This window comes from Labeo rohita, chromosome 11 (genome assembly GCF_022985175.1).
Source record: "Labeo rohita strain BAU-BD-2019 chromosome 11, IGBB_LRoh.1.0, whole genome shotgun sequence".
NCBI lineage: Eukaryota > Metazoa > Chordata > Actinopteri > Cypriniformes > Cyprinidae > Labeo > Labeo rohita.
In genome coordinates, this window is record NC_066879.1 from 17,290,102 (window position 1) to 17,415,467 (window position 125,366).

General features: G+C 34.8%; 2 protein-coding genes across 3 annotated transcripts; one reads left to right on the plus strand and one right to left on the minus strand.

The window, feature by feature from the left end:
- Positions 1-2,404: 2,404 nt before the first annotated feature.
- Positions 2,405-10,685, minus strand: hp1bp3 (heterochromatin protein 1, binding protein 3). Its single transcript, XM_051123320.1, has 12 exons — positions 10,573-10,685; positions 9,832-9,910; positions 9,362-9,605; positions 9,123-9,255; positions 6,957-7,103; positions 6,828-6,869; positions 6,554-6,702; positions 5,225-5,315; positions 4,994-5,153; positions 4,634-4,745; positions 3,651-3,791; positions 2,405-3,568 (listed from the first exon to the last, which is right to left on the minus strand). The coding sequence occupies exons 1-12, from the start codon at positions 10,672-10,674 to the stop codon at positions 3,211-3,213; spliced, it is 1,758 nt and encodes a 585-aa protein (XP_050979277.1). The 5' UTR covers positions 10,675-10,685; the 3' UTR covers positions 2,405-3,210.
- A 10,723-nt stretch (positions 10,686-21,408) lies between these two features.
- On the plus strand, positions 21,409-120,143 carry bsnb (bassoon (presynaptic cytomatrix protein) b). 2 transcript variants are annotated; one of them, XM_051122373.1, is made up of 12 exons: positions 21,409-21,751; positions 40,421-40,796; positions 60,283-61,104; positions 101,218-101,652; positions 102,201-108,479; positions 109,605-111,645; positions 112,024-112,877; positions 113,005-113,116; positions 113,212-113,337; positions 113,680-113,735; positions 113,995-114,096; positions 117,216-120,143. In XM_051122373.1, the coding sequence occupies exons 1-10, from the start codon at positions 21,573-21,575 to the stop codon at positions 113,718-113,720; spliced, it is 11,265 nt and encodes a 3,754-aa protein (XP_050978330.1). In that variant the 5' UTR covers positions 21,409-21,572; the 3' UTR covers positions 113,721-113,735; positions 113,995-114,096; positions 117,216-120,143. The 2 variants fall into 2 exon arrangements, with proteins under 2 accessions (XP_050978330.1, XP_050978331.1); XM_051122374.1 differs by having other exon boundaries at positions 101,218-101,418.
- The last annotated feature ends 5,223 nt before the right edge of the window (positions 120,144-125,366 follow it).

Consider the following 125,366-nt stretch of genomic DNA (forward strand, 5'->3'; position numbering starts at 1 on the left):
GCGAGTTTGTATCTTGTAATTCTGATTTATTTCTTACAATTCTGACTTTTCTCACTAAAACGAGTTTGTATCTCGCAATTCTGACTTTTTCTCGCAAATGCGAGTTTGTGTGTCACAATTCAGACTGTTTTTCGTGCGATTCTTACTTTTTTTTCGCAAATGCAAGTTTGTATCCCGTAATTCTGACTCTTTTCTTTGCAATTCTGACTTATTTCTGGCAAATGCAAGTTTGTATCCAGTAATTCTGACTTTTTTCTCACAAATGCGAATTTGTATCTCGTAATTCTGACTCTTTTGTTTTTGCAAACCTGTCTTTTTTTCTCAGAAATGCAAGTTTGTATCTCGTAATTCTGACTTTTTTTTTCGCAATTCTGACTTTTTTCTTGCAAATGCAAGTCTGTATCCTGTAATTCTGAGTTTTTTGCAATTCTGAATTTTTTTTTTACAAATGCAAATTTGTATCTCTTAATTCTGACTCTTTTGTTTTTGCAAACCTGACTTTTTTTCTCAGAAATGCAAGTTTGTATCTCGTAATTCTGACTCTTTTTTCGCAATTCTGACTTTTTTCTTGCAAATGCAAGTCTGTGTCCTGTAATTCTGACTTTTTTTGCAATTCTGACTTTTTTCTCACAAATGCGAATTTGTATCTCGTAATTCTGACTCTTTTGTTTGTGCAAACCTGACTTTTTTTCTCAGAAGTGCAAGATTGTATCTGGTAATTCTGACTTTTTTTTGCAATTCTGACTTTTTTTTTCACAAATGCGAATTTGTATCCCGTAATTCTGACTCTTTTTTTTTTTTTTTTTTTTTTTTTTTTTTTTTTTTTTTTTGCAATTCTGACTTTTTCCTGGCAAATGCGAATTTGTATCTCCTAATTCTGACTCTTTTTTCGCAATTCTGACTTTTTTCTCGCAAATGCAAGTCTGTATCCTGTAATTCTGACTTTTTTTTCACAAATGCGAATTTGTATCCCGTAATTCTGACTCTTTTTTTGCAATTCTGACTTTTTTTCTCGCAAATGCAAGACTGTATCCTGTAATTCTGATTTTTTTTGCAATTCTGACTTTTTCCTCACAAATGCGAATTTGTATCTCCTAATTCTGACTTTTTTTTTTTGCAAATTTGACTTTTTTCTCTAAAATGTAAGTTTGTATCCGGTAATTGACTTTTTTTTGCAATTCTGACTTTTTTCTCACAAATGCGAATCTGTATCTCCTAATTCTGACTCTTTTTTTTGCAATTCTGACTTTTTTCTCGCAAATGCAAGACTGTATCCTGTAATTCTGACTTTTTTTTTTTTGCAATTCTGACTTTTTTCTAACAAATGCGAATTTGTATCTTGTAATTCTGACTCTTTTTTTGCAATTCTGACTTTTTTCTCGCAAATGCAAGACTGTATCCTGTAATTCTGACTTTTTTTTTGCAATTCTGACTTTTTTCTCACAAATGCAAGACTGTATCCTGTAATTCTGACTTTTTTTTGCAATTCTGACTTTTTTCTAACAAATGCGAATTTGTATCTGGTAATTCTGACTTTTTTTTGCAATTCTGACTTTTTTCTCGCAATGCAAGTTTGTATCTCCTATTTTTGACTTTTTTTTGCAATTCTGACTTTTTTTTGTCACAAATGCCAGTTTGTATCTTGCAATACTGACTTTTGCTTGTAATTCTGACTGTTCTTCACAAATACGAGTTTGTATCTCATAATTCTGACTCTTTTCTCGCAATTCTGACTTTTTTCTCAGGATTGTGATATAAACTCACAATTGCAAGTACTAATTTTGAGGGGGAAAAGAGTGACATGTTCTTAAAATTGCAAGTTTCTATCTCGCAATTCTGAGAAAAAAAAAGGCAGAATGTAAACCCGCAACTGCGAGAAAAAAAGTCACAGTTACCTTTTTTTTTTTTTCTTTTTTTTTAAATTCAGCGGCGGAAACAGGCTTCCATAGATTCAATAAGTGCGTTTGAAATATTCAAGAAAATAGTCTATTTATACCACCAACAAAACCGCATAAATTTGCTTCGGACTGAAATTATTTCATTTTTAACAAATCACATAAGTACTGTAGCAGTAATTGTTCTTAATACAAGTCATCGTGATTAGTTCATAATAAAGAACCATTAAAAAAAACTGGAGATCTCTGGGTCTGTAAAAACCTTTGATGTTTGTGATACTGTAAGCACCAAGACAAGTCAAAGCAAGTCACACGATAAGTTGTTCTATGTAAACATTTCACTACTTAGTATACTGAATTAAATCATGTTTTAAGTGCATGTTAGAACAAGAATAAGAATTTGCCACATGAGAATGTCACATTAGTAGAGACTGCTGTGACATGACAGAAACAGTGCTGGTTTATCATTAACCTCAACTAAACAACCAAATAACACAATGGCCAAATAATGAAGTACAAATATAGTCACTTTATTAAGGACTACAGAAAAGTATATCAGTTACATGCATGCAGGGTAAGGTGAGCAATGCTCATAAAATTACATCTAACCCCCCCTGATAAACTAACACGCAAGAGTATGACCGGGTTAATAGTGTCTAACGTTTTAAACATCTGCTCGGAAAATCATCTCAACTTATATTCTTCTTCATAGACTATACAGAACAAAAAGACAGTTGTGGATATGGATGCCAACGTTTCTTTAATGCATCGTAATAAATCCAATTTTGCATTCAGGTAGGCTGTTCAACAGAAAGTTAGGCATCAATAATCGTTCTTTACTTTGACTTACACGAAAGAACCAACATCAACAAAATGCTTTTTTGATTACAATAGTAGCTAAAGACCTAACTTCACAAAACATGACCGAAATAAAACTTACAAAAGGAGGTTTCTTGAACACTGATGAGAAAGGGGCGACTGAATAACCGAAACGCTTGCCTCTACAGAAGGACTGACTACAAGAACTTTAAATAATTGATTTTTTGTCAATACACAACTGAGAACGGCTCCTTCTTAACATTCTCATAACGGTTTTCCTGAATGAGCATTTTAACACAAACAGTAGCATTTCTACTCTATATCTTTATCTGTAGTTTAAGAATATTGAACATAAAATGCCTGTATTTGAAGAGGTCCTATATTCATCAGAGGCCCCAAGATGAGGAGAACATGGAAGTTTCTACAAAAATAAGAGGAGAAAATAGCCAGCACTGCAGTCTACGGAGCTACAGTTGATCTTTTCAGCCGTCGGGATTCATTTCCGGGCTCGGAGTGACTTGCGGGCGGCCGGTTTAGCCTTCACAGAAGATTCAGCTGCCTCCTTCTTAGCTGCCTTGGGCGACGGCCGTTTGGACCCCCTGCTTGTCATCTTTTTGGCTACTGGTGTTTTCGGTTTACTGGTCGGGGCGGCTTTCTTGACTGGTGTGGCTTTAACAGGCTCTGGTGCCTTTCTGGACGCTGCTTTGCTGGCAGCAGCTGGTTTCTTGGCTGGTGGAGGCGCTTTCTTGGCCGATGCAATGGATCTCTTTGAAGCAGGAGGTTTTCTGCTGACCGTTTTAGCCCTTTTATTTTGACGAGCTTTAGACGCAGGCGTCCGGTTTGAACGCTGGGTCCTGCGGACAAACAACAAGCATGTTTAGCCTTCCAAATGCGTTGGATAATGTCACACTGACACTGTTACGTGATGTACTTCACCTCTTTCTTGGAGGAGGCTCGTCCTCTTCTGATTCTTCCTCTTCGGATTCTTCATCAGAGTCATCATCTCTCTTGCGTTTGAGTTTCTGTTCTTCCTTCTGTTTAAGTTTTGCCATCATTTCGGGAAACAGAACCGCCGGGCTGTAGAGCAGAGACAGACAATTTGGTCATTCATGCTTTTATTGCACTTTTATGACAAAATCGAACCTCAAACCTCAAAAATGACCTTGAAACAATTAAGTGCAACTATTTAACTCTTCGATTTTCCTCTAAAACAATGCAAGTTCACCCCAAAACCCTAAACCTGTATGACTTTCTTTTGTGAAACACAAAACAAGATTGTCTCAAAATGGTTTTGGACCCCATTGACAAAAAGCAGAAACATTCTTTCAAATATTTTTGGTGAAATATAGAAGAAGAAATAAAGCCACTGAGCTTTGAGATGACATGAGGGCGAGTAAATTACAGAATTTTCATTTTTGGGTGAACTATCCCTTTAAAAAGCTGTGGAGTTAAAAAATTAAGCTGCATTAAAGATGTATTTTCACAAATGTGAAATGCCCAATAGGAAACTTTAGGATATTTTTCACAGCACCATGGTTAGGGCAGTGCTATTTTATTATTATTTATTCTATTATTTATTTTAGCATTTATTAATAATTTGAATAAACTTTTATTTGTATTTTCCTTATTAGTTTTAGTCATTTTGTTTAATTTTACTATTTAAAAAATGTATATTTCTTTCATTTTAATTTCAGTTTTGGTTCTTAAAACTTTTTTTTTTATTTAAAACAACTTAAAACATTTTTTATTTCAGTTATAATCTTCATTTAAGTTTTTCAATTACTATTTTTATTTATTTATTTTATTTTAGTTTTAAATTAAATTAAATTAAATTAAATTTTCAAAAACCAAAAACAATTTTTGAACTATTTTAGTTTTAGTTAACAATAATATGCTGGATTACAGTGAGCTGAATTTACCTTGGATAATACGGATAGCTTAGCTGGTATGACCCACTAAGTCCATGACCAGAAATCTGCTCCATCCATCCCATCATTTTACACTTCTGCAAGGTTCTCTTCAGGTTTGACACTGGCAATAAGTTGGAAAACATTCATAAAAATTCTGCATGACACATTGAAACACAGCAAACACAGAAAGATATGAATGCTGGTTATAATATAAACAATGAAAGATCAAGAAAACTATTTATGTACTAACGCTCTCATTTGAGAATAACAATTAGAAGCAAGCTCAAAACAAAATCTTAACTTAATTCAGTCCTCAGAGACTGAAAACGCTCCCTAGGCTGTGATAAGTGAGGAGTTAGTGTACTGTACCGATGAAATAGTTGTTTTGCTCCTTCTGTTTCTCCATTAGGAATTTGCGCAGTATGGTGATGCTGCAGGTCTTGGGCTCATTCATGGCTGTGATGGCAGCCACTATGGCATCTTCCAGGAGTCCGCCACCCATGAGAACTTTATTTCCAGCTTTCTTCAGCTGTCAAAAGCAAATGCAGATTCTAATCAAACCTGCTTTTATGTGCGGAGCAATTCAGAAGGGTAACTAACCTGGAATGTTCCAGAGGCTCCCTTGCCAGTGATCTGCTCCAAGAAGCCATTTTCCACAGATTTCTGCAGGCAGTTCTTCAACACCTCAGGCCTTAGAGAGATTTACAGAACAACCCAATCCTTTACATTAACAATCTGCCTTCAGGCCAAATGCACATACAAAATTTCAACTTGTTATTAACTAATCTGGTACATACGGTATGCAAATTCAGCAAAGATACATTAATCAAAAGTGACAGGAAAGACATTTATAATGTTACAAAAGATTTCTATTTCCAACTGAACTTTTGAACTTTCTATTCACAAAAGAATTCTGAAAGCAATCATGAAAATATTACAAAAATGTACAGATAATGTACTCACCCCCTTGTCATCCAAGATGTTCATGTCTTTCTTTCTTCAAGTAAAGAAATTATGTTTTTTGAGGAAAACATTTTAAGATTTCTCTCCATGAAATGGACTTCTATGGAGCCACCAAAACTGAACTTCCAAAATGCAGTGCTTCAAAGAGCTCTAAACGATCCCAACTGAGGAATAAGTCTCATCTAGCGAAACCATCGGTTATTTTCTAAAAACTAAAAAGAAAATTACAATTTATATACTTTTTAACCTCAAACGCTCATCTTGTCTAGCTCTGTGTGAACTTTTTTCTGGTCATGGCAGTTAGGGTACGTCTAAAAACGCCCGTCTCATTTACTCCTCCAACTTCGAAATCATCCTACATCGCTGTTTTAACTTTTTTTGTGAAGGGTGTTTGCGTGTTCACTTTGTAAACTCTGGGTTGGTACTTCTGCAGTGATATAGGATGATTTCGAAGTTGGAGGAGAAAATAAGATGGGAGTTTTTAGACGTACCCTAACTGTCATGACCGAAAAAAAAAACAGTTCACACAAAGCTAGACGAAACAAGCGTTTAAGGTTAAAAAGTACATAAATTGTAATTTAAAAATAAAAACGATTGTTTTGCTAGATAAGACCCTTTTTCCTTGGCTGGGATCGTTTAGAGACCTTTGAAGCTGCATTTAAACTGCATTTTGGAAGTTCAACTTTGGTGGCACCATAGAAGTCCATTATATGGAGAAAAATCCTGAAATGTTTTCCTCAAAAAAATAATTTCTTTACGACTGAAGAAAGAAAGACATGAACATCTTGAGTGACAAGGGGGTGAGTACATTATCTGTACATTTTTGTTCTGGAAGTGAACTAATCCTTTATAAATACCCCAGACTTCTATATTATAGTATTTAATTCCTAGTCCTCCCAATGTTAATTTTTTTCAGGTTAAAACTGTAGTCTAGATATAGGATGTTGCCCTAAAGTCAGTAATGACCTGCTATCCACATTGAGTTGTGGAAAGTGTTGCTCCAGGTACTTCTTGATTAGGATGTAGGAAGCCTCCTTGGGTTCACACAGGCGGGTGATGATCAGAGGCAGAGATTCTCCCAACGTCTCTTTCGACCCTCCAGACGCAGCTGGCTTCTGCACAACATGACATCGACAAAATGAAAGATTAAAAAAATCATAATGACAAACCATCAAATAAGTACTCAACCTCATGTATCTCAGCAATGTTCAACAACTTAAATCAAATAGCATTTGGATACCTTCCCAATGGCAAAACTTCCAGAGAAGCCCTTGCCTTTCAGCTGTGGATAAAGAAGACAAGATAAAGTTTGCTTTAGACTTACTCTACATATAAAACAAGAAATACTCATGTATTAAAGTGGAAATACCTGTTTCACAGTGCCCCTCTCAACCATTCGCTTCAAAGCCCTCTTGTAGAGGTTTTTGGTCTTTTTGTCCATTTCCACAGATGGATATTTCTTCATGACATATTTCATAATGGTGATCGCAGAGATGCCACGCCGCTCTTTGCAACTCTGTAAGTAGATTTTTAGATTCTTAGATTTCCAAAGAATGGACAAAACCTAAATCCTAAAACAGAGCAATTCTTGCACACTTGTTTTCATCACTGGGGTTTTAGCTAACTGCCTGAATTGAGGTCTGTGGTTAACTCAAGCTAAGACATTTTTATGTTTTATTATTCTACAACATAAAATACTACAGTAATATCCCATTCACAATTTTTTTTAAAGGAAAAGTTCACTTCCAAAACAAAAATTTAAAGATCATTTACTTACCCCTTTTTTTCCTCAGTCGCAAAAATAATTACGTTTTTTGAGGAAAACATTTTAGGAATTGTCTCCATATAGTGGACTTCAATGGTTTGGTGCCCCAAAGTTTGAACTTCCAAAATACAGTTTAAATGCAGCTTCAAATGGCTCTAAACGATTCCAACCAAAAAAGAAGGGTCTTATCTAGCAAAACGATCTGTCATTTTGGAAACAAATTGACAATTTGTGTACTTTTTCACCTCAAATGCTCGTCTTGTCTCATCTCAGCGATGTGTAGTCTGTGTAATCTGGGTCAATACAGTTAGGGTTGTTGAAAAACTCCCATCTTGTTTTCTTCTTCAACTTCAAAGTCATCCTACTTCAGTGTTTTACCTTTTTTTGTAAAGGGTGTTTGATCTTCTTTGCACGTTCACTTTGTGAACACTAGGTCGGTACTTCTGCAGCGATGCAGGATGATTTTGAAGTTGGGGAAGAAACAAGATGTGGGTTTTTTTAAAACCTACTCTAACTGTATTGACCCAGATTATGCAGACGTAGACAAGACGAGCGTTTGAGGTTAGAAAGTATAAAAATTGTCAATTTGTTTCGAAAATGACCAATCGTTTTGCTAGATAAGACCCTTCTTCTTTGGCTGTGATTGTTTAGAGCCATTTGAAGCTGCATTTAAACTGCATTTTGGAAGTTTAAACTCATGGGCACCACTGAAGTCCACTATATGGAGATGATTCTTGAAATGTTTTTCTCAAGAAACATAATTTCTTATCGAATGAGGAAAGAAAGACATGAACATCTTGGATGACAAGGGGGTGAGGAATTTATCTGTAAATTTTTGTTCTGGAAGTGAACTTCTCCTAATTAATAATGATGATGTTGAAGTCATGTGACTCTGATGTAGTTTGTTTAGAGCCTATGTTTCACGTTCTACTTCTGGCGATTGTACTTCATAGAAGTTTGTTGGTCACAGAGCTTATGTTCTTCAAAAAAAAACCCAAAGCCAGTGGAATAATCCTATAGTGTTTTTCTCAAGGGAACCATGTAAACAGTGGCCAAAAAACGTCATCACTGTAGCACTCTATAGAGTGTTTTCACGACGTGTCATGAATCGGCGATATTGGCGACACTGAGCGTAAACAATGCCACTGAATCTAATGAAACTCACATATTTTGCTGATTATTGCTGCTGAAAATGATCAACTATTATCATGTTTTCAGCTGTAGCAATCGGTCAAACTGGGAAAAACATTTGGAATACTATAGACTGACAAAAATTATAACAAATCAAGGAGAAGAGTGCAAAAAACTGTCTGAGGAACATTTGTGGCTGGCCAAACTGAGCCAGGATTTCCATCTGTGTTTGTTCTTATCATTTCCGGTCAGGCAGGTGCATTATTAGGCTAATATCTTAATTAACACCGCTCGGACATATCTTTACCACCTATTTACTAGTTTATCAAAATATTGGTCCCTTTCCTGCTTACTAAGTCCTTCTCTATATGATTTAGCAGCTTCCACACATAATTCCATGGTTTAGACAGCATAAATTAGCAGAACAATGTATTCAGTAGTACATTAACCGTGCAATCCACGCTGTTGTTTACATCCGAGTATCGCCGGTATGGCCGTGCATCTGGGTAACTGACCAAATCTTGATGTAAGTGCAAACCCTCTATACTGGTATAAGAATAGTGGGTAAAAACATACTTAAAAGTATCTCATGACAATCAAATTATCTATAGTAGGAAACAGAATAGTTAAATTCTAAACCTCAATTGCTTCCATGATGATTTCTTCAACCTTGGGCTGGGAAAGCGATGTTGAAGCCAGTTTGTTGGCGGCAATGGTTGCCCAAGCAGGAATCTTCTTTTTCACCTTTTTCCCTTTGTCATCTTCCTTGTCACTGCACCATTTGAGTAAAACACATGCATATGTTTACTAAGTCATCTGTATTCAAGAAACGAGTGAAAATGATCAAAAATTACTTTTTGTACAACTGCCAGACTTACAGTTTGGCTACTACATCCTTGACTTTCTTCTTCTTGCTCTTTCCTTGTTCAGCCGCAGCTTCTTCAGATTTCTCACCCTCATCAGGCGTCTCTCCCCCATCCTTGGCCTGCTCTTCATCATCAGCGTTCGCCTCCTCACCTTCACCTCCTGCTTTCTTTTCCTCCGTAGTTTCAGGTTCAGCGGCCGCCAAATCTTTCTCTTTCTCCTTATCGCCTACAGGTGCAGAGCCTTCGGCAGGAGTGTCTGTGGAACGAAAAAAATGAGATGCACAGAAATGTTCAAGCAAAATTCATACAACTTATGCATTATTTGATAAACTCTTCTGAAGCCATATAATATTTCAGTGCCTATTTATGTGTGTTCCAGTGTAATTTAAGTGTATAATGACAGAATTTTGTATTTGTTTGTGAATTATTCCTTATGAAGTGTTTCTGTCATTATTCATACTCAGGTAAGGGGCAATACGTACCTCCCTCGGGGGCATTTGCAGGAGGTGCATCCTCTTTGGGCGGTGCTGCAGCTGATCGGCGAATGGGCATGATTTTAACCTGCCAATAAATAGACTTTATTAATTATATACATATATACATACATATATATATATATATATATATATATATATATATATAACACTGAATTTTATTATTTTGCACATGGTTTATGCATCTAAGCTGGAAATGCAATAAAAACATGTTGCATTGTTTATCACGTTATAATGCAATGCATTGTGGAGACTGCAGATTTATTTACAACATTACAGGATTTGAATGCACCGTTTTGGACACCTGAAATGATCTCCCATGACCTCTGTCCAGCAAAGAAAAGCTCGTGCATGAAAAAACACGTCGACAAGCACGCGCTGGACATAAAGGCACAGCAAATTAACAAGAAAGGAGCAACAATCTCATTGTTTATCTGCTCCACATATAGTCTTTCTTGGTATTCACAGCGAATAACGTGCTTAAAGTCACACCTGCGCACGTTTAACCAATGCACATGAACTGAATTGCACGTAAAACACAATATAATCGAAAATGGCCATTTTGTCCATTTTGCCCTGTACAGTAATGGCGCTGCGTTGGGCTGAAAATGGTAAATGCACAAGGCTGCAGACTCAAAACATTGAATAAAACACACACGCCTGCAGAACATATAAAATATTCTGTTATTTCAGGATGCACAATTTCAGAATGAGCTTTTTAAGGCATACCTTGATGTACTGGTTTATCAGTTGAAAGAAACACTCCCTTCCTTTTTGGAATTCTCTGTTTACGTGCCCCTCCCCCCTCGTGAGTACGCATAGCGACGACATACGTGTGCACGCATGCGTGCGCGTACCAGGACCAAGTCGTCCATTGTGAGCCACAGATATGACTTTTTGTGCTTAAACACTGTTTTTACGTTATGAAAGGTATTACAGAGTGGCTTATAATGGTTTATATAACATTTACTTAATTGTTTTGTTTAATCTTGTGTAACAGAATATTATCCATATACCAGAATATTATCCAAGTAATTTTATATTTATTCATATATTCATGGAATAGTGTTAAAATAATATTTTAAAAATAAAAATAAGTTTCCTGTTTGGCTTGGTTTATTTGTTATTTGCGAATTTCATTATTTATATATCTACAGAAGATGGCAGTGTTTCATAGATTTAAACTTCATATTTCTATAATATCATCTGGAGCTATGTTTTGACACTTTAGTACTACTTATGCAGTTCTGTACTGTAAAATAAAGATAATAAAAGTACATCTAAAATTAATTATGATGTTATTAATGTTTTTATGTGTTTATTTATATTTAATCTATGATTCCAAAAAATATTAAACAGCACAACTGTTTCCAACATTGATAATAAATCAGCATATTAGAATGATTTCTGAAGGATCCGGAAATGGAGTAATGGCTGGTTAAAATTCAGCTTTGCAACACAGGAAAAAATTATGTTTTTAAATATACTGAAACTAAGCATTACTGTTTTTTCTGTATTTTTGATGGATGAGCATAAAATAATTATTTACAAAACATTTAAAATCTTACTTCTTACTTAATTTTTCTTTTCTTTTTTTAAAAAATAATTTTAGTTGTACTGAACTATAGGACACTGCTTGACATGTCATATTCATTATTCATATGTCAGAAATACTATGGTATTATCATACTATCACTGTTTTTAAAATGGTACTGTTGTAGTTTTGTAAGAGAACACAGAATAAATGCATGTTTTTTTTTCCTGATGCACAAGAGGAGACAGTGCAAAACACAACCTGTGGGGTTTCACGCAGTATTGAAACAGCACCCACACAGTCTCTGTGTTTTTAAAGTCCAGCGTGTGGCGTCCCACACAATAATCCACCCCTGAAAACCCACTGCTGCAAAACTACATGATACAAAGGGTTTAAAGCTAAATGACTTTTCTGTCAGGTTCCTAAACACGTCTGGTCCGTCAGATGTTAGATTAAAGCAAAAAAAAAAATTGTTTTTTTTTTTTTGGACATTTGTGTTTGGTGCCTGGTTCCTTAAAAGCAGTGAGATTACTATGTGGTTACCATGCCAACACAAACCTTCATCTTTTTAGAGAGATAGCCCACTGTTGCCTTGGAGACAAAAGTCCAAAGAAATTGGTGTACAAGTGAAGGCTGTTTTAGATGTAATAGTAACAGAGGTAATGCTCTTTTGGCATCATTTATATCTCAGTGTGTTATTTTTGGACAAAGGTGTATTTGTTTCAGTTACTTTCAGGGAAATGATCAATAGAAGGATTCTGAACTAGACAGCATTTTAATTTCCCCTTGACATCACTGTGCGCTTCATTAGGTTTGTAGCACTTTCCACTTGAAACGCTTAAAAGTATTGTGCTCCCTATTTTCAACAAATGATGAAAGGAAGTGCTTAATAGTCATTGAAAATAGAAAATAGTTCATACTGGTGCTCTAAGGGATCCAAATTTGTCATCCATGGCCATCAGTGAATCAGATTGACCCTGATGAAGGATTTCTAAAATGCAGCCTATCAGTTTGTGGAATGACTTTAACTTAATAGCCTTGATATAATAAAAGGTTTTTAATATATCTTTAATCTATGCCTTGGATGACAAGGTTGTTTTTTGAAAGGAAATGCTTAACCATCAAAAGTATTATTTATTCTGTTCAGGAGGTTGTACATTATTATTATTGTTATTATATTATATTATATGTGACCCTGGACCACAAAACCAGTCTTAAGTAGTACGGGTATATTTGTAGCAATAGCCAACAATACATTGTATGGGTCAAAATTATCTATTTTTCTTTTATGCCAAAAATCATTAGGATATTAAGATCATGTTCCATTAAGACATTTTGTAAATTTCCTACCGTAAATATATCAAAACTTAATTTTTGATAATAATATGCATTAATAAGAACTTAATTTGGACAACTTTAAAAGGTGATTTTCACTATATTTAGATTTTTATTGCACCCCAGATTCCAGATTTTCAAATAGTTGTATTTCGCCAAGTATTGTCCTATCCTAAAAAAACACATACCAAAAGAAAGCTTATTTATTCAGCTTTCAATTAAAAAAATAAAAATAAAAAAAAAATAATTTAAAAAAATCGCTGTTTTATGGTGCAATGTATTATTATATTATATTATATTATATTATATTATATTATATTATATTATATTATATTATATATTATAATAACATATTATATTATAGAGGTTTGTTTTTAAAACAAACAAACAAGCAAATAAATAGCAGCACGGTTACAAGTAAGGGTTAAAAATTAAGCACTAAATTAAATCTATATTAAAGAGTCTAGCTAGTTTGGCAGCAAATGTTTGTATGTAGTTATTGATAAACTTATATTTCCATAACCGAAGGGAAATTTGTTTGTTTATTTTTCATGAATACAATATTCAAAATACAAAATATCACGATATATGTACACGTTAGAATGTTATATGATAATGTGGATACCAAACATGAAGTAAACAAACAAATGTAAAGATGTCAAAACAGTATATGATTTGACTAGCAGCACATCTTTCCGGTGGATTAAGATGACAACCCATAGTTTTTGTATCAAAGGAAAGAGCCAACGTGTACAGTAAACTTTCATAACAAGACTTATTGGATAATTTCTGTTATGCAGTGGATAGATATTCACATACCTCATTATAATATGTAACATAATATACAGGGTAAAATATCAAATTCACGATTTTTAAGTTAAGCTGGGGTGAAAAAAACTGGACTCCCTGGTGAAAAAACCAGCATATGCTGGTAGGTATGTTTTGATGCTGGAATGCTGGTTAGGTAGGTTTTGATGCTGGTTTAAGCTGGTCCTTTGCTGGTTTTTGCTGGTCATGTTGCTGGTCCTTGACCAGCAAAAACCAGCAAAGGACCAGCTTAAACCAGCATCAAAACATACCTACCAGCATATGCTGGTTCTTTCACCAGGGCTATTTCTCTGATAAATACTTTAGTTGAAGGACAGCCGTAGTGTTGCTTCCTAGAGAAGGCCGCAAGCCTGGACTGAATGAAAGTCAAAAGGAATAATGAGGTGGTTTTGTATGTTAGGGTAGTCCTTGTGTAATGAGGAGGATGAAGAAGCCAGCAGTCATTGAAATGCTTATTTGCCTGCCATTTTGAATCCAGAACGCTAATTGCACTAATTACAACAATTTTGTAATTTCAGTACTCTTCGGTTCTTCCTAGTTCACCCCTATTTGAGCGATCCTTCCTCAGCTGGGAAATAGCCTAAAAATGAGGAAACCTCCATTCAGAAGATTGATCCTGTTCAGCACGCAGCAGATTTTGTTTTTTTAGGTTTGTATTTATTTTTAGGCCTATTATAATTATTTTGTTTTAGAAGCTGCTACTACACTGTAAAAAATAAAAAACACAATTTGTTGAGTCAGCTTAAAATAATTTGTTACCCTGCTGCCTTAAAATTTTAAGTTCAGTCAACTAAAATAAGTTTAGTCAACTTGAAATGTTAAGTTGTACTAAGTAACAACTTAGATATTTGTGTTTGCTAAACTTAACAGATGGGTAAGTAACCCAGCTGCCTTAAAATTTTAAGTTGATTCAACTCAAATATCTAAGTTGTCACTTAGTATAATTTAACATTTCAAGTTGAATAAACTTTTTTTTGAGTTGACTGAACTTAAAATTTTAAGGCAGCCAGGTTACAAATTATTTTAAGTTGACTCAACAAATTGTTTTTTACAGTGTACATGGTTTTGATAAATAGATAATGCTTGAGTTAAATTAAATATGTATTACTATATACACTACCAGTCAAAAGTTTTTGAACAGTAAGATTTTTAATGCTTTTTATAAAGAATTCTCTTCTGCTCACCATGCCTGCATTTTTTTTATCCAATATGCAGCAAAAGCAGTAATATTTAAAAGAACTGCTTTCTATTTGAATTTATTTTAAAAAGTAATTTATTCCTATGATCAAAGTTAAATTTTCAGTATCATTACGCCAGTCTTCAGTATCACATGATTCTTCGGTAATCATTCTAATATGTTGATTTGCTGTCCAAGAAACATTTAATATTATTATTATCAATATTTAAAACAGGTGAGTACATTTTGTTCAGGATTCTTTGATGAATAGAAAGATCCAAAGATCAGCATCTATCTGAAATAAAAAGCTTTTGTAACATTACACACTATACCATTAAGAAGCTTGGAGGCAGTATATTTTTTTTTTTTTTTTTTTAATGGGGAAATTATAGAAATAATTAATACCTTTATTTAGCAAGGATGGTTTAAATTTATCAAAAGTGACAATAAAGACATATATAATGTTACAAAAGATTTCTATGTTCTAATGAACTTTGTGCTCATCAAAGAAACCGAAAAAAAAAAATCTACTTGGCTGTTTTCAACATAATAATAATAGTAAATGTTTTTTGGATAGCAAATCAGAATGTTTACAATTAGAAATTAGTGACTGGAGTAATGATGCTAAAAATTCAGCTTTGAAATCACAGGAATAAATTACATTTTAAAATATATTTAAATAGAAAGTAGTTATATGAAATAGTAAAATATTTATAAAAAGTTAAATAAAATAGTAAAAAGCTTAGTGTTTTTTTGCTGTATATTGGATCAAATAAATGCAGGCTTGGTGACCAGAAGAGACTTCTTTAAAAAACATTAAAAATCTTACTGTTCTATCTATATCGATATATTTATATAGTAGATAACTATACAGATAAAATTATGCTCTCTCTCTATATTTCAAATAATAAATGATATAATATATAAAAATATATAAAAATTAAATAATAAATATAATAATAAATATAGCAATTCCCTTATATTTTTATGTGATATATATAATCATTTTTATTTTATAAACAGTATGCATATATAAACTGAGCAAGCTGAGTAGCAAGAAAAAATGTTTTGAATTACTGTTTGAAAAGTGTCCATGCTGAGGCCATCGGAAGGATGCATGTGCTGGCAGACAGTGGTTAATGGCTGACAACTCCCACTTTTGACCACTAGATGTCGCCATTGAAGTGTTTTCCCTCTTTCTTTAATTTGGACCTATTCAGTTTATTGTGACCTGTGTTTGACTCTGTCCAGTCCACCGCTATACTCCGCTCTGCAGATTTTATACAGTTAGTCATTTGCAATGTGAACTAGTTTTATGTGTTTAAAGTGAGTTTTTAGGATGAGTTTTGTCCTCCATGCTTATCAGTTGTGCTTTATAGTCCGAAAAATTAGTTTCTTATTTTTCTCTCAGTTTCCTTGAGCAGTGTCACCATTGCCACTTCACTGACAATGAGTTATTGGTGGCTTGCCATTTTACCAGAAGGAGTCCAAGACCAATCATCCACTATGAAGAACCTTCTAGTGAAGCTGACCTACAAGTTTCACCCTATGAAGCCTGTTCAGATAAAAATAACCTATTGTCTGATTTCTATATGTGTTAGTTCATCATCATTACTGTGAATAAGTGTTACAATGGTGTTTACATCAAAGATAGCACTTTCTGTTGTGATTCAAAAGCTTTGGTCCCATCAGACTTTAAAAACTTCATCTAACTTGTTCAGTTGCAGTTCTGGCTGAGATGCAATTAGGTTTATTATTTTTATACAGAGACTAAATGCTTTCTTTTGTTTGTTTGACATTGCCAAACACCTCTTTGAGTTTTTTCCTCAGTGCATTACTTCTGAGTTTTGGCTGACGGCATGTACCATGCAGTTTTGCAGTCATTACTTTTGAGTTGATTAACTACATCAATCAACTAGCAACACCGGACTCTTAAAAACACAATTTTCAAACTGGGGTTTTTGCAGCAATGCCATAGAAAAACCATTATGGGCAGCCCAAAGAACTTTAGCTCCATGCATTTTTAATGCAAAATTCATCATAACATTGCCCAGACCAAAAGCTATAAACTTAAGTTGTACCACAGATGACATCTCTGCGACCGATGTGCTCCCATGCAATATTTGCCTGTGTCTGTCCCATGCAAACAGAGATAATTGCGGACCAGCTGCGTGAGCAGGAGGCGGCCTGCGAGAGGACTCAGCTGTAGTAAGTATGCCACCATGCCAAAACTCGGTGCCAGTCAGTCAGCTCTGTTTCAATTAGGCCTCAAAATGAGTTAATCTGATACAGGCCGGAGAGGACAGACTCAGCAAATACGCACTTTCACTTTGTCCAAGGATCATTCAAGCTAAAGTAAATACTTAAGTCTTTTCTAATGTAATCTGAGGACTGAACATGATTGTGTGATCATCAAACATGATTGTGTGGTGCACTACTTTGCTAGATTCTCACTTCTTGATTGGCCTTTGCTATCCAAGGTTTTAACAGGAGTTAAGGAATAGTTCACCCAAAAATGAAAATATGCTGAATATGTTTTCACCCTCAGGCTATGCAAGATGTAGATGAGTTTGTTTTTTCATCAGAACAGATTTGGATGAATTTAGCATTGCATTACTTGTAAGAAATACATTATTAATGTGTTTTAATTTTACTCCATCACTTCTTGCCAAAACACCAGTGCTTACTCCATAAAAACACTTTTTTTCAGTATTCAAGGAGCTTTTCACTTAAGATGTTAATTGATGGGCTGGAGTGGTGTGGATTACTTGTGGATTATTGTGATGTGTTTATCAGCTGTTTGGACTCTCATTCTGACGGCACCCATTCACTACAGGAACTTGGAACTTTTGCATTATTGACGCAATATTGTTCTATTTAGTACCGTAAAGTTGCTTTGACACAACTTGTTTTGTTAAAAAGCGCTGTGTAAATAAACGTGATTGACTACAGAGGAACCATTGGCGAGCGAGTGACGTAATGCTAATTTTAAATTTTCATTTTTGGCTAAACTATTCCTTTAAGCAACTAAGTCCTTATAATAGCTTTCTAAAATGTGAAGATCTTGCTATACATTAGCGTTGGGGACTTGAACATCAAGTATTGAACCTCAGCATGAGTTATTCCTCATGTGGTTTGTTGAGTGCAGAGTGCTGTTACTTCTCTTAGTGAAGACCCATTCAATCTGAGGACCTGACCTCCACATTCAGGGTTTTAAACTGGACTTGCCTTGAAGAACTCGCATGAACCCTTAATCTCTCCTGACCAATGTGGATAGTTTAGCTACACTAATGATCAAATGGTTTTGAAAGAAGTCTCTAATGTTCACCAGAGTTGCATTTATTTGATCTAAAATGCAGTTAAAACAGTAATCAGCGACGCAATCAGCGATTACCGGGGTTCAAGAAATGAAGGCATTTAAGCATATAAGGAAAAAGACATTACATATTATTTAACAAAGCTGTACCCACCTAAATCAATGATTAAAAAAGCATTTTTGGCAAATCCAGGTAATTTACCATAGAAATATGTTTTTTTTAATGCTTATAGCACCAGCTGTGGTCTGAATCCCTTAAAACTTTGCATGCTTGTTTAGAATCACATGATTCATGTGCTCACCAGGTTTCGTGAAGTGTTTAATTTTCCTTTAGGCTTTATAGGATTTTGGGTAAATTTGGACGGGGCTCTTTTCTTAAGGACCCTGTTGAAGCTTCCCAAAGTGTAAATTTCAACACTTTTTTTTTTTTTCCATAATTATTGGCCTAGAGAGTCCAGAGAATTGTACTGCAGTATTTTTTTAGGACTAGTTTGCAAAAGTAGGTATTTTACATCTTCTCAGTCATTTAACAAATTATTTGATTGACAGCAGTGGTTCTAGAGGCAAAGTTGTCCGGAATGAGGAGTTCTATCATATGATATGAATATTGTGCATATCTGTGAAAAACTGTGCCACGTACAATTTTTTTTACGGCCTTGAAAAGTGCGATTTCGCCCCACAGTGGCCGATTTCTTTCAAATTTCTCTCAGACCTTTGGCTGTGAGTTGAACATGCCCACTGGGTTTCATTCCGATCGGCCTCCGGTAACCTTGTCTAACAGGTGCTCAAACTTCCTCGGCCAATGGTGGCCATGTTTTTTGAGTTACCCAAATTTCCTTGTAGGCACTTGTGGCACCTCAGACCAAGTCCTGCATGCCAATATTTGTGTTGAGACTAATTGTTGCGCAGTTACAGCCATTTTTTTTTTTTTTTTTATAGCACCACCAAGTGACCAAGCTCTGCAAATTATTATCATTATTATTTCTTCTTCCCTCCTTTTTGAGTTTGGCGGAGATATTTGATTCCGTTCAGGCATTTTACTGAAAGTGGCCCTGCCACTTTCAAACGTTTTGGGGTCCCTTTGTGACAGTAAGTTGAAAGTTCGACTTTTTTTTTTTTTTTTTTTTTTTTTTTCCATAATTATTGATATTCACTCTCCAGAGAATCTTTCTGCACTGGTTTGGTTCCAAACGGGTGGAAAAACTTAGGACTGGTTCGCAAAAATTTTTCAAAAAATGCGAAATACCCAAAAATTTAGAAGGCTCATGATCAAATCTGTCTGACGTGAACCAAGGATTCCAACGGCATAAGACACTTGAGCCTACAACTGACAGTTTAGGAGTTGTGAGCGATTTCATACTTTTGATTGCTGTAGCACCCCCTGTCAGGTCGATTGGGGCGAGCTTTGGTCAATTTGTAGGTGGTGTGAGTACTACCATCCCTCCAAGTTTCAAGTCTCTACAACTTACGGTTTGGTCTGTATGATCAGTTTTACATGGAGGCCATTGATCTGTGACCATTCTAAAAATTACAATAGGGTTTCAGAATCCCTAATAACTCTTTTCTATTTGAATATATTTTAAAATACATTCCTTTGATGTAAAGCTGAATTTTCAGCATCATTACTCCAGTCTTCAGTGTCACATGATGCTTCAGAAATCATGCTGATTTGCTGCTCAAGAAACATTTCTTGTCCTTACTTTAATGCATCTCAATTTAATGCATTTTTGCTGAATATAACTTAAAATTAAAAGTCTTACTGACTACACACTTTTGAACGTGAGTGGAAGAGCTTGAGGAAAAGGTATCAAAGTATCCTCAATCAGTTTGCAATGCAATGCAAGCAGATCGCTCAGCATTTTTCTCTTTCATTTTCATTTATTCTCCTCATGCAGGTGAATATGGGATTTATGCTGTAGGGAATACAGCAGCCATCTATTAGTGCCACAGTCTTAGTGTCTGCTGAAACAGCTTGGGATGGAGTCAAAATTAGTATTGATTTAACTGATTGATGATTTGAGCAGCTCTGCTTGGGTGTGAAATGACAATTTCGCCATCTGGAAGAAAGGTCTGGTGACTTTGAAAGAGTGCCGTGTGTTTTCTTTATTCACTGAGCTCACGCTTTCTCTTTCTTTCACAGCAGGCTTCTTGTTTTGCACAGGATCACACCAAAGAATCAGTTCCCTCGTTTTGCAGTATGTCTTTGGGTAAAAATGTTTAATATTTAACTTTCTCTGCTTCAAAGGTTTTCTTAACATCACACAGTATTATGGGCGCTTCTGATGCAGTAGTTCAGAGGTTGGTGATGCAACCTTGACAGAAATGACAATGTCTTCATCACCCCAGGAGGGTGTGCCGTTCAGATTGAATTGAAAAATGCTTTTTAAATTTCAATTAAATTGCTGAATGTGACCTTTGATTTAAAACCTTTTTATTTACTCAGATATATGCCTGTGTGACAACTAGCTCTGGCCTATGAAGTCCGTTAATTATTTTGACTTTTTTGAACTTGGGCACTTGGGAAATACAGACACGCACACCTGCATTTGTTTGACCCAAAGTACAGCAAAAACAGTAACGTTTTAAAAATATTTTTACTATTTAAAAGAACTGTTTTCTATTTGAATATAAGAAATTATAGAAATTAATACTTTTAATTAGCAAGGATGCTTTAAATTGATTAAAAGTGATGATAAAGACATTTATAATGTTACAAAAGATTTCTATTTCAGATAAATGCTGTTCTTCTGAGTGTCCTATTCAGTGAAGAAACCTGAAAAATTCTACTGTTTTCAACATAATAGTAATAGTAGTAATAATAATAATAATAATGTTTTTTTGAGGAGCAAAACAGAATATTAGAATGATTTCTGAAGTAATGATGCTAAAAAAATCAGCTTTGAAATCACAGGAATAAATTACATTTTAAAATACATTAAAATAGAAAATGGTTATTTTAAATATTAAACGTATTTTAAAATTTTACTTTTAAAATATTACACCTTACATATACACACCTACTTATGTTGAGGTCATGTTATTTTTCCTTGCAGGTGGAACATTTAGCTTGATCAGGAACTATTATTTCATGTTTTAGATATATTAAGAAAAACGATGCTAAAATGTAGTATTTGGTTTCATTAAATGCAGAGACGCTTATTCTTACAACACATTAAAAATCTTATCCACGAAAAGACATAAAATGCCGTTAAGAGTAACTTTTCTCATGATTAGAAGCCGTCGGTAATCTATGCATTTTTCCGAGGCTTGATTCTACAGGGCTGTAGATCTAGGACACAAGCGCGTTCACGCCGCTCCTCCGCCCTGCCACTGTTCTCTTGCACGCTCCCCGCTCCGCGCGTGCTCGGTCGAGCCCTTCCGCTGGGCGCACGCGTGCGCGCTCCGCTCAGGATGCTGGATTGTAGGTGATGATGGCGGAAGAGGAGCTGCGCTGAGTTTTCTCCCAGTTTTTAAAGACACCCCGATCAGACGCTCGTCAGCAGATCTCGTCTTTCTCCTCCGTCTCACTCAGAGGGACTATGGGGAATGAAGCGAGCCTCGAAGGAGAGGGCCAGCCGGGGCAACCGGGAGGCGCTGTCCCCGCGGCTGGAGCCCCGGCTTCCATTTCAGCACCAGCGGGCGGTGGACAGCTCCACAAGCCGAGCAACGGAGCGCCTGCCGGGGGAATGGGCACCGGACACGGCCCGGGAATGAACAGGTATCCCAAATCATTTCAAACGCTTCTGAAGCGTGTATTTTTTTGTGTGTCCATTAAATGCAATGCTTTGTGCCACACGATACGAGCCTGTGTGGTCTAATCTTGTGCTTTTACATTTAAAACAAGTAGTGACTCTTAGATTCAGAATCGAATATGTTTTTAACAGCCTCTATTTTAATTGCACTTCACACCCGATGTTTTACATCCAATGCTGTGCATTGCCTAAACCTACTAAGCCAGTTGCCAGCTAAAAAAAACCTCTATATGTGCATAAGATCAGAAATCAGCTAACATATGCTGGACTCATGAGGTTATTTGATCTCTAGCATACTTGATGCATAGATCTATTTACATATGATTATGCATATGTATATAAGCAGCCATATGAGAATGTTTTGTTTTGGCTTCTTGTCTTATATAGTGTATATTTCCATTCATTACAGACAGCTTGCGCTGTTAGCCTTGCTCTTGTCCCGAAACGAGCTACCTATGTTAGTTTGAGAGCTTTAATAGACATAGGATATTGATGATCTGAATGCGTGATTGATAATATTACCATGTAAACGTGTTATCATATGCATAGTAGTATATCCAATGCATAATTTGGTGTATGGCATGTTCTGAGAATTTGATACTCGTATGTAGTCTCATAAACCTCAGTTTGCTTTGGTACAATGTTTTAATAACACTGACCACAGTCACATGATGTGAAATTCATAGCTTTGGCAGCCACGCCTAACAGTGCTGGTATCAAAATGCACTGGTACTAAAATCTCACTGTAAAAGACACTTGAGGGATCTGAGAGTGCAAGCATGATAAAATGTTATAGCATTAATAATTGATCAAATTTTGACGAGGATCCATGTGACTCATCTGTTACACGTGCAAGCGAGCATCTTTCACTACCTCTCTCTGTCTAGTCCCCCCCACCCCTCTCTCAATCTTTAAATAATGCAATGTGTGAATTTCCTCGCACTCAAAAGATTTAGAATAATTCAAACTTTGTGATGCAGTTTATGCTGGTTGCAAATTTAGCTAGCTCCGGGTCCATATTGTATAGTGGTTTGGCTTCAGGATGGAGATTTTACATTGCACATGAAGTGGCAACCCAGAGCAGTAGCAAAATTGTTTATTGTATAAAAAGTCTCTTGAATTACAATAGTTTTGTGCTGCTGGCAGCCAATAATTCATAGGACAAAGCACATTATGGTTGGCGCAGACATTTATTGTTGTCTGGGTTGTATTTACTTTTGCGTTGTGTAGTTTCTTCATGCTTTTTGGATGAGGGCAGGCCATGTGTCTTGCGTTCACAGTAATTGATGAATTTGTGCCAAAATACTGTAAAGTTTGTTGGATGCACTGCCTTTGACAAGAACAACTATACATATAGGAAGTGATTTTTCTTCTGTTGTAAAAGTTAATGTATGATTATTTGGTTAGTTGCAGTTTATTGATTGCTTTTTTCCTGCAACCAACTGGTTGAGAACTATTGTTATAGATGGGATAATATGATGATTTCTCTTACATCTACAGATTAATTTTGCAAAAATACTATCAATTTTGATTTGATGCATAAACTTTGACGTCAACAACAAAACATATGGGAAGCGTTTTCTCTTCTAAGAATTGATAAGCCTATTTTTTTTTCAAATCCTAAAATCCTAGATATGCATATGAAGAGTTCATTTGCAAAAACAGATGTTTTTAACCATTTTCAAAAATCTTGTTTTTCATTATGCATTCCGATTAATCTGTCAAACTGCAGTTGGGTTATTTTGATTAGGTAAAAAAATAACAACAACAAAAATAAATACATTTTTTTTTGCAAATAAACTCTTTATATACTGTTAGTTGCATTTTATTATTTGCTTTTATAAAATGCTTTTCAATTGTACATTTTGATTGGATGCACACACTCTTTTTATGTCCACACCACAACATTATGGGAAACATTTTTTCCGCCATTGTAAAAGTTGATGAGCAGATTTATTTCCAGTCGTAAATATGCGCAATTATATGGTTAGTTGCATTATATTATTTGCTTTGAGCATTGTTTCCCCCTGCAGCTCTTTTAGATCTGCTATGATTGGATAATATTATAATCTAACTTGCCTCTACAGTAACAGATGAATTTGTTTCCAAATACTGTATAGTATTATTGCATGCACAAACTTTTGACGAGCACAACAAAACACATGAGAAGCATTTTCTCTTCCATTATAAAGGTTGATAAGCCTGTTTTATTGAGTCCTAAATATGCACGATTATATGGTTAGTTGCATTTTATTAATTGCTTTCAGCGTTGTTTTTCTCTGCAACCCACTGCAGGTTTTTATTGGCTGCTTGACGTTTGACGTCAACAACAAAACATATGGGAAAATATTTTTTCTTCCATTCTTAAAGCCTATTAGTGACCCTGGACCACAAAACCAGTCATAAGGGTACATTTTTAAATGTATAAATAATTTATACATCATCTGTAAGCTGAATAAATAGGACAATATTTGGTTGAGATACAACTATTTAAAAATTTGGAACCTGAGGGTGCAAAAACAATCAAAATATTAAGAAAATCGCCTTTAAAGTTGTCAAAGCAATGCATATAACTAATCAAAAATTAAGTTTTGATATATTTACGGTAGGAAATTTACAAAATATTTTCTTGGAACATGATCTTTGCTTAATATCCTAATGATTTTTGGCATTAAAAGAAAAATTATCATTTTGACCCATGCAATGTATTGTTTGTTACTGCTACAAATTTACCCATGCTACTTATGACTGGTTCAGGGTCACATTTATTGTCTAGTCCTAAATATGTGCAATTATACAATTAGTTGGATCGTTTTTTAGCATTTGCTTTTAGTGTTTTTCTAGTTGGGAACCACAGATGGTATAATATAATTGGATGATATAATTAATAATGATTAGATAATATAATTTGATTTGCATCTACAGTAACAGATAAATTTGTGCTAACATAATGTACATTTTGATCGAATGCACAACCTTTGACCTTAACATCAAAACATGGAATGTTTTCTCATCCATTTCAAAAGCTGATAAGCTCATTTATTTTCCAATAAAGATGCACAATTATACGGTTAGTTGCATTTTATTCGCTTTTAGCGTTGCAACCCACTGGTTGAGAACTGGCTTGTGTCTACAGTCACAGATGAATTTATGTCCAAGTACTGTAAAATTAGTTTGAATGCACAATCTTTGACATCAACAGCAAAACGATGGAAGCATTTTCTGTTCCATTGTAAGAGTTGATAAGTCTCTTTATTCTCCTATTCTAAAAATGCATGATTATATGGTTCGTTGCATTATATTATTTGCTTTTAGCATTGTTTTTCCTTGCATCCTATCGCTAGACAATATGCTAGATGTCCTTGTCTTGGAAGTCTTGCTTTGAATCTTGCACAACTGCGTCTCAAATGTTTTGAAGTGCAGATACACCGTGTATCCAACCTGAAACATCGATTTACAATGCAATGATGCAAATGAAATGTATTTGTTGCAGGAGGGTGACCTAGCTGTCGGTTTGTTTGTAGTCAGGCCTCTCACAGTAAGACTATATTCTGGATGTCAGCGTTTCTCTATGGTCTGATTGGTTCGTTCGTAAGCTAAAGTTGAATCTGTTCGGACATACAGTATGAGAAACGCACAGATGCATTTGTACAGCAGTAACGTTACTGCTGCACGTACTGACTGTCTGTCTGTGTCTGACCGGCATCATTAAAACTCCTGAAATGGGTGTGTAGTCACAGTCGTAGCCTTGCGTGAGTGTATGAGGGGGAAAAACAAACCCATGGAGGATATTACAACCTGGGCAGAGGAACATTTGTTTTTCTCATGGGCCATTCCTGAGACTCTTGCATTTCTTTTTTTTTTCTCTTCTTGTGTGTGTCTCATGTTTTTATTGATGTACTGAAATGCCAAGATTTTTCTGTACAATGTCATCCCGTCATACACACATGCATAGTGTGTGAAATGGCTGCATCTGCCCTTTGTTTGACAGAGTGGTGTTATGTCTTATGTACCATATCAAGGCACTTCATCATTCACTGGTAAAGCGCGTGAGATGCCTACAGATGAGGCGAGACCTTGTGCTAATCTCCTCATGGGTTTCTATCACTCTGAAAACTGCTTTCAAAGTTTGATGTTCGCTGAAGCAGATCTTTAAAATCATTTCACACGGAGTAACTTACTAGAAGAGGTAAGATTTCTAACTTTTATAATACTGTCAGAGTAGACTTGAATTTTATAAAAATAGTGTACACGTCTAGTAACAAGCTACAAATCAAATGTTCTCTCAAATTGCCTAGGGAAGCCTGGTTAATTCGTTGTAGTGAGTCATTTAATTTGGATGGTTCATTTTAATGAATTGGTTCAAAAGATGATTCATTTGAATGACTCAGTAGTATTCCTGGAACTCCCTGTGCCGCATTTTACATTTATTTTTTTTTTTTTAATTGTCTAGTTAAATACGGTTGTTTAGCACTGTTATATTTTGGCTTCATAATATAAATGTTTTATTTTCTAGTCTTCAAAAATCTGAGCAAATATAAATAATAATAATAGTAGTAATAATAATTTATATTGTGAAATATTAATGCAATTAAAAAAAACTTTCCTATTTAAATATTAAAAATGCAATTTAAGGTTGAATTTTATTCATTTAATCATTTAATGAATTGGTTAAAATGATGATTTATTTAATTGTATTACTGGACATTTTACATAATTTTTTTTATTTATTTATTATTTATATATTTTACATTTTTATTATTATTATTATTTGTTTATTTATTTTATTAAATGGTAAAATACTGTTGTTTATAAATGTATATACTATTCTTCAAAAGTTTGGGTAGTTATTATTATTATTAATAATAATAATAATTTATATTGTAAAATATTAATGCAATTTATAAGAACAGTTTAAATATTTTTAAATGGAATTTAAATGTGAATTTTCACATTTGAAATGTCATATGATACTGATGACAAAAATCATTCTAGTATGTTGATTTGCTGTTTAAGAAACAGTTGTTGATTTAATATTTTTGTGTATGTGATTGAAAAAAAAATTCTCCAGAATTATTTGATGAACGGAAAGTACAAATGAACAACATTTATTTAAAATAGAAATCTTTTGCAACATTATAAATGTCTTTGCTGACACTTTTATTCAGTTTAATGCTTTCTTGCGTAATAAAAGTATTAATTTCCTTCGTTTTTTTTTTTAAAAAAGGAAAAAACTTACGATTCCCAAACTTTAAAACTAGTGTAAAGTATTTAGTTTCAGTTTAAGTGTGTTAACACATTTTTTTCTGTAATTTATTGCACTTGTTCCAGATAAATATTGCTCCTTTTCATTAAATAATTATAGTTTCATAAGAAGAGAAGTAAAAAGAAGTAGTCCTTCTACATAGCTTCAGTATACTTGGCTATTTTTTGTTTGTAGCTTGTAGTGAAATTAACTACCGCTTCTAAAAGATAATGTTTGACTGTTTGAACCAGGCTTTTAACTTTATCTCCAAATTCAAAGCTTCCAGCACTGATAAGCAGTATTACAAATAGTCTTGTGCTTTCTTATGATTGTATTTAAGCTTTAGAATAAGATTCAAGATTCAAAATGTTCGCCGATTCTCGAGAATCCAATCAGGAGGGGGAGCGAAAGCGACAGCCTGAAATGAGTTTGAGAATCAACATTAAGAATTTTCATGGCACAAACTCAGAATGTGTTCTTTTGACTGACGGCCAAAATGAGGAAGCAGAAGCTATTAGTGTGTTTGTATGGACTTTCCAAGAGAGTGTGTAGGTGTTGTTTGTGCTATTAGTGAAACAGGGATGAAGAGAAAGACAGGAGGAATGAGGGAGATGGATGAAAATTCAGAACGGTATCCGCCACTTTATTTCCCAGCAGATGGAATAGGAACATCGCTGTCTTAGCCGCCAAACATCACCCTCATAAAAGGCTCCGAATTGTAATGACACAGAAATCTAATAAATGTTCTCCGTGAGCCTGCGGCATTCTTTTAGCGTTCTCTTTACGCTCCCGCTCAGTGTCTTTAAACTGTTCCATTTATTAAGCCTTGGAAGAAAACAGAGATAAAATATAGCCATGCACCTCGGCCCACATGTCGAAAGGCCAACTTTAAAAAGGTTAACGCCAAATCTTCCCATTTTAGACCTTTTTCATTATATGACACTTAATCTTTAGTTGTTCACTCTTCCCCTGGCCTTCAAAACCTTACTGTAACAGCTTGACGTCTTCATTGCGAGTCACTGTAGTAGCAATCCTGGTCTGTATTGCAGTATAGTATAGGCATATAGTACTCTACATTAAAGTGTATAGAGCTCAGTGCCAGAGTATAGTACTCTGTGTAGAACAAGCTAATCTCAGACGACAGCAGTTGTGGTAAAAGCGGAAATCCGAGATGTTAAAATTTTATAAAATTAGTTGTAAAGTTGGTTGTAAGGAGTTGTAAAGCTGTTTAAATAATCAATTTTACAGTCATTTTAAATTTGGGGTAATTATTGTGTTCTGTTGTTTTGGCAACAAAGTTGATAAACTGTATACTTCAAACTTACACAGAAAAGGCCAGTAAGCAGTTTTTGATATTTTTTTCATGGTAGTAATAATTATTGTTATAATTGTAATGATGATAATTAGTGCTGTCAAACGATTACTCTTGATTAATTGCATCCCAAATAAAAGTTTTTGTTTACATCATATATGTGTGTATACTTTGTAATTTTTTTATGTATATATAAATACACAAACATACAGTAAATATTTATATGTATTTAAATGCATGTATTTATATTCATATAATTTATATTATATATAAATATTTTTAATATATAAACGTACATACATACATACACACATACACACACACACACACACACATATATATATATATATATATATATATATACATACAAGCATGTGTATATATATACAAGCATGTGTGTATATTTATATATACATAATAAATATGCACACCTAAAAAACATATTTTGGATGCGATTAATCGCAATTAATCATTTGACAGCACTATATTATTTACAAGATTTACACATAATATATAATGATTAGATGTATTTTATTCATATATGTATATGTATGTGTGTATATACACTACCAGTCAAAAGTTTTTAAACTGTAAGATTATTTTATTTTTATTTTTTTTTTTAAGTCTTTTCTGTTCACCAAGCCTGCATTTATTTGATCCGAAGTACAGCAAAAATGTTACGATTTTGAAATATTTTTACTATTTAAAATAGCCGTTTTCTATTTTAATATATTTTAAAATGTATTTTATTCCTGTGATTTCAAAGCTAAATTTTTAGCATCATTACTCCAGTCACATGATCCTTCAGAAATAATTCTAATATTCTGATTTGCTGCTCAAAAAACATTATTATTATTATTATGTTGAAAACAGCCGAGTAAAATTTTTGTAGGTTTCTTTGATGAATTGGAAGTTTGAAAAATGTCTTTGTCATCACGTTTGATCGATTTAAAGCATCCTTGCTAAATAAAGGAATAAAAAAAAGTCTCTTGACTTCAAACATTTGAATGGTATAGCGTATAATGTTACAAAAGCTTTTTTTATTTTAGATAAATGCTGATCTTTGGATCTTTCTATTCATCAAAGAATCCTAATGTACTAAAATGTACTCAACTGTTTCAAATATTGATGATGACAGTACCAATTTTTTTTTCTTGAACAGCAAATCAGCATATTAGAATGGTTTCTGAAGGATCACTAAAGACTAAAGTAATGATGCTGAAAATTCAGCTTTGATCACAGAAATAAATTACATTTTAAAATATATTCAAATAGAAAACTGATTTTTTGAAATAGTAAAAATATTTCACAATATTACTGTTTTTGTGGTGTATAATAATTCCTCTGTTAAAACTTAGTATTGAACCCGTGGATCATTTTTATAGTTGCTTAAAGCTGTTTGGGTTTGTGACATTTACAAGTAATGGCAATTAAGTTTTTAAATTGGATATTGTTAGTAAATGGGCTTTTCAGATTAAATGATGTTTACATGCATATTATTTGTATCTTGTTTCTACACTATTGATTTTTAACATTTATTGGCCCCATTAATTTCCATTTAGTGAAACCCAGATTTGTGCCTTTTTAAAGAAAAAAAGAAAAAAAAGAAAATGAATAATCAACATTATGCCACAAATGCTTCAGATTTGGGCTTAACTGGCACTCTTTTATTCCTGTAACACCTTATGATGTTAGTGCACCACAGGACTCACTCCGTAAAGAAGTGTGCAGTTGTAGTATATAGTGCAGTATTCCTCACAGGACTGTTTCTAGAACGAGAGGAGACATGAATTCAGTTTGTCAGTCTTCACCCATGAATGTTCTTCTCATGTGGAGCTGACTCCCACTGGTTTTGTACTCTCCTTCTGTCACTCTGTGACTCATCAGAGGTGTTAACACAGGCTCTGTGCAGTAGAGAGAGGAGTGAAGGGGACTGCTCAGCACTACAGATCCAAATTAATCTGATCCAGCAGACATGGCTGTCTAAGGCTGCTGTTAGCCCCTTTACGGGCTGCAGAGAGAAGACAGCATCACAGTAAATGCTCGCTCCTGTCCGGGGAAACACTTTAAGCGCCTTTTTGGACTAGCGATTGTGCCCAATTTAGGATATTTAGAGCGCTAGGATTCAAATGTTGTCATGCTGCATATAGTTTTGATGAATTTAAAGCAGCATTCAAAGGGAAAACTGTCAGGAGGAGCTGGTGATGTGATGCATGGGTTCATTCGGCTGTCTTTATGAGAATATAACCGTCGACTTCTGTTTTGAAGATTAACTGTAAGCCAAACTTTAAAAGACAACTTGAGGAAAATATATTACAATAGAAAAGAGTTATTTTAAATTGTAATAATATTTCACAATATTATTATTTTTTTTACTGTATTTTAGAGCACATAAATGCAGCCTTGGTGAGCAGCTTTGGAAAAGACTTGTAAATGTATATATGTGTATATATGTAAATGTGCGTGTGTATATATATACATATATGTGTGTATATATATATGTATATATATATATATATATATATATATATGTATGTGTATGTGTATATATATACATATATATATGTGTATGTGTATATATATAAATAAACACTACCATATATATATATATATATATATATATGTATGTATGTATGTATGCATGTATGTGTATGTGTATAAATGTAAATGTGTGTGTGTGTGTATATATATATGTATGTATGTATGTATGTGTATGTGTATAAATGTATAAATGTGTGTGTATATATATGTGTATATGTATATATATATACATATATGTATATGTGTGTATATATATAAACAAATTTACACTCCCATACATATATATACATATATACATACACACACACACACACACATATATAGATATATGTATGTGTGTGTGTGTATGCATGTATTTATGTTTGTCTGTATTATAATATATATATATGTTTCCCTAAATATATATACATACACACACACACACACACACACACATATATATATATATATATATATACATATATACATATATACATATATATATATATATATATATATATACACGCACATGTATATCTCTCTCTCTCTCTCTCTCTCTCTCTCTCTCTCTCTATATATATATATATATGCACATACATGTGTGTATATATATATACATCTGTACATGTGTTTGTATTTATACATACTAAATTACACACAGCACACACACATATATTAGGCAAACTCAAACTTTTGTATGCACAATTAACCATTTGACAGCCCATATTATATTACATTATATTATATTATATCAGATTTTTTGGTATATTATGAAATATTTACTACATTAATTTTTATTAAATGCAAAGGTTTTCTTTTAGGGTGTAATTTATTTTGAAATAATTATAATTAGTTTTATATAAAATAATTATTTCGTTAGCCTTTTTATATTTGATCATATTTGAATAGCCAAGCAAACAGCTGTGCACATCCATATTGTTTCTCTATAGCTATTCTTCTGTTTGAGCAGATAGACAGTGTTGTTTAGATCTGCAAAAATTAATTGTCTGAGTGTGAAATGTCTAGATATCTAAATTTGCCATGCATTTTGAATATAATGACCACTGAAAGTGCAATGATTACCTGCATCGAGGCGCAGAGTAGAAATTGCTAATCAGTGGTCCATTATGTCTTCTATGTTTTCTGCATTCAGGAATAATTACCTGAGCACTAGATAATTATAAGGAGTACATGGTTCAGTTAATGAGACAATCAATCATAGCAGACACAATAACTCGTTGATTAAACACAAGTTATGGTGTATCGAGTCACCCCGTCGATAACCACGACCCTGCTTGTTTTGATAACTAACATTCAGAGTTTAAATTTGTGAACTATTAGTGACAGACATGTCAAAGGGTGTGTTAGCAAACAATGTTCCTCTGTTTGTATAGTACGCTACTGTTCAAATCATTTGCAGCTATAATGGAAGTCTGTTATTCTCACCAAAGCTGCATTTATTTGATCAAAAATGCAGTAAAACAATAATATTATGAAATATTATTACAATATAGTAGGTAGTTTTATAGCTGCCCTGAGACTTTTGACCATGGATATTACAGTAAGCTTGGTTTAGCATTAAAGGTGACATATCACAAAAGTTTGACTTTTTCTGAGGTTAAGTGCTATAATCGGACCCCTGGTGCATCTATCATCCCAGAAAATGTGAAAAAAAAAAGAACAACCCAGTAGCAATGGCAAAAGTTTGAGCAAAGCATGCTAACTGTTCTTTCGTTGGCTGCACAGACGAGCATAGTGATAAACGTGATTTCTTTTCCAGCTGTTTACCTTCACAGACATAACCGACTGTTTTTGCAACTCGTGTGTTTTTAATATAAACTTGTGTGTATTTGACAGTTTAAGCGTAATAAGACGTGAAAGAGAAGTTAGTTTAGCACTCACACACTGTGTGACAGCCGCTTACTGTGCACGTGCGTCGGATGTGTGCGCTCCGAAAACCATATTTGAGAAGTTTAAACTGATATTGTTTTAAAATGCAAGATTAGCACAATAGATATGATAATTAAAACCAAATGATGTTTTTTTAAATCAGAGTATCTGAGTTATGAGCTGTAAAGGCACAGACTACTCTGGAAAAGGGGGCGGTGAGCAGCAGCTTATTTGCATTTAAAGAGACATGCACGAAAAACAGCATATTTCTGCTTCCACTTAAATTATGCATTAGCAGAATAATATAATAAATGATCTGTGGAGTATTTTGAGCTGAACAGACACATTCTGGGGACATCTGAGACTTATATTACATTTTGAAATAATAGGTGTCCTTTAAGTGCGTTTAGCTGTTTGCTTCACTGTTTAATTTAGTTTTTATTGAATGAAGTTGTGGCAATGTATAGCTTGCTCTGTTCAGGCTAAGCCTTAGGATTTCCGTTAAGATAAACTCAATACGTATTGATATTAGCAATACCTCAGAGTGTACTGGGTGCATAATTCTTTCTCTAAATATATAGAGGTGACAAAATGTCCTCAGTAAAAAATCTACTGACTGTGTGTCAGAGTGTTTATTTCTGCTGCAGAGGAAATTAGTTTGGCTGTACCACTCAGACAGCTTGGAAAATGGTAAAACCATCATGACAAAGAATTGTGAAAAAATTGTAATGCGTGATTTTCCTGAAAAAAAATTATGATTTTCCTGCCATATTGCCTACCCCTGCTTTTATCCTATAGATTATTTTATTTTATTTATATTAATATTTATATATTTTTATTTTATTTTATTTTCAGATCTCAATCTGAACTCAAATATTTCTTAAATTCTTCCTCTACAAATAACCCAAGCTGTGCTATTGTTTTGGTAGATTTTTTAGAATTTTTGTTTTCTTTTCAGAAATAAATTTTAACTCAAATATTTCTTTTTAAATTCTTCCTAGAATGAATAACTCAAGATTTGCTTTTTAGTCTTATTGCATGCCAGTAGTAGTTGTCTCATTTAGTTTTACGTCTTCCAAAGAATATTGGTAGAAACCAATGGTTTTATTTTATTTTATTTTCAGGAATTGCAGTATGAACTAAAATAATTTGTATTACATTTATTTATTTATTTTTCTTTTCTTTTCTTTAAATTTATTTAATTTTATTTTCAGGAATTGCAGTATAAACTAAAATATTTCCTATTAGATTGTTCTTTGATTCTTCTTCTTTGATAAAAAGATTTGCTTTTTAGTCTTATTGCATGCCAGTAGTTGTCTTGTTTATGTCTTCCAAAAAATTTTGGTAGAAACCACAGTTTTTATGATTTAATTTAATTTAATTTAATTTAATTTAATTTAATTTTATTTAATTTTATTTGTTTTTTATTTAATTTAATTTAATTTATTTGTTTTTATTCTATTTTATTTATTTGTTTTTATTTAATATTTTATTTTATTTTATTTTATTTTTGCAGTATGAACTAAAATATTTCTTATTACATTCTTTGATAAAAAGATTTGCTTGGTAGAAACTACTGTTTTTATTTTATTTTATTCTATTTTATTATTTTATTTTCAGAAATTGCAGTATGAACTATATTTCTTCTTACATTCTTAGAACAAATAACGTAAGCTTTGCTATTGTTTTTATAGTCTTCCTGCATGCCAAGAATTTTTGTAGAAACAAAGACAATACTGAGCTGCGAAGCAGCAACCTCTGAACAGTATAACTGAGCCAGATAGTTCAAAGAAACCCTTTTTGCATATTAAGACATATAAAGTCATTCAATTCTTAATGTTTAATCATGCTTTCTGCATTTTAATGGCTCATCTGTAATGCTAGTCAATTGTAAGCAATTAATACTCTAATGGGAAATATATGTGTGGAGTTGACATTTAAAATTCAGCATTGTAAGCCTATTTTACTTCCGTAATCTGATGTGTTTCGATTGGCCTACTTATATTTCACTACATATTGACCTAGGGTAGAAGAAAGCCTTTTCATGTAGAAAAATGACGGCCTTCACCTTTAAACGTGCTGAAAGATTATAGTGTGCTATTGGATATTACCTGTAAGCCTCTCCACCTGAGCTGAACTGTTGCAAAGTCAATAAAGTGTGTAAATTGAATGTTGGGAAGCGACTTTGGATCCCTAGTTGGACTGAGATTAAATTTCTTCGCAGAATACAAAACTGACACTCAAATAATGAACTTTTCTCCCGCTTTGGCGCGTCTCAGTCGATTCAGACCCCGGTAATGGCTTTAGATGAAGCGGCATTGGAAAGGCGGCCTGCTTTTCTGCCGCTGAAGTTTCACTTGAAGTTTTAGGGCCGTATATAATGAGGGACCAGGTGCTGGAAATATTCCTGGACAGACAACAGAGCGAGCCAAGCTACACAGCTACACACGCACACACACACTCACACAAGCAAGCAAGCAAGCAAGTCTCAGCCTGACTCCGTTACTGTGAAACCTGCTATTTTAGTTCTCTCACGCTTTTTTCGTTCTCCTCAGAATCTGACAGAGGAAGTGTAAGCTTTTGAAGTGTCTTGCGTGTGCATTTGAGGCTCTGTGTGTACCCGTACACTCGTGTTTGGCGGCTCTCTGGAGACTTTGTTATGACCATAGAGAAAGCTTAGAGTCCGTTCTAATTGCTCGCTAATCCCAGCACCAGTCTGTGGAAGAAAGAAGAAGAGAAAATCATTACTGCTGTTGACATGTGATAAACGACCTCAGAGTAGCAGAAAGTCTGCACAAACCCCCTCATGCCTTTATAGCCAACTTGGGCCTGAGAAAAAGAGGCCAAGAAAGGGTTCGACAGAAGCTTAAGTGAAAGAAAGAAGGCAGCTGTAAATTCAGCAATGAGGCTTAATTGAAAAGGAACAAATATGTGAGAAAGCAAAAAGTGACAGGATGCAGTAAACATGCTCTCTCTCTCTCTCTCTCCCTCCCTCCTTGTCATGTGATCTTTGAGCAAAAGTCTCTGGTGGCATAAATTTATACATTTTGTTGTGCACGATATGTTTTTGACCTTTATTTGATTTTATTTTTCTATTTTATTTATTTTGAGAAACTTAACTGGTTGATTCATTCATTCATCATTTTGAGTCAGAGAACAAATAAATATAAATTCTGCATAAAAAATATATTCTGTTGTTAATTATATGTTTTTGACCTTTTTATTTTATTTTGCTTTTTGTACTTTTTATTTACTTTTTGTACTTTTTTTCTATTTTATTTATTTTTAGAATTTTAACTGGTTAATTAAGATTCATTCATTCATTTTGAGTCAGATAACTTTTTATTTTATTTTATTTTATTATTTTTATTTCATATTTTATTTTACTTATTTTTTTCTATTTTGTTTATTTTGAGAAACTTAACTGGTTAATTAAGATTCATTCATTCATTCATTCATTCATTCATTCATCATTTTTGAGTCAGAACTCAAAATAAATTTATGTTCTGCATAAAATATAAATTCTGTTGTTCGTGATATGTTTTTGACCTTTTTTTGTTTTATTTTATTTTATTTTATTTTATTATGTTTTAATTTGATTTATTTTAGGAAACTTAAATGGAAGATTAAGATTCATTCGTTCATCATTTTGAGTCAGAGAACTCAGAATAAAAATAAATTCTGCATAAAATAAAAATTCTGTTCATGATATGCTTTTGACCTGTATTTCATTTTATTTCCATTTCATTTTTAGAAGCCCAACTGGTTAATGCATCATTTTGAGTCAGAGAACTCAAAATAAAGATAAATTCTGCTTAAAATAAAAATTCTGATCATGATATGTTTTTGATCTGTATTTTATCTTATTATTTTATTTTATTTTAAGAAGCCTACGTGGTTAATGCATCATTTTGAGTCAGAGAACTGCATTCTGAATCAGTTTAATTAAGGTTAATTAAGATTCATGCATCGTTTTGAGTCAGAGAAATACTACTCCCAAAGAAATTATTTCTGATATTTTACAATGTATATTAAAAGAAAGGTAACACTTTACAATAATGTTCATTAGTTAACATTAATTAGTAAACATGAACTAACAATGAATATGAATAATACTTCTGCAGCATTTATTAATCTTAAAATACATAAATACTTGCAAATACATGATATATATATATATATATATATATATAAAACGCACAAATTCAGTGTAGTTACCTACATCTGTGTAGCGCTCCTATAGGTTTTGCCAAATAGTGTTCAGTGTAAAAATTAACACTGAAAATGTCAGTATTGTTCAGTAAGCTCAAACTAAATGCATTGCCTCATTCATATGTAAATTTGATCTTAAAACATACTTGTAGACTAAAACAGTTATGCAGTAAGTTACCTTATGACAGACTCCATGACTCACATTCACTCTAAAGCATTTAATTTTTGAACGCAACACACGTTCAGCATCTCTTGCTTGGGTAATTATATTGTTTTATAAAGGCATTTGGATGAGATTCAGTCATGTCAGCTCTTTGATTTACATAATGCGTATTGATCATGGTTTGAAAAGCGCCATTGGCAGTTCTTTAGAGTGAAATGACAATAAATAGCTTATTAGAGAACGTACCGGCTTCACCAGAAGTTTCTAAAGAAGTGCTCATCAACAAACTTGCAGCATGACGTAATACGAAAACAATGTGATAAAACTGTCAGTGGCAGATTTTTGGGATTCTTGTAGTGGAAAGTGTGTTTGCGGTAAACAACAGTTTCATTAAAATGCTTTCATTGAAAGGATTTTTTGAATCAAGCATTCAGTCACCTGTGAGATGTCCTTCATGGTCAATTTCTGCATCCTGCATCCAACTATTTTGCTTTTTTAAATCATGCCAGAACTTTTCCTTAACAGAACTTTTTGTTTGTTTGTTTTCTGATATTTCAGAAGGTTTGACAGATATTGTTAGATGCTGTTTTTATAACCGATACTAATGCTGATTATTTTAACATTCAAATCCCCAATCCATAACGGATAATAGTTTTATTTGTTGTTTGACACAATAAATACTAAGTAAACTAACACATTTATAGCTTAAAATGTGTTACAATTACAACTAGTCATTAGACTACTGTAAAAACACAACATGTATCATTATTTATTATTTTTATTATTATTATAACAATCCAATATACAAACCTTTATTACAGGGCTGTCATAATTCCTCTACTGAATTTCAGTACTCGATTTAAAAAAAATGTTCGACTCTGTTTGGCCTTTGTCAAATAACCGGCAAAATACCGGAAGTGGCGCATTATCGCAATTTCAAAATAAAAGCTCATACTTTCACTCAGTTTACACGTTTTGATGTCACATATTCAAGAAATTACAGTGGCTGTAGCATTTCTGTCCTAAAGAAATGACCAAATATTAAAGTTAAGTGAGTATTTGAATTAAATGATGTTTAGTCAATATTAAACGAAGATTTCAGTAAAGTGTAAAAACGATCATCAGGCCATTGGTGCCCTATGCAGGCATTTGTTGTAATGCATAAAGTACATTAGTTCTTTTGTTTATAATACATTTATGTATTTTAAGTTTTGTTCAGTACAACCATATGATTACTTGCTTTTGATACTTTATTTGAACTAATTATAATTGCTTAATTGCTATTATATATGTATTTTAAGTCATTTTAAAGGCTATTGTTATCTTAGGTCTATATTTATTACCACAAAAAATTAATTACAATTATCAGATTGCTAAATTTATTAGTCAGAATAATCTACAGATTACTTTATCACCAAAACGGTTGTTAGTGACAGCTCTACTGTATTATATTAATAACAATATTGTAAAAACCGTATTATAATCTAACCGTAAACCGTATTTTATTATATTAATAACAATATACTGTAAAACATAACATTTGATTATTATTATTATTATTATTATTATTATTAATAATAATAATAAATAATGTTTTACAGTATATTGTTATTAATATAATACTGTTTTGTATATTGGATTGATATCATAATAATAATAACAATAATAATAATAATAATAATAATAATAATAATAATTCAATCCAATACACAAAACTGTATTATATTAATAACAATATACTGTAAAAACATTATTTATTATTATTATTATTAATAATAATAATAAATATAAATATTATTAATCATATAATATTATAATATTATATTATATATGTTATAATAATAATAATATAAATATAAATATTAAATACATTAACACATTTATAACTTAAAAAACTAAAAAACTAGATCATTAGACTACTGTAAAAACACAACATGCATAGTTATTTTTATTATTATTACTATTGCTATTATTATATCAATATGCAAAACTACTACTATATTATAAACAATATATTGTAAAAACAACATTATTGTTATTATTATATTAATAATAATAATAATAATAATAATAATAATTTATTATTATAACAATTTAATATACAACTGTATTTTATTATACTGTAAAACATGTCATGCTCTAATATTATTATTATTATTATTATTATTATTACTATTATTATTGTTATTATTATAACAATGTAATATATAAAACTATTTATTATATCAATAACAATAGGTTGTAAAAACATAACATGCTTTATTATTAATAATAATTTATTATATAAATAACAATATAATATTAATATTTTATTATATAAATAACAATATAATATTATATTATTATTATCCCTAAAAATATTAAATAAATTGACACATTTAACTGAAACTAGATCCTTAGACCACTAAAAAACATGTGTCGTCATTATTTATTAATTTTATTATTGTTATAACAATGAAATATACAAAACTATTTATTATATAAATAACAATATACTGTAAAAACATAACATGCTTTATTATTATTATTATTATTATTATTACTACTACTACTATTTTGTTATGTAAATAAAAAAGTAATATTTATATATTAGTAATTTATTATTATTATTATTATATTACTATAATAATAATAATAATAATCATGTTATTTTTACAGTATTATTATTAATATTACTATTTTTTATTGTTATTACTATTATTATTGTTATTGTAACATAACATACTAAAAGTGCATAATGATTTTTACTGTTATTATTAAGGATTAGTGGCTTTGAAAGTCTCTAACCGTAAGTATGAGCAATTGCAACAGTGCTTGCCTTCATAAGCACCACTAATGATAGTTCATTCATAACAACAGTCTGTTTTTGTTTTTTTTTAATTAACATCCAATCCATTTGTAATAGCCACAGTTTTGTCACTTTGCCGCTAATCAGCTTCTGTTCTGTGTCAGAGTTCAAGAATGACCATTTCAGACAATTAAATATGCTTATCTGTGGAGGAATCCTGTGTCACCGCAGATAACATTTTCAGATTCTTTTAGAGAAGCATAAAAAGTCCTTGTCAATCTGTCTGTTTCCACCCCCAGAATTTGCCTCGCCGTATTGATGTATCTTTCTATTCTCATTCAAACTACTCAGGAAGCTGCGGCACAAAGCTCTTTAAATCTCCTCGCGTGAATCCCCTAGGCAGATGGATTCAACAAAGTGTTCAACTATCACTGATTTCAAACACATGCCACACCACCTCTGCTTTTAATTCACACACCGATGTCTTTTTTTTCCCCTTTCACAGTATCCAAGGCAAACCTAATCAGACAGACCCGAGCATGGGACCCAAACCCGGGGGTCCGCCAGGTGCAGGACCCGGTCCTGGAGTGCAGACGCAGCCTCAGGGACCCGGTCAGGGTCAAGCTGCACGGAAGAACCTCCAGGTTGACGTGGGGAGCAGCAAAGGTGGACACCCCGTCTCGCCCGGAGGCAGCGCTCCCACCTCACCCTATTCTTTGCCCCAGATCGCACCCATGCCCAGCAGCAAGCTCTGTCCGGTGTGCAAGACCGCAGATCTGACGGGCACCACAGACGGCCAGCCAAACTGCAATACGTGCACGCAGTGCCGCTCCATGGTGTGCAACCAATGTGGATTCAACCCTAACCCTCACCTCACTGAGGTAAGCAGCCTAGTGTGTGTTCATTCAACATTTTATGTTGTGCACTACCTTTTTAGAAGTTTGTGGTCGGTAAGATTTTTCTTTAAAGAAATTAAGCAAGATTGCATTAAAAGTGAAGGTCAGTGCATTTAGAATGTTACAAAAGATTTCCATTTAAAATAAATGCTGTTCTTTTGAATGTGAACACAATATGTAATAAGCAATGTTTTTCACACTGATAAATTCTTGAACAGCAAATCAGCATTTTAAAATGATTTCTGAATGATCATGTGACACTGAAGACTGGAGTAATGATGCTGAAAATTCAGCTTTGCATCACAGGAATAAATTACATTTTAATAGATGTTCAAATGGAAAACTATTATTTTAAATTTTAATAATATTTCACAATTTTACACCCTGTGGTTCTCCATCGAAATAAAAGCTTGATGGGTAATATTAGAAAATTTACAAATTAACAAAAGCTGCAAATATTAGTATTGTATGTTATGTAATAGTTATGTAATAATAAAATAATATTTTTATTTTACAGTGAAATGCTACAATGGTAATATTGCTTATTTTGCTTTTATTTAGTTTTGTATTATTATTATTATTATTATTATTTTATAGCAGTATTGATATAGCCTATAATCAAAATAATTTGCTAAATTGTGCTGTCCTACAATCAAGCACAACAAACCTGTATTTTTATTAACAAATAAATAAATAAATAAAATAATATATATATAATGAAATTAACTGCATTTATTTGATCAAAAATACAGAAAAAACCCACTAATATTGTGAAATTTTATTGCAATTTAAAAACAGCATTTATTTAAAATAGAAATATTTTGTAACAATACACACTACTGTTCAAAACTTTGAGGTCAGTCATTTTTAAAAAAAAAGAAATTAATACTTTTATTCAGCCAGGATGTGTTAATTTGATAAAAAGTGGTAGTACAACTGTTTCCAACATTGATAATAAATCAGCATATTAGAATGATTTCTGAACCATCATGTGACACTGAAGACTGGAGTAATGGATGATGAAAATTCAGCTTTGCGTCATAGAAATAACTTATATTATAATATATTATATTAAAGTTATTTTAAATTACAATATTTCATAATAAAACAGTTTTTTTTCTGTATTTTTGATCAAATAATGCAACTTTGATGAGCATAAAAGACTTTAAAAAACATTAAAAATCGTACTGATCCTAAACTTTTGAACGGCAGTGTATATTTATATATATATCGCAACTAGACTTAAATCACATAGTATCATAAGTTCCTCGAGAAAACTATTCCAGTTTGAGACTGAATATTCACCATCACAAAAGCAAAAGTATGATATAACACTAACAGAGAACAATCATCACAGTCCAAATGGTGATTTTTGAGTAAAGTATTACTGTAAATAATAGATTTCTGGAGGACAGAGAGGGAGAAGTGTTAAACAAAAAGCTCTGGGTAATAAATCCTACGCTCGGTCCCGGCCTCCATCTGGCACTTACCCAGGACACACACGGCACACAACCTGGAACTGCTCAGAAGAGAGTCCTCTGGGGTGCATGGGAATGTGTGCCTGCGTTTTCTCTGCGTTTCTGCGTGTAGGATGCAGCGGAAAGACCGAGCCAATGTTCAGAGATGCGTGTGTGGGAGAGCGAGAGGGCACACGGCTGAGCGTGTGAGGGTGAGATTGTTTCAGCGTGTTTGAGGATGTTGCTCAAAGGTGCAAATGGCTGGCGGCGCTTTAAATCCTGCAAGTGTAAATTAGGCAATGGACGGGGACGGAGAGGAGGGGATGTTGACAGCTCATGCTCGCAGAAAGGAGATCATAGAAGGAGCTCTAAAGTGATTTTCGGGGATCTGCTCTCCTGGGTCAGAATTCCAGCGAAGCCATTAAGAGGGGAGATGCAAAACAGCCCTCCAGTTAGTAATCGGGGGCAATTTTATAAGTGTTGAAGAACAGTCAGAGAATCACAGATATAGAAAGCGGTGTTATAAGAAAATGTTCACTACGGAAAGCTCTTACCAGCCCCTTGAGGCCATTTGTGGGAAGTAAGATGCAAAAATAGCTCTGAAGTTGTCATGGTTATCAACACACATTCAGTATTTAGCAGCTTGAGCATGTCCTGATGAATAATACCATGAACTACAAAGTTTGGGGTCATTAATACTTTTATTCAGCAAACATACATTGCATTATTTACATATCTAATCAAAAGCTGAATTTATAAAAGTGAGCCAGTTCAAAAGTTTACATCCCTTTGATTCTTAATACTGTGTTGTTACCTGAATGATCCACAGCTGTGTGTTTGTTTGTTTGTTTTTGTTTAGTGATAGTTGTTCATGTTTATCCTGAACAGTTAAACTGACCAATTTTCTTCAGGTCCCACAAATTCTTTGGTTTTCCAGCATTTTTGTGTATTTCCTGTGTTTTTCCCTTTCCTGCAATGACTGAATGATTTTGAGATCCATCTTTTCACACTGAGGACAATTTAGGGACTCGTATGCAACTATTACAGAAGGTTCAAACACTCACTGATGCTCCAGAAGGAAAAACGATGCATTAAGAGCTCTTTGAACAGAATGGAGATGTGTACATTTTTCTTATTTTGTCTTCTGGAAAACATGTAAGTATCTTCTGTAGCTTCTGAAGGGCACTACTAAATAAAACAAAATATGATATTCAGGCAAAATAAGAAAAATCTGCACATCTCCATTCTGTTCGAAAGTTTTCACCCCTGGCTCTTAATGCAATACTTTTCCATCTGGAGTATCAGTGAGTGTTTTGAAGCTTCTTTAATAGTTGCATATGAGTCCTCAGTGTGGAAAAATGGATCTCAAAATCATACAGTCATTGTTGGGAAGGGTTCAAACACACAAAAATGCGGAAAAACCAAAGAATTTGTGGGACCTAAAGGATTTTTCTAAAGAACAGCAGGCAGTAACTGTTCAGGACAAACAAGGGACTCATGAACAGCAAGATAGTTACATGTTTCCCAAAAGACAAACAAAGTTAAATTTACTTTGATCTTCAAATTCCAAAAGTTTTCACCCCCCAGCTCTTAATGCATTGTGTTTCCTTCTGGAGCATCAGCGAGCATTTGAATCTTCTGTAATAGTTGCATATGAGGCCCTCAGTTGTCCTCAGTGTGAAAAGATGGATCTCAAAATCATAGTCATACAGTCATTCCTAATCTTCTTAAGCCATTTTATGGCTTTGTGTGAACTGCTCAAAATTTAAGTCATTATTGACTAGAAAAATGCATCATTTGACTGCAAACACCATTAGTTCTTGTGCATCCCTAGAGCAAATGTCATATTTAATTTGAGGACAAGGAAGTCTTGGATTATATAGTGCAAGAACCACTTTTATGATACTTTTATTGTGTGATTATTATTATTATTATGGAGCTTAACAGGAAGAAATAAAGTTTGGACTAAAATTATGATGAGTACATAAAGACAGAAGATTGATTTTTAGGTGAACTATCCCTTTAAGAGCAAAAACAGCCTGTTAAAAGCTGCTGTAAGCATTTATTTTAGGAATACCACTCATTAAAATGCTTCTACTACCTGGCAGGTTTCACTGAAATAGGTGTCCTGAAATCACACATTTGTTTCCATGACAGCTCTCAGCTTATTACATAGCAAAGAAGAATCTGTGTGCATTAGCCAATCATAAAGATGCTTCTCTCTCAGTAATTTTGTATGTTAGGGTTGGCTGACATGTCTTCGGAGGTGAGAGTGTGTAATTGAACGAATGGTCTTAATTTAGGCGATCTAATTTTGCAAGATGGCTAACGTACACTATAATTCAAATACTAGACATTGGATGCTCATTTTCCACAAGTTGGTATGATTCTTTAGGGTTTTCATGAAATGGACAGCGTACAGCTGGCTGAGGGCGGAGATATGCTAATACGGGACAGTCTGTCAGCAGTTGTGGGCGGAGCCTGAGCAGAGTGATTTTCATACTGTTTACAAAATCAAAACAGCTTGATAATTGAGACTGTTTAGGTTTTATGGGGATTAAAAATTGATTTTTATCATTGTACGGTGGTTGTGTCATCACACTGCTAAGACACATTTATACACAAACACTTTTGCATGCAATGTCTAATTTAAAATACAGTAAAAACATGTTTTAATGCATCCTTGCTGAACAAAAGTATTAATTAGAAAAAAAACTTACTGACCCCTAACTTTTAAAAAGTTGTGTAGTTCAGAGAAAGCATTGTAGGTGGAAAATTGTGACTTGACTTATGCTAAGTGGACTTGAGGGAATAAAATAAATTGCAAGTATGTAAAATATGGCATTTATTGAAAAAATCATTGTCCCAAGAATTTGGGCATTAAAAAGCTTCTGCTAAATGACAAATAACAATAGCATCCAGGCTGTATAGTCAGTAGGTGAAACTGATGATCTTGGATATACGGATATATCAATCGTCTATCACATCGGCACATTTTTCACCAAAGAGTTCATCTTTAGAAATTCGATTGGGGGAGTTTTAGAGCCCTGCTGTGCTTTATAAAGACAGGATTTAATTAATTGGGCCCCTGTAGGATGGTGGACACGACAAAGCGGCTCTGAGACTGTCTTGATTTATACTGATGTTGCAGCACATAGCATACAGCACTAACTCAGCGTTTTTAACAGCTCAGCTGTCAGTTCCAGCTACATGTGATAAAATGATGGGGAATATGTCATCTGGCGTGTAATTCCAGGGTTCAAGTGTGGAAAGAGCAGATGTTTTATGGGCGTATAGTTTAAAGAGATCAGGAAATACAGCAATAATGGTTAAGCTTAGTTTTTTATATTGAGCAAATTTGTTTAAATTATAGTTGTTATGCATCAAGCATGAGCCAAGCATAAATTTATTAGTGCAACAGCAGACATTGTGATATGACAGGCTATTAAATCTGCTGTAAGTAGATTATGGGTGAGTGATATACCAGTGGAAGCAACACACTGGCTTTTCTGATCACTTTGCTTTTCAAAGAGAAAATTAGAAAGAACTTGTCAGAAATAAAAGTGCATTCTGTGTGATGTGTAATTGATAATCTGCTTACACAACACTTTCCTACTAGAGCTAGTTTTGCTACTGGCAAACTGCAGATGTGATCAGATTTAATGAATTATCTTCGGAATGATTAAAAAACACCTGAATTAATAGTTCATTTATCTAGTAATTTTGTCCAATCACACAAAGGTCACCAATATGTCATGATAGCCTACATCCAAAGTGTGAAATTGGACAAGAAAAGTATTATTTTTGTAATAATTCAAATATATATTTAAATATTAGGAAGGTGATTCTCATGTACCCAAAGGCAACTTATTTTAAAAATCAAAACTACAGTAAAAACTGTAAAAGTGTAAATTATTTTTGCAATTTAAAGGGACTGTTTTCAGTTTTAATATATTTTAAAATTAATATATTTTAAAATAATTTATTCCTATGATGCAAAGCTGAATTTTCAGTATCATTACTTGATACATAGTCTTCAGTGTCACATGATCTTTTAAAAATCATTCTAACATGATTTTGTGCTCAAAAAAACTCAATTTTTTAAAATTTGTTAGCAAGTTTAGTGGCTAAAGTAAACAGGTTCGTCACTCCACAGAGAGTAGAGAGGGGCGGGGCGAGCAGAGCTCATTTGCATTTAAAGGAACAGTACATCAGAATGGGATGATTTTTGCAGAGCTCATTTTGACAAGGTAAAAAGGGTGTTGTTTTACACAACCATTGAGAATTTTTAACCAAAGTATATTATAGACTTTTCATCAAGACCTTAAATAATCGTATCAACTTGGAAAATGGGCATCCGATGACCCCTATAAAACCGAGGCACGTATTGAACCGTGGACTAACTGTATTGTTGCATCCCTACTGCCTTCTGTATATAGAGCGTTACAAATTAATGTCTTATGAAGTGTCATTCCAGTTAGGATGCTGCTTAGTAGGAAGCTGCCTACGTAGGCGATGTTTGTGTTTGTATTCCAGTAGTGATGTTTTGTTCCAGGTGTTTAGTGTAGTGTAGCGATATCATGTTAAAGTTGAACTCTAAATGTCTCTTGGAGAACAAAGCGCTGAGAACATGAGACAAGAAGCATGAACAGCTGGTGAAGAGGAAAAAGAGCGGCCATCTGATCACTATGCAACAGACACCTGGAGAAAGAGAGCGAGCGAGAGAGAGAGAGGCGCTTGACGTGATGGCGACAACACTGAGTGGGATGCGGGAGCCAGGGATATACGGACAGAGAAATAGCAGGGTGGGGAAGGGGGATGGAATGATAGAAGGAAAGAGAAAGTGGTGCTGACACACTCCAGTAGTCACCCACCAGCATACAGGAGGCGGTTCCACTCTGCCATTGGCTGATCCTCTATTTATAGATCCTGCTCTGTCTCAGCAATGATCTCGCGTTCCTGCTGCCAGAGAAAACCAGTGGAGGATCAGAGGGGAGAACGGGACGGACAGGCGGATGATGAAAGTGTAGAAAGTCTGAATTTATCAGCCAGTTAAGCCAGCTAAAAATAATTGTGCTTGTTTGGCACATAAGCACTGTTCCCTCTGAAAACCCTGGGGTAATGACGGTAGAATATGAACATTGTGAATTCTTTTTGCACCGCGGGTTCTTTGCAAATCTGTGACTTGTCGGGAACGTGAAACCTAATAGATCGATCCTGCGTCTTGGCTCCGAATATCTCACGTCTTCTGGTTTTCACGCTATCTAGTGGATTCATCATGAGACTGACAGCGGAAACTGAGTGTAGGGCCATCTGGGCTACAACACACACATCACAGCACAAACACAAAGAATACACACACACACACACACACACCGCAACGGCCCTGGAGATTTCATGCTATTCTTCCACCATTACACAAATGTGCCCAGGCAGCATTTACACGTTATTTGAGTACCATATGTAATCCTGAATATATATACACCATATGTATTTTTTAAGTGCATGGATGATGACTTTCATAATTTTGTGACGTTTGGGTTTCATGCTGTTTTTCCACCATTACACAAATGTGCCTAGGCAGCATTTGCACAGTATTTTGGTCCCATGTAATCCTAAATATATCCACACCATATGTATTTTTAAGTGCGTGGATGATGGCTTTTGTAATTTTCTGAAATTTGGATTTCATTCTGTTTTTCTTCCATGACATAAATGAACGTAGGCAACATTTGCATGTTATTTGGTTATAATATTCCATATTAAATATATACACCATATACATTTTTTTAAGTGCATTGATGATGTCTTTTATAATTTTCTGACTATATATGTTATATTAGATATTTAGGCATCTAAAAAGAAATCATGGATATTTAGTTGTACTTGCTAAGGCAAATTTAGTTTGTGATTTGTGGTGAAGTAACATTTTATATACAATAAATTTTTGTCATAAATTTAAATTGTATTTTTATAGTATTTATTTTAATTTTGAATTGGCTTGCTGTTTTCATTTGAATGTTACATTTTAGTAATTTAGTTCTGGGCTTTCTTTTATTTTTTTGTGTGTGTTTTTTTTGTTTTTGTCTATGTAGAATTCAGAATTATATGTAGAATTTTTAGTTTAGTAACTTATATTTGAGTTAGTGGCAAAGGCAACATTTTTCATTTTCATAATGTTTTACATTTTATTTTATTTTATTTTATTTTGTACTTGCTGGCCAGGGGCCAATTACTAAATATTTAGTAATATTTATATGCTATATAGTACTGTTATTAGTATTTTGATTTTAGCTTTCAGTTTTCATTTTTAATTAGCTTTGTTCTTTTGTGTTTTTTTAATGTTTCTATTTAGCTTTCATTTATTTTAGTTCAGTAACTTTTATTTCAGTTAGTTTCTAAACATTTCTAATTTTCATTTAATGTTGTAAGTTTTACATATTTAATTTAATTTAATTTTTTTTTTATGTATGTTATTTAAATAGAGCTGTATTTGCATGCCTTTAAAATGGCTGGCCAGGGCATTTCCAAATATTTAGTATTATTTATATATTATTATTATATAGTATTTTATACTATTTATTAATAATTTTATTTAGCTTCCAGTTTGCATTTTAATTTAAAATTTTAGTAATTTAGTTTTGTGCTTTTGTATATTTTATTTTATTTTTTTTATTTTGCATCTTTATTTATTTATTTATATTTGAAGTATGTTTTTTTTACGTGGAGTTGTACTTGCATGACTGAAAATAGCTGGCTAAATATTCAGTGTTATGTATTTACTATAATATAGTATTTTGTATTATTTATTAATATTCTGATATAGCATTCAGTTTTTATTTTAATTCATTAAATTAAATGTATTAAATTTTTATTGTAATGTTTTAAGTTTTACATTTATTTTATTTTATTTTATTTTATTTTATTTTATTTTATTTTATTTTATTTTATTTAAAGTATGTTATTTAAAAAGACCTACATTTGCATGACTGAAAATAGCTGGCCAGGGGCATTTCCAAATATTTAGTATTATTTATATGCTACTATTATAGTATTTTGTACTATTTATTAATATTTTGATTTGGCTTTCAGTTTTCATTTTCGTTTATTTTTTTTTATTTTTTTATGTTTCTATTTAGCTTTCAGTTATTTAAGTTAAGTAACTTATTTTATTTCAGGTTTATTTATTTATTTATTAAGCAATCAATATTAAAGTTTTGCCTAATTAATGGTAAAACGGGAGAAAAAAATCCTATAGATTTATGCCTGAAGGATGGCCTCTTCTGATGTTAAAAACCACTTGGCTGTTTTGCATGAGCAGGCAGCTTTTTTCAGTTTGGCGTTTTCATGCAGTTTGAGAAGTACAGAATATGTTGTTTTTTGTGTGAGTGAGAAAAGTAACAAGCCTCGATGCATACATTTTCACTATGAGTTCACATAAATCGGCAAATCTGATAACACCGAAAGCCCTACTATTTGGTCTTTTTCCTAAAAAGGAACTGAAGGTGTTAAAGTGTGCTTGCCTATGGATAAATTATGAGATGAATCAAATACTTAATCACCTATGGCTATCGCCTTTCTTTCCCCTTTTAGCACAATCACATCAAACAGCACATGGTAAAATTGAATCAGAAGCGCTGGAGTTGATATTGAACCGATGTGTGAAATGGCTGCCGGTCTCTGAGGGCTGAGTAAGAATGCATCGCTCACCACGCAAACATGATTAATCAAACAATGGAGTACTGTGCTTTTCTTCTAAATGGCACAGTGTCTTGCTGCCTCTCCAAGACAATAGAATCTGTCATGCGTTAAAGAGACGGACGCCCCACTTTTGCCACTAATGCACAAAATATGCATTCATGTGCAAACTGTGTAGTAATAGAAATAGTTGTAGAGAAATAGGCTGTTTTCACCCACACTAAATGTTGTTTCTGTGAGTGAGTTTGATAATAGGAAAACACCCTTTGAATGTTTCACACAGCGCAGATGTCTTTGCTAACTTTTCGATTACCTGAAGGTCACACCTCGACCCTGTGCAATATCGTAGCCTTTGCCGTCTAAGCTGCATTCACAACATTTCGGAAATGACCATAATTACGAGCTGACAACTCATAGAGTTTAGTCAGAGCTGTATACGTCCGGATTCTGAATTGATTTGTTTCTATGGCGATGATCGTAACACCGAATAAGAGATTATTATGTGGGTGGCTAGCCACCTGTTTTGTGCTAGCCTTGCTAACGGTTAAGCATGGTTTGATTTATTATAAAATAAGGTTAAGTAAAATCACTGCGGGTTTCAAACAGAAATATGTGTTAGCTACCACACGGTCTGTAATTGTTCATACTGCAGATCGTCAGACTGGAGAATGGACAGGCAAATTTATGAAGTAAACAAATCATCCACTCATAATCATTTTAGTCACATTTGAATTTAATTTGAACTTCAAAAATTACTTCAATTCTGTGAGTGCGGCAGCATTTAGTGAATTAATTAACATTGCACCTGCCGCCATCAGTAAACAGGATTTTGTACTGGAGGATTATGTATTATGTATTATACTGAAGCAATGTAAATATTAAAAAAATTAGTTTTAATTTATTTCATAAATTAGTTATTAGTACTGATTAATTTAATTCTAAAATGATTTAATAGTAATAATAATAAATAATTTATTTATTATTAATTATTGCTAATTGCATTATACTATTAAGAAATGTAAAACAATCATGAATTGTTTTGATTTAATAAGAATAATAAAAAGAATAATAATTTAATAATAAACTATCAATAATACTAATACTAATAATAATAACTGCTGATTGTATTGTACTATTAAGCAATGATTTTTTTATTCAATAATTATTTAATAATAATAATAGTAATAATAATAATAATAATAATTATTATTATTATTATTGAACTACTTAATACTGAAACAATGTTTTTTTTAACAAACTGTTGATTTACTGCTGAATTATTTGATGAAATAATTATTTAATAATAATAATAGTAATAATAAATAATTTAAATTTAAATTTTATTATTGTTATTTTTGATTGAACTAAATAATTTATACAGAAGCAATGTTTTATACATTTATAAATTAGTTTTATAAATTAGTTTACTGATTGAATTGTTTGCAATAATGATTTATTAATAATAATAATAATACATTATTATTATTATTATTATTATTATTATTATTAAAGAATTATTAACTACTGATAGGATTATGCTGTTTATTTTTTAATTCAATAATTGTTTTGCAATAGTGGTTTAATAATAATGATTATTATAATTCTAACATTAGCTGTTATTTTTGAAAAAATCTAATATAATGGTTTGAATCTACTACAACCACTACTAATTATTATTATTATGTCACTGATTGTATTATGCTGTAGTAGTGTAAAAAATGCTTTTCTGATTTAATGATCAACTGAAATAATCAATTTAATAAATAATTTAACAATACTTATTTTTATAGTACTACTACTACTACTACTACTACTAATTATAATAATTATGATTATGATTATTATTATTATTATTATTATTATTATATTATTACCATGCTGCTGATAGTATTCTACTGAAGCTATGCATGAAAAGATGTGTAAATATTTTTTTTATTTGACTTAGCACTGTATATTCGTCCCTAACACAGGAACTAACATAAAATTCAGTGTTTCTAACTTGCAATTACGCATCCAAGCAAGTTGTAAAAACCTCACAGCCACAAACTCATAATTATGGTAATTCCAAAATGACGTGAGCGCAGCTATAGCTTAACGTTTTGATTTCCTCCTTAATGGAGAGTTCAGTTTTCTCATTACTTTGTTATTATGATCACTATTATTCACAGAAACATTTCTCTTGCAACGTGTCACATTCATTACACCAAACTGATGTAGTTTTTAATCATCCTTAAACACCTCAATTATAAGCTACCCATCAAGTGTACACTGGGGCACTACTCTGCAAATAAAGAGTTCTACACCTTTAAAACTCCTCGCCAGCACATTTCCATTAATCAGCTTTATTTGTGCTTCATATGCTCTGATAAGCTGTCAGTTTGGTCTAATTCTCGCGCAGAAGAATTAGTTTATGAATCTGGTGCCCGTTGAGACGGGAGCGAAGCTGTGTTGTGTTCTAGTGTGGTGTTTATAAAGATATTTAAAGTATTTGGGGGCCTTCAGAATGCTCTTTTGATGTGTCTCGTCCCAGTTTCGGCTCAGCGCTTTGCTGCTGTGGTTTGTTGTTAGGAAACTGCAGCATTCAGTCTGTGTCTCAACCGCTTTAGTCTGGAAACAGGCAGAAGTTCGCCTCCTCTATCTTTCTCTCTGCTCTTATGCCACAGAATGCTGTCGACACGACTGTCTGTGCAGCTGATGTGTCTCTATTTGTCTACATGACTCTTTGATTGTGACTCCATCTGCTTGTCTGTTTGCTTTTCACTTGTTCTCCATATCCATATCATTTCGTCCTCTTGTTCCGTCTCACCAGCTGCGTTCTGTTCTGGTTGGTAAATCAAGAAAACATTCTTTTCAATACTTTTTTTGTTTTGTTTACTTCCTCCTTATACTAAATATACACTATGCACAGGTGGAAGACAGTGGAAAAAATTCTCAGTTATTTACTGCACTTGCCTTCATTTTGTTCCAAACCTATAGGACTGGCTTTCTTGTGTGGAACTAAAATAATAAAATAATATAAAATAAAATATAAAATAATATAAAAAATAAAATAAAATACAAAATACAATAAGATAAAATAAAATAAAGTAAAATAATAAAATAAAATAAAAATAAGATAAAATAAAAAATAAAATAAGATACATTACAAAATACAATACAATAAAATAAAATAATGAATTAAATAGAATAAAATAAATTAAATTAAATTAAATTAAATTAAATTAAAAAATAAAATAATATACAAAAAACAAAATATAAAATAAAATAAAATAAAAAAAATATACAATAAAATAAAAAATAAAATTATATAAAAAATAAGATAAATTACAAAATACAATAAGATAAAATAAAATAATAAATAAAATTAAAATTAAATAAAATTAAATTAAAAAAATAAAATAAAATAATATACAAAAACAAAATAAAATAAAATGAAATAAAGTGAAATAAAATAAAATAAAAAATAATATAAAATAAAATAAAAAATACAATTATATAAAAATAAAATAAGATAAATTACAAAATATAATAAGATAAAATAAAATAAAATAATAAATAAAATAGAATAGAAAAAAATAAAAAATAAAATAAAATTTAATTTAATTAAATCAAAAAATAAAATAATATACAAAAAACTAAATAGAATAGAAAATAAAATTAAGTAAAATGAAATAAAATAAAATAATATACAAAAAACAAAACAAAATGAAATAAATTAAAATAAAATAAAAATAATATAAAAAATAAAATACGGACAAATATAAATTATATAAAATATAAAAATAAAAAAAGATGAAAGAAAATACAAAATACAATAAGATAAGATAAAATAAAATAAAATAAACAACATAAAATAAAAAAATAAAATGTACAAAACAACAAAATAAAAAAATAAAATAAATTAAATTAAATTAAATCAAATAAAAATAATAATAAAATACATTTTATTTGTTGTTCCAATGAGCTGTTCATTCAAGAACTGTCATATCTGGATCATTAAGTCAGTGAGTTGAATAAATCATGCAGTTAGGTCTATGAATCACATCAGCTAGTTCATTGAAAAAGAACAATTCATTCACAGTTTTGACTTTCTCAAATTCAAATCACTGGCACAGTTATTTGGTCACAGCATTTCTCATGTCAACTTACTAAAGAGGAAGATCATCACTAAATCAACAAAAAATGAATAAAATTTCAGTTCTGTCCGTCAGTCTGTACGGGAAAGAGTTTGAGTCATCCAGTTGGGTTTGTGAATTGAATCGGTCAGTTCATTGATAAAAATTGAAGCAACAATTCATTTAATGGTTTTATCAAATTTAAATCACCTGCTTAGTGATTTTGTCTCAGCATTTTACATGTTAACTCACTAAAGAAGAAGATTATTATTAAATCAATTTAAAAAATGAATTGAAGGATTAGTTCACTTCCAGAACAAAAATTTACAGGTAATTTACTCACTGCCTTGTCATTCAAGATGTTCATGTCTTTCTTTCTTCAGTCATTCTGGAAGTGAGCTAATCCTTTAAACTTCGCTTTGTTTGTTACATGTAATAAAAGGAAACACAAAAATGACCTAAATTTCAGTCTTTTCATTATATGTAAAGAAAAGAGTTCATGAGTTAGCAAGTTGAATGAATCATCCAGTTGGGTTTATGAATTGCGTCAGCCAGTTCTTTAATAATAAAAAAAAAACAATTCATTCACTGTTCTCATCAAATTCAGATCACTGGTTTAGTGATTTAGTCACATAATTTTTCATGTTAACTGAAGAAGAACATCATTTAATAAAAAATAAATTATTTCAGTCTGTTATACAAAATATCTTCTACAAAAAATAGCATTAATTGGCTATGACTGTTTAAACAGTTGATTTTAAACGCAATGATGTATTATTTATAATCTAGCAGTGTTAGTTTTCTCATTATTATTATGTATAGTATTAACATGATATTAATATTTCATTTTATAAATATCACAGTTACTACCAAATGCCGGTATGCCCTAGTAAATCATGTTAAAATGTCATTTTTGTGTGAGCGTTTTCTTTAAATGTGACTGTGAGTCGTGTACAGTGAATATGTTATTAAGTGAGCTCTGTAAGGGTGCAGTGTGTTCTGCGGCGTGTGTGTGAGTGTTAGTATTCAGCTCAATGTCTTTGAGAGATTCTCCTCTTCTTGTGGATTCTCTCACACCAGCTGACTAATCAATACCTCGGGTGCTGCACCATCATTTGGGTGTAAATCAGTGGAAGAAGTGTGTGTGTGTGTGTGTGTATGGATGCACTCTGAGTGATATTAGCATAAACTTGTGCACATTTAGTTTCTCATAAATCGCATGCAGTCTTCACACACATACATAAGAACACATAAACAAGATGCGTCCATGTGTAATTCCCAGCTGAATGCAGCATATTGTTAGACTTGCAAGACTAACGATGTAAATGTTAAGCAGTATCTTCACAGATGTTTCTTTGATGTTATGTAAATCTGTATATACATGTGAATCTCTCTCTCGCTCTCTGTATATATATTTATATATTTATATCAGGGGCGTTTCCTGTGAGGAGGCAAGGGAGGCAGTGCCTCCCCAAAATATTAGAAAAAAATCATATTACAAAAATAAAACAATGCCGATACTATAAAATATAACATTTAGAAAATTGTATAAGTCACCTGTTTTTCTAAACAAAAAATGCCTCCATCGTGATATGATTGGATATGACTGGTTATGATCGACTGTGATTGTTGACTGTAATGTTAATGTAAAAATATAAAAAAAATTTGTAAGGAGTGTGTAAGGAATGTTTTTTTAACCAAGAAAATGTGACTGGGAAATGAATTTTCGTTTGATATAAAAATAAATAAATGAATAAATAAATATATAAATAAAATTCCTCCTCGTTTCCGTTTCAGAACATATATATGTATGTATGTATGTGTATATATATATATATATATATATATATATGTGTGTGTGTGTGTGTGTGTGTGTGTGTGTATGTGTGTGTGTCTCTTTAAATGTTAGATTTCATAACATTTAAATATGTCTATGATGTTAAAATAAATCTTTGTTTTCCAAAAATACCATCTACTGTAGGTATGTTTTGAAAGAACGCCAGTGTCTTCATTATGTTAATTCTGTTCTAAGTAGTTAGTTCTAGGGATGTACAATAGTGGATTTTTGCTGATATCCGATATGCCGATATTTTTAACTTATATTTATATTTATATTTTAACTTATTTTGGCCGATAACCAATGCCGATACCGATATATTTCCTTTTTATTTTAAATTATGGTTAGTTTAACAAAAAGGTATTTGTTAGAATTAAATAAACAATCATAAAGTTCTTTTAGAATGACAGTACATTGAAGCTTTGAAAATAACTATATATAATCTATATATCAGAAACACAGTCTAAATGTTATTTGTACATTTTTACCAGGCCAACAGTGCCCCCTACAGAATTAAAACTCCTTACAAAGCGGGCATTAGGACACGGGGGAGGCTGCCACCGCTATTGCACATGCTATTGCTTGCTCTATCACACACAGAACGCATCGTTCAGTACGTGCATTCTTGTATGTGTAGCGATCCAAAACAGTGGATCTAATCATTCAGGCAAAACTTTGCTTCAAGAATAAGCCACGATGCTGATGTGATCTAATCTCTGGCACACCCTGAGCACTTGTGAGTTATTCCCATTTTCAGCAAGACATATCGGCATAATTTTTTATATCGAGCTGATACCGATATTTACATTTAAAGCCATTATTGGCAGATTCCGATATCGGTCCGATAATATCAAGCATACCTAGTTATTCCTCTAATTAAGTTAGTTAGTCCAGTAGTCAGAATTAATGCGGGACAGGAGAACATGTAGTTTGAATGAATAGGCCAAGCTACAATTAGAACACAACTCCATATATGGAAAAAAGGCGGGCTTTGGATGGGCGGAGTCCAATAGACAATTTTTTCCAATTTTTGTCACTCTCATCCTTGTTCTTAACATGTTATTTTTTTCTGTGGAAATAGATCATTTGAATCTTACATTTTTATGCAGCCATTTCATAAAGTGACAGTTCAAAGTGTCCACATCTGTCGAGCTCCAAAAATGACCCAAAGACACCATAAGGGATTCTGTACAACTGTTTTTCAAGCCATACAAGGTTAATCTTGCTTTGTGCAGAAGCTCTTAAATCTAATTTGTAATCATGTTCAGAATAGGAAATAGTGCCCTGATATGCCTCACCATTTGACATTCAGATTGGTCATTGGACATTTGTTCCAGACATTGGATCTCTTGGTCTTCTCTCCATACAGAGCTGTTGTACAGTATGTGGCTATATGAATCATTTTTAAGGTGTTTTGTGGTATGTTTTTACCTTGGAGCTTGAGAGATGTGTTCGGTAAAAGGCTCTGCAGAAGAAAACCGCAAAGAAGTGGGAAATAAAAGGTAGAGTCGAAATGAAGAGCAAATACTAGCTCAGATTGGCACAGGTGACCTAAACCTGTTGTCTGTGTGTGTCTTTCTGTAATTACCAACTGTCCAAATGGGTATTGAGTGTATTTATCTGCTGTGTGTTTGAATGACAAGTGCAGACATGTCTCTCTTTTACACACACGCACACATACATACACAGTCTGCTGTGTCTCTGCTGCTGAAATTGGACTTTGACTACTGCCCTGTCCTTCAAACTGATTGACATGCATTTCTAGAGACATCATCACCAACTAGCACACACAAACACACCCAGGCTCAGAGTCTGACCTGATGACCGTCACACAAAGCCTTGCCGACAAAATAAAGTACATCCACACTGCAAAGAATTATCCAATATCCAAACAGCTGGTTGATGAACTGTAGGCATCGAAAGGGCACCGATTATTTTTCAGGCCTCTTTAAATATTTACCGTGATTAAATTAAAGGTTATGAATTACTGTGTTCGAGTTGAATCCTTCAGAAATGTTTGGAGTTAATAACTGTAAGAATAATGATCTCCTGTGACACGTCTGGCTATGAGAAATCTGCTCATTATCTTTCTTCATAACCCAGAAGCTCATACAAGCGAGAACATTTACTCACAAACGTAATTTCTGGAACAGCCATTAAGTCATTATATTTCAGTAGTTGTTATTAGTTTTGTTAAATGGATTTATGTTGAAAAAATGAAAAGTACGGTGGTGCAGATAATGGGTAATTGAAAACCGTTTGTGCATATGTGTTCTAGTATGTGTGGAAATGCTATAGAGGAGATAAATGATCTTACAGAATAGCGCTGTGTCAGTACAGTGACAGATCAGATGCTTCTGTGGTTCATTTTTCAATAGCAAACCAATTGGAATTAGTATTTAGAATGCTGAAAACATACATGATTTTGAACTGATGTGTACTGTATATTTGTCTTAGTATGTACTGTATATAGTACCATGTCAGCTCTTCGATACATGCTTGCACACGGATGTTTTTCTTGTGGGGGCGAACTGTTGGTGAAGGTGTTCGCCTGGTGTGAGTTTGGTCAATAATGAGACACACGCTGTCATGATGTCAGTGGATGTTACATGAGCACTGGTGTGGTATTGACAGGCATCAGTTATCACACCCGACCCAATGTGACAGCCATCTCATCTTAACCTGAGAAAGGTGTGTCTGCCACTCTCATACACATTCACCTTGGGAAATGTTTATTTTTATACTTGGACTTTACTAGGTGGGTACATGATTTATCAGCAAGTGTTAGAAAGTAAGTTAGCTTTACTCTCACTGGTCCAATATCATGTTCAACATAACTTTTGCTAAACATAAAATACAGAACTAGACCATTTTGTACGCTTAATTCACGCTGACAAATGTCTGAATGCCTTAGAATTGTTTTAGATGCCATAAACTTATTTTTAAACAAACCTTACTTTTTCTTTCTTTCAGCTTGAGGCATCAACATCCTTTGGTGTTTAGTATTTACTTTATTGCTCTTTTGTTTATTACTCCACCTCTGGCATAGTTTTGCATAAATGTAATATGGTTTTATCACCAGCGATCACAATCCTGGGCCTCCAAGCTTTGAAGGCCGTTTAGCACACATTTGTCTGTGTCCTCTCTTAGCTGTAAACAGAAACCCTCCCAGAGTAACCAGTGTCATATCGTGTCAGTCGAGCTGTCAGATGTTACAGTTTTGTATGATATGATTTGTCGGTCAGTTATATGAAATCCGGCATGTCAGCTTTCATGTCTCAACATGTCAGTTCCAAATATGGAATGAGCAGACAGACACTAGACGGGCTAATATACTCAACATCAAACCCCTCGTATGGTTATAATCCATTCATGAAATCAGATGTCCTGACCGGACGTCACTTACGCCTTTTGATCCTATTAGTGAATCCTATTTATCTGTGGCCGCATGTCACATCTCTGTCGTAGATTATGAAGTAATTGTGATTACTCTGTCAGTTAGGTAGCTGATGAGCAGTTATATTACTACTTCTGCTACTAATTCTAAATGAAGCATACGTTTTATACATGTAGCATTTTGGTTGGTGGATGCTATCCTAAGGCTTTGGGCGTGTTCCATTCTGTAGTGGTCATCTCTATACCCATTCCCTTCAAAGACTTTACCTATGAATGTAAGAGTTTCAATAGGCTGAAAGGCATATCTATCATTATTATTTTCCTTTCCTAGGTGCTGTTTGGAACACAGTATCTTTGATATTCTGGTCCCTAGATATAGATGTAGGTCTAGGAGTGTCCCTGAAGGTCCACCTTCCTGGAGAGTTTAGCTCCAACTCCAAGTAAACATGCCTGAACCAGCTAAACAAGGTCTTCAGGGTTACTCAGAACTTCCTGGCAACTTTATTGGAGAAGCTTGGATGTAGACTCTGTATGGTGGATCTTCAGGAAGCGTAACCAGATAACGGTTACTTCACGGCTTCACGGTTACTCAAACCTTAGAAGCAGATTTAGTGGAGAAGGTTGGATGTAGACTTTGTATGTATGGTGGACCTTCAGGAAGCATTTAGATAATCAAGGTCTTCAGGGTTAATTAAAACTTCCAAGCTGGTTTATTGTAGAAGGTTGGATGTTGATCTTGTATTATGGACTTCCAGGAAGCTTGACCAGCTAATCAAGGTCTTCAGGGTTACTCAGAACTTCTACTGCTTTTCCAAGGAACTGGCTAATATGCCTTGTCTTCTAGTCCACTTTCATTTTTCTCCTCCCCATCTTCTTCATGTTTTTACATTGACATTGTTCTCTTTGTGAAAATATTGAACAATCTTTTGATGTAATTACATCAGTAATTGGTTCATTGTCTTTCACAGGTGCAGGAGTGGTTGTGTCTGAACTGTCAAATGCAGAGGGCATTAGGGATGGATATGGAGACACCACGATCGAAAAGCCAACAGCAGATCCACTCACCGTCCCAGCCCAGCAAACCTCCACCCCAGACAGTATCCCAACCCACACCACCCCCACAGACCCAGCCCCAGCCTCAACCTCAACCTCAACCCCAACCCCAACCAAAACCCCAACCAAAACCCCAACCCCAACCCCAACCTCAGTCCCAGCCTCCCCCAGAACCTAAGAAGCAGCCCATCCCTCAAGCTGCCCCTCAAAGCAAACCCCCAGCTCCAGGTGCCGTTCCTCTTCCAGGCATGGCCAAAGCCCCATCCCAGCCTGACCTGTCCCGCTCGGGCCCCGGATTCCAGTCTCAGGCCCCACGACAAGACCAGACCCGCAGCGCCGGAAGTTCCCCTTCCCGTCAACCACCTCCACCAGAACAGCCCTTTGGAAAACTCTTCGGTTTCGGGGCTTCGCTCTTGAACCAGGCCAGCAGTTTGATTTCTGTGGATCCGGTGCAAACTGCACCACCGGCCCAACAACCTTCCTCCCCCAAGCCTCCGCAGAAGCATCCGGGACCTCCCGGGCCTGGTCCAGGTCCTGCAGCGGGTGCTAAACCCGCAGCACAGCCAGGTCCACCACGGCAGGAAGTTTCTTCAAAGCCCAAAGTGTTCTGTCCACTGTGCAAGACTGAACTAAACGTTGGAGATCCAGCCAAGACCCCGAACTACAACCTCTGCACCCAGTGCCACACCCAAGTCTGCAACATGTGCGGCTTCAATCCCACACCTCACCTGACCGAGGTAAGATGAAACATTTTAAAATCTGGGCGATTCTGCATTTTGGGAAAGTTTGAACTTTTTAGGTCCTTGGCATCAACCTGTGTCTCTTAAGTCTTTGATAACATTGTTACCGTAGCTCAAAGTCGCAATTTTTTTTGTTCTTTGGCAAGTTTTCAAAGGCAAGTTTGCCTTTCAGTATTATTTAAGTCTACAACAGTGTACTTCTGCTATGACCAACCAAGCTAATTCTTAAACTAGGTTGAATTTCATTAGGTAGCAAACTTTTCTCATGTTAAATGATTCTGGAAAAGTGTATATGTCAGCATTGTGGTGGTGGTATTTTTGTCAGACTAGTCTTTAGTTCCTGCTGCTGTACTAGGTTTTTCTTGTGCAAATCGATGTACAGATATTGTGTGGTCAAGGATTAGTTTAAAAAATGATATGGAGGCGTATTATGATATCGTTCTCAGTTATCAAAATCAATGATTACATAATATGATATTGTATATAATATTCTATTAAAATGGTAATATATTACTTAAAGGGGGTAGATTATCTGTAACATTGTATATTGATTGTAGCACAAATAAGGTCTGGATATATAAAACATTTTATAAATAGTTTTCAGATACAGTAGACTGCAGTGTATCAGTGTGGCTCAGTTAACTCAACCCTAAGACATCACATTCAAACTGATATTCTCAACCTAATGTGTATACTGAAATGTTGCTAATATGGCACTGCTTATCAATTTTTGTTAATGAGAAGATCTCAGATACCTTGACCTGTTCACTTCAGGGTGTTAGGTCTGTTCTGAACAGTAGTCATAGTAATGTGTTCTTGGGAAAAGTTAGCTTTTGTGCCATTTTGAAAATATATTTGAAAAGTAGTCCAATTTAAAAACATTTCCTGACCTTTAAGCTTCCAAAAAACTGTTGAAATGAGTCGATAGACCAAAATGTTTGTTTTTTATTTATTTAATGCAAGCCTTCTGGGTCAAATGGGGATCAATAGATTATCACAAATGACATTTTGTATTCAAACGCAAGCAGAGATTTTGGTCACCGTATGCAGTTATATTCATATTTCAAGGAATTCAGATTGCATTATATGCAAATGATTTTTTATAAATCATTAAATATAAAATGAAGTTTATATTTTTGAAATGTGTTTCTGCTGATTTTTGCAAAAGTTGTTTGAAAAATGAAAGCAGATATTTGGATGCATTTTCCTATAGCTTCTTAATATCTTTATGTGGAAATACCTCATATTGAGAAAGTCTTTCCAGACTTTCATCTGTTTTCTAAGCTTTAACTCTATGAAGAGTGACCTTAGTCTATAAGTATATCCAAAAACTCTTTCACATTTGTATCACCTGTCCTGATGTCTTTGAAGTTGTTCACTACCATCGAGCTAAAAGCCATCAAATGGCTCGGTGCCCCTCGGGTCAACAGACCGTGAGCGAACAGACGGTTTCATTTCCTTCCAATAAAGTAACGATCCTCATGCAAATGATTCTCATTGATCGCTTTTAGGCTACTTAATTCAGAGGCCAGCTAAGTTGACCCTGCCCCGTTAGCTGTGCTGGAAAGTTCTGTCATGACAGAAAGAAAAGCTGGGAGAGTTTCTCTCTAAGGATAGATATGCAAATCAGGCCTGATTGAATGATGGCAGTAATAACAAGATTTAAGGGAAGTGTTGCATTGTTTTATGAGCTCACTCAGTCTTTACATAGACACAGCTGTCACAGTCATCGCTACTGAAAAATCTTAAGAGAACATTGTCGGTTGTCTATCTTATGATTATATATGATATAAATAGTTACATTTAACATTAAAGGGCATGTGCAACCTATTTTACTTTACAGTTTAGATTTAATGTTGATTTTAAAGGACGTAGGCAGCAGCTTCTTGTTTGTCTTAGGTTTCATTTGACCTTTCCTGCTGACTAGTTTGACCCGCTGTGATGCTTTTGTATAGGCTAATGTTAGAGGTTTTCCTAGCTTTACTGATGTTATGCTGTCCTTTATGTTCTGCATTCTTGGTCTTTGCAAATATTGAATTTGATTAGCACTAACAATATCTTTGTGCAGATTTCTGCAGCTGCCATGCTGAAAATCACTACTTTAAAGGATTGTTTCACTTCCAGAATAAAAATTTCCTAATAATTTACTCTCCCCCATATCATCCAAGATGTTAATGTCTTTCTTTCTTCACTTGCAAAGAATTTAAGTTTTCTAAAGAAAACATTCCAGGATTTTTCTCCATATAATAGACTTCAATGGGAGCCAATGGGTTGAAGGTCCAAATTGCAGTTTCAGTGCAGCTTCAAAGCGCTCTACACGATCCCAGCCGAGGAACAAGGGTCTTTTCAAGGAAAACGATTTTTTAATTTTCAAAAAAAATGACAATTTATATACTTTTTAACCACAAATGCTCGTCTTGCACTAGCTCTGCGACTTCACGTATTATGTAATCACATTGGAAATCACATTCTTTGTCTGTGTACTTCAATTCAGATTTCAAAATTTGCATGTTCGCTTTGTAAACTCTGAGTCGGTACTTCCGCCTACGTTACGTGTGACCTTTCCAGCATGATTATGTAATTCGTGAAGTCGCAGAGCTAGTGCAAGACGAGCATTTGTGGTGAAAAAGTATTTTTTTTTTAGAAAATAATCAATCATTTTGCAAGATAAGACACTTATTCCTTGGCTGGAACCATGTAGAGGCCTTTGAAGCTGCATTGAAACTCCAATTTGGACATTCAACCCATTGGCCACCATTGAAGTCCACTATATGAGGAAAAATCCTGGAATGTTTTCTTCAAAAAATGTCATTTCTTCCAACCCAGTCTCATGGCAATTTGTGACATAGTTATGAAAATGTAATCTATTGATTCGTATTCACAAATTTCCCCTTTTTTTCAATATAATGTACTTCCATGGGGAGTAATTTTCATGCCTGCACCACGTTTTTCTTTCTGCCACTGCAACACGTTCAGTGATTTCGGTTTAATCAGCCACCATATAAAATTATTATTTACATTATATTTACACAATTTAGACGTGTTTGTGCACCTAACCCAGCCCCACCCCTAAACCTACCCATTTGTATATTATATAAAACAAAAGATATAACAGGCACACGTGACAACAAATGCTGTTTATTTAAAAGTAAAAAAAAAATACCAAGTGTTTCGAAGTAAACCAATTGATTTGTGCGAAGAACGCATGAAAAACATTCACTGTCTCCATCCGCAATCTGCTGTAAAACTGTCTGTTTACTGTTCACATTTAAAATTGGCGCTGGGGAAGTAAGCCTTGCGTAAGCTTTGATTGTGAAATGGCATTGGCTCTCGTGTGTCTTGTGACTGATTGCAGCAATAAAACTTTAAATTTCACTGTCTGTTTATATAACAATATCGCATGGCTTTGGAAGATTTGGAACGCACCACGAGATGTTTGTAATACCTTTTTACTGTTTGTGGTCAATTTTTGCAATAAATTGCAATAAATACATGTGCTTGTACTTACATTTCGTTGTGTTTTATGTAGTTGAGAGGTGGGTAGTTTTAGGGTAGGAGTGGTGTTATGTGCTCCAAAATAATAAATATTTATGAAATCATTTCTAGTTTTGCAATTGTGAAGATTTAAACATGGAAGGGGTACCTTGCACTGATCCCTATTAAAATGCATTAGATTGAAAATCGTGCTAAGTGACACGAAAAAAAAAAGGGGAAATTCGTGATGAACACGAATCAATAGATTCAAATTTCGTGACTATGTCACAAACTACCGTGAGACTGGGTTGTTTCTTCGCGGCTGAAGAAAGAAAGACATAAACATTTTGGATGACATGGGGGTGAGTAGATATTCAGGAAATCTTTATTCTGGAAGTGAGCTAATGCTTTAAACCAGCAGGTGGTTTGTTGGTCTTTTAGTCCTGCCATGGCTGCAGGCTTGTGTTTAAGTGGTCTAGTTGATCAGACAGCTTGTTTCACACCTTAAAAATGCCCTAGACTCACTAAAAACCTTCAAAAAAACTAGGCTAGTCTGCCCAAAAATTATTTTGCTTTCAAGTACAAACATCTGAAAACTCCTAAAGAAAGATGCATTTACCTGAGAAAGAAAATTTTTTAATTTAAGTCTCGTTTTCTGAAAAATGTATCAAAATTACGTGAGTTTATACTTAAAACAATGAAAAAAAAAAAAAAAAAAATCTCAGCTGAGTACAAAAAATAATTTTCTCACCCCATTGCCAGAGTTTTGTTGCTGTTTGAAGCGTACATTTTACTCACACAGTTTTGACACATTTATTTTGATTTATGACTGTTTAAATATTTGCACTGAAAAACAAGACCAAAGTATTTTGCAGTGCAGCTAACCACTTTAGGCTTGTTTGCGATATGGAATGATGTTCTGAAATGCATAAAGTGAACACCTACATAGTGAGCTGCCTACACAGACAGCATTTTAAGGCACAGATCTATTCTGATGCGAAGGCTGTGCCAAACAGTAGGCACACTGCGAAAATCATTGTCCTAATCAATGTTTTCGTCTAGTTCTTCAGTAAAAACATCAAAACAATCTTAAAACAAGATCAATTAACTAGAGTAGCAAAATTGCATTAGATAAGACTTTTTACTGGGGGGAAAAAAAGACAAAAAAAACTGATTAAGACCTCATTTACACCAAAATCGGAGGCGTTATTGCTTAAGTCCTTTGCGGATAAGACAATCCCAGAATGCACTGCAGTAAACTCCATAACAAAACCATCACAGATGGTAGATGTAGATGAAAGCTCAGTTTAAATTAAAACGGCGGGCCGTTTCAACTAATGTTTGTGTATCCTATGTATTCTTATGAGGTAATAATTTGGTTGGGCAAGATTTGTTTATAGCACAACCTTTTTCTGTTTTTTTATGGATCTTTTTTATATATAGCAGCAACTATGGCTGTGGATGTTGAATAAACACAGCTTCTTGAAACTTCTCTCCGAACGTGTGATGAAGCCTCTAGAGGCCCCTTGCAAAACCCTCGTCATATTTGCCACATATTTATTTATATCAGCCAAAGAAAACTAGGTCTGAATAATATGGGAACAGCATGTGGCCTAGATGGCACAAACACAATTAGGGTGACAGACATTTGCAGCAACTGCAACACAACAAATATACCCCAAATAAAACATCATAATTGGCATAACTTATTATGAAGTATAATAAACAGACATCTGAATGTCAGAAATATTATAATGTACACTTTTATCACCTTTGATAATATAGTAATGTAATGTACTGCCAAAACTAACTTTTGCTTGAATAGAAAGTGCAAAGTACTCATTTATATCTGGGACGATGAGTCAGCTCATTGAATTAAACATGTAACATGATGAGCTCATGCTGCAAAACTGTAGCATGCTACTTTTAAAACATTTATTGTTTTGCTTTCACATACTTTCTAGGCAGTGTAAACTTCAGTACACAAGTACTCTATTGCATTGATTACTCACTGAATCACTTTTTTAATCGTTTAAAAAAATCTATTCGGTAAAATGACTCTTACAGGCACTCCACATCAGATAAATATTATAATCCTTTTTTAACCATAAGTGGCAATTGGCTGATTTTGTTTGCACTTGGGTGCGTTTGAGCTCAGATTGAGTTTGCAGTTTCGCAGGCCTCTTCAGAGCAAAACAGCTGCATGCGGAAAAGGTAGTGTGTATTTTTAAATCACAGACCTAGATATTCATAATGCATAATTTATCCTCACTCCGTAGACCCTACTGCTTCATATTAATTTGGTTGAGATGCCATTTTAAGAGTGAGTTGCGCGCGTTTGTTTGGATGTGCTATCATGTGGAGACAAGAGAAAGAAGGCAGGCATGCTTGTTCTGTGAATCGTGAAATTTCACTGCCGTTTGTAAATAAGACAGAGTGCTTTTTGTGCTGCGCTCTGTATTCTGTCAGAATGAAAGAGTGAATCTTACAAAACTTGTAAAGAACATGTCTGAGTCATATTTCACTTCAATACTGAAAGGAAAGAAATCAATATATAAGCAAGTAAGTACAGTATGGGTTTGTGATTTATTTATATTGCAACATTATTTTTTCATGAAAATTAAGCATATTACTTATTATAAAAACTGTTAAATTAATGGCAAATAATATCATATTAAATAATATTATAAATAAAGTAGGTCTGATATGATTCCTCGATTCAATTGTAGTACTCGATTTTAAAAATCCTCGATGTATGTATGTGTTTATAATATAATTATATAATTCAAGTGATCAATCGCAACCAAATTAAAACTTTTGTGTGTGTGTGAATATATATATATATACACACACACACACACACACGCATGTATAAATTTAAGAAAAATTTTGTTTATATATTCAAAATATAATATCAGTTATTTGTATATAAATATATACGTGTATATGCATGTAAATATTCTCAAAATATATACTGTATGTTTGTGTATTTATTTATAAAAAAAAAATATATATATATATATATATATATATATACATACGTACATATACATACATACATACATACATAATAAATATATACAGTATACACACATTATGTAAACGAAAACTTTTATTTTAGGTGCAATTAATTGTGATTAATCATTTGACAGCGCTGATAATTATATAAAGAATTTTTAAAGAATTTCTTATAATAATTTAAAATGCATATCTTTGTAACATATTTTTTTGTCTTTGGGTTATGTTCTTGTACATGTTACAGTTTGGAAGCATTTAAAAAAAAATTATATTTAATTTTAAATGTTTTCTTTTTTGAAAATGTTACAAGGACATGTTTTTTGTGACCCAAAATCTCAATTTGCAATATTTCTTATAAAAACTGTTAAATAACAAATAATGTAATATTAAATAATATTATGAATAAAACAGGTCTGTCATGATTCCTCGAATCAATTTGAATAATCGATTTTAAAAAATTCTCATTTGCATTTTGCCTGTTTATTTACAGTCTATTATTATTGCCACAAAAAAAGATTGTCAAATGATTAATCATGTTTAATTGCAATTAATCGTATCCAAAATAAAAGTTTTTGTTTACATAATATATATGTGTGTACTGTGTATATTTATTATGTATATGTAAATACACAAACATGCATGTATATATTTAAGAAAAATATTTTATGTTTACATATTAAAAATATTTATATATATTATCAATGATATGAATATAAATTAATACATGTAAATGCATGTACATATTTTCAAAATATATAATGTATGTACACAGTATACACACATGTAAAAAAAAAAAAGTTTATTTTAAAAGTGATTAATTGTGATTAATCATTTGACAGCACTAATAATGATATAAAGAATTTTAAAGAATTTCTCATAACTTATTTCCTTCTAAAATCATTTTTTCTTTTGTCATTATAAGTTATGTTCTTGTACATGTTAAATTTTGGAAGCATTTACAAAAAAAAAAAAGTTTTCTTTTTAATTTTGAATTAAAATGTCATACATGTTTTTGTGACCCAAAATCTCAACTTGCATATTTTTTCCCTTTCTGTATATCTTAGAATAAGATTGGTACACATAGGCTGTCTCTCATTGTTTCGATAGCTTGTGTCAGTGCCATTTATTTCCTCTACAACTGAATGGTATTGTGAGTGTGTGTGTGTATTTGTGTGTGTGAGAGGGAGATCGTTTCTCATCAGCGTTTGCTTGTGATAGCCATGTTTTGCTTCACTTGTTCTTTGAAATGCTCATTCCAGCCCTCTCCTTCAACATGACGCAAACATCTATCCATTATTACCAATTCCAGCCTTTACTGCTTTACTTCAGGAATTTTGTGGTCCGAAACGTCTTTTCAGAGTGCTCTGCGGATGACGCCGTCTGTGCCGGCAGTATGAGATCACTCGATTATTCTGAGAAACCTGCTCTGAGATGAGTCAGTCAGAGCTGTGAACTGGGGGGTTTTAGCTGCTCATAAATTCATGCAACACTGATTTGAACTGCTGCATGTAGATATAAGTGCAGTCCAGATGCTGCACTGCAACAGTGATGGTTATTGTAACTTTAAAAGTCACTGCAGAGAAAGATTGTCTCTCTACTTCCAGTTTAAATGGGATGTGCTGGTGGGTGTTGTTGTTGTAGTAGTAGTAGTAGTAATGATAAAAATGAATCCAGGGAGCTCCCATCATGGCTAGTGGTTGTGATTCATCGGCCTGCTGTGAGCTTGAGCTCTTACTCATGATGAAGTGGGGAGGAAAGTGAAGTTCATGTTTTTTCGGGAGGATGATATGATTTATTTCATACTGTGCTTGTTGCTTGAAGTGGAAACCCAGTCAACAAAAATATGCTTGAAGAGCTTTTTTTAAAAAAAGGTTATTTCTGAATGTTCTCAACATTTTTTTTGACATGTTTTAAAAACTTTTAAAAAAGGGAACATTCCATTTTATCATTTTTAAACATTTTTTGCAACATTGCTTTTTTATGATGTTCTCTAAACATTCTAAACAAGTCGTAACATTTAAAAACTGTTTTTAAATAAATGCTTTTGTGCTAACATTTTGAGAACGTTATTAAAGGATCAGATAAGTCAAATTCTAGCACTTTAAAACTGGTTAATACCATTTTTCTGTTCTGTGTTTTCATATTTTTGTAGCTAGATCTACATTTTAGCATTAGCTTTCTGCACGTCCTCATGCTTGTATGAATACCAAAATAAATGGGATGTTGATTCACATGAAGTTAAGGCTCTTTCTCTTTGTTAATCTTGAACAAGCATATGAAAGATTTGGATTTAGATTTTTGTATTACATTGAGTAGATGGGCTTGTACATGCTGTATATGTTAGTATGTCAATACAGAGCTTTACAATCAGGCTTTGTTTTAAGAATGTATCTAGAGTAATACATCTTTATATGAACTTGTTTGAGTCATATTTCGTTCGTATTTCATATTCTAAATCAGAAGAAAAAAAAAGAAATTGTGTTTAGCATTTTTTTTAACAAATTAAAAGCAATGCAAAAAATACTACTATTATTTACAGTATAAATACTTTAGAATTTAAATGTAATTTAAAATATAAGCTTTTTTTGCATTATATTATATTATATATATTTATATTTATATATTATATTATATTTATATATATTATAAAATTGTTATGTAATGTCAACAGTGCACTTTTTTAATGGTAAATAATGTCAAAACAATGCAACAATTTTTAATTATGTGATGTCAAAACATTACAAAAAATTCCTAATGTACCAAAAATAATGATTTATTTTATTTTATTTTATTTTATTTTATTTTATACATTCACCTTAAATCTGAGCTCTCTTTGTGTAAGAAAACACTGAAAATTAAATTATTTATTTAATATCAAAACAATGCAAAAATGCAATTTGTTTAATTTTATTTTATTTTATTTTATTTTATTTTATTTTATTTTATTTTATTTTATTTTATTTTATTTTATTATTTTAAACATTCACCTTAAATCTGAGCTCTCTTTGTGTAAGAAAACACTGAAAATTAAATTAATTAATTAATGTCAAAAAAATCAAAAATTCTTAATGGATCAAAAATAACCTTTGTTTTTCTTTTGCAAAATACCATTTTTATTTTATTTTATTTTATTTTATTTTATTTTATTTTATTTTATTTTATTTTATTTTGTTTTGTTTTGTTTTGTTTTATTTTAAACATTCATTTTGAATCTGAGCTCTCTTTGTGTAAGAAAACACTGAAAATTAAATTAATTTTTTAATGTCAAAACAATGCAAAAATGCAATTTGTTAAATTTTATTTTATTTTATTTTATTATTTTATTTTAAACATTCACCTTGAATCTGAGCTCTCTTTGTGTAAAAAACACTGAAAATTTAATTAATTAATTAATGTCAAAACAATGCAAAAATGCAATTTGTTTAATTTAATTTAATTTAATTTAATTTAATTTAATTTAATTTTATTTTATTTTATTTTTATTCACCAGAGCTCTCTTTGTGTAAGAAAACACTGAGCTGTAGCTATGATGGTTGTGTGACTGTTCCTACTCATATATCTAATTACACCCATCCTAAAGACCCTCATGTACTAGCTTTATGTGTGTGTGTCAATGTGTGAGTGAACTACTGAGTTAAAAAAAAAAGGTATGGCCAATCAATAATTCAGAAAGGGAGAGCACATTATAAATAGTGCATGATATGAGAGGCAGGGAGAAAGTTTGAATCCATGTGTCAAACAAGGTCTGTGAGAAAGTGTGTGTGAGCGTCTTTGCTTGCATTCAGGGATATGATGTTTCGCCTGTGTCAGGGTTTTGCATTTAAAACACATGACCGGTGTCATCAGATTAGATGTGTTGCTTTTTTAAGCATGTCACATTAGTGGAATGTATATTATATTTACACCAAGAACAATCAAGGTGACATTGTCCGCAGAAGATAATAGCTGCTGTCTAAAAGCAAATGCATTTTATGTAATACATTGTCTTTCCCAAAAAAAATTCAGCACACGAAGCTGTTCAGCAAAATAGATTTGTATGTTTTCCCAGTGGCTTCAAGTGAGATGTCAGTGTGCAAATATGAGCTTGCAGTCCTGAGAGTTTTACTGATAGACAGCAGGAAGAAGAAGGATGTAGTCCAACATTGAACAACCAAAAGAATTGCACATGACCTTGGTTAAAAAAAAAAATATATATATATATATATGATTGTGTAATACATTCAGAACTGAATTCATAGAACAAAACATGCAAAGTCAGAAAGATAGATTTCAGATATTAATAAGTGTAAGTAGTAATTTAGCAGATGCTTTTATCTAAAGCTACTTACGATAGACTTACTATGTTGACAATCCCTCGGTTTAGTGCTATGCTTAAGCATACAGTGATAACAGCTTATGGATCAACGTTTGTGGGTTCAAGCCTACAACCATTTGATTACAAACCTGTGTTTTTGACTATTAGGTTGAAGACTTTCTGCAAAAAGAGATGTTGTTTTCCAGTACAAATATGTAAACATTTTTAAATCAAGATACATTTCCACTACCAGTCAAAAGTTTTTGAACAGTAAGATGTTTTGTCTCTTCTGCTCACCAAGACTGCATTTATTTGATCCAAAGTACAGGAAAAACAGTAAATTTTTTAAATATTTTTACTTTTTAAAATACCTGTTTTCTATTTGAATATATTTTAAAATGTAATTTATTCCTGTCATCAAACCTGCATTTTCAGCATCATTACTCCAGTCTTCAGTGTCACATGATCCTTCAGAAATCATTCTAATATGCTGATTTGCTCTTTAAGAAACATTTTTTACTATTATCAACATTTAAAATAGTTGAGTACATTTTTTCAAGATTCTTTGATGAATAGAAAGATCCAAAGATCAGTATTTATCTAAAGTAAACGGGAGAAATTTTAGAGATTAATACTTTTGTTTAGCAAAAAAGGATGATTTATAATGTTACATAATAATATTAATAATACATGTTTTTTTTAGCAGCAAATCAGAATATTAGAATGATTTCTGATGGATGTGACTGGAGTAATGATGCTAAAAATTGAGTTTTGAAATCACAGGAGTAAATTACATTTTAAAATATATTAAAATAGAAAACAGTTATTTTAAATAGTAAAAATATTTCAAAATATTACTGTTTTTGCTGTACTTTAGATCAAATAAATATTAAAAATCTTACAGTTCAAAAACTTTTGACTTTTGACAAGCAAAAAAAAAAAATAGATATTAAGTCTTGCGTTTATGCTTAAAAAGAGAACAAATGGGGTACGAAAAATGCTTAATTTAAATGAAAACGAGATTGTATTTTCTTACCTCATTAACAGATATTTTTCTATTTTTTTTTAAGCATTAACAAACAATAAAATCTTATCTTAAGTCATTTTCCTTAAATAAATTGATCTTGATTTAATAAGAAAATTCAGAAAATGACAAAAATTAATTGAATAAATAAATCATTTTTTCCAGTGTATACATTAAACTAGACTGGGACTTATTTAAGAAAGTATTTTAACGTTAGAAAGTGACACGTTTGACCTTTTAAATTAAGTGTAGATCAATAAAAATCCCAAAACACCGTCCATTTCTCTCATCTTCCGTGGTCCGGCAGTAAACCTCCTTCAGAAGAGCTTAGCTGCCGTGTGAAACGCTGACAGACAGCTCGTCATGTGCGACGCATATTAATGAATCTGGTTGAATTTAATCCTAATCCAAAGCAACTGGACTTGTACTGAGTGGCGGAATCCCCATCATTTAAACCCCGCAATGCTGTGACATCACGCAATGTGCAGTCATAATCCCTCACATAATATCCGCCGGAGATTTCACACCAATTCGCACCTCATGAAGTCGACTCCCTCGGGGAATCGTGACTCTCGTGACGGCCGGATATTTTAAGCATGGATTCCTGTTTGCTGCGCTTCTCTCGTTTTGCAGTATCACAGCTAGGCAGACAAAATGGCAGGTCTTCTAATCTGAAATGCTTCTGATCATTCCAGTAGGCTATATCTAAAGATTGAACGTTATCTAACAGCTGGTGAAAATCAAAACCAATGTTTTTATAGTGCTCAGATCAGCGAATACTTGTAACAGGATCATTTGCTAAACAAAAGGTATTTTGAGAAAGCTATATTGATGTTTTAATGTTTTCTAGATGTCTGTGGAAAGCTCTTTTGTGGTTTAAAGGTACCATTTCCGTGATTTTATTAGCTTTTTCCACTAGCTCTTTTCTCATTACAGTTGTAATTTAGTTTTTCATGGCCATTTTCCACCCTTTCTGTGACCCTTATTAAACAGGCTGTTTTGTTGCTTTACCTTAAGGACTTCTTTAAGTAAATGTCCTCTGTTTTGACTGGACCAACGCTTTCTATGTGAAATGGTGTACTGTATCAATTTCTGATATAAATATAAATATATGTGACCCTGGACCACAAAACCAGTCTTATGTAGCACATATATGTTTGTAGCAATAGCCAACAATACACTGTATGGGTTAAAATTATTGATTTTTCTTTTATGCCAAAAATCATTAGGATAGTAAGCAAAGATCATGTTCCATGAAGATATTTTGAAAATGTCCTACTGTAAATATATCAAAACTTAATTTTTGATTAGTAATGTGCATTGCTAAGAACTTCATTTGGATAACTTTAAAGGTGATTTTCTCAGTATTTAGATTTTTTTTGCACCCTCAGATTCTAGATTTTCAAATAGTTTTATCTTAGCCAAATACTATCCTATCCTAACAAACAAAAGATGATGTATACATGTCAATTTAAAAAAACTGTCCCTTATGACTGGTTTTGTGGTCCAGGGTCACATATACTGATAAATATGCAATCATATGTAACATTTTTACCAGCAGGGCTGCAACGATAAGTCAGTGCATCACAATTCGTGGATCGATTCTAAGATTGCATCCGAATGGAATCAATTCTGAGCTTAGATTTTAACAGCAGGTGGAGTTCCAATGTAGTTTTTAACTGCACACTCATATGTATATGCAAAGAAGAGAGCTGAAGAGTGTGCGAGTGTGCGAGTCATGTAATTGCACCTTGACTCAGAGTGCTTTTATGTCACAAGACTAATGTAAATACAGCCCACTGTTAACACCCTTGTAATTCATTTCAACTCTGTTGAACTTTATGAATGATTATTTTAGATTCAAGTGTGTGTAAGGAATTGGAAGCAAGCAGAGTATGGTTGTTTCTAAAGCATGCAGTGCCATCTTCTGTTAAAAAGCGCAGAATAGATTTGAGAGAGAATCATGATGCATTCAGAAAGTCGATGCACCATCTTTTATTGATTTGCAACGTATCGATTTTTGTCAACCACAATAACCATGAAGAATTCTGTTATAAAAATTCATGTTGTTCTAAACCTATATGCATTTCTTTCTTCTATGAAAACCAAAAATACTCTGAGAAATGTCTTTTTTGTTTTGTTTTGTCGTTTTTTTTTTTGTTTTGTTGTGTTGTTCTTGTTTTGTTTTGTATTGTTTTACCATGTAATAAGTTAATAGATGTTTAAGACCCTATGAAAATGTTTTTTTTCCCTTTTTTTTTCACAAATTCCGATTTTTCCATTTTAATTTTTCTGGATTCTGTTTTAATGTTTAAATTTAAGGAGAGAAAAAAAAGCATGCCTAATTAATTGAAATCATGAAACTTACATAATTTAACAGCAATCTATTACAAGTTCAACAAAAAAAAAATACAAATAATTTTTAAGGCCCTATGAAGTACATTTTATTTAGTTTTTTTTTTTTTTCTCAAATTCAGTTTGATTTTTAGCAAATTCCATTTATTTTATGGTTTCCATTTTAATTGTTGCAGTAAATTTTAATCAAAAGCAAAGCTAATTAGTTGATTTATTTTTTTAAATCTATTATTTTATTTATTCATTTTTTTATTTAATAGTATTTTTAGAAATACTCCTTTTACATTTTTCTGGTAAATAAATTCTGGTAAATATTTTCTGCGTTATACACTAAATTCTATTTTTATGACTGGATTCCGCAATTCTGCTGAAATCATAGGGCCCTAGGTGTTGTTTTGGACTTCACTGATATTTTATTTTAAGGACAAAAACAGCAGAACCTGCATTCAAAATGTCATCTTTTGTGTTCCTCGGAATGTGGTTAGATAAGCGTTTTCATAAAGACAGATAGATGTGCTCTTGTTTCGGTCTGACCTTGTTGGAAACGCACTGAATGAAAGTGTAAATAAGAAATCTTCACGGCTAAGTTAGAACATCACAACTATGAATTAATGAAAATTTGACCAACAACATTTGCATATCAATGCATATTCAGTATTCAGCAACTTGGTGGAGATGTTATTATGCGTTTCACATTCAAAGAGTTTAGCCAATCAAAACAGACATCATTTACATATAAAGGCCCTAAATGGTCTTTTGCTAATCCACCTTTAATTCTATTTATGAAAAACTACATTTTAACCAACTTACTCACTCATTTGCTATAACAGGTGTGACAGGGTGCACAAATTAAAATTCATTAATTGTTCATCCTCATGTCATTCCGAACTTGTAAAAAATTGAGAGACTTTTGATGAAATCCGATCCGAGAGCTTTCTGAGCATGCATTAACAGCAACGTAACTGACACATTCAAGGCCCAGAAAGGTAGTGAAGACATTGTTAAAATAGTTAATAACCTTAATTTTATGAACTCACAAGAATAGTTTTTGTGTGCACAGAAAGCAAAAATAACAATATAAAATATATACTGGTCTCTTTACGTCATTTGTACCTCTTAACCAGTTTTCAGAAAACATTTTCTTGATTTACCCTGCAGGATGGCCCTGTGTTAACATCTATATGGACATATGAGGGAGCATTTTGTGTGTGTGCATTGGCCTGTGCCTGTGAATTGCTCCTCAGGTCATAGTTTCATGCACACGCACATTCATAAATAAACGACGTGCAAACATCAGCGTCATTTTCACAGTGTCACAAAAATATTGCTGTTCAATTGGATGCTTTATTTCACTGTGCTGTAAGCAAAGGTATTAGTGTTATTTTAATGCGCTGCAAGTGTGATGCATGACAGTTTCTACAGTAGCTGTTAATTCGTTGCGTTTAGTCCCTCATAACTGGCCTTTGGCATGATACAGCAGACTTGGGACAATGAACGCATGTGTATGCTCGAGCGTACTGTGCCATACTGGTCTATGGCGTTCATGCAAGCCACGACACTCTCATTTGGCACGGATCAGTTGTTGCATTGCAGGAGAGCCAACTCGGACCAGATGGCCCCTGTGTGAGCGTACGCCAGGCAAAATATCACAGGGTACAACACCAGGCATACTTAATACATAATACAAATATACTTGCAGACCTGCGCATATTTATATACACCTGTTTGTAGCCGGAGAGATTTGTGTCCGTTTTCTGATTCCCTTTTGTAAGCGAACGGATGAAAGCATGCAGCGTGATTGGATCGGCCCCCGGGGCCTGAAAACTTGATAAGTGACCTCAGGGAATCCAATAGGATTAGTCGAGCACAACACAGGAGAACGGAATTGAATAGAATGGTGATTTGTAGTGTTACTGCTCACATTGATTTGGCTCGCTGACCGGATGGCTGCTTGATAACTTTCTGTGCTGTATTCATCTTTTCAGTCTGCGGAAGGTTTATGAATAAACAAACAAGAACATTATTATAGTGCTCGTAAGGCTGGAATTTAATGAAAGTCATCTTATTCTTCAGAATTTGTTTTTAATTAATTGCTTTGTTTTCTTAGACGGTTATGTATTTTTCATTTTTATTAGCTTTAAGTGACAGTCTTCCTTTGACTTGCATTATTAAAGGAGAAGTTCATGTCTGTCTTTCTACAGTCGTAAAGAAATTGTTTTTTGAGGAAAACATTTTAGGACTTTTCTCCATATAGTGGACTTCTATGGTGCCTGCGAGTTTGAACTTCCAAAATGCATTTTAAATTCAGCTTCAATGGGCTTTAAATGATTCCAGCCGAGGAAGAAGGGTCTTATCTAGCAAAGCGATTGGTCATTTTCTAAAAAAAAATGACAATTTATACACTTTTTAACCTCAAATGCTCGTCTTGTCTAGCTCTGTGTGAACTCTGTGTATTCCGGTTCAAGAGAGTTAGGGTATGTCGAAAAACTCCCATCTCATTTTCTTCTCCAACTTCAAAATCATCCCACTTCACTGTTTTACCCTTTTTTGTAAAGGGAGTTTGAACCTCCTTGCACGTCCACTTTGTAATCACAGGGTCGGTACTTCTGCATCGATGTAGGATGATTTTGATGCTGGAGGAGAAAATGAGATAGGAGTTTTTCGACATACCCTAACCGCCTTGAACCGAAATACACAGAGTACACGCAGAGCTAGACAAGACAAGCATTTGAGGTTAAAAAGTATATAAATTGTAATTATTTATTTATTTTTTTTATTATTATTTTTGCTTTTTATAAAATTACCGATCATTTCGCTAAATAAGACCCTTCTTCTTCAGCTGGGATCATTTAGAGCCTATAACTATAAGATGCACATGCGTATGTAGAGTTTATGCTTTCATTGCGTGATTTAGTCTATTACAATACATGTAGAATAACCCCAAAACTCAAGATAAGGGGGCAAAAATGCCCCTGACTTTCGACAACGAAATAGTCCCTAAAAACGCCACACTAGAAGTGTTTTGCATCTCTGAGCAACACCTGACAATGTTTTGTTACTGAATCAATCAGGTGTTTGAATGAATCGGTTGAATGAATGACTCAATGACTCACTCATGCAGTGATTTGCTGCATCTACTGGTGATTTTAGGTTTATATTTAAAGTATATTTTCCACTTTCCCTCTCAAATCAGTTCAAATATCAGTATTCAACATATTTAAAAAAAAACAACAACTAAACACTATGCATTTGTAAATACTGCATTCAAGACTTTGGGAGTCAGCTGGTTTTCATCAAAACATCGTCAGCTTTTTTTTATCCCAGCTCAGTGCACAGAGATAACTCATTTGTAGGATGATTTCACAAGAGCTACTAATCAGTTAAGCTTTATATAATGTTTGTTGATGACTGATTAGAGTTATGAGGTGCTACCCAATCTGGAATTAATATGTCAAGTGTGGCTGTTGGATTTGACATGGATCCATTTGCTAAGTTTAATTAAATGTAATCATAATCAAAATTTATAGAGGCATATGGTTCTACTAGCAAATCCATTAAAGAAGTGCAACGGATTAGCCATATTAATCAAAATAATAAAAAGGCCAAAAGATGGAAATGCTTAAACCCTCATAATGATTGATCAGAATTTGCATTGATACTAATAAGATGTTGCATGTGACAGGTGGGCGATTGCATAATGAGAACAAGGTGTGAGCGGAAACCATGGAAACTTCACAATAAGACTGAGGCGACATTGGGTGTAGGAAAAGAATACCAAAATGTGATATTTACATCCTTTTTGACTCTGTTTTGTATTCTAAGACTCGAGTTTGGCATCTTGTGATTATTTAAGCCGATTAACCAACCGATTCCTCTCTGTCTCTGTCAAAATGGTTTTTCATTTTCCATTTTGTGTGCTGCACTCTTCCTGCTTGTAGAGACAATATCTTTCTGCCCCGGCGTCTGGCTCGTGCTCTGTCATTCTCTTTCTGCTGGGAGGCTGCTTGTTTGTTGACACATTGATTGAATTGGTAACGACTCTTGGCAGAGCGGCTTGAGATGATGTTTCGGCACTGCACTGGCCCCGCACCTGTGTGGCTGCTCTGTCAGTGCCACTCACGGCCTGCTGGGTACGTGTGTGTGTGTGTGTTGGCTCCAGGGTCCAAAATTAGCTTTTTGCCAGAGCTGCCAACTCCAGATGAATGGAGAATTTATTCAGGCCATAAATATTTCTTACCCACAGGTTTTTTTTGTCTGGAATTGGAGTTGTTTTGTTGTCTTTTGTCTATTTTTATAGACTTTTTTTTTTTTTTTTTGAATGAAATCTCAATAACACTTTACAATAAGGTTTCATTTGTTAACTATGTTTAATGCATTAACTAACTTTATTACATGGTTCTGTTTAATACTCGATTCTGATTGGTCAGTCACCACATTCTGATGTATGTTATTCCCAGATAACAACCGGTCAATTATTTGATTATGTCATCCTGGTATTGTGGACTGGCTCTCTCGCTTCATACAAATGCAGCTGCTGCTATTTTGCGATCATTGTTTTGTACACTGTAATGGATTATAAGATAACTAACAAACTGGTAAGATTAAACAGTTTCATCTTAATATCTTTTATCACTATAATTATTTATGTGGTGAAATGTTATGTAATAATTGGTATGATTGCACCGTGTCCCTTAAATGTCTGTCTAGTTTGAACGTGCTGTTTGCTAGCCACTGGTTTCTTCACGGAAAGTTTGTGTTCAAGTATTTCGTGTTTTGTGTCTAATTATTTACTTTTATGGCAAGCGCCCGTGTAGTAAGCTGGATAATGTACATCCAGCCAGTTGTTATCACAAAATAAAGCCCTTCAGTGGTTTACTGTGTTTTTTTTTATTTCTTTTGTTCTTTATTCTGTATTTGTGACTACACTCATTTGCTGTGCTGGGTATGTTGCTTTGGTCGATATGTAAAAAAGATGTTGCATCACCTAATTTGCCCATTGTTTGTAAATCACCCACATAAATTTCCCCTCCTATTGGCGCTGTTTTGGAATTGCACTCTTGCGCTAATTTGTCGTTTAGTAAATCTGGCCCTTTTTAAGGGTTGTGTTTTATGTACATTTATAGAACCAAAAGGACCATTAAATCCGTAGAAAATACATTTTGATCTGTATGAAATTGCATTTATTCATATGGTTTATCTTTTCACATTTTGAAAGTGTAGTTTATTGTGTCATCTGCCCAAAAACTTTTAGGCAGAAATACTTTGCCCATCATACTCTTCATGATATTCTGTGAAATCGCTCAGCTCAAATCCGGAGACTGACTCAGACTTTCGGCAGCTAGCGCTGACATCCTGTCAGCTGTAAATCAGGGCAAAAAATTTGGGCTGAAATCCAACATTTAGGCACCTTTGGGTATCCTTGATAAACCCTGAAAAAAATTACTACAGTTAAAGCTCATTTTTACTCAGGTTAGTTCTTGGTTAGTGTTAAATTTAGATCCTGATTGTCCCCCACATGGAAGTGAATGTGTGTGTGCCTATAAGTTTGTAGTTTTTTTCTTTCAATACATGCATATACTAACTAGCTTAAATAGCTTGATGTAGTACAGCAAGCGATCTGTAAAACAACAGGCAATCTATTAGAGGCAGCATTGGTTTTTTGTATCTTCATGTTACATCACTGGTGCAGTGTGGAAGTCATGCTAACACATTTAAGCATGCTTCAGTTAGCTCTGCTGTATGTGTTTCTATTGAAGAAGCATGCAAGGTGGGTTAGCGCTAAGACGGCTTCTGATCCTCCGAGATCCTGGTTTATCCTCACAGCGATTCTGTAAGATCCACAGCAGCCATGCATTCCCTCCATTATGCCTGAAGAACAACACGTGCACACCCAAACACAGATGAACGTTTTCGTGATGAAGCCTTTAGCTGGATATCAAAGGCTGTGCTTTTTGTATACACATGGTAGACAACAAATACACATACATAAGTGCGACCGTAATTATGCTAGTCAACATAGAGCAGCGTAAATCCTGGCATTCCTGGCCTTATTGTGCATGATTTGTCTGTACATGCTGTCTTAAAGAAAAAAATGGTGGTCATTTTTCATCAATATGTGACCCTGGACCACAAAATCAGTCTTAAGGGGCACATTGTATGGGTCAGAATTATCCATTTTTCTTTTATGCCAAAAATCATTAGGATATTAAGTAAAGATCATGTTCCATGAACATATTTTGTAAATTTCCTACTGTAAACATATCAGAACTTAATTTTTGATTAGTAATATGCATTGCTAAGAACTTCATTTGGACAGCTTTTAAAGGCGATTTTTTTGTGGTCCAGGGTCATTTTTTTTTTCTTTAGATTTTTTTTTTCCATTTCTCATTCCATTTCTTTCTTTCTTTTGGTTTTGTTTTGGTAGTTAGTACATTTTGTTTTGTTTTTTAAATTGGTTAATAAATTTGAGTTTAAAAAAGCATATGTAATTGATTTAAATCATTAAACTTGTGCAATTTAACAAAAACTTACTAAAAGGGCCCTGTGAAATCACATTTCATTTTATTTTCCCAAATTCCTTGTTTTGTTATAATTTTTCTGGATTCTGTTTTAAGGGTTAATTAAATTTGAATAATCAAAAAAGAATATTTAAACAATTTAATTAATTAATTAATTTTTTTTTTTTATTAAAAAACAAATGCATTATTATTTGGTAATCAAATGGCATTAAAAAGTAATTAATATTTTAAAACATAATCACACAAAAACATTATGGTGAAACACTGGTGAACAAAATATTGCGCAACAGAGGTTTACTGTTAAAATGAAAACATTGAAGAAAAATTATGACATTCTTAAAAAAAAGTATTTTATTATTAATAATTTTATCTTTTTTTTTTTGAGAAAATACATTCTACTATAGTTATATACAGGGATAAACGATGATATCAGTATGTTGTCAGAATCTGCCAATAATAACTTGAAATTTAAGCTTTGGCATTGGCCCAATATAAAAAAAAAAAAAAAAAAACTTTTTTCCTAAAAAAAAAGATTTCTTAAAGTTAAACCAGGCTTTGATTTAGACAGGTTGTCATGAAAGCCTTTGCATTACTGTGTTAGTTTTTAGCTAACAAAATGGTGAAATGCTGTTGAACTAACTCCCGGAGAAGCTCTAGATATTAAGTTGATAAGTTCTTGTCTTCATATAGCAGTGGTTCTCAAACTTTGTTTGGTTACAGCACCCTTTAAACTTTCACATCAGTCATTTGTGGCTGTTTTCTCTGCCTTTTGGAAATCATAGGGCCCTACATGCTGTTTCACTCTGAAATACTAGATTACTAAAGTAAAATCAGTTGCAAATGTTAATTTTAAGACAGCCTAATTTATCTATGTGCACACAGAGATTCATTTAGTACGTCGATTACTCACACATTCATACATGACCACATCCTCACCCTGTCGTCTGTACTGTCGAGTGTCCGTTTTTGCAGCGTAACCTTATATACAGGTATACCCCTCTATATCCGCCTGTTCAGCCACTGTGGCGACTCAATTATTGTGTGCATTTCAGGCCTGCTGTCAGAAGAGCAGTGCTTTTGTGGGCCGGGTAAAGTAACAGCCTGTCTAAAAGGTTGTTTACAGGGTAGCACAGCTTCACAAAATGTGATTCAGTAAGGCCGACTGAAAGGCAGAAAGCAATGAAATAAATATACACTGGAGATAACAAAAAAATAACTTTGTACAGTGAAAAATAGATGTTGAGGTCACTGCGAAATCAAGTCTTGAATTAAATCGGTGCAAAACCAGGGCTTCTCGAAGCCGAGGAGCACAAGCAGAGCGATTGTGTCTTGCTGCCGACTGCAAATTCACGAATGCGCTTTTGGCAAGAAGGATCCCCACCTCCTCTTTGTGATTAAAGAGCTTGATTCTGCAAGGCAGGCCGATAAAATATTGATAGGGAGGTTCGGCGTAGCTCGTCCCTAAATCGTTAACATTTAACGAGTTTATCACAGCTTTCGATATGAGATCCTTGATCAAGTCACCCAATTTCTCCCAAACGGAGGCGGGATGTGTCACTACGGATTACCGTCTTCCCTTTTGTTCTTTCTGCTGAGTTATTCTGGGAATTATGTGGCGCTAGTGTGGTAGTAAGGAGTCCTGGAAGCTTAGAAATCCCAGTCCGAGTCCTTTAATTAAAGCCGGGTGTATGCTTTGTGAATTCTTGTTATTTCCCATGTATAATCTGGTGAGATCTTGAGTGAAAGCCAAGGTAGACTGGGCAACTTCTAATTAACATGATATTTATGTTGCATAATGATCCATTTGTCCATACAATATGCACATTTTTAGAGAAATTGAGTTTTATTCAGCAAGGATGAATTAAAATGATGGAAAGTGACAGTAAAGGCATTTACATTTTTACAGAAAATGTTCTGTTTTAAATAATGTTGTTCTTTTGTAGTTTCTATTCACCAGGAATCATAAAAATTGATCATTTTAAGCAGCACAACTGTTTTCAACATTTATAAAGTAAGAAATGATTAGAATGATTTCTGAAGGATCATGTGACACTGAAGACTGAAGTAATGATGCTAAAAATTCATCTTTACAATCACAGAATCAATTTAATTTTAAAGTATATTAAAATAGAAAACACTTAATTGAAACTGTAATAATATTTCACAATTTTAGTATTTTTAATGTATTTTTAATCAAATAAATGCAGCCTTGGTACACAGATACATAGCTGTATTTTATAATTTTGAATGCATCAGCAAGGAAGAACTAATCATTGATTATTACTCACTCACACTTTGTATTTTTTTATAATAAAAAAGATTTATATTAATTTATTTATTAATTTATTAACATTCATTGTATTACAAACGAACATGAGTTAATGCTCTGTTAAATAATAAATAAATGTTCTTTTGCAGTTTCTAATTACCAGGCTTCCTAAAAATGGATCATACTAAGCAGCACAACTGTTTTCAAAATTTCTAAAGTAAAAAATGTTTCTTGATCAGCAAATCAGCGTATTAAAATGATTTGTGAAGAATCATGTGACACTAAAGACTGGAGTAATGATGCTAAAATTCAGCTTTGCAATCACAGAATTAATTTAATTTTAAAGAATATTTAAATAGAAAACAGTTATTTGAAATTGTAATAATATTTCACAATTTTACTGTTTTTACTGTATTTGTAATCAAATAAATGCAGCCTTGGTACACACAGACACACTGCTGTATTTTGTAATTTTTTTGATATTTTTTTATAATTCATCAACAAGGAATAACTAATCATTGATTATTAGTCACTCAGAATTTGTATTGTATTTTGTACAATAAAAATGATTTATATAAATAAATAAATTCATTTATTAACATTTATTGTATTATGAACAAACATGAATTAACAGTGGACAATAGTATATTTTTAAATTAACATTAACCTTTTTGTAAGGTTCAACCAAATTCCCAAATTGTGTCTCACATGGCAAAAATCTCATTGTGTACACCTGACTTTAGTTTAGAGCTAAAATGACACAGGAATTATTCAAATTCCCTTACTTTTTGAGCGCCGTTAGCATGTTATGCTAAACCAGCAAACATGGCCTCTGAGGTTTTCCTGTAAGTTCTGAATCCGTGAATGTTGGCAGAGGTCAAAAACCATTTGTCTCAGGGTCTAGATTGCTGTTGTGTTATGCAGACAGCTCTATTCATCAGACTAATGCTCCTGAGGGGGTCGATGTCTGTCTCAGACTTGGATATGTTTTACACAGATGAATCTGACCGCAGCATTTCCTGCTCGTCCACCCTCCTTCCTGCGTGTGACAGCGCTGATTGGCTGGGCCGCATCGATTTGATTGATTGATTGATCTCTGCTCGCCAGGTGCTGGAAAAGATGTGACTCAGGGGAGGAAAAAACAGTTTCATAATTAAATGACAACATTGTTCCTCTTTTATAGCCCTAATCATCTAGGCCAGGCTACTTCAGTCTTTTAAAGTAAAATAATGATGGAGACTTCATGATCTAGCCAAGTTCAATTTTCTTTTTTGGATCTAGACTTCTAGATTCCTTTACACTGTGATTTTTTTTTTTTTTTTTTTTTTTTGGCCCCCAATTTTTTTTTTAAACTTGTTGTTCTACTATTGCTATTGTTGAGTTCACTATTAGTTTGATAAGCATAGGTTTGTAAGCATTGTCTTATTTTAGAAGTAATCAAAGATTAGATTCATCAAACTACAACTGAAATCATCAAATTGCAATTATCAAATCACAAAGGTTGTAATGGATGGATGGATATTTGTTTTATATTGAAATATTACACATCATTTTTCTTGTTTAAGATTATTAATAACAATTAATGAATACAAACAAGTATTGCTATTATCAATAGTAATAATACTTAGTCATAATTTTATAAAAAGTTAATTTTATTTTATATTAAAATATTATAGTATTTTTTCTTCTTAAGTTTAATAACAATTATTCAATTAATACAAACAAGTATTGTTATGATCAGTAATAATAATTAGCCATAATAATGTTATAATAATTTTATTTTATTGAAATTATTAACTAATATTTAATTAATTTATACAAACAAGTATTGTTATTATCAGTAGTAATAATAATTATTATTTGTCACAATTTTATAATAATGTTTTATTGTTATTATTATTGTCATTGTTAAATACTCATTTATTTTACATTGAAATATTACAATAGTATTTAAGTTTATTAATAACAATTAATTAATACAAACAAATATTGTTATTAGCAATAATAATAATTTGTCAATAATTTTATAATTTATTGTTATTATTATTATTATTATTATTAAATACTCATTTTTATTTTATATTGAAATATTACATTTGTAATGTTTCTTGTTTAAGTTTATTTATAACAATAAATGTATTAATGAATACAAACAAGTATTATTGATAATAATAATAATTTTATAATAATGATTATTTATTATTATTATTACATACTCTTTTTTTATTTTACATTTAAATATTATAATAGTATTTTTTCTTCTTGTTTATGTTTGTTAATAACAATTAATTAATTAATTAATTAATTTAAAAATAATAATAATAATAATAATAATAATTGTATAATAAATTGTTATTGAACAATATTTTATTGTTAATTTAAATATTATTTAAATCACACTTGCAATTTTATCAGAAAAATCACAATCCGATTTATTCTTGTATACTTTATTCATTGCTAATGCATTTAAATGTTCATTTTTTGGTTTCTTTTCTTTTTTTGTATGTGGTTCTTGAGGACTTTCTATCTTGGTTTTAGCCACATAATTTGTACTTTTTGTACCCTTTTTTTGTCACTTTCTGCCTTTTCCATTTTGTTCTAAAAATAGAAATGTAAATGTACTAGTGGGTCAAATCCGTAAGGGGAAACAAGTTGTTCTCTGAAAATTTGTCATCCGTTCAGATGCTACTCAGGGTTAGACAACCTGAATGAACCTGAATATATTGTAGATTAAAAAAAGACCATTCAAAATTTAGTTGTAGCTATACTTGCGTAGGTATAGTATAGTATAGTATAGTATAGTATACAGTTGTGCACATGAGCACTGTCATCCTGGAGGAGGAAACACCACACTGTTCTCGTCTTTGTATGGTGTGCAATTAAGATCTGTCTTCTCTTGAATTAACGGTCTGGCCAAACCCATTAATTAGTAGGGGGTGTCAGAGACGCACATAGACACAGTGCTGTGTTCACGGATGCTCTTCTGACTCATAATGACTTCCTGCAGGGCACTTAGTCTTGCCTGACCTGATTGGCTGATGTAAATCACCTCGAATGTGATTGGCCATTTCAAATAGCTCCCAGTCACACTGCCCGCCGTCTCCCGGCCAGCCCCGCATATCTCCTCATCAGGCCTGGAGAGCAGTGAAGGAAGAAATGAGAGATGGATGCTGAGACATGATGAGATGATAGTGACGGAAAAGGAGATGTGCCAAGTGAGGGAACAGATATCTGGAGAAATCTAGACTCATGACTGTGCACTCTTCAGAATAGTCCCGGATCTGCGTTCTAGACTAGATCTTAACTCTGAAATGTACATTATAACATTGCATTAGAAACCACTTAAACGACTATTTTGCTAGCACAATTGGTTTTTTATTATTATTTTTTTTTTTTTTTTACATAAAACATAGTTTCCCGTTACTGGAGGGAGCAATTTAAGTGTGTAAATGAACTTGTGACATTTAATTTGATTACTTCATTCCTTCTGCCACAGTCAGTCCTGGGATTTTGTAGGTCAGCCTTGCAGGAATGATTACATTGCTGTAAAATATCGCTTTCCACGACTGATAACAACAGCAATGGTCGCTCGGCATTAAAAGCACTGAATCGTCACTCATACCTGATGTTGGAAATTAAAGTTGTTGAAGTATAATTACACTTAAAATGAATGTGTTTTAGTGAATTTGTTATACAATTGTTGATTCACATCCTAAGGAACATGTGAGTGGTACCTGATATCTGTATAAAGATTCATTTTTATCTCACAGCTAGACTAAGAATCTACTGGATCTGTCTTGTGCCTGTTATGCTTTAACAAAAGCTGTTAAATTGACAGAGAAGAATAGTTCCTACAGGAATAATCCTCCCCTTAGGCACTTAATACACACAGGCCCTGATCTTACACTTCTCACATCAGTCTCTGTCCTCAGTGTGACGTCAAAAGAGATTTCCCATTGCCTTTTTGGCCAGGGTACATAGTGCATACTCTATTGAAATAGATGTGAATGCTTTGCCAAAGCATATGCTTATTCACTGTGACTGTGGAAACCTTAGTATTACAGTGAGTTTCCTTCAAATGTAAGTTTTATTAGGGTAAGTAGCTAGCTATAAACACGTTGACATGTTTTGGCTTTAATTCAGCTTATGGGATTGTCAAACTGTTGCTTTGCCATTACAGTAGTTGACCTGAAAACTGCATTTTAATGTAATAATTTAATTTAATAAAATAAATAAATAAATAAATAAAAATAATCAATTTAATTCAATTTCATTTTAATTAAATATATATATATATATATATATATATATATATATATATATATACAGCAATTAATCAATTTAATTTAATTTTTATTTTAATTCGTATCTAAAAAACAGTTAATTAGTTTAATTTAATTTTAATTTATATTTTAAAATTATATAGAGAAACTAATACATTTTATTTAATTTTATTTTAATTCATATTTTAAAAAATGTAGAGCAATTAATTAACGTAATTTAATTTAAATGTAATTTATTTTAAAAATGTACAGCAATTAATCAGTTTAATTTCATTTTTATTTAATTTATGTTTTGAAAAATATAGAGCAATTAATCAGTTTAATTTAATTTATATTTTAAAAATATATAGCACAATCATAATTGTATCAGTTCTTGAATTTCTTGGGAATTCAATTGAATTTAATTTACATTTTAAAAAATATAGAACAATTAATCAGTTTAATTTAATATGAAGAATAAATAGTACACTGATCATTTTATCAGTTCTTACTTTTCTTGGAAATTTAGTTTAATTTATATTTTAAAATATAGAGCAATTAATCATTTTAATTTCATTTTTAATTTTAATTCATATTTAAAAAAATCTATTTAATTTATATTTAAAAAAATATATAGCACAGTTATAATTTTTTTCCAGTTCTTGCGTTTCTTGGGAATTTATTTAATTTACATTTTAAAAAGTATAGAGCAATGAATCAATTTTATTTAATGAAATAAATATATATATAAAATATATATATAATGGCACAATTAACCCATTTTCATTTCATTTTATTTCCAAATTATTATTATTATTATTTATTTATTTATTTTTATTTTTTTGGTTTGGTTTGGTTATTCTGTTTGTTGCACTATTCTTGCAAATCTATGTTTAGGCTGCACCATTGTGGCTGTAGAAAATGTGCTGTAATTTGCTTCAGATATAAGTGTCTGCTAAATGACAAATAGCCCAATGAGAATAAGCTAACTATCCAGCATCAGTGCCTGGATATTAGACTTTCTCTGGCTGTCTGAAGTAAAATATGTTTGGGCTGTGAGTCGAATGCTCCAAGGTGTAGTCAAGAGATCTGGGCTTCCACTCAGGTAATCAGAGAGCATTATGGGCCGCAGAAAGCTGCTGTTCAGGGCAACAGTCTTCACACGGCACTTACTTCATTACAGATAACATCTGATACGGTTTGCAGTGTGTTTGTGTTGTTATTGCCATTACACCCTGTCTGTCACCGAGCGTCTGTGTGATTTCATTTTGAAGCGTCTGATGCACAGCGACACAAGCCGTAAATAAAGAGCGCAAATACATGACCCTGCCCTGCTCGGCCCTGAGAGGGACTAACAGCGCGTGCTCGCACGGGTTTAATCGCTGATGACAGCCTGTTATCCTGCAGCGACACGCGTGTGCTATTCAGGCCTGCTTGTGTGTTTGATAGGGCTTCATTGTTGCTTTAAACTAGAGGTGGACGGAACAAACAAATATCATGGTAATTTTACTCTACCATTCAAACATTTGGGCTCAGTACTTTTTTTTTTTTATAATTGATATAGGATCATGTGACACTGAAGACTGGAGTAATGATGCTAAAAATTCGTCTTTGCATCACAGGAATAAATTACATTTTTAAATGTAGTCAAATAGAGAATGGTTATTTTAAATTGTAATAATATTTCACAGTATTACTGTTTTTACAGTATTTTTAATTTGCATTTACATTTATTCATTTTGCAGACGCTTTTATTCAATTGAGGAATACATGAAGCGATTCACCATAAGATGACAATAAAAAGCATAGATGCTTCTTTTTAAAAACATTACAAAAACACAGTTTTTGAACAGTAGTGTAACTATGGAAGCCCATTTCTACCACTGGATAAAACATTTAAAAAGGTTATTGCATCATTTTATCTTGCAATTCTGACTTTTTTCTCAATTATATGATATAAACTCACAATTGTGACTTATAAAGTCAGAATTTTGTGATATAAACTCTTGCACTTTATTTGTGATATAATTGACTTTTTTTCTTGCAAAAATTTCCCGCAATTTTGAGGGAAAAAAGTTCTCAAAATTGCGCAATCGTGGGTTATTAAATCAGAATTGTGAGACATAAATCGAAATTCTGAGGAAAAAAAATCTGAATTGTGACACATTACCACATTAAAAAGTTACAATTTCGAGATATAAACCTGCAATTTTTAGAAAAAAAGTCAGTTTCAAGATATAAACTCACAATTCTGAGAAAAAATTCACAATTTTGAGATATAGACTCGCAATTCTGAGAAAAAAAAAAATTAAAATTGTGACATAACCTCAGAATAAAAAAAACTTGAAATTTCGAGATGTAAACTCGCAATTCTAAAAAAAAAAAATAATAATAATTCAGAATTGTGAGATAAACTCGCAATTCTGAGAAAAAATTCACAATTTTGTGACACAATTCCAAGATATAAATTCACAATTCTGAGGAAAATAGTCAGAATTGTGAGAGATAAACTTTAAAGTTTAGAGTACTCAGTTCTGACTTTATAACTCGCAATTGCAAGTTTATCAATCACAATTTAATTTATCATGATAATGGTAATTTATCTCATTTGTTTTGTATTTGCTCATTATTATTTTCACATTACTCCATGTTTCTTTGCCATTCTCATTTTTAAATAACATTAATATATTTGGTATATTTGGTACATTGGTACATTTGTGTTTGTGCTTTCACAACCCTAGGTTATTTCTTCCTTAGTCAGTAAAACTACAGAAATATTCATGTTATTTTTAACACATGTGGTGTTGGTTACATCAGCAGAAAAGAAATATTTCAGTGGCAGAGAGAAAAAACTTTGTTTTTTGCAAATTAAGGAATGGAATAAAGTAACAGTTAACACCAAATAAGTTTGTTTCTTAATCAAAACAGATTTGGAGAATTTTAGCATTACATTAGTTGCTCACCAGTGAATCAGAATGCACAAAAGTACATTTGTTTCTTACAAACATGCAGGTTTTCACTTCACCAGATGTTAATTGATGAACTGGAGTGGTGTGGATTACTTGTGAATTATTGTAATGCTTTTATCAGCTCTCATTCTGACGGCACCCATTCACTTTAAAGCGTCTATTGCTGAGCAAGTGATGCAATGCTGAAACTCTGTTCCGATTCAGAAACAAACTGATCTACATCTTTGATAGCCTGAGGGTGATTTATATTTTTTGCACATTTTAATTTTTGGCTGAGCTATTACTTTAATTTTGTTTTTCATTTGTGTTGTTTCTAACATCCAGACATTTTCTCTCTTTCACACTTTTGGCTGGCCAGAAAAGTTTGAGAATAATTTGAATAAGAGGGCAATTGTAAAATAATGCAAAACATAAATCAGTGAGAGAATGCATCGCTTAAAGGAATAGTTCACCCCAAAATGGCATTTCTGTCGTCATTTATTCTCCCTCATATTGCTTCAACCCCTGTGACTTTCTTTCTTCTCTAAAACACAAAAGGAGATGTTTGACAGAATATTGGGAGTGGAGAGTCTCAGTCTCCATTTACTTTTATTGCATTTTTCCCCCACACAATGAAAGTCAATGATGATAAAGCTGGTCATTCTATCTAACATCATTTTTGGGCTTCGCAGAAGAAAGGGGAGTTGACATGAATGAGTGAATTAAATTTTTTTCATTGTAAAATCAAATATTTTTTATATTAGATATGCAATTGGCAAAATAACTAAAGCAGACGAAATCTCTTCATTTCTCAAAAAAAAAAAAAAAAAAAAAAATCTCCTAACCAACTGCTCTCTCAGAACTTCTTTCTGTTTTTTTGCATTGTGTAATATCACTGCCTCACTACCGCTAATATACAGCAAAATCAATTACCCACATGAATCAAAGTCTTTTCTTAGCCTCAGGTGCTGCTGGAGCTTCAGTTGAGATGCTCTGCGTGCAACAAGCAAAGAATGGCATTCAGTTCTCACAGGTTTTGCTGCAGTGAATGAATCCCGGTGCTATTAATGGATAGTGAGGCGATAAAGGAGCAAATTACTGTAACATATGTGTTGCAATCTTTTAGCTCAGGTGGATGCGAGTGCAAACGCAGATGGCTCTCTTATTCTCTCCATATCTTTCTCTCTCTCCCCCTTTTTCTTTTCTCTGATGGAGTTTGAATGGGTGCTCTTTGAGTGCCTTTATGCTGGATGATCTTTCATTTCCTACTCTCGGTAATCCGGTGCAGGCTCAGACTCAGGGCAGCAGGCCCGGAGGATCTGTGTGTGTGTGTGTGTGTGCATGTGTGTATGTGGGTGGGTGTGTGTGTGCAGTCCCACGTGGCCCATTGAAGGAGTCCCACAGGATTAACCCACATATCTCTTGACTTACTCTGTAAAACCGTCCTGACACACACACATGCACACGCATGCGCACGTAATCATACAGCTGAGCATGACAGATGCATGCACATGCATGTGAGAAACGTTCATAAATCAGTGCAAGAGTTGCTGAGAAAAGCAGTTTTATGTAGCACATTCCTAGGGTCTGAAACCAAAACCTGGGTATCTATCTATCTATTTATCTAGCTATCTTTCCATCTATCTATCTATCTGTCTGTGTATTGTTTTGTCGTTCTGTTATTGTTTCGTTCCATCATTCATTCTTTCGTTTAAACATTCTGTTGTTCTATCTAGCATTCTGTCTTTCTGTCAAATGTTCTGTCTTATTCTGTCTTTTTTTCATCTTTCTTGCATTCTTATGTTCTGTCTTTTGAATGTTCTATTATTCTGTTTCTTTCTGTCTTTCTAGTTATCATTTTGTCTACTGTTCTGTCTAAAGTTTTGTCTGTTTCTGACAATCATTCTCTCATTTTGTCATTCTTTTATCGTCCATTCGTCCTTTTATCTTTCTTGCATTTTTGAGCATTCTATCATTCTGCCTGTGTCTGTCGTTTGAACGTTTCTGTCAGTCGTTCTGTCATTGTCTTTTCTTCTATCCATCTTTCTTGCATTCTAACATTCTAACTCTCCATCTGTCAAGCATTCTATCTATCTATCTATCTATCATTCTGTCTGTCTTTCTGTCTATCGCTCTATCATTCTATCTATTGTTCTGTATGTCTATCATTCTGTTTATCTATCATTCTATCTACCTGTCTGTCTATTGTTCTATCGTTCTGTCTTTCTATCTATTGTCCTGTCTATCATTCTATCGTTCATTCTGTCTGTCTATATATCGCTCTGTCTGTCTGTCTAGCTATCGTTGTCTGTCTATCGTTCTGTCTATCTATTGTTCATCTGTCTGTCTATTGTTTTATCAATCGTTCTGTCTATCGTTCTATCTATCACTCCATCTGTCTATCTGTAGTTCTGTCTATCATTCTTTTATTCTGTGTATATATCATTTTTATCTGTCTGTCAATATGTATCATTCTGTTTATCTATCATTCTGCCTGTCATTCCATCTATCGTTCTGTCTATCTGTAGTTCTTTCTATCATTCTGTCTGTCTATCATTCTATCTGTCTGTCTTTCATTGTCTATTATTCTATCTCAGTCTATTATTCTTTGTCTATCTATCGTTCTATCTTTCTGTCATTCTATCTATCTATCAATCTATCTATCAGTATGTTTTTTGTTGATTGTGTCATTCTAATGTTCTATATATCGTGTTGATCATTCAGTTTGTCTAATAATAATCATTATATGAAATATAATTATAAAGATCGCGATAACACTGTACTGTCAATTTTTATTTCAGTTTAATTTGTTCTGTGCTGTTTTTTGATGAAATAATGCACATAAGGTTTCATGGTTGGTAAAAGAATATATATGGCTGGTAAAGTCACCAGCCATTGTAAGGTGTGGCAAAATGTTAATTTTAGTCCTGAGAGAGACGCCACATAAGACTGCATTACGTCTAAATGCCGTATTTAAATGTCAAAGCTGATTGATCAAGAAAAAAGTAGCTGAAATGCATAGAAGGTCAGGGATCCGGTGCATAGGCTGATGGGAATCAGGCGGTCAGGGTCAGATGTGTGACGTGTAAGGATGGCGAGTGGGTGTGTCTTGGCTGTTAATGAGCATTGACATTTCCTGTCTCAGCATGAGTACCTGTGCCCAGTGGGCTGTCAGCAGGGATGGAAGAGTCCTGCCGAGACATGAGTGGCAAGCATACGCATGTGGCTGTTTATGTCAACAGGCGAATGGGAATTCTGGCAGAGCGGAGCGAGTGTGTGGACGACGAGTACGAGCATGTGGTTGCACCTGTGCCCCAATGTGGAGGTGATTAAATGTGTTGTGGTTTGTGCTCTCTCTGGTGCCCTCCTCAGGGGAAACAGGGGAACCACAGGTCGGATTTCCTACTTTAATATATAAATACACTCTACAGGACTGAAGATGGTTTTATGCTTCAGTACAAAAATAGATTTAGATTCTATTTTTTTTTTTTAATAAAAAAAAAGTAAGTATTTTTAACCTATTAATACTTTACATATAAATAAATATTAAGTTGCTGTTGTAATGATATTTTAACACGCTTTTACCATAACATATACGCCAATAGGCATCAAAATGTTAGCTATGACCTCTGTTATAGCCACTAGAATGCGTAATGCTCACATGGTAAGACACGGTCAGAGATGTCACATGGTGCCATCATTATGTACCACCATTGTTCCTGTGAATGTCCATGCAAACACGCAAACATACACCTGCTTTATCATGTAACCGCAGATCATGCTGTACCGCAGGTGTCTGGTCAGAGGGTGACTCAGCACAACTCGCTGTGTGGATCAATCCAGCTGACCCTTTCTTTCCTGTAACCTGTGGAGAGGCGCCTCTGATTGTTCCTTTAATGAAAGCGCAGTTCTATATTCCAAAGACGGAGTCTGATTGGTTCAAACTTGATAAAAGATCAATTTTTGCTTCATGCAAACTACATGTTCAACTTTTACAAAGGTTATTTTATTTTCTGTACGCAACCATTCAGAATGTTTGGTGTTGGTAAGATTTTTAATGTTTTTGAAACGTCTCATTAATTTATTTGATCAAATGTGAATATTGTGAAATATTATTACTATTTAAAATAACTGTTTTCTGTTTTTATATGTTTTAAAATACAGTTTATTCCTGTGATGCAAAGCTGAATTTGTAGCGTCATTACTAAAGTCGTCAATCTCACATGATCCTTCAGACATCATTCTAATATTCTGATTCGCTGCTGAAGTAACATTTATTATTTTCAACAGCTGTGCTGCTTAATATTTATCTGGAAATGCATGATGGATGATTTCTTTAATAAACAGAAAGTTCAAAAGAACAGTATTTATATGAAATAGAAACCTAAATGTCTTAACATTTATAGTGATCAATTTAATGCACCATTGCTGAATACTAATTCTGAGTCCTAATTTCTTAGTAAAAATCTTACTGATCACTTGGGGAATTGCTATTCAGTTCTGGGTGGTTGCTAGGTTGTTTTCTACAGGCCTTCCAAGTCTGTTATTTGTAGGTATTGCTCACATCTCACCAGATTTTTATCAGCAGGCAAAATCGTAAGTCAAATAGCTTAGAAAAATAATAGCACATCTCTCCTCAACATCCTGTCCACAAACAGTGTGGGATGAGTTATGCACTTAAAATTAACACTTAAAAAATTTAAAGAAAAAAAAATTACTAGCCTATGATTCTATTGCTGATGTGTGCGTAAAGGGTTGAATATAGATTTATTGTGATTATTTTAAACAGTCTGGCATGTTTCATGCTGTCTAATCATATGAACTTTATATAATGGTACATTTAAAAAAAAAAAAAAAGATTCCCCTGATACTATATCAAATTATGTCTAATTCTTTAAAAGACTCTGGAGTCTTTTTATAATTTTGAGGATTCTGGACATAATCACTGTCTGTATTTCTGATATAGAAAGCAGAAAGCATTACAGCCATCATGAGATTATGTAAGAGATTGTCTTATGTAAATCTTACATTTACAGAAATGAGCTAATTTAATTTGTTGGACTGTCAGTTTGTCTGAAATAAATGTACGAATTGACAGGAAACGTTAAACCTCTGGGATTCTAATATAAGTCTCTAACTTTAAGATATATGCAAATGTAATTTATGTCTCTCGGTACTCCACCAAAAAAGGCCCATTGTGATTACATTATTCTTTTAGCACACGCTTCTTATTCTAAGTGACTTCTAGTATGTTTTTCTCAGAGGCTGTTGCTCTTGGAGCAAGGACACAGTGGTTATAGCTCACAAATCATCCCTTCTGGGGTCTGAACCTATAACCTTTGAGCTACCAGCCACACTAGTCCATGCCACCCCAATGTCCTCCACAGTCCCTTAATAAGATTAAGATGACAACATTTACTGATGCATTACTAGTTGAGACTAGCTGCATTTGGTAGTTTAAATTCTCTGTATTTTAAATGCTTTACATTCTATTTATTTTGCAATGTTCTAGTCTGTACTGTTTTAGGGAATCTGTATTGTTAGCACTTCTCGCATATAAAGTTAGTTTGGATAAGTGTCTACTGAATGAATAAATATGAATGTATCTTCTCTAAATTTGTTCAAATCAGTGGCTGTTCAGGCAAAAATGTGGACATTTGCCATTCAGACTGTTCTCTGCTTGCCCAAGTCCATTGATTTGTGATATGCACCTTTTATTGCTTGATTTGGCATTTGGCAAATGTAAAAACAAGGTAGGCTGTAAACAGAATCCATTTCATATGGCTAAACTTACAATACCATTCTTATATTAACACAAATGCATGTTTCTCAAACCCATTTTTAGTCAGTTATACAGACTACACTTACAGGGTATGTAAAATGCATCAGTTCTAGCTTTCAAAATCTTATATGCAAATCCTTTACAGCATTAGACTGACATGTTTTCTTACAGCGAGCAGCCTGGTAGAAGAAAAGGGCGAGTTTTTCTTGGATGTCGATATGAAACACTGACAAGGAACACCATCTGTGGAGTTTTTTTGTCATTGGGGTGCTAATATTTGTAGTGATTTTAAAACCTCTAATGTGCATCTCGCTTCATAATCTGTATAATCAAATCTAATAAACCTACCTAACGGTAATAAATCCTGCTTGCACATATTTAACATATAGTACAAACATTCATACTTCTTTCTCTCACTTTCTGTCCCCTCAATCTCAGAAAGATTGATTACGTGGCCTGTTTGTTTTTCCCATCGGACACTGAAGTGCAGAGTTTTATGTAAAGCTCTATAAAGGCTAAGGCTTTACACCCACAGTCTCTTAAAGTGAATCTTTTAAGAGCTGTGCACCTCTCTGCCCTCCTCTACAGAGTTTAAATAACTATAAACTGATCTGCTACTGCTCCGATCTCACTCTGTTTCATTGTTCCACCTCTGTCTTTTTATTTGCAGAGCTGCGTGTAATGGTGTGTGAATAGGGACCAAAACTTGGCATGTTTTCGTAACAGGAGGAAAGATGCTTTAGGAAACAAACTAATCTATATGCTAATCATTAACAGGGATCATTTGCATTAACATGAAGATATTTTTATAGGGGAGAGGACTAATTTTAGTCTGAGAGACGTATACCGTGTCTTCCAAACACGAGTGGTGTGTCAAATTCAAATCGTTCCGTTTACAGTCAATGAAGCTCTCCATTGTGCTGTCACTTCTAGCAGAGCTTCATTTTCCTCATCTGTATTAAACTGATTTACTTACAAATGCCATATGTGTGTCATAACTTCAATGTCACCATTGAGAGATGACATGCAGCTTTGATTCTTCCAACACTGACAGACTCAAGCCGTTGTGGTGCGATACAAAGCATTGCTTTTGAGTACAGTGTAGCTGCTTTTTCAGATGCATGTGGCAGGTTGTTAGGAAAGTGGTTTATGTAACATATTTGAAATAGATTGAATGCAAAGTTTATCGCAGGCAAACAAAACAGGCAAGTCTGCACCTGCTTGATGGCAACATCGAAAGACACTGTGAACTGAGAGCAAAAATCAAACACACAGACAGCAACACAGGAATGCAATTAGCTCATTCAGGTCCTGTGGATTGACTAAATAATGTTAGCAAATATTTATTGTTGTTCACAGTAGTGTAGTTGGCAAACAATCTTGAATATTAACAACTGGATAGTGCATTGGTGTGTTATATTCATTTAGTATCTCTGCATGAAATTTATCAATGCTAATGTTGTTCTTTCGCCAAATGTTTTACAGTAAATACTGATAAATAAATAAAAATGCCTTTACATTAATATTAAGGCTGAAAGCCTTATCTCAGACCTGTAACTTGAGTCTACTCCATCATTACTAGAGACTCGACTCGAAAGCAAAAACCTGGGATTTGACTTTGAATTGCAAATCGAAGATTTGTCTGATTATACCAAGTCCAGTAAACTGATACTGCATCTGTACAGTAGTTTCCATGCTTTCCATGCACACACAATTATCCTTTTTTCATTTTATTCTATTTCAGGGGCTTTCACCTCATTATCGGACCACTTTCGATAACCTCTACAGCCAAAAGTGTCATACTCTTCTAGCTGAGGAGGCACGTGCTCCATTATGATTTTTGTATGCAAAAAAGACTTTTATATGTGGCATAAATCAACCATTCATATTAATTCGGCCAGTCCGACCGAGTCCCTGATTTCACACATAATTTGTTTTAAAATAAGAATTAATTTATAGTTTATCTTAGGCTTTCTTCACATGTGCACACTGCATTACCTCTGCTTCGTTCATTATGCTAAAAGCACACCTTAGAAAGGACTACACTTACACAGCGTCCATCTCGCTTCGATGCAGCATATAAAAAGCAGAAAGGCACAGATGGCAGAGCATTTTGTGAGCTTTGCACAAGCATTGAGTGAACACTGCACCTGTTTATATTTAGCTTCAGTGTGGAGCACTGGGGGGGACGCAGAATCAAAAAGAAAAGGCGTCTGTCTCGCATGGCAAAACCTTTCCTTTCCTCAGCCTCTCCACAGATTTCATCCCGACCCGCTCTAGCAGTCATGCAAAGCTGTGCACATACATTTTGTCAGAGTTTTGTTCAAAGCAGAGCCGTTTACTTACCACAAAGAACTTCTTTTTATACTCAAAATCTTGGTTTTGGAGATTTTAATGGAGTAATTTCTATGAACTCACTATGATTATTACTGTTGCTCTGACTTTGTAAAATCCAGAAACCTCTGTATTACTTGAGATATAAAATCATAAAGATTTCCACTGAGGCATCCAAGTCATATCTAGGGACCAGAATATCATAGAAAATGGTGGTGGGGGTTCTCGTTTTTCCCCTCAACAAGCAGTACACCACATGGGATTCTGTTCTGATCTACACTGATGCAACTATTTTTATATCAACCTGACATACCAAACCTTAAACACTGAATAGAAACAAACCCAGCATACAATCCTGCACAAACCTTCTGCCAGGTATTGTGAAGGTATAGCAGTCTGAGAAAGGGCAGAGAGGCCCAGCAAATTGAAAATGCAATCTTTTTATGTTTAGGACTAGGAAAACTTTTACTGTTTATTTGCTGTACTCATGAGACCCATTAAACTTTTGTAGACTCTTATAACAGTATATCTGAATGGTTTTGGTGTTCTTTGTTTTGAACTTATCTGTAGATCCATGGCTGTGAAAGAGAATAACTTTCAGTAGATGTTTTATTGTGTGCAGTTATAGAATGTGCTTATATATTATGCTGAATATGTTTTGTGATGATCACTGCTGTGAATTTTACTATGAAATGCAAATGTTTTTCATTTATAGCTCCTCTATCAATGCAATTGGGTTTATGAGTTCACAAGTTGGTTTATGGGTTTACTATCACTGTCTATAATCTTTTTTTCTTATCACTCTCTGTTTATGAAGTCATCTGTGCTAGATGTCTGTTTGTATATTTCTAGTGTGTTTTATGGTGTTTTGAATTTTATTTTATGTAGCTATTATAGATTATGCACTGCACAGTAAGCATTTGCAACATTTTCTAAGCTAGAAGTATTTCTAAGCTAGAAGTGCTTGAAATGAAAAGCTGGTATGTGATTCACATTTTGTGAGCTCTTGATTCATATTCAAAAGCAAAATGATTTCTTAAAGGGCACCTATTATGCCCCTTTTTACAAGATGTAATGTAAGTCTTAGGTGTCACCAGAATGTGTCTGTGAAGTTTAAGCTCAAAATAAGTTTCACAGATCATTTATTATATCATTCTAAAAATGCCTATTTTGAGTGGAGGCAAAAATGCCCTTTTTCGTGCATGTATCTTTAAATGCAAATGAGCTGCTGCTCCCCGCCCCCTTTTCCAGAATAGGGCTGTGACTCTACAGCTCATAGATCGTAACTCAGATACTTTGCTAAAAAAACATCTGTTTTTAATTATCATGTCTATTGCACTGAAATCATGTGTTTTAAAGCCATATCAGTTTAAACTTCTGATATATGGTAATAGGTGCCCTTTTATGATCATTTGTTTATAGTCTTACACTCTTAAATTGTTGAATTAAATGCGTTTTGAGCTTGAATGCACAGGAGTGTCCTGCTGTGGGTGGAATCAGCCATCATTCTGAGCATGTGTGTCTTACTGGACTTAGCAGAGGCTAAATAATTGTGTGTGTTAAACACAGTGGCTTTGAAGAGAGTCAGCAAGGCCTTTGAGAAAAGGTCGCAGTCTTGGCCAGGACCCAATTATGCTTGCTTGCTCGGCTTGACCAAATCCCTTTTGAATTACAATAGTAGTCTGACAAAGGCTGAGAGAGTGAGAGAGAATGCCAGGCTGCGATAAATCACATGTAATCTGACTATTGACACTTTCACCTTGTCTGTAGTTTTCCCCTTTATATCTCAATTGTTTCATGAGACTTACTTCATGTTTGCCTTTCATTTTCAGAAGAAAGAATGGCTGTGTTTGACATGCCAGACCCAGAGAGCAATGTCAGGGAGCTTAGGGGATATTCCACCTCCTGTGCCATCATCCGCTGGATCTCCCCGACTACCAGGCCCAGCCAATCAACAACAGCAGCGAGGGCCCAGTCAGCAAGCTGCACTGAGACCTACCGGCCCTCAGCAGCAAAAGCCACCTGGTGCCCAAGTAAGTGGTCCTTTCTCTCCAGTAAAACAAGGGGTGCCACAATCCAAGGGCCCCTCTCAACAATTTACTGCAACTAAGGCTGAGACACAAAAACAAGATCAAGGCATTAACAAGAAACAAGCTATGTCCAAAACAGAAAAAGAGGGGGACATCAAAGCAACGTCTAAAAAGGGAACATCGGATAAAAAAGATGAGAAGAAAAGTAGTGGCATGCAGAAATCTAAACACGATGACGTGAGTGGCCCTCCCTGTCCTCATCACCACTGTCTTTGTCTTTCACAACAGATCACTTCGGCATTCTATGATGGGAATGTTATATGTTGAATAATATCATGTGTACTCAGAACCAGTGTGAAATAGTCTCAGTGGCTAATCACTATTTTCGGTGCCTAATGGTTACAAGAGCACAGTGATGTGTCAGCGTCATTTGTAAACTCAAATGATTATCCATTTAGTTATCCATTACAAAGAACTGATGTCACAAATAGCCCCATGTAACCACTTAATGTGATATACACTGTTTAAGTATTTCCAAGCTATATGTTAATATATGCATGCCGTTTTTATGTACATTATTTGCATTTACTAAAATTTTCATCAGAATTTAGATTCACTTTTGATCTCATCCCCTCCAGGTTTTGCATGCTTGTCTAATGTGTATCATTCGCATGTTTTGTATATTGTGCGTAATAAACTTGAATGTTTTATGTTTGTTGGTCCGTCAGTATAATTTAAGTGATCGTATGACCTATGACCTAATGCGCTGTCCTTTGTATTTACAGGATTCCAACAAGTCTAGCACTCAGAGCCTGAGTGATACAGGCTACTCTTCAGATGGCATCTCCAGCTCCCAGAGTGAGATTACTGGTTTGATCCAAGAGGACTCTATGAAGCTTAGTGAGAGGGGGATCTCTGACCAACGCAGCCCCCCAAGTCCATCTGAACTAACAAAACTGGAAAGTTCAATGCGACCTCTGTTGGAGTCACATACAGCCACTGACCAAGGACAGCATCGTGATGGAAGAGACACTACAGAACAGCAGAGACCTCGATCTCTGTCTATAACTCAAGATCAGGAATATGAGTCTGATGAGGAAGCGTCGGATGATCTCAGCTGTAAATTAAGACATGATTATGTGGAAGACAGCAGTGAAAGTGGCCTTTCTCCATTACCACCCAGACAGAAGAAGTCGCAGAAAGATCTGACGGATGAGGAGTTCATGAGGAGACAGATTTTGGAAATGAGTGCAGATGAAGAAGATACAGCAGATGTTGAGGGCCACATAAAGACAAAAAGGAGCCATAAACACAGTGGAGATCTTGGAAAGGAGAGGCGTCGCCTGACGCAGCAATCTAGCAGTTTTGAGGAAGACACTAAAAGCACTGATAACTACAAATCGGGTGAAGCGGATGACATGATGGCCTCACAAGGTGGTCTGAGGCGATTTAAAACTATTGAACTTAATAATACAAATAGCTACAATCGTGACATGGAACTCAGCACAGATCATGACCTCAGGGAGCCTGAGCTTGAGATGGAAAGCCTTACTGGGTCACCTGAAGAAAGGTCAAGGGGAGAATACTCCTCAACCCTCCCTGCAACCACACCGAGTTATACCTCTGGAACTTCTCCAACCTCTGTGTCATCAATGGAAGATGACAGTGATAGCAGTCCTAGTAGACGTCAAAGGCTTGAGGAAGCGAAGCAGCAAAGAAAAGCAAGGCATCGATCCCATGGTCCACTACTGCCCACCATTGAAGACTCCTCAGAAGAAGACGAACTGCGAGAAGAAGAGGAACTTCTGAGAGAGCAAGAGAAGATGAGAGACTTAGAGCAGCAAAGGATTCGTAGTACAGCCAGAAAAACTAAAAGGGACAAAGAGGAACTGAGGGCGCAGAGACGCAGAGAAAGGTCGAAGACGCCTCCTAGTAACCTTTCTCCTATTGAAGATGCATCCCCAACAGAGGAGCTCAGACAAGCTGCTGAAATGGAAGAACTTCATAGATCGTCCTGCTCTGAATACTCTCCCTCCATGGATTCAGAAGCTGAAGGATTTGAGATGGGTTCAAAGCTGTACAAGTCTGGCAGTGAATATAATCTACCTACATTTATGTCTTTGTACTCTCCAACAGAGAAAACCTCTGCTGTCTCTCCCTCTGCAGCAGATAAATCATTAAAAAGTGCTGAAGAGGTTTATGAGGAAATGATGCGAAAAGCAGAGATGATGCAAAAGCAGCAGCAACGGACACCAGGAAGACAAGGACAACAGAACCAGGAAAGAGTCCTTCAAACAGACAAGAAACACCATTTAGATTCTGGAACAAGTTCTTTGAGTCCTGGTACAAGTCCTACCCAGATCTCAGCTCCAGTGTCGTTCTCTGGAAATGATCCTTCAGGAAGAGGAACACAAAGAGTGCATGCTACACAACAAAGTCAAGTTAGAATGAGCAACCAAACCTCTAAAGGAAGCCATGTTACTGGTTCTCCACAATCTCAAGTTAGGCAGCCTGCTCCCCCACAGCCTCAAGGAAGACCTGGTGTTCAAGGAAAAGTACAGGGTCAAGTGCCTGATCCTGGAGCGTCCACCTTAACAACAAAGATGTTCTCATACTTTAAAGGCTCAAGTCCTTCCACGTCCCCTTCCACTTCTCCTACACAAAGTCCAACACGTGCCCCTGCACCTTGTACAACTTCTACAGTGGCACCTAGTCAGACCTCTCAGATCCCTCATAGAGCTGGGGCACCACGTCTTTCAAGACAACAGTCCTCTCAAGATTCCCCTGTTATGGTGATTACACTGGGATCAGGAACTAGCAGTCAAACCAAACCAGTGACAGTGAATTCCTCCACCTCGCCTTTATCCTCACCAACAAAAGACAGCCAACAGACTATTTATCAGACTCAACATGCAACTACAAAGTCACCCACATCACCACAGAAATATCAAGCCCACCCATCACCCCAACATAGCTTGCAAAGGACACAGATATCAGAACGAGTTAGTGTGGCTGTGAGCACTGCCACCTCTGCTGGTTCCCAAAGTGGTGGATCTCTTCCTGCAGGAAACATATCCTTGTGTAGAATCTCCACAGTACCTGGTACCTCAAGAGTTGTAGAGCAAGGCACAATTGCCCCAGGTAGTAATATAGTGGATCTTAGAGCACCAATGAAGCCTGCTCCAATTATCATGACAGACCAGGGCATGGACCTTACATCTCTAGCTTCTGATACACGTCGATACTCACTTGATGCGGAAACACCACCAAACCGTCATACTGCTGTACAGCCTCTTATTATGAATCTAAATGCACAGGCACAACCTCAGGTGTCAACAACTACACCAACAACTGTAAGTGTGACTGTGGCAGCATCCATGTTCATATCACAGCCAAAGCAACCAGTTGTGTATGGAGATCCTTTGCAAAATAGAGTCGACTATGGACAAGGAGTTGGATCTGCAGTCTGCCTGACCCAGACCAGGCCAATTATCACAGATCCATCAATTCCAAAAATTGATGCTTGTCTGGAAAACTTAGGCATTCAACAGCAGCAGCTTCAGAAGCAGCAACAGAAGCTTCAGCAGCAACAAGAGCTCCTTGAGCAACAGCTTCAACAACATCAGCAAAATGCATCTTTTGCCCGGTACAACCTAGCTAATCAAGTTCAACCAATATTGTTAAAGAAGGATTTGGTGGTAAGTCAGAACACTGGTGGTGGCACCCAAACAGCAGTTAGTTCCATTCCCAAGATATCTCCGCTACCTCCACCACCATTATCATGCTCTGTGTCTACTACCCCTACACTTGGTCATGACATATATGGTGGGGTGGCTTTGGAACTAAAGAACAAGCCAGCTGTAGTGAATCTCTCCACAGGAAAGCCCCAAGTAATGATGGTGCAGTTGGATGAGAATAGCACTCAGGGAGGTACAGTGACCCAGCTGGTTAAAAGAGAGGAGCCACCTCCACCAGTAGAAGTTCTAGATCTCACCGGACAGATTAAACCAGAGAATCAGTTAGCTTGCTGTGATGTTGTCTACAATTTGCCATTTGCAGGTAGTTGCTCAGGCCCTTTTGCTCAAAGAGGTAAAACAGCACCATCAGATCCTTCTGCAGAGCCATCCCAAACTCCTGGGCAGCAAAGCCAACCTGGAAAAGATGGCTATCAAACAGTAAATATACAAGCATCTGCAGATGAACGCAAGTCTTTTACCTTGCCTCCTCCAGGAAGAATTCCACCATCAATGTCAGACAACAATATAGCGGGTTCAAGCCTCCAATATTATCAAAGGACTGATCCTGGGGACCTAGCAGTGGATTTAAGCACCATGAAGCAGGCCTATGAAGCAGGATATCTTGGAGTGGGTGCCCAATATGGATCTTACACAGATCTACGCCATCAAGGAAGTGATACGGCTCCACCATTACCTTTGCGAAGATATGGCTCAATGTCCAATATAAATGCAGAATATAGTTATCTTTCACGTGATCTGGGTGGTTTTCAAGAATCCAATCTTGCACAGTATAGTGCCACTACAGCCAGAGAAATTAGCAGAATGTGTGCTGCTCTTAACTCCATGGAGCAGTTTGGTAGCCGTTACACCAGTAATCCCGAGCTTCTGCAGTATGGTGCTGGAAGAGCAGGCCCTGCAGGAAGACTCAACCTTCAACAAGGCCTAGCATCTATTAGAGCCAATCTGTTGTATGGTCCTGACGGCAGACCAACAGTACACGGTCAAACACTTACAAATTTAATTAATGCTAGACAAGCTAGCCTAAGATCTTTGTATCCCCCTGCTGTAAGGACAGCTGATGGCATGATATATTCTACTATCAACACCCCAATAGCCTCCACCCTGCCAATCACCACCCAGCCTGCCCCTGTACTCAATCCCACATTAAGAGGAGTATATGGATCTTACCCATCAGCCAATGTAACTGCTGTACCTCTGGCTAGCCTCACCAGGTTGCCTCAAGTCACCCCAAGAATGCCTCTTAATGCCCAAGGACCTTACAGGTATCCACCTCCAAATCGATTTTCAGTAACAGCACCAGATACTTCATCTGTAAGTGTGCCACCTTCTAGTACCTCCCAGGAAGCTCCAGTTTACTTGGGAAAGCCTACAGCACCTGGTAGTATGTCAACAACTGCATCACCTAAAAGTGGTCAACCTGTTTCAAATTTGGGAATGCAAAGTGTCCAACCAGCACATACTAGTACAGTGCCAGTTCAATCAGTTGGAAATGAACAGGTTCCCTTGGCTCACATTTCAGTAGAAGGTACTACAACACAACTCCCAATACAGCCCCAAACTCAACCGCAGTCACTGGTCAAAGGTCAAGAACAAAGTCAAACTCAAAGCCAGCCACAGACACAACCTCAAATATTAACAGTGCCACAAAAACAGACCCAGGCAATTACCAGAGTTTTTCCAGATGCTTCTGCCAGTACCACTATAACCACATCTGCTAATACTGAGAAGGAAAAAGAAGAGGAACGATTGCGACTACAGCAGGAGCAGCTCTTGCAGCTAGAGCGAGAACGCGTTGAGTTGGAGAAATTGCGTCAGCTGCGTCTACACGAGGAGTTAGAGAGGGACCGCATGGAGCTCCAGAGGCATAGAGAGAAAGAACATCTGCTCATGCAGCGAGAGATTCAAGAGCTACAGACCATCAAGCAGCAGGTTCTTCAGCAGCAACAGGCTGAAAGGGAAACCCAGCTTGTGATGCAAAGAGAGCAACTGGCACAGCAAAGAATGCAGCTAGATCAAATTCAGTCCCTGCAACACCAACTCCAGCAACAACTTGAAGAACAAAAGAGGCAGAAAACAGCAGCCATTGAAGCAGCAGCTGCAGCAGCTGCAGCAGAGGCAGCGGCTGCTTCAGCAGCTGCTGCAGCAGCAGCTACAACAGCTCAAGGTGCCATTCAAGGTGTGATGGTTGGTGGAACTACACCTCAAACCATCTCAATTATCTATGATCAGAGTGGTAGAATTATTCCACAAGAGGGCCAGAGTGTGCAGATCTTGCCATGTGCCGATGGGCAGGTGGTCCAGGCAGTGGTGTCCACTAGGCCTTTGCCCAGCTCTTCTTCAGAGATGTCCCTCAAAAATAGTGAAGATCATGGAGATGGTCGGATTATGAAGAAACAAAACTCTATGCCCCGTTTAAGGAATGGGTCAGAGGATGAGTCAGTCAAGAGAATTGCAGATTGCAGTGTCCAAACAGATGATGAAGATACAGAGGATAAACTCATGTCTCGTCGTCGTAGAACTAGACGTATAGCTGACTGCAGCGTTCAGACCGATGAAGAAGACCAGGGTGAGTGGGACAGTCAGCCAATACGGCGCAGACGTTCAAGATACTCCAAGCACTCTGAACCAACTGCGGAGACTAAGAGTGATGCATGTAAATCTAGCATTGCCATTCAGACCACCAATGACTCCTCATGTCAGACTGAGTCAGACCAGTTGGGTAGAATCTCTCCAGCCATTCACATTACCATGGCTGAAACATCAAAGGTTGAACTCCTTCACTACATATCTGCTCCAGAAAGGACCCATAAGGGAGAGAGTTTAGCCTGTCAAACTGATCCAGAGGCACAATCCCAAGGAGTGGTTGCTCCTCAGCTCAGTGTTCCCACTACTGTTAGCCCCTATTCCACTAGCCTGCAATTAGTTGGTGCCACGCCAACCAAGTTCGAAAGGAGAAAGCCAGACCCATTAGATATTGGATACCAGCAAGCTCAGCAGCAAACTGAATCTCCTTCCCGTCAGCCTCCCAAATCTCCACAAGTGCTGTACTCTCCAGTGTCTCCACTGTCCCCCCATCGTATGTTGGAGACTACCTTTGCTTCCAGTGAGAAACTTAACAAGGCACATGTGACTCCCCAACAAAAAGCCTTCACTGCAGAGTCACCACAAAGGCATCAGACTATTCCGAGGCCCATAAAGAGTGTTCAGCGGTCCATGTCAGATCCTAAGCCTCTCAGTCCAACATCAGAAGACCCAGCCAAGACCAAATTCTCCTTATACCAAAGTCAAACCAGCCCAGCAAGCCAGGTATGGAACCATTTCATTGTTATTTGCACAATTGTAGTTTTCTGTTGTTGACTACAAAACTACAGGTTGTAAATTCAGACAATTAATTCAATTCCCATTCTTTGCATTTATACACACAGGGATGTAAAATAGTATAGACTTTAATGCATCTGATAAAGTTATTTTGTTTTAATAAGGTCTAGGTTGGACAACACCAAACTTATCAGTTCACATTAAAAGAAATATAAATAAATCAAATATTATAAAATAAAAGTTTTTTCGTTTTAGTATAGTTATCTCTTTATTGTATATACATACATACATACATAGAGAGAGAGAGAGAGAGAGAGAAAGAGAGAGAAACTGCTATATCTGGCAAAGTCTCAGAAATGCTAGAGGGTGGCACAAAGTGTAGGCATACTGGGTCAGCCCTGCTGTCTTCCGGCTTGTCAGCAGCTGGTCAGAGAGGTCTGAGTCTTACATTCTCAGTTTGATTTCTGTCTAAGGAATGCTCAGGCTTGTGCATTTAAAGAGCTGCACACCAGCTAAAAGGAAGCTATTTCTTCTGTTACTTCATCCAATGTGTGTTTTAACTGAATTTCTTTAATGGATTCTCCACTCAACATTACTGTAGGTATGCAGATATTTTTTGTTTGTTATATGATGTTTTAATATTTACTTCTTGTAAACTAAAAACTAATTCTTGTATTAACACTAAAATTTTAGGTACACCAAAATTATTGCAGTTAATAGGATTGTAGCAATTTTTATACATGTATAATGTATAGCCTAATTGATTCTTAAACAACTAGTCATTTATAGAATATAGTGTCATGAATATATTTATAATTGCTTGACTTAATATAACCCTTTAGCCTTTGAATGTGCTTGCTGTATGTTGTAAGGTAATGTTTAGATTTTTTTTGTTTAGCTGGTTTTACGAATCTCAAGTGATATATGAAAAATGAAAGAGACAAATACTGTAATACAGAGTGATACATTGTGATACAACTCTGTCTGTATACAGTACATGCAATATATAACAGATTTACCTAATTTGGCATGCAAACTGTTATTTTGTTTGCTTATTTAGGAAAATAGTACTAAAAGTTATATTAATCAGTCTCTAAAATCTGTGCTCTGCAGATGTCTGCCTTGCAGCAGCAGAACGCAATGATGAGAAAGGTGAAGAGAACTCTACCCAGTCCCCCTCCAGATGAGACACCTGTACCGATTGTAACACCAGCAATTCCCCATATATACAGTTCTCCTGGAGCATCCCAGAGGGTTTTGCCACGTCCTGTACAGGGTGCAATAAAAGCAGGCTTGCTGAGTGAACTGAAAGCCGTGGAGCAAGAATCCACCAAATTACGTAAACAACAAGCAGAGTTGGAGGAAGAGGAGAAGGAGATTGATGCTAAGTTGCGATGCTTGGAAATGGGCATCACTCAGCGCAAGGAAACCAGGGTTAAAGAGAGAGAGAGGCGAGAGCTGGCATACCTGCGATGCATGGGGGATGCACGTGACTACATGTCAGACAGTGAGCTGAACAATTTGCGACTAGCTGGAGTATCACCAGGCACCTATGAAGAAAATGGAATGTTGTCACGTCCAAGTACAGCACCTCTTAACCAGTTTACTTCTGATCTGAATGCATCTCAGTACCCTCCTACCTCCTCATATGTTCCATATCAGTATCCACAGGCCCAGCCCACACCCACACAACCACCCACTGCTGCCTATCAGCAGATTGGGTTTCAGACAACACCATACCCAACCTCCTCACAGCCCCAGCCTGGAACCTTCCAACCTCATCCTCCTCAACCTTCAGCCTATCAGACCCCAGGGCCATATCAGACTCATAGCTATGGTCAGCCTACTTATGAGTCAGATCTTGGTTTGCAGCAGCCTAGTCACCAGGGATTCCAACCACCCACTGCACCTTTACCAGGGCAGACCCTACCATATCCTGCGCAGACCATGTCCTTCCAACCCCAAGCAGACATGCTTTCTCATCAAAGGCCAAGACAAACTTCGCTTGCTGATCTCGAACAGAAGCTACCAACAAACTATGAAATTATCAGTAATCCTTCAGTTCCAATAGCAACTTCAGCTCAAGAAACTGGATTCAGCGGTGTCTATTCATCACCCCTGAACAATGCTTATGGTCAGTATCGCCCATCTGACCAACCTCTTACTGAACGTATCCCAAGTCCATCATCAGGATATGTAACCGATGGTGTCTATGCCACAAATTTAGAACAAAATATCCCCAGAAATTATGTCATGATTGATGATATCAGTGAACTTACAAAAGAAAATATGGGGTCCTCTGACATGTCAAGGGTTGGCTATGGAAGTGAGAATGGGCCACGTGGACCATCTTATGGCGATGGCTCTGAGAATTTATATGGAAGAACTTCAAACACTTATCAAAGTGCAGTAGACAGTCATGGACATCCAAGTACCGCTGGAAGTGGTGGTACAGGTTATTATTATGATGACTATAAGCATTCTTCCCGTAGCAGTGGGGGAATGGGCAGCCAGAAACACTCGTCCAAAAATTTGGCACCTGCTGTTTCGTCCAAACGTAGCAAACATAGAAAGCAAGGCATGGAGCAAAAGATCTCCAAGTTCTCTCCAATTGAAGAAGCTCGAGATGTAGAGTCTGATCTAGCCTCCTACACAATGACAACATCAACAGGTGGTAGTTGCACTGTGGTGTCCAGGACTGGTGTGAAAAAGAGCTATGATCAACAGAAGTACTACGGATCAAGAGAGGCATTGGAAGAGGATGATCGTCTTTATGGATCTGGACGATCAAGGTCCACAGGCTATGGCATGGATAAAATTTCCTCCAGAGATTCAAGCGGCTACCGAAGTAAGTCTTATGAGAGGGACGCCATGGAACGATCACAGAGGGGCACCCATGGTCGTAGTGGCCGTCCTTCTATGCGTACGCAGAACTCGGAGGAAGAGAGCCCTCTGAGTCCTGTTGGAAAGCCCATGGGAATTGGTCGTGGCTCTGTGCCAGATCCCCATGATGTACGAAATCAGTATGGCTCTAGTCATTCCTTACCAGATGTACAGGACCACCACATAAGGGATATGCCTAAGAGTCATGTATATAAGCCAGATGATCCTTACCTTGCCGATGACATGCACTGTGCTGTTTCAGACAGTGAAGGTAACTGGTGCTGAATTTAAAAACTGCCTGTTAAAATGCATCCAACAATTAAAAGCTTGCATGCCAATGATCTTGCCTTGAAGGCAGGAGAACAAAAGTTTGGACTACTGTTGTATGTGAATGCTAAATAATCAGTGCATGAAACCAAATATGCCTTTTTGCATGAACTGCATGGAGTTATCTGCTCAAGAGTGTGATTCTGTCTTTTGGTTATTTTTGTTGATGGGTGTTTTCTTTGGCTTCCCTTTTGTTTTTTCTTTGGCTGTTTTCTTTGGGATTTGAGCATTGCATGGCTTCAGTGTGTTCATATCCTGTTCTCTGCCATTGATGCTTTCTATAGCAAAAAGTATTGACTTTCTCCCTTCATTTCCCAAAAAGCCTATCATTTGGGTCAGGAGGAGACAGACTGGTTTGAAAAACCACGTGAACCTCGGTCAGATCGCTCTAGACACCATGGGAGTGGAAGCCACTCTTCCTCTAGCAGGAGAGGCAATGTAAAGCACACTTACCATGATTATGACGAGCCTCCTGAAGAAGACCTGTGGCCTCAAGACGAGTACGGACATCAGCGACATTCTTCTTCCACCTCATCCCGGGAACACCGTCACCATGGCAGCAGTTCAGGAAGACACTCTTCTTCCCGTCATTCATCAGATGATCCCAGGTCGTCTCGTTCTTCACGATCGCATCCGAAAGATCCTTCCACACGCTCCGACGGCCGTGCCACCTCATCCTCCACACAGAAAAGATCCTCCGATCCACGATCTGCTGGACATCGAGACTCAGGAGACTACTCCCGTGACCCATCAAGCCACCACCATGGCTCAAGTGGACAACGGGGGCAGAGGCAACCAGGCTCATCGAGAAGGCAGGAGCCTTCTTCAGGTTCCAGGCCACAGCAGGGTCTTGGAGAGCAGCTGCCACCATCGCAGCAAGGACAGCAGCGATCTACAGCAGGCCAGCAAGTGTCTGCCAAGCAGACAGGGTCTCAGCCACCTGAGACAGGGCAGCAAGGACAACAACAATTGGGACAAACAACCTGTACACAGCAGCAGCCACCACAGCAACCCGGACAGCAGCCGGTGACCACAATGGGAGCAACTCAGCCCACAACCACATCTGCTAGCATGGGAACAGGTACAACTCAGCAGCAATCTAAGCCAGGTCAGGCTCCAGCACAGGCAAGACAACAGCCAGGAGGACCACCCACTGCCCAGCCAGCTGCTGCTATGGTGAGTAAATCTGGTAAATTAGATTCTTTAGGTATATTTTACATTTAATCCTTTCACGTTTGGTTATAAGAGTCATGTATGAAATTGCCTAGTTTCTTTTAACATTGCCCCTTAATTGACTATACAGGCAAAACCTGACACAGCTGCGCCTGCTCCTGCACCAACTCCTGCAGTTGCTATTGGATCTAAAGCTGCACCACAGGCTGCAAAAACACCTCAGATTCCTGTCACGGGAATTGGTAAGTGGAAATTACTTTTTTGTTTTTTAGCAAATTGAAACATTAATTACTTGTATGTGATCTAAGCACAAGATCATTTTTCTTTGTTTTTTCAGGTTCAAAGGCAGCACCCCGGCCAGGGGGTATAGGCAGTGCTGCACAGCAGCCTGCCGAAGGGGAAAATGTTCTTACAAAGATCCTGCAGGGAGGAGCAGCGGAACAAGCTGGAAAACTAGGAGATGGTATGGAACTGTGAATCATAAGCAATCAAAATTTTGGCATCGGGGATGGAGACAGATGTTATGGAGAATATGTGGCATGTCTTGAGTGAGCATAGTAATTAGTTGCCATTTAGCAGATGCCTTTCTTCCACAACAACTTGCACTACAGTAATTTTAGGGATAGCACCCAAGGGTACCCTGGGTTTGAGTGCAAAATGGTGGAGGCCTAAGCAGGACTGTGATGTCAGAAATTCTTAGACTCCTGAATTACTCCTACTCAGGATTGAATCTATAGCCCAGATCTTTTAAGATATGCCACCGGTGACCTTAATTGTGTTTGTGCTTTGCTCATCTTTCATACAGCTGTCTCTGCTCTTGGGAAGAAGTTTACTTCATTTTGGTGATCAGCTGAAAGGAAGGTGAGAAAACACTTTATGCATTAACCTTCTGAAAAGACCAGCATGATTTTGTTCCAGTGTGGTTTATGATAGCTAGTGCTGGATTGATTGTTTTGTTCACTAACAAAATGTAACTTGTAAAGCTGATTCCAGACATACTTAACTAATACAGCAAGGTTGACACATTTCTTGCATTAGCTTTTAAATGATTCATGTTTGAAACTTTTTACTGTTACCTGTATACCTGAGATTTTTCTGAGTTTTGTTTTCTGTTCTTCAGGCATTAGTTGGGGTGACTTGGGGTTAGAACTGGAAAAACCTATGAATATGTTTCTGCCATCTAACATCTCTAGCTGAGGGCGGGGTACACCTGAGGGCACTGGTGAGTATTTTATTCTAAAACTCACTTTACTTTAGAACTAAAAACAAATTTGAAAATTCAAACTCAGGCTATTTAAATCCCAAATGGTGACAAATTTCCATTTTAACTTTGTCGTCAATGAACAGTTTCATTGCATTGTGGGAGATAAATCAATTAATGCTTTTACAAATGTGCAATTTGCAAATACATTGACTACAGCTGTATAAAAAAGAGGCAAGAGGCTTTGACTACAGTAGCTATTTAAGGTTGAAGTACAGGGCATTTGCTCTCAAGAGTGATTTTGGTTCTTGATGGAATGACAACCGCATTTAAATATGGGTGTGAATCCCCTTAATTTGTTGTTTTGTGTTTGTATGGAATAGAACTCGCTCTTTTAAAATTGCAATAACTGACACCATGGTAACCATAGCAACATTCTGGTGTCTCACACGTTCGTTTGGTTTCTGCTGTTTTTCACCAAAGTAATATGACATATTTTGCTAATGTTTGAAAGGCTGCTTCACAGAGCGTGCTCTTGAAGGGTTGCCATGTCCATTAATTTTAAGCAAAGCTTATTAAGTATCTTTGGGCTTGTTTAGGCTTGCCACATAAAGCGATCCAGTTTATGAAGTCAAATAGGTGGGTGCATGTCACAATACATTGCTTTTTGTTGTCTTTTTCTGGCAACAGTAATGAGTCAAGATGTACCTTGTTGTCTGTGATTTATTACCCCGCGCATACAGAAGAGAGACACAACTTTTATACAGATTTAAATACATCAAAACTGAACTAGCTGTTGTAAATATTGGACAGAACACATGCTGGGTTATTTTGACCCAGCTGGTTGGGTTAAATGTTTTTAGAAAAACTATCTAGCACCTGGGTAAAAAATTAAAAACAACCCAATAAAATGACCCAACAGACTGAACCCAGCATTTGGGTAAGAAAAACAACATTTTTGTAAAATATGGTTATTACTACCTGAATTTTTGGTATTCATTCAGGTTAATTTGGTTGTAGAATGCGGTTGTTACTCCTTTAAAGGAGAAGTCCACTTCCAGAACAACAATTTACAGATAATGTACTCACCCCCTTGTCATTCAAGATGTTCATGTATTTCTTTCTTCAGTCATAAAGAAATTGTTTTTTTGAGGAAAACATTTCAGGATTTTTCTCCATATAATGGACTAATATGGTGCCCCGAGTTTGAACTTCCAAAATGCAGTTTAAATGCGGGCTCAAACGATCGCAAATACAGTTGAAAATGATCCCAGCTTAGGAAGAAGGGTCTTATCTAGGAAAACGATTGGTTATTTTCATTTTAAAAATACAATTTAAATACTTTTGAATCTCAAACGCTCGTCTTGTCTTACTCTCCCTGAACTCTGTGTATTCGGGCTCAAGACAGGGTATGTCGAAAAACTCTGACCATATTTCTCCCTCAACTTCAAAAATCATTTTAAAATCATCACTGCAGAAGTTCCGACCCAGTCTTTACAAATTGAACATGCAAAGAAGATCAAACACCTTAAGTGTGTTAAACAAAAAGGGTAAAACAGTGATATAGGACAATTTTGAAAGGGGGGGGGGGAATACGGTCAGAGTTTTTCGACATACCCTAACTATCTTGAGCTAGAGTTCAGGGAGAGTAAGACAAGTCAAGCTTTAGACATTACAAAATATATAAAATGTATTTTTATGAAAAATTTGGGATCATTTGAAGCTGCATTTAAACTGCATTTTGGAAGTTCAAACTCGGGGCACCATATCAGTCCATTATATGGAGAAAAATCCTGAAATGTTTTCCTCAAAAAACATAATATCTTTAAGACTGAAGAAAGAAAGACATGAACATCTTGGATGACAAGGGGGTGAGTACATTATTTGTAAATTGTTGTTCTGGAAGTGGACTTCTCCTTTAAATTATCTGTGTGTGTACAAAACAGGATAAAGCACTAAAACTTTAATTGACACTGAATATAGCTGCAGTTTGTACTAGAGGTCAGTTGTGCCACTTGCTCAGTACTAATGTCAAAGGTCAGAGCCCAGATTTGCTGACCTTGATCTAAGGCTGTTCACATCTAACTTTTCGCTTTTCAGCATGGGTGAATTGGGTCAGTCAAAGTGAGCTATAATTAGCAGGCAGATCAGTGGGTTTGGGCTTAGATTAGCATTAGCATTCGGGCAAAGCTCAGTCATCTTTGTGCCGAAAATATTCTCATGAGTCACACAAATCAAGACTCAATCAAAATTGCAGTGTAACATCAAAGAATTGTACCAGAAACTAAAACAGTAAAGTAAAAAAGGTACAATGATTATGATTAGCAACTACAGCAGTGAAACATGGTCCTGTAGGAAACTTGGCTAAAATCATGTCTCGTCGTATCTATTACTCTCTGCTCAACACAGCCAGAGCAACCATTAGCTTATTTAATTAACTTTCTGTAGTCGCCATATTTCTCCCATTCCTTAATCTATCTGTGGTCTGTCTCCTCCTCTTTGCACAGTCACTGGTATTGTATCATGGTGACTGTCGTGGTCTTTTACTATCAGCGGGTGTGCTGCATGTGTAGATCCAGAGAAAGGATCTGGGATAAAACAGGTTTAGGGGCTCCTTAAATCACGGCTAATCCGATTCAACTCTCAGCTTACTATCCAATCCAAATCCTGCTCCATACATCGATGTGGTTTACTTGTGCAGTCACAGTGGAAGCTGTGGGTGTGTCATTACAGTCACAATACCCACATTAAAAATAACTCTTTGTGCATCTCTAAATTTCTAGATATGTTTCTGTTAGTTACTGTTCTTATTTTGAGTAGAGCATTTGAGTTCAGCAGTCTTGCTACATATCATGCCTTACATTAAAGTCAGATTCTCCACCTTTTCTTGCTGTAATTTATGCAGTTTCTTTAAATTTATAGTGAAAATGTGATATTTGTTCACAAACCTTATCATGAAGCCCACAGATTTTGAATATTCTGGTACTTTTTCTGGTGTTGCTGGTGTGAGAAATCCGGCCTCCTCTGTCCTCTAGTGGCTAAGGGGAGTAGTGCATTGTATAACCCTCAACAATGAAAATGAACAGGGGCAGTGTTTTTAAGGTGTTATGTAATATTTCTTTCTTTCATCTCTTCTCCAGATGTATCATCCAACCTTGAAGTTTCAAAAACACTAAGACAGAATTCACAGGCACGGTCTATCCAATGATATCTACATAACCGACCAAAAACGGAGGCTAAATCTCTCTTCAATTGCTGTTGAAGCAATTACAATTCCCAAATGCCAAACTGCCTGTTCTGTTTGACATAATCTGTACTCAGGTGACCCTCCCTCTTCCAAAAACAGCTTGAAGATGTCAGGCCGCTACATTTCTTAGCTTTTTGCAGTACTAATGAAGACTTCTATGCCCAGACTCGAAGAGACCGTAGCAGTGAAGGAGAACGACTACGTTACAAAGGCTTCAAACAAACTCTGTTTAAATAAAAAAAAATGTATGCTCGATTTCTAAGATCTTGACATTCCAATATGGCGATGATTGACCCTCTCTATGAATGTTTTTGTTTCTTCCTTAACCTTTTTGTCACGTGTGTAATGAATGCAAATGTGTAAACCGTGGACATGGAATGCACGCACAAAAAATATATATGTATACATATATGAGATATATATGAATCCATATCTAGACAACTTTTCAGAGTCTCTAAGGGTGAAGCCATGTGCACCTTGTGTAAAAAGCTGGCTATTTAAACGTAAAACTATCGGTCAAGTGCAGAGGTCAGTAATGTCAGAATGTTAGCATAGTCTTGTCCGTCTTTTATCGACCATTAAGCCATCGCTACCCTATCTGGAGTTTCCATATGTTTTTTTTTCTTTTTTGCATTAGCTTATCAGTTTTGCCTCATTTTGTTTTAAATTAAGAGCCTTACTTAATATTTTTTACTTGTATACCTCACATATTTTTTTAAAAGTTCCATATCATCCTTACTTGATTTATTATTTTGCACAACTGTATACTGCTGAACATGTACATATCTCTCATTAACACTCTGCTAATGTAATATATTGATTTGTGTATTTATGGATTTATATTTCTGCTATTTCATTGTTTAATGTTTGGTATTATTATTATTTATACCTTTACATATTTTTTCTCGTCATTATCGTTAATCTAAGCTGTTTATATTTATATAGTTGTTTTTTTCTCCCTGAAGCAATAGCATGCTAATCCGTACAGAGCACAATTTTTTTGCTGAAAGTGATCCGCAATCAATTTCCTCATCACAATTCTGATTGTCGTACATAGACAGGTAATATACGTTTCTACAAACCCCAACAAATTACACCATCACCCTCTCGCGCATCCAAATGTTCCCAAAAACACATTTACCGGTACGTAGATCCACCTAGAAAAAGGTTTTGAACCAGTTTCAAACGTTCTATGCAATAATCCATGTAAAACCATTCCCACTGCAACATCCCTCTGCGTTACGATGGGTTCAAATACGACTAGGGACATGTTTGTATTTACCTTGTATGTATGAAAATATCAAACTACTTCTTTCTTTTTATTTTAGTGGCATGTTTATGAAAGCCCTCGTCTTCCCTAGTTTTCAGGGAATCTGTTGCCAAAGGGTTAACTGTGTGGACTGTTGGTCTTGGACATCCACCATCTCTGTTGCTTGCAGCATGATTCTGCTCAGCTCTCTTTGGCTCCTTGTAGTGCTGTTATTCGGTCTTCGTGTCTGCAGTTTGATCAGGAGATAAGTCGGGCACACAGCTTATGCACTCGTTATTTCGTCTCCTCCAACAGGAAGTGTCGTTTCACATCCGTGTTCGGTTGCGAATGTTATCGTGTCCACACTGAATTCACATCGAGTTCACAAACAGGTCTTTGTGCATTGTACAACTGCGATGTTTGAGAAAACGGACAGATGGAAAATCAAAAGTCTAGAAAACGATGAGATCCTAAAGACACATGAACGTAAATTTGACGATGTCTTCACAGTCAAAACTATGCTTGGGAGAAGATTCAAGTAAGCAGACTTGCCGTAAACGTGATCACTGTACAGTATGTAGCATGAATTCATCTCCATGCCATTTATATGAAAATCAGGGCATGCACGTTGAAAGCACAAACTGTCCATCACCATTTGAGCTGGGTAGGACGTCACTCGTTCGAATGCGTCACGAGGGGCGTTAGAGGCGAATCTTTTCCTTTTTGATACTGGAATGCTGTTTAGGCAATCACGACTCTATACTGAAGAATAATAACTCTTCTACATCACTGTTACCATGGAGATATTCAATAACAAGTGCATGAGCCAAAGTTGCCACCACAAAAGCCGGCCACAGTGATAGATAGAAATACGCAAACACGGACATATCCACACAAACAGGCATGTGCACGCACACACACACACAAAACACACACAGACTAACTGTCGCTGTAAATACTGACTTTGGTTATTTTGTACAGTGTTTAAATATCATGAGTAAAATGATGGCCGTCTTGTGCAACTTCACGCCGGCCTTGCTGCCAACCTTTTGTGCTTTTGTGTATAAAAGAATAATGATGATTGTTGTTATTATTATGAGGAAAAAATATCATAGTATATGTTGCTGGCTCTCAATGACTGTTGACTACAGTGGAAAAAAAGAAAAACGTACAATCTGAAAACCTTTGGTCTGTGTAGGGATTCTATGCTTATATTGTGTTTATTAAATCTAAATACAATGACAAATATGTACGTGGCTTCCATCATGACCGTGCCAGAAAAGAGGGTTGCGAGTGAATTAGACAGATGTATTATAAATTTAATCGGGAACTGGGAAAAACAACGTGAAAAAAGACGAAAACGCTCTCACGAATGACAATTCACTCACTGTTGTAAGTGCAATGGGCTAAATGTGAGTCCAGTATTCATTGTGAAATATTGTGTTCTTTTCAATGTATTCCTGTTAAAAAGATAAATTTTGGTGCATCATGTCATGTAATGTGATTATGAAAATAATGAACCTGCAATTTGTTTCCAGAATGGAGAAGAATAAAGACAAAAATTAAAATTTACATTGTCTCTTGTATTAGTGCATTTCATTTCTTGCAGGAAAGTGATATTAGAGAGATTATTAATGCTATTGTTCATACTTGGGGTTAAAGAAATGGTTCACCCACAGATTTGCTGAAAATTTACTGACCCTCAGGCCATCCAAGATGTAGATGAGTTTGTTTCTTCATCAAAACAGATTTGGAAATTTAGCATTACATCACTTACTCACCAATGGATCCACTGCAGTGAATGGGTGCCATCAGAAAAGCAACCGTAATCCACTCCAGTGCATCATTTAGCATCTTGTGAGGTGAGAAGCTGTGTGTTTGCAAGAAACAAATACATAATTAAGTTAAGTGTTTTTTATTGCTTCTATCTATAGCAGTGCTTTCTCCAGTGAAAAAGTCTTTTTGTCTGAATCAGGAGAAAAATATGCACCGATCAAGCTCCACTGACAAGCAACATCAGTTCTAAACAAACATGTAAGATTTTTTTTTAAAGGCGTAGAATTTAATAGGAACGCTAGAGACATGTCCCCTGATAGCGCACACACACACACATCTGGGAGACGTCTAATTGACATTTACATTTACATTTGGAAGATGTATTTTTTAGAGTGTTTGCTCATCTGCAATACATCTGTTGAACGTTTCCTATCAGATGTCAAATAGACGTCTATTAGATGTCTTTTAGATGTTTGTGATTTAGAATGTATGTAAGACTGACGTCTTACAGACATCTGTCAGATGTTTGTACACAGCAGATGCTTTTCAGAATAAATGATCTTTAACAGACATCTTGCAGATGTACGTGTGCTATCTGGGTCCCTACCAGTTTAGTCCAGCGACTACTAAATTGTCCCTACCCTGATAGCACAGGTACTTCTCGGAGATGAAATTTTGATGTCTGCATTTACATCTGGAAGACGTATTTTTTTAGATTGTTTGCTCATCTGCAATATGTCTATAGGACGTTTCCAATAAGATGTCTTTAAGATGTTCATGATTTAAAATTTATGTAAAATCGACATCTTACAGATGTCTGCCAGATGTCTGTAAAGAGCAGATGGTTTCCAGATCAAGTGATATTTACCAGACATCTTGCAGACATATGTGTGCTATCTGGGTAGGAATAATTTTGCTAAAACAATTAAATGTGTATGTAACCATTGTTGTTGTAATTCGCCCACATCTAAAATAGGTCATACCATTGACATAACCTGAGACGTTCAAGTAAGTACACTAGAAGACGGCACTTTCAAGGACACACATTTAATACATTGGGGGAGTGTTTAAAACATGTGCACAGTTCAGTTAAATTGCTTCTCCCATTTGCTTTTCTTACGTTGACTATCACTCTGTATAGAATAAGACGATCAGATACAACAGTAATATACAAACCGATTCAATTGACTGAGTCATTCAGCTGGAAACGCTCGGATTGATTCAGAAACTCGTGACTTCGATCATTCAGAAAACGCAGATCAAAAGAGGCATTCATTTTCGAATTTCGACATCACATGTAATGCTCTTAAAAAAGCAGCATGCCTATTGATGGCTTAAACGGAGCTTTCTGAAACTCCGAATCAGTTAACCATTGCGTCGCAAAATGATTCGAAGCGCTTCAATCGTGTCGCGTATTGTGAATCATTTGATTCAGATCGGGATTTTGTAGCGCGTATCGCGATTTTCTTTTTCGGATTTATTTATTTATTAATTTCTTTATTGTTAAACAGCACAGAATGTCAAACCATTAAGCCAGTACAGTTCTAAAAAAAATAAAATAACAAAGATTACTAATTATTTAGATTATAATTAATCATGGTTTTATAATATTAAAAGTGTAGTAACATTTTTTTTTTGTATAACCAGTTTTACTAAATACTACATATGGTTAAAACTATGTTTAACTATAATAACTATAGTTTTGTAAATTATTTTTATTTTTTGATGAATAAAGAGATGCAATTTTCACTGGTTTAGATCAGAACTTTGGATAGTTTCCATGCACTTCTCTAGATCACTTTAAGAGAGGCTTAGAGACAGATTTTTGTTTATGTATTTGAAATGGAGCTAGCAGAAAAACCCCCAAAAAATTAAGTTATATTTTCCTGTATTATCTTTCAAGTAGCCTAATCATACAGCCCAAAGAAAACGTCTTTAAAACAGAAAGAAAAGTCACTTACAAAATGATAAGCTTTTTGTGATATTTGAATTTACTCATTAATCTGTTGCTTGACCTCTTCATATTTAAGAAGAGAACTATAGTTTCCAAAGTTGGACTTTGCTTGATATGATTTACAATGCCACACAGTCACTGCAGAGGATCCATTGATCCACTGATATAATTTCTACAAATCTGTTCTGTTAAAGAAACAAATTCATCTATCTTGGATGCCCTGAGGGTGAGTAAATTTTCAGCAAATTTTCATTTTTGGGCAAACTATTTCTCTATTAGTTTGTTTAGTTGTGTAATTTATCTTGCATCATTTGTGCACAGACACAAATTAGGCTACTTTTCTTTCTTTCTTTCTTTAGTTTGATTAAGTAAGGCAAGGCAAGGCAAGTTTATTTATATAGCACATTTCATACACAAAGGTAATTCAAAGTGCTTTACATAAAAGGAAGTAGAATAATCATAAAAAGCAATATATTAAAACAATAATAAAAACAATAATCACAAAAACGAAAGTAGAACAATCATAAAAACAATGATCACAACAATAAAACAAAGAATGTAAAATGTAAAAACTAATTTAATGATTTAAAAATAATTTAAAAATTGATTTAAAATAAATTTAAGACAGTTAAAAACAGAAAATGATTATACATAGTGCAATCAGTTTGGACAAAGTGCAGTGCTCATTCAGTAAATGCACAGCTAAACAGATGAGTTTTGAGTCTAGATTTAAATGTAGTTAATGTTTTAGCACATTTGATCTCTTCTGGAAGCTGGTTCCAACTGCGGGCAACATAATAGCTAAAAGCGGATTCCCCTTGTTTTGTGTGAACCCTTGGTATTTCTAACTGACTCGATCCTAATGATTTGAGTGGTCTGTTAGGTTTATATTCAGTGAGCATATCTGCAATGTATTTAGGTCCTAGGCCATTGAGTGATTTATAAATGAGTAAAAGTACTTTAAAATCAATTCTAAATATAACTGGAAGCCAGTGCAGGGACCTGAGGACTGGTGTGATATGCTCAGGTTTTCTGGTTCGAGTCAGAATCCTGGCAGCGTTCTGGACAAGCTGCAGCTGTCTAATGGTTTTCTTGGGAAGGCCAGTGAGGAGACCATTACAATAATCCACCCTGCTTGTGATAAAGGCATGAACAAGTTTCTCCAAGTCTTGACTGGAAACAAAACATCTAATTCTTGCAATGTTTTTGAGATGATAGTATGCTGATTTAGTTACTGCTTTGACATGACTACTGTAACTAAGGTCTGACTCCAGAATCACACCAAGATTCCTGACTTGGTTTTTTAGTTGTTTGACCCCTAGCATCAAGGTATGCGTTCACCTTAAGAACTTCCTCTTTGCTTCCGAATGCAATGACTTTAGTAGGCATCAAATGTATTGGTTGAAGATGCAAAGATGCATTTTTTTGACATGACCTCTAGGTGTCAGCAAAGTACCATTGTCTCAATGTGAACTAGGACATGATAGATATGAAAATATGATAGAAATGAAATATGGAATATTTTTGCATTTTCAAATAGACGGCAGCTCTCTGTAATTTGATCTGAATTAAAAAAAAATCATAATCGCTCACTCATAAAATCAATATTTTGTGTCCTGGTAATTAAATTCTTTCCCCAAAGGCCACAAACACTGACAACGATTGATTTTGTTTGGCAATCAGTGTCCCCAGCGAAAGAAATGATGGGAAAAATAATGATTTTGTAGGACAACAACACTAGATTTATCAAAAGGCGGAAACTGCAGTGTCTCTGGTTGCCTTCCCTGGTGAAAAAACCAGCATATGCTGGTAGGTATGTTTTGATTCTGGGATGCTGGTTAGGTAGGTTTTGATGCTGGTTTAAGCTGGTCCTTTGCTGGTTTATGCTGGTTTATGCTGGTTTATGCTGGTCCTTAGCTGGTTCATGCTGGTCCTTGACCAGCAACATGACCAGCAAAAACCAGCAAAGGACCAGCATAAACCAGCATCAAAACCTACCTAACCAGCATCCCAGCATCAAAACATGCCTATCAGCATATGCTGGTTTTTTCACCAAGGTTCTGCCATGCAGAGGTTTTACAACAATAATATTCTGTACGATTAGAAACTGTGTTGTATAAACGCAATGGAGCATTTGTTTTACATCAGGATGAAGTGATAAACTAAAACGAGTATGAAGTGTGTGGTAAGAGCTCAAGCTTCGACTTGCCTTCTGTTGATGGAACTTATGATGTGTGTTTGTGTAACTACAGTACGTGTTTTCTTGTCCACCCACTGTCACACAAGCTCACCGTCAACATGCGCTAAATCCCTCTGCACCAGAAAGGCTTGTAGCATGTAAAAGCGCTGTGATGGGACATTACTCACATCACCGAGGGACTAACAGAGCTGGTTGGTAAGGTTGAGTCATGCACAGCCTAATCATTTGCTATAAACTTCACAGGTCACATTGAAATTTGCATTCATTTATGAAGAACCAGAGTTCAAGCTGCCAAAACAGATTCTAAACAGATTGCATTTATCCACACCTATTTTTTTCCTCAAGATCATTATGAGCATTATATGGACTTCCAGATATTTTTCAGTACAAAATGATCTTGCACTCCTACTAAAAGGCAGTCAAGACAGTCTTATAATGTATTGGTTCTCTTTTTTTTAACAGTCAAAGTCCAGTGCATTGTAAAGACAGAGCTCTGACAGTATCCACCCTTAAGCATCAAGTCTAGAGCTAGAGCTGGAGGGGAAGTCTGTGACAGTCAGCCAATCAGAAATCACCAGAGGCATCAAAGCCAATTACAGCAGGGGTCACATGACCACACTTGGCCGCATATGATTGGCATGGCCGCAGACGGTGAGCAGCTCATCCGTCAACTTCATGCAAACTTCTCAGATGTGACCTTCACAGAATTCATAATGAGAGCAGCAGCTATTACCAGATTCATTCTCAACCTTTGAATGAGTGAAACATTAAAGAAAAATAATAAATATAAAAAGTATTATAATATATTTCCTAAAACTGTTAATAGGAATACTGCTAATTATACAGTTAATAAAAAAATATTATA

Bases quoted from the DNA above. Each gene is read 5' to 3' on its own strand.
- bsnb (XM_051122373.1), top strand. From the start codon at position 21,573: ATGGGGAATGAAGCGAGCCTCGAAGGAGAGGGCCAGCCGGGGCAACCG. The intron at 61,105-101,217 runs GTAAGATGAAAC...TTTCATTTTCAG, and splicing joins CCACACCTCACCTGACCGAG to AAGAAAGAATGGCTGTGTTT. The intron at 108,480-109,604 runs GTATGGAACCAT...TGTGCTCTGCAG, and splicing joins AAACCAGCCCAGCAAGCCAG to ATGTCTGCCTTGCAGCAGCA.
- hp1bp3 (XM_051123320.1), bottom strand. From the start codon at position 10,674: ATGTCGTCGCTATGCGTACTCACGAGGGGGGAGGGGCACGTAAACAGA. The intron at 5,154-5,224 runs GTTAGTTACCCT...TGCTTTTGACAG, and splicing joins GAGCCTCTGGAACATTCCAG to CTGAAGAAAGCTGGAAATAA. The intron at 3,569-3,650 runs GTGAAGTACATC...GTTTGTCCGCAG, and splicing joins GAGCCTCCTCCAAGAAAGAG to GACCCAGCGTTCAAACCGGA.